The sequence below is a fragment of the Panthera tigris genome, chromosome D3 (genome assembly GCF_018350195.1).
Source record: "Panthera tigris isolate Pti1 chromosome D3, P.tigris_Pti1_mat1.1, whole genome shotgun sequence".
NCBI classification, from domain to species: domain Eukaryota; kingdom Metazoa; phylum Chordata; class Mammalia; order Carnivora; family Felidae; genus Panthera; species Panthera tigris.
Genome location: NC_056671.1, coordinates 53,431,088 through 53,575,266, shown reverse-complemented (window position 1 = coordinate 53,575,266; position 144,179 = coordinate 53,431,088). Strand labels below are relative to the sequence as shown.

Genomic DNA, 144,179 nt, shown 5'->3' with positions numbered 1-144,179 from the left:
TAAAAATGTACACAGTTTGGATGGTAAGATCTGGACAGAATTTTTTACCTGATATGTTTGATTCGTATATGTTTATCAATTTATTTTCATATTTTTATTTTTTTTTAGTAAACTCTATGCCCACCATGGGGCTCAGACTCACATCCTTCGGATCAAGAGTCACATGCTCAAGGAAGCTGGGTGGCTCAGTTGGTTAAGCGACAGATTTCAGCCTAGATCATGATCTCACCATTCCCGAGTTTGAGCCCTGCATCAGGCTCTGTGCTGACAGCTCAGAGCCTGAAGCCTGTTTCAGATTCTGTGTCTCCCTCCCTCTCTCTCTGCCCTTCTCCCACTCACACTCTGTCTCTCTCAAAAATAAATAAACATTAAAAAAAAAAAAGAGTCACACGTTCTACCAACTGAGCTAGTCACCCCAGTTTATCAATTTAGTTTTAAAAATATTTATTAACTGCCTATAAAATGTCAGAGACTATGCTAATCCTCAGATTTGCAAGATGAAAAATAGCTCTGGGCCTCAAGGCATTCACTATGTTGTTTTATAATGTGTAAAAACAGGTACATAAAGCTCATAAAGTTACAATAGCTTTGGTTAAAATTCAGGGCAAAAGTAGCCAAGAGATACAATGAAATTTAAAGCTCACTGGTATTTCATAGAACACCTTAGGAGAACAATTTTTCTAATTTTTATAAATAATTTGAAAATAAAAGAATTTTTATATTTTTAATCAAAATATTAAGACCAAAAAACATTATAAATATTTAAAGGCATTCAGATTCCCCCTCCCCCCCCATTCCTAAAGTCAGTGACTATCTTTCCCTTCCACATTATAGTTTCTAATCCCACCTCTGGCCTTGGCTTTTTCTACCTCCTCTTGGTTTTTCATCTATGTTTCTGGCCAGTCCTCCCTTCTCAGTCACTTCTAACAGATCCTCCGTCTATATCAATCCCAGAAAGTTGTTCTCCCAGCTGAATTCCAATCTTGGCCATCTTCTCACTCAATACAATCTTCTTGGGCCACTCAATACGCTCCATCTATCTAAGGAGTACGTGTTATATGCAGGGCACCGTGCAAGGGGCTCATCGCACCAGTGGCTTCAACCACCTCCCACAGCCTAAGAACACCCAAATCTCTCTCTATCCTGAATGATTAGGCTGTACGCCAACACTTCATATGATCTCTCCACCACAGTGGGACTGATACATTTCGAACTCTGCATGCCAATTTCCACCACACTTCTGTATCTCACCCTCTTTCAGACATATTCCCTCTTCTTGTTACAGGCACTACCATGCACTCAGTTGCCTAAGACTGAATCCTGAGCACCAGCATCTCTTTACCTCGATCCCTTTTCTTGCAGTCAATCACTAAATCTAACAATTGCCTCCTAAGGCTGTCTTAGAATTGTCCATTCTTGTCTATCCTCGCTGAGAGAGACTTGGTTCAGAAACTCTCAATCCTTCCCTGAATTTCTTCTATAGACTCCTTATTTGATCTCTTTTCCTTCCCCCCCCCCCCCCCCCACTAATGATACATCTTCTCTACGGCAACTAGCTTGATCACAATCTCACACCCACATTAAAACTTCTGGAGGTTCCGTGTCACAATCAGTATGCACACCAAGTTCTTTAATGTGGGAAACACTCAAGTCTTTCCAAACTAGATTCTGCCTACCTGTTCAACCTCACTAACGCCCCATTTCCAATCAAAATTCCAGTTAAGGGTTTACCCTTTCCCCATGCCCTTGCGCATAGTGGTCCATCTGCCTGGAGCACCCTTCCCTTGCCATCAGAAGCCGTGCTGGCCCGCATGACGCCTTTCCGCGGATTATTACAAAGGAGCACTTTGTCTGGGCAGATGCTGCAAGTCTTGACGTGGCAGGTAGTAAATAGCACTTCATGCAAAGAAACAAATGCCTCTTGAACGAAATGCAAACCTGATTTCAGTCCCCCTTCCCCCTTCCCAGGCGCCTATGTACCATGTACAACTTGCATAAATGTCCTGGTAGCCCTGCTACGTAGTGTCACCTGCCCCCTGATGCCTTTACATCTAGGCTGAGTCACATGCCCCTGCAATGTGCTCCCACAGCTTTTCAACATGTCATTAAGCAAAATATGTATCCCGTTCTATTATAATTAACTTTTGGCCGATCTGAATCTCCACTGAAATGTATGAACTTTAAGAAAACTTTCCAGGGGCACCTCAGTGGCTCAGTTGGCTAAGCATCTGAGTCTTGATTTTGGCTTAGGTCATGATCTCACGGTTGTGAGACTGAGCCCCATGTGGGCTCTGAGCTGACAGCTCAGAGCCTGCTTGGGATTCTCTCTCTCTGCCCCTTCCTGCTTGTGCTCTCGCTCTCCCTCTCTCTCTCTTTCTCTCTCTCTCCCTCCCTCCCTCCCCAAAATAAATAAATAAACTTAAAAAAAAAAAGAAAAGAAAAGAAGAGTTTCCCAAACAACAGTTCCTAAAATGATTCTGGCAACTGAAACCATAAATAAAATGAGGACCACATTTAGAGTTTTCCTTTGCAATTAAATTTCTTCTATACTGTCTTTTGTTTTGGATTGGGTTCTTCTGACTTTTTTAGTGTTAAAATATTATTTATGTTATGAAAAGATGATGATAAAGATAGTGGGTTCTTATTGTTGGGTAAGTTCCTCGCTTGGCAAAATAAAATTTTGGCAAACCAATGCCAGTCCCTAAAGTTTTGTTTGGTTGTTTTATGTCTGCTTATTTTGGGTTTTTTTAATATAATGTTTGTTCATTTTTGAGAGAGAGCCAGCGAGGGAGCGTTGTGGGCGAAGGGGCAGAGGATCCGAAGCGGGCTCTGCACCAACAGCAGCAAGCCCGATGCGAGGCTGTAACCTACAAACTGTAAGATTGTGACCTGAGCTGCAGTCGGACACTCAGCTGGCCGAGCCACCCAGGAGCCCCTGGTTGTTTTTGTTTTCAACTCATACGTAAAACCTGACCATAGAGGAAACCGCTGCTTTCAAATAAAGACTACCTTCCTGATCTTTGTGTCCCCAGCAGCCAACACAAAGTAGGCTCTCCGTAAATGTTGGTTGCGTTAATCCCTTTCTTGGTCAAAATTCAGCAAATATTTCAGACAAAATCACTGTGGTTCTTTTCATTGTTCATTTTTCTTATTTTTATAAGTAAATATTTGTCCATAGCCACATAAAGCAGCAAATAAACAGATCCTGAAAGCCCGTAAGAGCCTACTCGTGAAAATACTGTGATTATATTCTGTCAGGAATATACATCAGTTATGGATTCTCCAAGGTATATACTAACCCAAGCTATCTTCTAGAACATATGGGATGGTATGAGGCCATCTGTATTTTTCTCCGATGATGGAATTTCTATCTTGTGCCTGTCAAAAATAAATGTGAAGGGTTAATTAAATGAATCGGGCAAAAACCTAGGGAACAATGAATAGTTAATCTAGAAATAAATGAAATTTAAAATGTAAGAAAATAAGTAGGTTTAAGTAGGATAAATTTAAAGGTAGTGGAAGAAGGCTGCTAGTTCTGAGGGGCGAATACACTCGGTATGTTCTGAGTCTGTTTTGAGGCCAGTAGCCTAAAGAGTTAAGACAGAAAAGAGACGCAGTAAGAGAGAAGGAGAGGAGATGGGAGGACAGTGGGCAGGAGTTAAATTATGCAAGTTCTTGAAGGCTGCGGGTAAGTTTGGCTATTATTCTACATGCAGTAGGAAGCTGTTGAAGAGTTTCAAGCCCGGAAGTGAAATGATATCATTGCTGGTTGAAAAGACCACTTTGTGGGGCTCGTGGGTGGTTCAGTCGGTTAAGCATATGACTCTCGGTTTCGGCTCAGGTCATGATCTCATGGTTCGTGAGATCAAACCCCACATTGTGCTCTGCATTGACAGTGCGAAGCCTGCTTGGGATCCTCTCTCTCTCTCTCTCTCTCTCTCTCTCTCTCTCTCCCTCTTTGCCCCTTCCCACTTGTGTTCTTGCTCTCTCTCTCAAGATAAACAAACTTAAAAAATAAATAAATAAAAGACTACTTTGCTGGGAGGGGGGTGGGGAAGGGACAGGGAGAAAAAAATTATAGGGGAGCAATATTTGAAATAGAGAGACAAATTAAAGTGGGTTATTTGGGGCATGTGTTGCATTGGAAATGACAGAACTTACTGATGGATCTGATGGAGGGGTGAGAGAAAGAGCAGAAGCAAAGGTGACTCCTGGATTTTTTACTTATTCAGAGGAGGAGGGTGATGGCTTTGCCAAGAGCGAAGGTCAAGGAGGAGCAGTTTGCGTGAAACTGGTGTCCAGTTGAGAATGCCTTACATGTGAGGCACCTCATAAATGCGGAAATGGAACTGACCAGTTGGCACCTGGATAGACAAGTCTGGAGTGCAGGAGAAGGAATGGATAAGAGCCGCACCTTTGGAGTCATCAGCAGAGACATGACGTTTAAAGCCCTTGGACAAGGTGAGATCCAAAGGGAAAGTGTACAGATAGAACAAGCCCAAGACTAAACCTGAGACACTGCAGCTCTGCTTCTTGAGTTGAAGTTCCCAGCGGAACTACCTGTAAGTAATCTATGCTCATCCATGTGTCATATACTCTTCACACATAGATTTGGCAAGATCTTTACTTGGCAACACTATCTTTAGCTGTCAGGATAGAAGTCACAAAATCTATCTTTTACAGTAAAAAGTCTGATTCATTGATATGTTTAAAAATTCAGTTTAAGTTGGCCTCAACAAGATTAATCAGGGAGGTTTTATTTAAAAATGAAAACATCAGGGCACCTGGGTGGCTCAGTTGGTTAAGCACCTGCCTCTTGGTTTTGGCTCAAGTCATGATTTCACAGTTCATGAGTTCGAGCCCTGTGTGGGGCTCTGTGCTGACAGCGTGGAACCTGCTTGGGATTCTCTCTCTTCCTCTCCCTCTGCCCCTCCTCTGTTCCCTTGTGCTCTCTCTCAAAATAAATACATAAAATTAAAAAAATGAAAATAAAAATGAAAGCATCATATTGTCCTAATAATGAAAATTCATCAGACCAATAAGATCAAGGCATACATAGTGAGTGACGATGGCTTTAACCACACAGAAATCTGAGTAATGGATAATGAAGGCATTATTATGCAAGTCCCTCAGGGTATAATGTATTTATTGAGTACATCTGTCTCTATGATACTGTATCTCTAGAGACAGTTGGGCTTAACAAAGCCCATGTTGTCCAATCATTCTCATATACTCTGTACTTTAATTTGCAGTAATTAATTTTTTTTTCAACTTTTTTTATTTTTATTTTTGGGACAGAGAGAGACAGAGCACGAACGGGGGAGGGGCAGAGAGAGAGGGAGACACAGAATCGGAAACAGGCTCCAGGCTCCGAGCCATCAGCCCAGAGCCTGACGCGGGGCTCGAACTCACGGACCGCGAGATCGTGACCTGGCTGAAGTCGGACGCTTAACCGACTGCGCCACCCAGGGGCCCCTAATTTGCAGTAATTAATAGAAGATTCTTCCTTGCTTTGTTTCAACTCACCCCATCAAGTCTGATGTCTCCCTCAAATAGATCCAGCCCCAAATCTAAGAGGGAAGATAAAAATTCACGTTAGCAAATTGGATTCAAACCCTCTACTTACTAAAATATGTAAAAAAGAAAATCTACAAACCTTCATTGATATCAACTATATCTTGATCAATTCCACCATCGACATCTTTAACTAAAGGAAAGAGAAAAACACATTGAGCATTATGTTTTGAAAGAAGACAATCTTTATCAATTACCAAATTAAAAGTAAGGAAAGTTCTTTGTATCAGGTAAATGACTACTAGGTTCTGATTCAACATACATTGATTGATTGATTGATTGATTGACTGATTGAGAACCTGTCATGAGCCAGGCTTGGGGCTATGGGGCTTTTGCATGTATGCTTTTGTCCTATCCATGTCCCTTGAATGTCAAATGACTTCAGGAATAAGAAATTGGTCACTCTGTATAATATTAAACTGAATTTGAAAGACTAGACTAGATGACTAGATTAAATGAGAAGCAAATGTTTAAATCTGGTCAAACCAGCCCAATCTACCCATTTGTATATATCCCTTTGCTAGTAACATATCTTGGAACTCTCAAGCAAAAGTCCTAATTTAAATTTGAATTACTCTTGTAAGTTGCAAAGGAGTAAATAATAGGGCCAAATCTCTAAGGGTACGACAGAATAGGATGGACATCGGGTCCATCTGATTTGATGCAAAATAGCAAAAGTAGTAATAGCAAGCATTTATGGGATGTCTCATGTGAGTCATTGTGTTTGGATTTTCCTATATCACCATCTGTTTTTCTGCTGGGTATGTGGAACCCTGGAACAGGAACAATAAAACAGTTCTCAATAAATCAAAAGAAGCCAGTGTTTGACTAAAGTTCAATGCAATTATACAATTATGCATACGTAATTATGCATTGTGCCTAGCATTAAATGTGTCCTAAGTTATTCTGTCCTGTTGTTCTATCATCCACACGACTTTCTTTTACTATACCTTAGAACAAAACTCAAAATAGACTCACCAAAGTTTTCTGGAGTTGGCTGAGAAACAAACACATAAAAAAAAAAAAAAGGCATTATTATGACACCCATGACATAAAAGATCTTCTTGGTTCCAATTTATATCTAGTAATTTGTAGAGGGAGGGGAGTTCTTTAATATTAATATATTAATAATTTCTGGCTTATATCTAAGACAGCTAATTTGGAGTCTAAAATAATTTTTGGATGAAAGGGTCTTCTTATCTCATGTAAAAAATAAAATTGGCTGTTGTATGGATTTGAAGGTGAAAGAAACAAGGAACTAACTTCACAGATTGAAAAGAAGGCAGCATGTAAGACTCCAGCCCTCAGATAAATGTTCACTTCAAACATGATTCTCTGAAGGATTCATGGAGCAATGTTTGAAAAACCTAATAATTTATCCTCATTGTTGAAATATTATTGTAATTTATAACAACCCCTTATAAAGAAATTTTATTGAAGACCTCATTAATCATGGTTTACTTTCACGTTTTTCTCAAGACGCTGCTTGAGAAATGTTAAGAAAAAAAAAAATCAATGGATATACTTTGCAATTAAAAAAAAACCTTAAGGGGCGTCTGGATGGCTTAGTCAGTTAAGTGTCCAACTCTTGATTTCAGCTCAGGTCATGATCGTATGGTTTGTGAGTTCAAGCTCCACATGAGGCACTGCACTGACAGCATGGAGCCTGCTTGGGACTCTCTCTGTCACTCTGTCCCTTCCCTGCTCAGGTGTGTGCACTCTCTCTCTCAAAAATATAATAAACATTAAAAAAAACATACACACACTAAGGAGCGCCTGGGTGGCTCAGTCGGTTAAGCGTCTGATCTTGGCTCAGGTCATGATCTCACAGTTTGTGGGTTCGAGCCTCACATTGGGCTCTGGGCTGACAGCTCAGAGCCTGGAGCCTGCTTTGGATTCTGTGTCTCCTTCTCTCTCTGTCCCTCCCCCGCTCTTGCTCTCTCTCTCTCTCTCTCTCTCTCTCAAAAATAAACATTAAAAAAAAAAAAAACACTTCTGAAAATAGGTTCTCTACAAGTGACCAAATGAAAAACCTAGACTATATGCCCAATGGAAAAAATGAAGTAAACCTGAGAAATTTCTTTTTTTAATTTTTTTAAATGTTTATTGATTTTTGAGAGAGAAAGAGAGCACAAGCAGGGGAGGAGCAGAGAGAAAGAGGGAGACACAGAATCTGAAGCAGGCTCCAGGCTTTGAGCTGTCAGCACAGAGGCTGACACAAGGCTCGAACCCACGAACTGTGAGATCATGACCTGAGCTGAAGTCAGATGCTTAACCGACTGAGCCACCCAGGCACCCCTTAAACCTGAGAAATTTCTTAGGGAAGTCTAGAGTCTAGTGAGAAAGCTCATGGGACTGGCAGGCAGCAGGTCTGGGTTTTACGCCTGGTTCCACCAATTCACAGCAAGTCAGTTCACCTTCCAGAAACTCAGACTATCTGTAAAATAGGTTAATACAGCTTACACATCTAAATACCAGAATCATATGGACTGTTTGGCAAGCAGTAGGAATGAACTGGTTGGATAGTTACTCCTCTTGATATGAAGAAGTGCCTGTTTGTCTCACACATTAGCCAAACGTAGGCACACTCACAGAGGAATGCTAATGTGCCTAATGATAAAAGTCATCAAGAGGTGCCTGGGTGGCTCAGTCAGTTAAGGGTCTGACTTCAGCTCAGGTCATGATCTCATGGTTTGTGAGTTCAAGCCCTGCATCGGGCTCTGTGCTAACAGCTCTGCTTCAGATTCTGTGTCTCCCTCTCCCTCTGCCCCTTCCCTGCTCATGCTCTCTCTCTTAAAAATAAACATTAAAACAATTTTTTTTAATTATCAAGTATTTGTTCACAACTACAGTTATAATGTGTCTTAAATGGCATCTCTTGTTCTCAATGTTGTAGGTCCTGTTCATAGAATATCAGCTCAATATAATAACTTATTTTAAAATCACAACTAAAATTCCCCCTAGGCATTTTGGTTTTTAACCCCCTAGGTTTTTGTTTTTTTTCTTTTTTAATTTTTTAATTTTTTTAATATATGAAATTTACTGTCAAATTGGTTTCCATACAACACCTAGTGCTCATCCCAAAAGGTGCCCTCCTCAATACCCATCGCCCACCCTCCCCTCCCTCCCACCCCCCATCAACCCTCAGTTTGTTCTCAGTTTTTAACAGTCTCTTATGCTTTGGCTCTCTCCCACTCTAACCTCTTTTTTTTTTTTTTTTCCTTCCCCTCCCCCATGGGTTTCTGTTACGTTTCTCAGGATCCACATAAGAGTGAAACCATATGGTATCTGTCTTTCTCTGTATGGCTTATTTCACTTAGCATCACACTCTCCAGTTCCATCCACGTTGCTACAAAAGGCCATATTTCATTTTTTCTCATTGCCACGTAGTATTCCATTGTGTATATAAACCACAATTTCTTTTTTTTTTTTTTTTTAATTTTTTTTTTTCAACGTTTTTAATTTATTTTTGGGACAGAGAGAGACAGAGCATGAACGGGGGAGGGGCAGAGAGAGAGGGAGACACAGAATCGGAAACAGGCTCCAGGCTCCGAGCCATCAGCCCAGAGCCTGACGCGGGGCTCGAACTCACAGACCGCGAGATCGTGACCTGGCTGAAGTCGGACGCTTAACCGACTGCGCCACCCAGGCGCCCCTAAACCACAATTTCTTTATCCATTCATCAGTTGATGGACATTTAGGCTCTTTCCATAATTTGGCTATTGTTGAGAGTGCTGCTATAAACATTGGGGTACAAGTGCCCCTATGCATCAGTACTCCTGTGTCCCTTGGGTAAATTCCTAGCAGTGCTATTGCTGTAACCCCCTAGGTTTAAAACTTTGGGTTGGTCTATGGTACAAACTACCTGTCACTGTAGAAAGATTGGTCTAACCTGACAAAGAGGCAGACGAGAAACCCCATGCTACAAAACTGTAAGCGATGGCTTTGCCTGTGACATCCACCATTCATGTCTTACGGCACCGCAACAGTAATATGCATTTCACTCGGCAGTAAAAAATGGAATGCTTTTCAAATTGCACATTTTCCACCTTATCAGGAGAAAACTTGTTACACAAAAATGAAACTGAAAGAAATATATAACTTTATGTCCATGTCCCTGACTCTGTCTCTGACGGGGCTGCTCCTCACCCCGTGACCCTGCCTGCCCCAGCTCGCCCCGCTCATTTCATCAACATCTTGAAATTCCTAAAAAGCAAAAACATGAGCAAACAGGCAACAGGCCCCCAATTTTTCTCACTGTTTTCCAAACACAGTTTCCTTACCAAGCCAGGAACCAGGAAGAGAATGGCAAAGAACAGAAACCAAGGCAGATACCATGAATCCATGTTGTGGCTTCCAGTTGAAATGTGCAAACTAAGAAAGTCAGAGTAGCATTTACTTCTTAAAAGGCAAACGTCATAATTTATAGCCTTTGATCTCAAAGATCCATCTTGCAGGTCAGCTCGCTGTAGTAGTATTACCTGCAGTCAGAGAGTTAAAGTCCAGTATCCTGAACACAGCTCTGCAGCCTTGTTTGTTGGCTTTTTTTTTTTTCCCCCTGAGTCAACATTCAGTAGGTAAGTGCCTGGCTGAGACCTGTTAATGAAATAAGTTCTCTAATTTATACATATTTGTCCTCAGAATTATTGACGACCACTTGAGCAAAAGAAAATATCACATTAATTTTTATTGATTTCTTATTTATTTATTTTTATGTTTTCCTTTTGTGAATTCCTGAAATTAACTTTTAATCTTCCAAATAGTAACGTTTGTGAAGCTCCTTCTGCTCATCTAACCCTGTGCTGCTTTCATATATCCAATTATGTCCAAGGCTTTTTTTTTTTTATCATTCATTCATGTATTAGAAAATTTATTGAGTTTCAAAATCCATTTATGTGTTAGAAATCTGGCATATTTTGATCATTATATATAAAGTAGCAAAATAGCAACATACCTCACTCGTGAAAATTCCCATCAAGCAAACCTAAGGGGGAGGGTCCAAAGCTAGGAATGGTCACCGGTTTTCTGATAAACTAGTGTTCCAATCCATCTCTCAGTTCTTTCCCTTTTTCCTTGTTTTCTTGGGCTAACTTTTCTTTAGAGACAACCTACTCTCTGTGTTCCTACGATTCCACTCTCAACTGTGATGCGATATGGTATCTTTGCAACACCACTTTTTCCCTCAGCAATTCCCTCCCCACTCAGGATTGGTCCTTGCCCCACTCCGCGCTCATAGGAAGGATGTCAAAAGATGCATGGTAGAGACAAAGGACTTGGGAGGATGCTCTTTGTGAGTTTGAGCCAGTCATTCCCAACCTCTGAGGGGAGGGTAAGTGTTCAGAGGGAAAGTTACAAACCCAACTCCTCACTTGTTCCCAGGGATTCTGCGGATGGTTTCTGGGATCCCCAATCAAATGGGCCTGTTTCCTGGCTAGAGCTACAAGGAGACAAAAACACTCTGCAAAAGAAAGCATGTCTTGGAAGGAAGGAGAATAACTCCTAAGAGACCAGAGTGGCACACAAGTATCAGGGAAAGCCCCACACCTGCGGGGCCATGTGGATAGGAATCCGAGTGTCTCCATAGAGGGTTGCATAGAAGGACAACCAACGACCAGACGAAAGACAGATGTTTCAGAGCGTGCCTGAGGGGGGATGCCACCGGGATGAGATGGGGCCTTGGGCTGTCAAGCTTAGGCATGAGCCTCAGAGTAAAAGATGGGAATCCTTAATCGACAGCAGTTAAATTTCTCCCATTTATGTGGATGGGGACTCAAAACAATACTTACAGTTACCGAAAAATAAAGGTATTTATTATGCACATCTGCTTTTGTGAGCCACGTGCAACTGAGACCCCTGACTGCAAGCCATGCGTTAGGGCAGACGGCTCACATCCCAAGTTAGGAAGTTGCAATCAGGGAGGTAGGAAGCAACAGTTCCGAGGACGGTTGTAGTCTGCTGTGAACCCTACCTAACACAGCACATGGACAGCCCCACTAGGAATCTCATGGACAGTCATGGGGGCGTGGCTGAAATCCAACTCCAGAAATGTGTTTTGACTGCAATTAATGGGTAGATTTTACATTTCATTCTTCCTGGGATGGTCACTGAGGCTCTAATGCAGAGGCTACCCTTGGCTGGTCTAACATAGCTCCAGCCCCGCTCACTTGTCTCCTGGAGAGCGTGTCTGCCTCTGGCTGCTGGTCCTCCTCTGGTCTTTATTTCTCCCGGGGACTATCGCAGACCGTGCTCAAGATTCCAGCCATATGGATTGTTCTGAGAGCTCCTGGAACTATCAGGAAAGCGCATTTCTCTCAGGAATGTGATTCTCAAAACCCCCCATGGAATACGAGAACATTCTAGACCTAAGGATGGCAGATCTCAAGAATGAAAAGCTTTCTAAAGGAAATAGTACAGAGGTTGCAACACAAGATCCACGAGACTTCATATCTTTCCTCTTAGAACGCCCACTTCCTTCACCCAGTTCTTCTTCCAAAAACAACAACAAAAAGTTTTTGTAAGTTACGTCATGTGTTCCCCAATGGTGGCTCTTTATGAAATCTTAACAACACTTCTATAAACTTATTAGGGAGGTGCATGTAATTGAATTTAAATTAAATTAAATGGAACTAGGAAAAAAGGAAGAAAATGGAGGTGGGGTGACTAAAGAAGTCCCCGGGGCAGCAAGAAGAATACAAATTCATTATGGCCCCAGCCAATTAAAGGGCAAAAGAGCTCATAAGACATCTGTACCCCCTGCGATTGAGCACAATAAATCGCATTCTTCTCAGCCCCTCCCCGAACTCCCATCTCTTACTCGATTTTTCAAAAGTGTGCTATATTACTGTATTAGTCAAGGTTCTCCAGAGAAGCAGAACCAATAGGATCTGTATATAGATAGAGAAATTTACTTAAGGAATTGGCTCACATAACTGTGGAAGCTGGCAAATCCAAAGTCTGCAGGGTGGGCTGGTAGACTGGAGACCCAGAGAAAAAGCAATGTTGCAGCTTGATTCCAAAAGCAGTCTGCTAGCAGAATTCTCTCTTCTGGCAATCTTGGTCTTTTGTCTCTTAAGGCCTTCAACTGATTAGATGAGGCCCACCCACACAAAGAAAGGAAATTGGCTTTGCTCAAAGTCTACTGATTTAAATGTTAGTATCATCTGGAAAGTATCTTCACAGTGACGTTTAGACTAGTATTTAACCAGATATCTGGATACCATGGACTAGCCAAGTTGTCACATAAAATGAACCATCAGTTCTCTTTTTTGTTCTCTTCTTTTATTTGACAGACTCTTCACAGTCACCTGTTTATGGGCTAACTATTGGTTACACTAAAGGTGGCTATTATGGCCAACTCAACACAATTGGCTGGACTGCCAGCCACACCCCTGGCTGAAGACAAAGATGCTATCTATTGTGTTTCATGGTGAACATCAATGACAACATGGTCACATCGGTAACACTGGGAAAATACCGAGGGACCGAGAGTTGATCTTCAGATTTCAAACCCAGTTGGCTGAGGCGGTGAGGAACAATTCTATTTTTACACAGTATGATCCTACTTCAAATTCCTGGACTGTTTTGTTTTGCTTTGTTTTGTTTTGTAAGTAACTGTTATACCCAACATGGGGCTTGAACTCATAGCACTGAGATCAAGACTTACATGCTCTACTGACTGAGCCAGCCAGGCACCCTTCTGGACTGGCTTTACACAGGGAGCTTTTTGATGCTGGGAGCTAGCCCACAAAGAAACAGTGGGGGGAGAATTGCAGCAGGATGATGAGATAGCAGCTTCCTCCCACCATCACAAGAGGATCACCAGGTGGCCCGAAAAGTTTGGCAACCCTACTGTAGCTCAGCGGGCGTGGTGCCATTAAAAATTCACCCCAAGCCAGAACAGGTCTAAAATGGGTGTCCATTGGGGTGCCTGGGTGGTTCAGTTGGTTGAGCGTCCGACTTCGGCTCAGGTCATGATCTCACGGTCCGTGAGTTCGAGCCCCGCGTGGGGTTCTGTGCTGACAGCTCAGAGCCTGGAGCCTGCTTCAGATTCTGTGTCTCCTTCTCTCTTTGCCCCTCCCCTGCTCATGCTCTGTCTCTCTCTCTGTGTCTCTCTCTCTCAAAATTAAATAAACATTAAAAAAAATTTAATGGACGTTAAGCATTTGCTGCAGGTGGGAGCAGATTTGCTGGACAGAAGCAAAAAAAAAAAAAATTAAGAGAAAGATAGTCTTCTTTCTTCCTTCTTTTTTTGGGCTCCAGCTTTTAACCCGCAGTAACATTCAGCCTAGGCTGCTTTAACCACAAAAATGACTGAGAAAGGAAAGATGGAATGTACGATTGATCTCACCACAGTCTCCCATGAATGGGAAACGTCTCGGGCATTCTGCTGGAAGTGTTTGCCTCCTGTCCCCTCCTGTCACATGTGCCTTACTCCACAGCAGTCCTCAAATTTTTTGCCTTGAAACCCCTTTTCATTGTGAAAAGTGACTGAGAACTCACAAAGAAATTTTATTATTTTATCTATCAATATTGACCTTCTTAGAAATTCACACTGAAAAAATTTTAAAATATTATTAATTGATTAAAAGTAATTTTAAATAAATTTTAAACCTATTATATGTTAATATAAATAATATATTTTAAGGGCGCCTGGGTGGCTCTGTCGGTTGAGCATCCAACTCTTGATTTCAGCTCAGGTCATGATCTCACAGTTCGTGAGATCCGGCTCTGCGCTGACAGGGTGGAGCCTGCTTGGGATTCTCTCTCTCCCCCTCTCTCTCTGCCCCTCCCCCACTCGCTCGCGCATGCTCTCTCTCTCTGTCAAAAATAAACTTTAAAATATATATTTTAATGAAAAGTGAGCACATATTCAAAAAATAATGGGAAGGGTGGCACTGCTTTACATCTTGGCAAATCTCTTAATGTCTGGCTTACTAGAAGACAGTTGAATTCTCAGATCTGCTGTGATACGTTGTCACAATTCAAGCATATGAAGATAATTCAGCCTCAGACAGAAATGTAGTTGAAAAGAGGAGCAGGGGCGCCTGGTGGCCCAGCAGGTTGAGTGTCCGACTTCAGCTCAGGTCATGATCTCCCAGTCTGTGAGTTCGAGCCCCGCGTCGGGCTCTGTGCTGACAGCTCAGAGCCTGGAGCCTGCTTCGGATTCTGTGTCTCCCTCTCTCTCTGCCCCTCCCCCACTTGCACTCTGTGTCTCTCTCTCAAAATAAACGTTAAAAGAAACAAAAAATCCTCTCATGGCTACCAAAAAAAGAAAAAAAAGAAGGAAAGAAAAAAGAAAAGAGGAGGAGTATTTTAACAGCCTTTTTAGATAATTGTGGCTGTTCTTCTTAAATACTACACCCAAATTTCACATGCCACAGTTTCTTCATTCACAACGATGAACTTTTCATACTTTGTTATATTAAAATCCATTGGTCTAATCTTGCATTTCAAATGGATGCTTTCCCTATGCATAATTTGTTTTTTTTAATTTTTTAAATGTTTATTATTTTTGAGAGAGACAGAGCGTGAGCGGGGGAGGGACAGAGAGAGGGAGTCACAGAATCCGAAGCAGGCTCCAGGCTCCGAGCTGCCAGCACACAGCCCGACGCGGGGTTCAAACTCACAGACTGCGAAATCATGACTTGAGCCGAAGTCGGCCGCTCAACGACTGAGCCACCCAGGCGCCCCTCCCTATGCATGATTTGTAACACCACTTGTCCTTCAGAAAATCTAGATCTTCCCAATGTTGACACATTTCATATCCCTTATCAGATAAATCTCTTGGTCGACACCACCAATCTCATCCGAAAAGGTGATAAAGATTTGGGAAACCATTAAATTTGCAGTGACGAATTTCTGGACACAGGTGTTCCAAAAATTCTATCTCTTGAAAGGTCAAGTTTTAGCATTGGTAATAAATACTGTCAGTTGGTTTCCTGGATAGGTTAAGCCCACTCCGTTCGTTTTCAAGAACATTTCTGCAAAATACCTAATAATCACAGTCTGCCTACTGCTTGTTCTATAAGCAAATACGGTGTTCTATGAAAAAAGCAGCTGGAGCAGCTCACGTCTCAAGCAATCACGCAAATGCTTTGCCCAAAACAAAGATCATATTTTGGAATGCAGCACAAGTGCTCTGTGTGTACTTCCCATTTTATGACACAGAATATTAAAAAGATGTGCACTCAAGGGCCTAGATTTAATAAAATTAATTTTTATAGCTTCATCAGGACATTTTCAAGTGAGACTGTGGTTGTTTTTACTGCAAGGGCATGGTGCTGAAGAATTCAACAGCTACTAGGGACGCCTGGGTGGTTCAGTCAGTTAAGCATCTGACTCTTGGTCTCAGCTCAGGTCTTGATCTCAGGATGTTGAATTCAAGCCCTCTGTTGCACTCTGTGCTCGGCTTGGAGCCTGCTTAAAAGACAAAAAAAAATACAATGGCTACTACTGCCACTGCTTTTGCATCAAGGTGCAATTGTCAACACATTAAAAAGGCAACAACAACAATAAAAAACAACAACAACAACAACCCGGGGGCCTGGGTAGCTCAGTGGGTTGAGAATTCAACTTTGGTTTCAACTCTGGTCATAATCTCACAGTTCATGAGTTCGAGCCCCAAATCGGGCTCTGTGCTGGCAACAAGGAGCCTGCTTGGGATTCTCTGTCTCCTCTCTCTCTGCCCCTCCCCCGCTTGTGAGCATGCATTCTCTGGCTCTCTCTCTCAAAAATAAATAACTTAAGTTTTTAAAAAAGGCCAAAATGTCAGTATTATTATGAAGATAGTTTTGGCTTGCGGATCCCTACAAGGGTCTCTGGGACATTTCAGGAGTCTGTGGACCACACTTGGAGAACTATTGCTTTATAATGACAGGAAGGTAGAACACGACTCAGAAAGACAAGGGTTTGGGCCCTTAGATAAGAGGTTCATCAATTTAAAGGCAGCTGGCTGGCTCAGTCACAAAAGCATGCGACTCTTGATCTTGGGGTAATGAGTTTGAGCCCCACGTTGGGTTTAGAGATCACTAAAAACATAAATAAACTTAAAAAATAGAAGTTCATCAATTTAATAGCTACCTGAGCATGAGAAAGTTAAACTCTCTGGGTCTGTATACACACACACACACACACACACACACACACACACACATATATATATATACACACACACACACACAATGGAATATTACTCAGCCATCAAAAAGAATGAAATCTGGCCATTTGCCATGATGTGGTTGGAGCTAAAATGTATTATGCTAAGCAAAATAAGTCAATCGGAGAAAGACAAACACCATATAATTTCATTCATATAAGGACTTTAAGAAACAAAACAGATACACACGTGGGAAGTGGGTTCAGGGGGGATGGAGAGAAGAGAGAGAAACAAACCACAAAAAACTCTTAATGATAGAGAACTATGGTTTGATAGAGGGAGGGGGGTGGGAGATGGGTTAGAAGTGTGATGGGTACTAAGGAGGGCACTTGTTGTGATGAGCTCTAGGTGTTGTATATAAGTGATGAATCACTGAATTTTACTCCTGAAACCAATATTGCACCATATGTTAACTAACTAAAATTTAAATTAAGAAAATAAATCTGTTCCTCAAAAAAAAAGGGTATGTTCAGCATATTAAAAATTATGTATATAAAGTTAGTGCCTAGAATATAGACAACACTAGAATACGGACCAGAGATGTGTACATAGGGAAGTTCATGAACAAGTGAAATTATTGGAGAAAACCAAAGTATACTTTAATTAACATATTTATTCCAAAGTATTTATAGAAAGCCACAACCAGGCCCTATGCTATGTGGAGATATAGAAACAAGTGGCATGATCCCTGCTCTTGAAAAGTTTATAGGGGTGTTTAAATCAACCTGGCATTAAAGTCCTCTGTAAAGACTCAACCTGATCATTGTTACAAAGAAAGGTAGGTACCAAGGACCAAGGTCCAACAGTGAAGTACTTGCTCGTAGTCTATACATGGATAGGAAGCCAACTGAAAAGGGAAGATGGACTCTTGGGCCAGTCCAGGGGAGAAGGTGACAGCCTGGTTTTTGGCAAGTTTACTGGTCACCAAGGTACCTGATAAGCTAACAGGAAGGTGGGGAACCCCATCATTCTGAACTAAAGACTATGCCCTTGGATGGGGAAGACAGTCATAGCTCCGGATTTTCAGATCCCTGCCATAATGGTGAGAAGCAGCAGCATCTGATTCCTCACCCATCCATCATGGAATCTTTGGATACAGATAAATAATGCTCAGCCGCTCTGTGACCAGGGATTTATGCTTTGACAGGTGCTGCTGTGGGTTCTGGGCCCTCCAGCTGTTGCCTTTGCTCTGTATGGCCTGAAGGGCAAGGTGTGCATGGAGTAGGTGACATGTGATTCATTGCAATTAGGGTAAGAATAAAAGGGAAAGAACAACATTGGCTTCAAGAGTCATCATTCAAGTGTCATAATTGAAGCTACTTGTCAGTGTTTCCATGGAGTTGGCTCTCCAGATGAGCGTGCTGTAGGGTTATGCCTCAGCCTAGAACATGAAAGAACAAAACCTCACAAACACTGCAGATGAAGTCATTGCCGTTTTCTGACAAAACAGACAGGAAGGACAGGCTGCGGTTCCTTCTTCATCTAAGAGAAGAGAGAGGAGAAAGAGAGGTAATGAGCAGTCATGGAAAGGAGCGTCAGCTTACACATACGTTGGGGGATTTTACTGCCAACCATTAGACATTTCAGAACTGAGGACCGAGAGCCAAGAGTAACCTGCTTATTTCACAAATTGGCCCTAAAAACTAGTCCTGCATAGTGATGTGACTTGATTTGCTTTGATAATCCTAGAGAATGGATCTATCATAGATGATCCTTTGCACTAATGTAGATATTTTCTGGTATGAGGTTATGAGCAAGGGAGATAAGTTACACATTCATATCTTTACAGCATGGTATCATTATTAAATGTATGATTAAATGTTTAGATGGATGGATGGGTGGATGGGAAGGTAGGTTGTTGGTGGTGGTTTGGTATGAAATGTGAACTTTAGAGCTAAAGGTGAAATAAATTTTAGGAAATTAAAAACTTCTAAGGTGGGATACCTAAGGAGAGCTGTCTGGGGAATCATTTGCTCAAAGAATAGAGTACAGTTCAGAGTCCTACCTCTAGCCTTGAACTAGAGATTAGAAATCACTTCAAACATCTCAAATATCCAAAGGTCTGACTAATACTACAACAGGAGAGTTGGGGACAGTGGTTCTGGGGGCTAAGAGAAGCAGAGACTCAGCCCCAGAATCTGGTAAGGTCGAGAGTCATTTGGTGTCTATAATCCTCCCATATAATAATTCATGATGGTGGGACATCTCTCAGCCACCATTGATCTTAACTTGAGATCCACATTTATCAATAGAATTCAGGAGTTCTGTGAATTTGATGGAGAAAATAATTATGCAAAATAATTACATCTCAATTTCATTGACTTTTAATTAAAATGTAGGATTTCCTTCCATTGCAAAATAAGCACAAACCTTAATAGGTATCAATACTTGTGACTGTCACCAATAAAAATAACAAATATTTTCATATCAGATCAGAGTAAGTGTTAATATCTCAAAATGTTGTGTATGCTCATTGCTGCTTTGAATTATGGCAGTCATGGAGCTCATAGCTAGGTCTAGTCATTTACTACATTAACAAACACATGTATTACTGTATCACAAACATTCTTTTTGTTAACTAGATTTCAATATAATTGTAGGTTTTTTGGTAATCTTACGTATTTTATTTTATGCATTTAAAACATTATTCTGGGGCCACGTGGGTGGCTCAGTCGGTTGAGCATCTGATTCTTGATTTCGGCTCAGGTCATGATCTCACGGTTCATGAGATTGAGCCTTGAGTCAGGCTCCATCCGCTGCAGAGCCCGCTTGGGATTCTCTCTCTATTTCTCTGTCTCCCTCTCCCCTGATCATGCGTGCTCTCTCTCTCTTTCTCAAAATAAATAAATAAGCACAAATAAATAAATAAATAAAACATTATCCTGAGAAGGGAGCTTCTGAGGAGCTTCACCAGACTAACAAAAGGTGTCCATGGCCCAAAAATGTTAGGGTGACAACAGCATGGATGGATCTAGAAAGTATAATGCTAAGCTAAATAAATCAGTTAGAGAAAGACCAATACCATACGATTTCACTCATATCTGGAAGTTGAGAAACAAAACAAATGAACAAAGGAGAAAAAAGAGAGACAAACCAAGAAACTGACTTAACTGTAGAGTAAAAACTGATGGTCGCCCGAGGGGAGGCGGTGGGGGATAGGTAAAAGAGCTGATGGAGACTAAGGAGTGCATTTGTGATGAGCACTGGGTGATGTATGGAATTTCGAATCACTATATTGTATACCTGAAATGAATATAACACTGTATGTTACTTACATTGGAATTAGAACTTAAAACCTAATAAGAATGAAAAACAATGTGACGGTGAGAGAGCTGCTTCTTTCCATTGTGCCTCATCTTCCCTGGATGGACATCACACTGAATTCTCATGAAGGGATAGGCGGTTTTTTCCTGACATTTCCAGGAAGCAGCTCAAACCATCAAGCCCAAGGACTGTAAGCAAGCTGTTTTATCCATTAGGCACCATAGAAACGGGGCCTAGGGCCAATGAGCTTGAACAATGCTGTCTACAAAAACACTTAAGACAGAGCTAGGGGGAAAATTTTTTGCTCTAAACTAAAAATAAAGCTACTGATGTGCAATTAATAAATGTCTAATTAAATGTACCAAATTTCATATGTCAAATTCATCTGTCATTACATTTAATATTCACAAATATTTTTGCATTTGAAAAATTTACAGATCAGATTTTCTCACTTTGCAAGAAATCTCAAATAAACATGATTATGAAGAAAAACAATAAAAAATTAAAGTTACAGCCAAATATTTTCAAAAGTAGAATTATATAAATACACGTAATATTTTGTGAGCGGGGGTGGAACTAGACTAATGGAATGTGTAATGTCAGTACATTTAGTACATTTTACTATGTTTGAGGGGTGCCTGGGTAGCTTAGGGTTGAGCAACTGACTCTGGCTCAGGTCATGACCTCATGGTTTGTGCGTCCGAGCCCCCCATGGGTCTTTGCTCTGACAGCATAGACCCTGCTTCAGATTCTCTGTCTCCCTCTCACTCTGCCCCTCTCCCACTTGTGCTTTCCCTCTCTCTCTCTCCCTCTCTCCTCCCTCTTTCTGAAAAATAAATAAACATTAAAGAAAAAGTACGAAAGAAATGTCAGGGGGTGAGGGGGTGCTCCAAAGAATCAAATGGACCCAGGCCTTCAAAGGTCTCAAAACCGCACTGGCCTGAAATTGTAAACCTGTCCTCTTGGACCCTCAAAAGGAGCACAGCCCCAGAGTTTGGGCCCTTGGAAGACTCCTACCGTCTCCATCCCTTGCCCCATACACCCTCCCAAGGCTTCCCAATCCTCCCCCACTCTTCCTTACCCCTCAAAGTCCACCTCACTCCCTGGCCCTGGGCACTTCAGCTTCTCAGAAAGATCAAAGAATTCCAGCCTTTTTTGTTTTGGTGGAGATGCCTGGAATCAAACGCAGGGCCTCACTCCTTTGGGGTTTTGCAAATAGCACTAGGAGGTTAGCTGGGTTCTCCTCTGCCCAGCTCTCTGACCCTCTAACAGGCAGGCCTGGACCTCCACCGGTCGGAATCCTCCCAGGTCATGTCTCTTGGCTTTCCACTTTTCATCAGAAATGCTCTGTCTGGGGCACCTGGGTGGCGCAGTCGGTTAAGCGTCCGACTTCAGCCAGGTCACGATCTCACGGTCCGTGAGTTCGAGCCCCGCGTCGGGCTCTGGGCTGATGGCTCGGAGCCTGGAGCCTGTTTCCGATTCTGTGTCTCCCTCTCTCTCTGTCCCTCCCCCGTTCATGCTCTGTCTCTCTCTGTCCCAAAAATAAAAAAATAAAAAAAACGTTGAAAAAAAAAAAAATTTTTAAAAGAAATGCTCTGTCTGGTTTCCTGAAAAAGCACTGGACAAGCCCACCGTTGTCACCTTGAGTAGTGACAAGTTACGTGGAGGAGAAATTGTCCTTGCTGTCCTTCTTCCATCTGGATGTCATTGAGCATTCACCTGTGGTTGGTGGTACGGTTGAAGGGGCCATCTCCAGAGCTGAAAAGGAGAAAGATACTAGAGATCTCAGATAGGTCTGCTTATCTGTGCCCTGCCCATATGTAAGAGATACACATGAAGCCGTCGATAAGAGTTAGCTCTGAAGAAAGGAACCAAAACATGGGAGCAAGAAAAGGGCCTTTTTTGTTTAATTGTGGACCTTAGAGTCAGCTGGACTAAGCATTTGCTTGAAGCCAAAAAAAAAGAAGAAAAACAATTGACAAATACAGAACATTTGCTGTATTTATTTGAAAGCATTAGAGAAATCAAGTAAACTCAGAACTTTGGTGTACTTTCTTATGCTTAACTGTAAGAATAGTGTAAACAAAAAAAAAAAGGTCCCAAACCTGGACTTGGGAAGAACTTTCTCCTGGGGTGAAGTTAGCACTGCTGATAAAATGCACAGGCCATCTGCTGATGAAGGTTAGTGGGACTAAGATTTGTCCCCAGAATCTAGGTCTCTACCCACCCGATGGAATATCAGGTGCCTTATACCAATGTTGTGTTGTTTTTTTTTTTTAATGTTTATTTTTGAAAGACAGAGAGAGTGAGAGAGAGAGTGTGTGTATGTGTGTGTGTGTGTGACTGGGGTGGGTCAGAGAGAGAGGGAGACACAGAATCCGAAGCAGGCTCCAGGTTTTGAGCTGTTAGCACAGAGCCTGACACGGGGCTCAAACCCACGAACTGTGAGCTCATGACCTGAGCCAAAGTCGGATGCTTAGCCATCTGAGCCACCCAGGCACCCCAATACCAAACTTTTTTTCTTGATGTATTTGATCTTACAGTAATTATAAAATGTTCTTTTTTCCTAGGGGCACCTGGGTGGCTCAGTCGGTTAAGCTTTCGACTTCAGCTCAGGTCATGATCTCACGGTTCATGAGGTCAAGCCCCGTGTCTGGCTCTCTGTTGTCAGCACGGAACCTGCTTCAGATCCTCTGTCTCCCTCTCTCTCTGCCCCTTCCCCGCTCATGCTCTTTCTCTCTCAAAATAAATAAATAAATAATAAAATATTTTTTAAACGTTCATTTTCTAGAAGATACCCCTACTGAGAGTAAATCTTTGAATGAGCCTCCTAAATGCTTCTTCCTTTGTATCTGTGATATCTGCTCATGTCTGAAAAGTTGTGATATCTGTGATATCTGCTGTTTTGTCTTAAAAGTTGTCTTTACCATTAGTATTATTTTTAATTTAAAGTAAGGGGTTGGACATTATGATCTTGCCTGGGTTTAAGATATTTAAGATTGCTGGCTTCTGTATCACTGAATTGCTTTATAATCATATATGACATATATAGATTAATTCCTCCAAAGATTATAGGCAAAAGAATTCTGCCTTAATTACATTTCCCACATAGTCTGTTAAGGCACAATACTGCTTAAGTGTAATTTTCAGAAAAGTAAAATTATGACTCTTATGTAAATATAAATGTACACATGTCCGAGATTGTATTCAGTTAAGTACTAAAGAACCAGTAAGATGCAAGAACCACTTTCAAGAAGAATTTGAAGAACAGTCATTTATAGAGACAATCAGAAATGCTGAAATAAGTATGCTAATAATATTTGCAAAACTGGTGGATATTATATAGGAAAATGATGTATAATATTGAAGTTATCCTTCTAAAGGGCAGAAGCCAATTGTATCTCTACTGGACAAGAGTGTTTGCACTTCTATTGCCAAGAGCCATTTGCATGACCACCATTTTCTACCACTTCCATTTTGCCTTCCTCAATAGGAGACAATCAAAGGTATGCACCCCTACAAAATCAGAGAGTGTTCTCTTGACAGTCCCCAGAGCTCTTTTAGAAGATAACCCCATAATCTCTTTAGCCAATTCCTGAATCTTAGATCATTTTGCTTGACAAGAAACCATTTCTCAACAATTGCAGGGGTGCCTGGGACTCTTGATTTTGGCTCAGGTCATGATTTCATGGTTCAGTTCCTGAGATTGAGCCCCGCATTGGGCTCTATGCTGAGAGCTCAGAAACTGGGATTCTCTCTCTTTCTCTCTCTCTCTCTCTCTCCCTCCCTTCCCTTCTCCAGCTTGTCTGCACATGCTCTCTCTCTCTCTAAATAAATAAATAAACATTAAAAAAAATCGCACCATATCAAAAAATAAAGTATAGAACAAATTAATGTTGGGTGGGGACTATGAGAATTACAGCGAACAATTGTTGGCCCCTCTGCTTTCCTCTTCCTGACTTTACAGTAATAACAAAACAATACTTTCTAAAATGGCTTATAATTATAGTACAATTTCAATCTAAATCCCATTTTTTGAAGAGGGAAAAATTGAAAAATGATTCTGGAGCTCACCTGGGAAAATGAGTATCTGAAAACAGTCAAGAAAATTTTGAAAATGAATTGAAAGAAGGGGATGGGTGTCAGAGGCTATGCGGGAAGAAAGTAGAGAAGCTTGCTTTCACCTGATGATGTTAGACATGAAAAGTCATTTGAAATTTACAATAATAAAAATAGGAACATATTAATGAAACAATATAAATCCCCAAACCATACGCAAGTTTAAGAATATGCTAGATGCGACATTTAAAATCAGTGGACAGATGATTCAATAGATGATATTAAGACAACTTGATCCATAGTTGCTCAAAAAAATTTTTATCTTTATTTTTTTTAGAGGTTTTGTGTTTAAGTAATCTCTACATCCAATGTAAGGCTCAAACCCACAACCCTGAGATCAAGAGTCACATGCTCTACCGACTAAAAAAACATGTTTTTAAATTATTGAAGCATCAGTTGGGGCACCTGGGTGGCTCAGTCGGTTAAGCCTCTGACTCTTGATTTTGCCTCAGGTCATGATCTCACAATTCATGAAATTGAGCCTGACATTGGGCTCTGCATTGACAGTATGGAGCCTGCTTGGGATTCTCTCCTCCTTCTCTCTCTGTCCCTGCCCACTCATTCTCTCTCTCTCTCTCTCTCTCTCTCTCAAAACTAAATAAATAAATGTTCTTCTAAAAAACATCATTTGCAATTAGCTAGTTGGGGATGGGGAGGGAGCTCTGATATTTTAGACAGAAGGCAGCCAGAGCAAAGGAATTACAGTTCAAGCAAGGATAAAACAGTGGGTCCAGATGGAAAGCTTAATGCCCAACAGAGTAATGGTGAGCTGAGCAGAGGAGAGTGGTAGGAACCAACCACATCGGAGCTGGGGGGTGGAGGGACAGGGGTGGTGTGGCATGAAAAACAGGCTTGAACTTGATCTTCAAACGGATGGAAAGCCTGGGAAGGTTTCAAGTGGGAAATTGTGATGATCAAGTTTTCATTTCAGAGCGTTTACACTGCTATTTAGAGGATAGATTCAAAAGGTTAAGAAAAACCATTTTGGATATAGTTGCACAAGGAGAAGATTCCAGAAATATTTGGGAATGGGAGACACATTGCAAAAGCTTAAAGGAGGAATACATGGAAAAAAGATGGAAGTTATCAGGACATTCCGCATGTTAGAGAATTTGGATGGTGAGAAAAAGGAGAAAGGTAAGGAGTGACTTAAGGGAGCAGCAGGTTCTAACAAAGGTTGTTAAGCAAAGAGAGACTAAAGCACGTTAGCAGCAAGGCTTGAGTAATGGTGGGAAGGGGGCAGACCTGGAAAGAGTGAGAAAGGAAGGGTTAGGGGAGCCATGGGAGAGCCATCTGTCCATCTATGTAGAAAAAGAGAAGGGGGCACCTGGGTGGCTCAGTCTGTTGGGCGTCAGACTCGGCTTAGATTATGATCTCGGGGTTCCCAGGTTCGAGCCTCACATCGGGCTCTGTGTGGACAGCTCAGAGCCTGGAGCCTACTTTGGAGTCTGTGTGTCTCTCTCTCTTTCTCTGCCCCTCTCCTGCGTGTGCGCTCTCTCTCTCTCTCTGTCAAAAATAAATGAATAAACTTAGAAAAAAAGAAGAGGAAGCTGCCACGCAGTCCTAGTATCAGCTCTCCTGTTCTCATCTTTATCAGTTTCAGATCCACCTACTGCTCCAGAAAGCTCGTAACCATCCAGTCCACAGGTTTCCCGCCCCTATTTTACACCAGTGTTATTGGCAGCACTGGGGATAAAGCAATGAACGAAACAGATCAGGTCCTGCCCTCACGGCACTTATGTACTCATGGGAGACAAGACAACCGTCAGATACGTCACCACGGAAATCCCTGTGAGGAAGTGGTACATGCCCTCAAGAACGGTATAACTGAAGGGAAGGAGGGCTAGAGTGACTGAGGGGCACTATTCACATGAGGTGGCCAAAGGACGACTCTCTGGCCAGATGACATTTTTTCTGAAGCCAGCGGGGCAGAATTTAATGAATGATGGATAGGAAGTCAAACTTTCAAAAGTCGAGATCCTATAAAACAACACCTTCTAGGAAAATCAGTAAACAAAAGTAGCCTGGTCCAGTTATCGGTTATCCTGACAGTGGTATTTCTGGACTGAAAATGTGGGCTGCAAATCAACTTTCTGTTAATCCCAAATGTGACTTGTCTCATTATACAGTACCACTTAATATTTATTTCCGATCCCCCAAACAGGCCTACATGTTAGAGAACTGAAGGACAAAACTAGTATTGTAACAGTCCAATTTCTGTTAAGATTCCACGGAAAATGCTAAGACAGAATACCTCTGAGGAAAGCCTGAGATAAATTGCTGGAATGTCTAAAATGTCTTAAATCTCCTTGTAATTTAATTTTTCATCAAATGCATGCTGTGCACCTACAGGTGCTAAGTACTAGCCTGAGCACCAGGGGCACAGATTTTGAACAACAGCCGTGTCTTCGAAGAGACCTTCTGCCAGAAGGTCTGGCTGGCTGAAAACACACTGATTATATCACGTGACTGCAACAGAAGATGGCCAAAGAGCAGAGCTTTGGGAATCTAACTTCCAGAGCAAGGAGATACTGGGGGTAGGGGAGCTTCTCAGAGAAAATCCCTTATAACTTTCCTAAGTGCCCCATTCCTCCCTCCCACGCTGCGTTCCTTCATTCATTCCCTCACCCCCTCCAGTAAATACATATGGAACAGCTAGTGAGTGCGACGCCTGTTCTGAGAGCCAGAGATACAGCAGTGAACAAAAACAAGCAAAAACCCCTACCTTGATAGCGTTTACATTCCAAGCTGGGAGACAGATCACTAAAATATGTAGCATGGTAGAAGGTGATGAGAGCTACGGAAAAAATGTCAATGGGTCTATTAGACGAGGCACAGTCAGAGTAGCAAGTGGTGGACAGGAGCTGCTTAGGACTGGCCCGAGAGAGCTAATTGCTAGCATCTCTTCCCCAGTCCCCATTTACCGATATCACATCAGTAGCTTAAAATGGTCACAGTGGGCAGGGGCGCCTGGGTGGCTCAGTCGGTTGAGTGTCTGACTTCGGCTCGGGTCATGATCTCACGGCTTGTGAGTTCGAGCCCCGCATCGGGCTCTGTGCTGACAGCTCGGAGCCTGGAGCCTCTTCAGATTCTGTGTCTTTCTCTCTCTCTCTGTCCCTCCCCCACTCGCACTCCGTGTCTCTCTGTCTCTCAAAAATAAGTAAACATTAAAAAAAATTAAACACACACACACACGTGCACACATGCATTTAGTCTTTGACTGCATGCACTTGTGGAAATGGGTCTCTATGGCACTGTTGCTTCTGTGCCTGGCGCTGGTGCCTGAAGTCAGCAGGGCGGGTAGCCAGCAAGGAAAGGCGGATGTGAAGTAAGGGAAGAAGATGAAACCCAGAGGATGGACTAGAATGATCAACTATCTCTCTTTGCCTCCAAGCCTCTGTCTTCAGTGATGTGGCAAAGTCCTACGCGAGAAGCCAGCACCCTTCATCAGGGAGCTACACACACCCTTGACCCAGGAGTCTGAGACACTAAAGGAGGCTCCAGCGAGAGAGAGCTGTAAGAGTTGTGAGGCCAGCCACAGCCTGGTGCCAGCCAGGTGAGCCCACAGGTAAGCGACACCACAGCTGGCTGCACCAGCGCTCTGCACGCTGTGCGAAACCAGTATGGCCATTCCTTCACCGCCGCCTTCCACATCTCATGCAGCCTGACAACTCTGTAGGGAAGGCACTCTGGGAAACTGGTCTGGCTAAATAATAATAATAATAATAGTATAAGCTAAACTGGTAATGCAAACCCACCACGGTTAGGAAAGAGAACAAAGAGTGTTGGTGGCAATTTTCAATAGGATTTTCAGGGCAAGGTTTACCAAGAAGCTGACATTTGCATAACAATCTGAAAGAAGTGAGGGAGCGAGCTTTGGGGATTGTTATGGGAAGAGAGTTCCAGGCAGAGGGGTAGCGAATGGAAGACCCTGAGTTGAAGGCACACCTGATACGTTCAAAGAACAGCAGGGATGACAGTTGGCTGGAGTGAATGAGGGAGAGAGTAGAAAGAGGAAGGGTCAAGAAGGCAACTGTGTGTGTGTGTGTGTGTGTGCGTGTGTGTGTGTGGAGAGAGAGAGGGGAGGGCTTGTAAGACTTCGCCAAGACCTCGGCTTCTACTCTGTGTGGGATAAGCCTTCAATGGATGATTTTGAGCAAGGAAATAACAAGATCAAATCAGTCTTAGCAGGACCATTCTGGCTGCTATACTGGGAATAGCTTGAAATGTCAGCAAATGAGGATTATTAAAGGGTTATTGCAAAAATCAACAGAGAAGCAGATGACAGCTTAGACCAGGGGAGCAGCAATGGGGATGGAGCAAAGAGGTGGGATCCTGGATGTGTTTTGAAGGTCAAGTCAACAGAATTTGGACTGGGATGTGTGGTATGGGAGAGCTGGAAGAATCAAGGATGAGTCCAAGTTCTTGGGCTGAGCAACCAGAATATTAGAGGTTGCAATTAACTGAAATTGCAAGAAATGAAAGACAATCGAGTTTGGATGGGAAGAGGGAGATCAAGAGTTTAGTCTGGACAAGTTGAGTTTGAGTTTTCCTCTAGACATCAAATCGAAGATGACAGTTGGATCTGTGAATACAGAATTTAGGGAACAGGATATAATTCTGAGATTAACAACATACAGAGAGTATTTAACACCATGAGGCTGGATGAGACCAACAAGACGTAAAGTAGAAGAGCGAAGAACTGGAAGGACTGCGTGCAAGGACCCTACCCACTAAACCCACTAAATGCTCAGGGATATGAGGAGGAATAAGCAAAAGTTGCTAACAAGGAGTGACCAGAGAGGTAGGAGAAGATCCAACGGACTGTGGTAGCCTCCAAAGCAAGTAACAAAAAGAGAGAGGGAGCAATCAACTGAGTCAGATGCTGCAGATGCATCACATTAGAGGAGAACTGAGAGCTGATCCTTGGATTTAGCGAAACAGAGGTCTTTGGCCACTTGCTAAGGACAATTTTGGCAATAAAAGTTATATGAACTGAGTTCAAATAAGAAGGAAATAGAGAAGTTAGGGACAATGCATAGAGGCAACTCTTTTGAGGTGTACAAGGAAGAAGAAAAAGGAGACATGAGCAAGAAAGCAGAATGGGGATCAAGAGAGAGTTTTGATCTGCTTTTCTTTGGACTGGGAGAAATCATTGTGTTTGTAGGCTGGCAAGAATGATCCAGTGGAGAGGGAAATTTTTGTGATGGATGGAGAGAGGGGACAGCTGTTGAAACAGTGTCCAAAGTGAGCAAGGATGAGATCTAGTACTTAAGCAGAGGGATTGCACTCTGAGCAGAGTGACCTTCATCCACCGTAGACCAAATACTTGAAGCCAACCGACCACGTACATGAAGCAGACAGATAGGTTTGGGGGGAGGTTATAGAAATTATTATTCCTAATCTCTCATATCTCCATAAATAGGGTAAAAGTATCGACTGAAAATGTTTGTGGGAAGAATCAAATAAGTTAATGCATATGAACTCCCAGAAAGTGGGTAATGAATGTGAACAGCTATTCAATATTATCATACATCAGTTTGGGTGATTTAATCTGTTCTTGTGCTTTCACTGACCTCTTATCCTTAAGCTTCAGATCCAAGATCCAAGATGTGGACATCTCTCAAAATCAACAGGTGTAGAACTCAATTCACTTTGGTCTTCTCTGGGCAACTCCACCTTCCGCAAGCTTGTCGCAGTTAAGGGCTCCTTCCACCTGGGCACATCAACCACAATGCTAGATTTCTGAATTTCTTCTTCTTCCTCATACTCCTTCCTCAACATCGTGGAAATCCCTTCTCTCCTCCCTTCTCTTCTCTATCATCCCTCCAACTGTGTACCCTTTCACTCTCTCAAGCATGTCTTTCTTCTGGACTTTGGCCTCCTAACTGATCCTCTCGGTCAATATGGCCTCCTGTGACTCTCTCTTCCCCATGTACAGAGTGATCTGTCCGAAATGCAAACACTGTGTCACTTTCTGGAGTAAACGCTTCCATGGTCCAGGCTATACAGCATGGCACTCAAGGCCTTTCATGCTATGTTTACATCTTTAGCTGCATCTCCTGCCCCTTTTAATCTGGTACTTTATTCACCAATTATACTAAGCATATATGGCTTCCCTGCACAGCGCTCCCCAAAACTACCCCCCAAAAACTGTTGAGTACCACCATGCCGATGACTGATTACCCTTCAACTCTCAGCTTTGGCACCATGTCCTCCAGGGAACTCTCTCTGATCCAGTTTGAGCCAAGTGCCATTCCTTAGGGCTTTCACAATATCACATCCAAACACCCAGCGTGTTATCAGTGCTCAATGAATTGGTTGCCATTATATTAGATGAACTACATCTAATTGATTAAACTATGTTAGATGATATCTTGAAATCCTAGGGGCGCCTGGGTGGCTCAGTCGGTTGAGCATCCGACTTCGGCTCAGGTCATGATCTCACAGTTCGTGGGTTCGAGCCCTGTGTCGAGCTCTGTGCTGATGACTCGGAGCCTGGAGCCTGCTTCGGATTCTGTGTCTCCCTCTCTCTCTGCCCCTAACCCACTCGCATTCTGTTTCTGTCTCTCTCAAAAAATAAATAAACATTAAAAAATTAAAAAAAAAAAAAAAAAAGAAAGAAAGAAATCCTTTCCAGTACCATGGTACTGCAGCAGGCATTTTTCTTTTGGTCAGTCTTTTTTTTTTTTTTTTTAATTCCAGTATAATTAACATACAGTGTTATATTCATTTTAGGTAGACAATATAGTGGTTCAATAATTTTATACATCACTTAGTGCCCATCACAGTAAATGGACTCTTAATCTCCTTCACCTATTTCACCCATTTCCCCACCCACCTCCCCTCTGGTCACCATCTGCTTGTTCTCTATAGTTAAGAGCCTGTTTTTTTGGTTTGTCTCTTATTTCTTTGTTTTGTTTCTTAAATTCCACATATGAGTGGATCCATATGGCATTTTATTTCTCTGATTTATGTCATTTAGCATTATACTCTCTAGATCCATCCATGTTGTTGCAAATGGCAAGAACTCACTTACTTTCATGGCTAAGTGGTACTTCATTGTATCTATCTACCACCTCTTTATCCATTCATCTACCAATAGACGCTTGGGTTGCTTCCATATCTTGGATACTGTAAATACTGTTGCAATAAACATAGGGGTGCATATATCTTTTCAAGTTAATGTTTTCGGATTCTTTGGGTAAATACCTCGTAGTGGAATTACTGGATCATATGGTAATTCTATTTTTAATTTTTTGAGGAGCCTCTATACTGTCTTCTACAGTGGCTGCCCCAGTTTGCATTCCCACCTACAATGCACAAGTGTTGCTTTTTCTTTACATCCTCACCAACACTTGTTGCTTCTTGTGTTTTTTATTTTAGCCATTCTGATAGGGGTGAGGCTGTATCTCATTGTGGTTTTGATTCGTATTTCCCCCATGATGAGTGATGTTGAGCGTCTTTTCATGTGTCTGTTGCCTTTTTTGGGTTACAGTTTTACTGACATAAAATTCACATGCCATATAATTCACCTTTTTGAAGTGTAGAATTCAGTGGCTTTTAGTATATTCACAGAGTTGTGTAACTGACAAGACAATCAATTTTACAACATTTTATTACCCCCAAAAGAAACCCTGTACCTTTTAGTTGTTACTCTCCTTTTCCACACGACCCACTCGACCCTTGGAGATACTGATCTCCTTTCTGTTTCTGTTGATTTGTGGATTTGCCTATTCTGGACATTTCATATCAATGGAATGTTACAATATGTGGTCTTTTGTGTCTGGCTTCTTTCAATTAACATAACATTTTCAAGATCCATCCCTATTGTAGAATGTATCAGTATTTCAGTTCTTTATTGTCAAACAATATTTCATTTATATGAATATGCCACATTTTATTATTTATCCATTCATCATTTGATAGACATTTGGGTTGTGTCCAATTTTTGTCTACTATGAATAATGTTGCTATGAACATTCTTGCACAAGTTTTTAATGTGGCTATATTTTTCATTTCTTTCGGGCATATACTAGGAGTGGAATTGTTGTGTTCATAAGGTAACTCTGTATTTAATCTTTTGATGAGCTGCCAGACTATAGCAGATGTATTTTTCCATTACATAAGTGAAAATGTGGATACCATTTGTCTTTACAAAAGGTTTGTGCTCCTGGGGCACCTGGGTGGCTCAGTCGGTTAAGTGTCAGAGTTCAGGTCATGATCTCGCTGTTCCTGAGTTCAAGGCTCGTGTTGGGCTGTGTGCTGACAGCTCAGAGCCTGGAACCTGTTTCAGATTCTGTGTCTCCCTCTCTGTCTCTGCCCCTCCCCCAATTGTGCTTGTGCTCTCTCTCTCTCTCTCTCTCTCTTAAAAATAAACATTAAAAAAAAATGGTTTGTGCTGCAGTTGGCTGGAGATCTTGGACAAGAGAACTTTTGATTCAGGTTAGCTGGCCCTTTGACACCCCATAGTGTATAGCGACCCACTGCCCTGCTGGCCACAGAAAACGCCTTTCAAAACTACGATTCTGGTCTCAGCCCTCCAGGTAGGGTTGGGAATGTGACTTCCAAATGAAGTCATAGCCATTGTTCCTCTCATTCATCATCCACTCCCCAGTAACATCTGAATTTTAAAATACTGTATTTAAAATAACATGTGATTCTCCTATTTATTTTGTGACTTAGTTATAATTGTGTAATAAATCTATTGACTATAATACGTTTGAACATTTACATACACATGGCAGCTACAGATTGTATTTTATGGTGTTTGGATAATTTTTAAAAAACACAATAAAATACCATCTAAATCTCTCATCATTCCCAAATCAACATACACCGCATAATCTTTCAAGAGTTCAGCCTCCACCGGTCACTACCCTCTTCAAAGATCTTCAGTGCCTTTAGGATAAAGAACAGACTTCGTGAGCTTGGCCCCCAGGAAGCCTCAGCTCTGCCCCATATGTATCTCTGTCTTATCTCATGCCACACCCTCCACGAACTTCTGTTCTGTGACTCTAGTCTCCTCACCCTCCTAAGTACACCTTCCCGAGCCTGTTCCCTGGCCCTCTGCTCCAACCATGTTCCCCCTCCTGGTATTATCTATGTCTGAGTCATGTTCCAAAGTGCAGGTCAATGTCAGTCTCCTCTGTGAATGCTTCAACGTCAAAAAAAAAAAAAAAAAAAAAAAATGACCTCTCCCTCCTCTGGGATTCTACAGCATTTATTTTTGCCATACATCATTGAATTTTTTTTTTTTTTTATGGACACATCATCCTTTGCCACTAAGTTATAAGTTCCTTGACGGCAGGGTGATATGGTAACCTTTACCCTCTCTATAGACATTGCTTTTAGCCTAGTGTGTGTCTGGGGAAAGGTGACTTTGCTCAAATGTAATTGTGATTTGTTGGATACTTAACAAAAGCTATGTTTGAAGGAGTATATAAATGGTTTACCATAAATAACATTTCCTTTTCAGTCCTCCAGTAATTCCCTACATTCATGTGGTTCAGTGCTTATCTCCTGAACTTCTTTTTGGAGGGGTTGGGTTTGTAATCAGTCTTTATTAAGTACTTACTCTGTGCACAGTACTGGACATATGAGTTCAAACTGCATGCTTACCCTCAAAACTTTGCCTTCCGGTAATCAGCTTCATGGTATTCTTATTTTTACTGAAGTTTCATATTCATCTTAGAAGAACTGGTGTTCAAATCACTAGAAAGACATGTAGACGTGGTGACAGTTTGAATCCAACCAGAGGAAGAGACCCTGAGTCTCACGGCCTCCTGGATGTGGTAGTTTTGCTCTGAGAAGAGGCAGAGAAGTGGGAATTCTCTTTTTCCCCTGTTGCTTGTTGACCTGTCTACACTATGTTGAGTAGTGTATGACCCTCTGTACTGTGGCCTCTGCTCTATGACATTCGATGACTTCTACATTGTGTTGAATTTTTGCTCTGCTGCTAAGTCTGTACCTTCCTTTTCCTAGACACTTTATCTCTGTTCCCCTTCAGTTCAGTAAACATACATTGAGCACCTACTGCATGCAAGGAATGATGGAAAACATTGGTTTCCCAATTTATCATTATATGTTAGATATATTTATAACACATAAGATACATTTATGTATAATCTACATACACATTTGTAAAAGTATATTTTCATACGCAGAGTAGAGTAACATATTATAAGAGGGTTAAGCTCAAAAGTAAATACGTTAGGGGTGCTTGGGTGGCTCAGTCAGTTGAGCATCCGACTCGATTTTGGCTCAGGTCATGATCCCAGGGTTGTGGGATCTAGACCCTGCTTAAGATTCTCAATCTGTCTCTCTCCCTCCCTCTCTCTCTGCCCCTCTCCCCCTCTCATGCTCTCTCTCTCTTTCTCTCTCAAACTAAAAAAAAAAAAAAAAAAGAAAATAAATATGTTAGGTGAAAATCAAATAAAAGCACAACTTCTCTCAGGAAGTCCTTAAATAGTCTTGAAAAATCATACCCTAGAATGGATAAAGAAATTGTGGTTTATATACACAATGGAATACTACGTGGCAATGAGAAAGAATGAAATATGGCCTTTTGTAGCAACATGGATGGAACTGGAGAGTGTGATGCTAAGTGAAATAAGCCATACAGAGAAAGACAGATACCGTATGGTTTCACTCTTATGTGGATCCTGAGAAACTTAACAGAAACCCATGGGGGAGGGGAAGGGAAAAAAAAAAAAAAAAAAGAGGTTAGAGTGGGAGAGAGCCAAAGCATAAGAGACTGTTAAAAACTGAGAACAAACTGAGGGTTGATGGGGGGTGGGAGGGAGGGGAGGTTGGGTGATGGGTATTGAGGAGGGCACCTTTTGGGATGAGCACTGGGTGTTGTATGGAAACCAATTTGACAATAAATTTCATATATTTAAAAAAAAAAAAAAAGAAAGATCATATCCTAAATGGTACAAAGGAAGTGACGTCCACCTGAGAAAACACGTGAGGAAACAGCCAACTCATGCATGAAACATCTCAAACTCATGTAGGGCTTCTTGAGAGTGAGGCAAGTTATCACTCATATGAGGACTTTAAGACACAGAACATATGAACACAAGGGAAGAGAAGCAAAAATAATATAAAACAGGGAGGGGGATAAGAGACTCTTAAATATGGAGAACAAACAGAGGGTTACTGGAGGGGGTGCGGGAGGGGAGATGGGCTAAATGAGTAAGGGGCATTAAGGAATCTACTCCTGAAGTCATTGTTGCACTATATGCTAGCTAACTTGGATGTAAACTTAAAATAATAATAATAATAATAATAAAATAAATAAATAAAAGAATCTCAGAGAGCGAGGCAAGTTAAGCGTGCATTCGATGAGACTTTGCCGTGTCTGGGTGTATGTGTGTGTCTGGCTGGCTTTTATTCTAGGGGACACAAAATTCTAAAGATGAATGCTGTAAGTACTACAATCTCTTTCCCTCTTTTCCTTTTGGATTGCCTCAATAGACCTGCTCTCCATTCTCCGCTCTGGAGAGTGTTCAAGGTGTTCGGTCCTCGAACCTTTCAGCCGTCATGTCCTAGTTCTAGGCTGCCACCTTGTGGCTATTAAGTGGATGTGCTTTAGCCGGCCTGTTCAGTGTGCCGCTTGCCTACACCCTTAATTAGACGCCATTCCGCTTACCTTCTGCATGTTCGTCGCTACAGCTAACTCCACCTGGTATTTAAGAACAAGACGTTACTTACGTGACAGATAAAAAGTAGAAATGCGTGCTTCCTTCCCCCAGAGCTGCCAGTTTTCCTGTCACAGAATCATGAAAATGTATCACAACACTTCAGGATAATAACTGTCCCCAAAGCTTAAAATCATGGCAGGGTTGCACAGTTTTTTTGGAGTCTACACATAGAGTTCTCCTCTATCCCCAGTTGCCATGTAATCTTTATTTTATTTTAATGTTTATTTATTTATTTTGAGAGAGTGTGTGTGTGCATGAGTTGGGGACGGGCAGTTTCTTCCGGGTATCTTTTTTTTTTTTTTATAACAGGTTTTCAAAAAAAATTTTTTTTAAGTTTATTCTGTGAGAGAGAGAGAGAGAGAGAGCAAGCACGAGTGGGGTATGGGGCAGAGAGAGAGGAAGAGAGAATCCCAAGCAGGCTCCACATCACTGCAGAGCCCAATGCTGGGCTCAAACCCACAAACTGTGAGATCATGACCTGAACTGAAATTGATTCGAACATTTAACTGACTGAACCACCCGTGCGCCACTGGGATATCTTTTTCTTTTGTGCAACTTCTTCTTCTGGTTTAGGAACAATCTGCCCTTCTTCAGCAAGCATCATCTCACTGTGGCACGGAGAGCTCATGTAGGGTTAATCCGACCAGGAGCCAGCCCTGTAAGTTCTACGTCTCTTCTTAGGGGCTTTGTCACCTGGATGTGCTCAATGACCACAGAATCTACATCTAAACCCTTAAGTTCAGCATTACTCTCTGCATTTTTAAGCACCTGCAGTAAAAATTCTGCACTCTTTTTGGGCCACCGACCCTGTGTCCAGCCCCACTGTTTGCCTGGGCACATGTACCAACTCTACCGTTGTAGTGATGGAATGGCACACAGTGCTTCTGTAAAGTGACATCCTTTGGATACTTGGTGGCTTTTCAGATATGCATACCCTTGATGGCCTGGACAGCTTCATGTGTGTTCTCAAGGTGAACACGAAGACTTGAATCTCTTGATTTGAATCATTTTGCAGGGTCTTCTGGTCAAGTGAGTAGCAAACCATTTCCAGAGATGACCTCAGGCCACTTACAGGAAGAGCTGGATATTGCCTGTTAATTTTTATTGATTATGCATCGTAATCATTACCTAAAATGAATCCAATTCCTTCAAGTCCCCTTAGAGACTATTATCTCAACATCATAGTCCCTCAGTGAAGGGAGAGCGGTGCCATTTCTCCTTACTGCCACAAAACAGTTCAACAAACACGTGTTGATTGCCCACTGTGTGTTAGGTTGGGCAATACCAAATGAGCAACATTATCATACCCTCAAAAACTTCATAGTCTATTCTGGTGCAGTGGTTAGTTCTCAACCCCCGGCTGTATATTAGAATCATGTGGGCGTTCCCTCCCCCCCCCCCCCGCCTGCCAAACCAAATAAATAAAAACCTCTGGAGATGGAATCTGAGTATGATTGTTTTTCCAAAGGTCCCAGGTGGTCCTAGTGAGCAGGCAGTGTTGAAAACAACTGGTCTAGTTGGGAAAGAGACTTAATACAAATTAATTGTAATGTTCCATTAGAGGTATAAATAAATTGCTATTGAGTAATAAATTCTGCCTAAAGATCAAGCAGAATATAAGCTTCATGAAGGCAGAGATTTTTGTTTTTTTCATTGATACATCATAAGCACTAGAACATATCTAGGTTAGTCATTTAATTTATATTGTTGAGCTATGAATGAATCAAATTTCGAAATGAGGTATGGGAAAAGAATTTAAAGGAGAGATACTATAGGGGCACTTGGGTGGCTCAGTCGGTTGAGCATCCAACTTCGGCTCAGGTCATGATCTCATGGTTTATGGGTTCAAGCCCCGCCTCGGGCTCTGTGCTGACAGCTTGCTCAGAGCTTGGAGCCTGCTTCAGATTCCGTGTCTCCTTCTGTCTCTGCCCCTCCTTCACTCGTGCTCTCTCTCTCTGTCTCTCAAAAATAAATAAATGTAAAAAAAAAAAAAACTTAAAGGAGAGGTACTATAAAGAAAAAAGAAAAGAGACTAAGTGAAGAGTATTTGGGGAGAATTTCAAACAGTTAACTTAAACCAGATTGTAGATTGTGTAATGGAGACTAGTGGAAAATTGCATTGATTTCCATGCTAAGGAATTTATTATTTTTATAGTGTGCAGAAATTGGTAAATACCAAAGAACAAAAGAACAAAACAGTACACACAATTTATAGTTTTCAAAAATAACACTCAAATTCTAGGATTATCAAATATTTCTCCTTATGTTCTTGCATTCCTATGGACAAGAAAACGGTCTGCCACCATTTTTATAGTGGAAGAAAGTTGATGAAATTAATCTTCCTGTGTTCAAAACTTCACTAATATTTGGACCAGAGAAGCTAAACTCGCAAGTGTCTGGCTTCATTACAGAAGCACAAGATATGAACAGAGATTCAGTTAGAGATTCAATATTGGAAGACAGTGAAAATATGTAACATTGTTGGGAATAAATATCTCCTAAAAAAAGACAGATTGTCAAATTATCAAGGTACAACTGAAAAGAACTTTGAATGGAATGTGTTAATAGATTGGGAAAAAAATCTTTAAAGGAAAATTACTCATGAATTAGTGGGGGACAGAATCAGATTTCAAGAGTTCAGATAAAGGTAGCATGATCCCCAGACCAAAGACATTAAAAACAAAAAAGGTATTAGAAAGGAAATTTTAATAATGCTATCATAAACCGATCTCAGTAAGAAAGGAAAGTGGGAAATAGTTAAAGAAATCAAAGTACCAGCATGTCTGAATAACATCAATTTTTTTTAATGGGATCAGTCTTGTATATGGAATGTATAGAAGAATAAAAAGCAGTGATGGTCTAAAACTCTTAAGAATCCTTTCAAGATGGTTAGTGCCCCCAAATAGCTAAGATTATTTTTAAAATTCTGAATATTATATTTTTTAACTTTTTATTTTTATTTTTTTAAAGTTATTTATTTATTTTGAGAGAGACAGAAAGAGTGCTAGTGGGGGAGGGACAGAGAGAGGGAGAGACAGAGAATCCCAAGCAGACTCCGCAGGGTCAGTGCACGGAGCCCAACGCCAGGCTTGAACTCTGAAACCATGAGATCATGATCTGAGCTACAATCAGGAGTCAGATGTTTAACTGACTGAGCCACCCAGGCACCCCCACCCCCGTTTTTGTTTTTGTTTTTGCTTTTTAACTTTTTAGAGATATATTTGGAACAAGGGGGAAAGAGATGGGTTTTCTGTTTGGGACACAAAATATCACTTACTCCAGTGGTTCTATACTTCAAGGTGCATGGGAATCACCTCAAGGCTTTGTTAAAACACAGATTGCTAACCCCAACTTCAGAGCTACTGTATCAGAAGTCTGGGTTAAAACTTTGCTTTTCTAGGGAGCCTGGGTGGCTCAGTTGGTTAAGCATCTGACTCTTGGTTTCAGCTCAGCTCACAATCTCATGGTTCGTGGGTTCAAGCGCCCTGCGTTGGGTTCTGTGTTGACGGCGTGGAGCTTGCTTGGGATTCTCTCTCTCTGTCCCTCCCCTACTCATGCTATCTCTCTCTCTCTCTCTCAAAATAAATAAATAAACTTAAAAAAAATTGTATTCCAAAAAAGAATTTGCTTTTCTAACAGATTTCCAGATAATGTTGAGACCGCGAGGCCAGGCACCACACTCTGAGACACACTGTGAGATTTATTGCATATCTTGGTTTGAGGTTCATAAGAAGTAGATGCTGATCCAAGGACTCAAGTGTTAGTACTTAGTTTAATTGGGAAGCACAGAAAACAGCTGTCGGGGAGGTGGGACGTGAGTGCTCTGAGAGCATAGGGACGTCAGGACGCCCGTGAACAAATAAGGTGAGAAGTGAGCTTTCAGATGATTAGATCGTAGGTAGCTAGCCGGGGAAGGGCATGAGGGGGGAGGTGTCCTATGTTGAGGAAACAGCATGTGTGAAGACTGTGTTGGGGATGCATGTGGCAACTTCAGGGGATGGGAATCTGTGGCTCTCCCACCCTGCTCTCTAGTAAGGAGGGTGGTGTTAGATGAGGCTGGGAAGGTTAAAGAAGAAGCAAACCGGGGAAGTCTGCAGTCACGTTAAGAACTTTTTTTCTTTTTCTCATGAGAACACTGGATGATTTTAACCAGCAAATGATGACCACCTGGAGGATATGTATACTAAGGGGAGCAAAAGCAGATTCAGGAAGACTGATTGCGGTCCACAAGTAGGGATGATGTCTTTGGGTAGTGGGAGGAGAGTAGACAGGAAGAAAAGCAAAGAACTATTTAGGAGATAAAATAAACAGCATTTGATAATGAATTGGATATGTGACGTAAGGAAAAGACAAGTTCCAAGGATGACTCCCAGGCTTTTTCGGCTTAGGCAAGTGCTAGAAGGTACTATGATTCTGGGTTCTGGAACACGGAAACCTCAGTGTGAGGAGAAGATAGCTATCGTGAACTTAAGGTGCCCGCAAGACAATCAGAGATGCTAAGCAAATAGACATACAGGGCCGGTGCTCAGAGGAGAGACACAGAGGAAAATTTGAGATCGGTTAACATAAAGATGGTACCTGAAACCTGCACAAATATGATCACTGATGTGCAAAGATGAGATCTCTGATTAGGGACAAAGAATGCAGCGAGAAAAGAGGAGGGGATCGGACTGAGCCTTCCAGAACTCTAGCATGTAAGTAAGTGCCTGGTCGAAGACGGTGAGCCAGCAGGGAAGGAGTAGGAGGGGAATCTAAGGAAAACCAAGGAGAGTTGAGTGTCACATAGGCCAAGAGAAAGCAGTAATTCAACACAGTAAAATAAAACAAGTACTAACTAGCTCCGAGACCGCCATCTAGGAAATAAGGGACTTTTCAGAATTAAGATTCTCAGGATATAAACCCTGACTTCCATCTTTTCTACTAAGGAAAATAATACTTAATATACACTTAGTTACTAGAGAAATTGAAGCTCAAGATACATGAATACAAGTAAATAATATTTTATGTGTATTCATATCTCTAGTTCCAGATAACTGAGTCTCAGTATAAGAGGGACAACCCCATGACAATGGTGACAAGGACAGCTGTTGGCTGAGAGCCTCCCATGTGAAAGCTTCATATCCAATCATCAGGTGGCATGAAAACAATGAAAGGGATGCCCAAGCTCTGAGAATCCACTTCTGCTAAGGTTCACCTGAGCCAACCCCACAGCACCGCGTGCTCAGACCTCATTCCTTCTTTTCTTGCTCTGGGTCTGCTTCCGGGACTAACATGTCCGTCGCCGAACCACAGCACTGCAGTTCATCTCTTCCCTCTTGGCTCAGTGCTTTTGAACTGGTCATACATGAACTGACCTCTGGCTTCACCTCAAGATTTTGATTTTTGGACCTGGCTCCACAGACAACCCAAGATAGACAACGCCGAGGGCCCAGCCCTGTCATGTTCCCAAGGTGGGTTGAATATCAATCTATGACGATCGTGACAATAATCACTTTTAAATTTGTGATGTTATCAAGGAACTACCACAAATAATCCTTGAGCAATGATAAGGGCAAGACAAGAGACAAGCCTGTAAGTCCCAGGTTTCTTTTATTGTTTTTAAGTGATCTCTATGCCCAACCCATGGGGCTTAAATTTTATTTTAATGTTTTTATTTTATTTTTGAGAGAGAGAGAGAGTGTGAGTGGGGGAGGAGCAGAGAGAGAGAGAGGCAGGAGATCCGAAGGGAGCTCTGTGCTGACAGCAGAGAACCTAGGGGCTCAAACTCACAAACCATGAGATCATGACCTGCCAGACACTTAACCGACTGAGCCACCTAGGCGCCCCATGCCCAGCGTGGGGTTTGAACTCACGACCCAGAGATCAAAGGTCACGTGCTCCAACAACTGAGGCAGCCAGGTGCCCCCAGTAAGTCCCAGGTTTAGAATAACAAAGGGACAGGCCTTGATTTCATGTGTACATTTCCATCCCTGGATTAAATAATGCGATGTCTTAAACCCAACTCAAACTGTTATGAAATAAATATAGCCTTTCCTGTATTCTAGCTTTCATTAACCTCAGATCAACTTACCTCCTTAACATCATATTTGGCTACATCACATAGTAAGCTGCAGGGTCATTTATCAGAAATCTGAAAGGAATAAGCCTGACATTGAACTTCACTTCTGTTTAGACATGCTTGCACTGAAAAGTGTTGTACTCATGATATCATAGGCCCTCAATAAGCACCAACCACTCAGTACCTAAGAAACCCTATCTGGATCAAACTGCTGAATTTTGTGCAAGAAATACTTCTTCAGAACCAGAATGTCCTCCCTAATATTCTTTTTTTTTTTTTAATTTTTTTTTAACGTTTATTTATTTTTGAGACAGAGAGAGACAGAGCATGAATGGGGGAGGGTCAGAGAGAGGGAGACACAGAATTGAAACAGGCTCCGGGCTCTGAGCTGTCAGCACAGGGGCCTGATGCGGGGCTCAAACTCACGGACCGCGAGATCGTGACCTGAGCGCAGTCGGCGCTCAACCGACTGAGCCACCCAGGCGCCCCCTCCCTAATATTCAAGAATATAACAAACAGAAGAAATAAAAACCTCCAGCTCTATTGAAATCATACACCTATCACTAATGAAGAGCATACAACATCCCACATGCAGACACCTTTAAGTATTCTTAATAGAACCAACTTTCCAAAGACAGAGGCAGAGTTCTCTGGAAATTACCAGTGAGAATTATGTTGCTTGACAAAATTCTAGAGTAGCTGGCTTGTAAGCAATTAGAAAATGGTACAATAAAGGACCCACTGTATAGTCACTAAGTCAAATTGAACTGAATACGTTTCTTTTTTGAACACATTTACTGGACCAGTAGATTGAGAACTGTTAGGCTTGTGAACAATGTGCAAGAGCTGGAGACTAGACAATTTAAATGTATTCATAAGTGGTTTGATAACCATACTCTATTATTAATGGATGAAACCTGACTAAAGCCGTCTTTAATGGTTTGCTCCTGGGCTGGTTTTGTCCTGTGCAACAAGGTCAAGGCCTCATTTATCCAATTTGCAAATACATCTTGGAGTGATAGCTAATATGTTGAATGCCAAAATTAAAATTCAAAACATGTATGCAGCAACAAGGAGCCAAAACTGAAAAATAAAATTCACTAGTCATAAATGGAAGGTCCTAAATTATGAAAAACATTTTAGAGGTTATAACTGATATAAATTGCTATCAATGTTCGTATACCTGAGCAATTTGGTTTTCTTTAATTTATTCTTAAGTTGGCTAACATACAGTGTAGTCTTGGCTTCAGGAGTAGATTCCAGAGATTCATCACTTACATATAACACCCAGTTCTCATCCCAACAATTGCCCTCCTTAATGCTCATCACCCATTTTCCCCACCCCCATCAACCCTCAGTTTGTTCTCTGTATTTAAGAGTCTTTTATGGTTTGCCCCACTCTCTGGGTTTGTTTGTGTTTTTTTTTGACATTCATTTATTTTTGAGGAGAGAGAGAGAGAGAGATCTTATGGTTCACCCCCACTCTGGTTTTATTATTTTTGAGAGAGAGAGAGAGAAAGAGAACAGGGAGGGGCAGAGAGAGGGGGAGACACAGAATCCCAAGCAGATTCCAAGTTCTGAGCTGTCAGCACAGAGCTGGACACGGTGCCCCAACCCACAGACTGCGAGATCATGACCCGAGCCGAAGTCGAACACTTAACCAACTGAGTTACCCAGGCGCCCCTCCCCTCTGTTTTTATCTTATTTTTCCCTATGATCATCTGTTAAGTTTCTCAAATTCCACATATGAGTGAAATCATATGATATCTGTCTTTCTCTGACTTATTTTGCCTAGCATAATACCCTCCAGTTCCATCCATGCTGTTGCAAATGGCAAGATTTCATTCTTTTTCATCGCCAAGTAGTATTCCATTATATATATATATGAATAAAATAAAATATATAAAATGGAATACTAGGCGATGAAAAAGAATTCCATTATATAGTATTCCATTTTATATATATATATATATATATATATATATATGAATAAAATAAAATATATAAAATGGAATACTGCTTGGTGATGAAAAAGAATGTATATATATATAAATATATATATAATGGAATACTACTATATGTATACATATATACCACATCTTCATCAGTTGATGGACATTTGGGTTCTTTCCAATTTGGCTATTGTTGATACATTGAGCAATTCTGATTAAAATATGGTTTCTAATATAATCATACAACAGTACCAAATCGTTCTGCATTGGTCAGAAAAAAACTTAAGGGGCACCTAGGTGGCTCAGTCAGTTGGGCGGCCAACTCTTGGTTTCTGCTCAGGTCATGATTCCAAGGTCATGGGATCAAGCCCCACATCAGGCTCCTTGCTGAGTGTGGAGCCTGCTTGGGATTCTTTCTCTCCCTCTCCTTGTTCCCCTCCCCAGCTCATGCTCTCCCTCTCTCTTTCTCTCAAAATAAATAAATAAACTTAAAAAGAAAAGAAAAAAGAAAAAATTTAAAGCACTATATCCCAGTCATGGAGCCAATAATTCAGAGCATTAAAAAAACTGAACTGGGATCAGCTAATGAAGACCAAAAAGGTAAGTGACACTAAAACCAGGTCATGAGGAATGACTGAAGAAAACGATGAAGTTTAACTTGAGATGAAGTCAAAATCTTCCTGATATTGCAAGAGTTTCTTATTTTATGAATTCAAAAGCAGAGGCACCTACATACTCAATGCTATCCTTATTGAAATTCCAATGGCATTTTCCACAGAAATAGAAACAATCCTAAAATCTACATGGAATCACAAAAGAACCTGAACAGCCAAAACAATCTTAAGAAAGAACAAAGCTGGAGGCATCACACTCCAATTTCAAACTATATCACAAAACAATAGTAATCAAAATAATATAGTATTGGCATGGAAACAGAGACATAGAACAATGGAACAGAATAGAAAGCCCAGAAACAAACCCACATACATGGTCAGTTAATTTACAACGAAGGAGCCAAGAATATATCGTGGGGAAAGGACAGGCTCTTCAATAAATGGTGTTGGGGAGGGGCGCCTGGGTGGCTCAGTCGGTGGAGTGTCTGACTTCGTCTCAGGTCATGATTTCATGGTTCATGAGTTCCAGCCTCGCATCAGGCTCTGTGCTGACCAAGCTCAGAGCCTGGAGCTTGCTTCAAATTCTGTGTCTCCCTCTCTCTGCCCCTCTCCCACTCACATTCTGTCTCTCTCTCTCAAAAAATAAACACTAAAAAAATAAAAATAAAAAATACATAAATGGTGTTGGGGAAACCGGACCACTATCTTACACCATACACAAATATTAACTCAAAATTTAAAGCACTTGAACATAAGACCTGAAACCATAAATCTCCTGCAAGAAACCATAAATGGAAAGTTCCTTGATATTTGTCTTGGTGATAATTTCTTTTATTTGATACCAAATGCAAAGGTAACAAAAGCAAAAAGTAAGTGGGATTAAAACAAAACTCCCATACAGCAAAGGAAACTATTAATAAAATGAAAAGGCAACCTACTGGGAGAAAATATTTACAAACCATGTATCTGATAAAAATTTAACATCCAAAAGATATGAAGAACTCATAGAACTCAATAGCAAAAAAAAAAAAAAAAAAAAAAAAAAAAAAATCCAATTAAAAAATAAGCAGATCTGAATAGATGTTTTTCCAAAGACAAGAAAGTAGCCAATGGGTAGGTGAAAAGATGCTCTCTAATCATCAGGCAAATCAAAGCCACAATGAAACATCACCTCATATGTGTTAGAATGACTATTATATATATATAAAAAAAGTAACAAGTATATTGTGACCTATCATGATGAGCATTTCATAATGTATGTAATTATCAACTCCTGATGTTGTACACCTGAAACTAATATTGTAGTCAACTATACTTCAATTAAAAAAAATTAAAAAGGGGTGCCTGGATGGCTCAATCAGTGAAGCATCTAATTCTTGATCTTGGCTCAGGTCATGGTCTCACAGTTCGTGAGTTTGAGCCCCGCATCGGGCTCTGAGATGACAGTGTAGAGCCTGCTTGCAATTCTCTCTCTCTCTCTCTCTCTCTCTCACTCTCTCTCTCTCTGCTCCTACCTTACTCATGCTCTCTCTCTCTCTCAACATAAAAAAATAAACTTAAAAGATTTTTAAAAAATTAGACAGGTAGGTGTTGGTGAGATGTGCAGAAAAGGGAACTCTTGTGCACTGTTGGTGGGAATGTAAATCAGAGCAGCCACTGTGAAAAACAGTATGGAGTTTCCTCAAAAAATTAAAACAGAACTGCCATATGACCCAGCAACTCCACTTCTGGGTATATATCCAAAGAAAATAAAATCAGGATCCCAAAGATATATCTGCGCTCCCATGTCATTGCAACATTATTATAGTAGCCAAGACATGGGACAACTTAAGTGTTTACACACACACACACACACACACACACACACACAGGAATTATTCAGCCACAAAAAAGAAGAAAATCTTGCCATTTGTAACAGGGATGGAACTTGAGGGCATTATGCTAAGTGAAATAGGTCAGAGAGAGACAAATGCTACATAATCTCACTTCTAGGTGGAATCTAAACAAAAGCCAGGGGTGCCTGGGTGGCTCAGTTGGTTAAGCATCCAACTCTTGATTTTGCCTCAAGTCATGGTCTCATGGTTCGTGAGTTCCAGTGCTGGGTCAGGCTCTGTGCTGACAGTGTGGAGCCTGCTTGGATTCTCTCTTTCCCTCTCTCCCCGTTTCTTTCTCAAAATAAACATAAACAATCAAACGAACCAAAAACCAAACTTATAAATTGAGAACAGACTGGTGTTTGCCAGAAGAGGGGGAGATGGGCAAAACAGATGAAGGTGGTCAAACAGTACAAACTTCCAGTTATAAAATGAGTAAGTCAGGGCGCGCCTGGGTGGCCCAGTCGGCGAGGCGTCTGACTCCTGATTTCAGCTCAGGTCAAGACCTCACGGTTCATGGGATTGAGCCTCATGTTGGGCTCTGCACTGACAGTGTGGAGACTGCTTGGGATTCTCTCTCTCTCCCCCTCTGCCCCTCCCCCGCTCTCTCTCAAAATAAATAAATGCTAAAAATAAAATGGGTAATTCATGGGGATGTAATGTACAGTATGGTGACTATAGTTAATATTGTATTGTATGTTTGAACTTTGTTAAAAGAATTCATCTTAGAAGTTCTCATCATAAGAAAAAAACGCAACTGTGTGTGGTGACGGATGTTAACTAGACTTATTGTGGTGATCATTTCACAATATATACAAATATTTCATGACTACACCTGAAACTAATGTTATGTCAATTATATCTCAAAAACACATAATCACAGGTGGTGATCCTGTTACCTTTGATCAGACTAAAATATAGAATCATGATGTTGTCTTGTGGAGATTGCTTGGATGTGATATGCCATAGCCTGAAAACATTCTGGAAAATCTCAGTAGCTCAGAAAAGTGCTCTTCCACTCAGCCCCGCAGCACTACCTTCACAGACTTAATTCCTATTTTCTTTTTGCTAAATCATCATCTCTGTTCAGCTTAGTCTTCCCCATAAACTGCTGGAGTTCTGCAGGTTGCCAACTAAAGACATAGCTTAAGTTCCAAAAGGGAGGTTGGGAGGGAGGGAGGAAGAAAGGAAGGAAGGAAGGAAGGAAGGAAGGAAGGAAGGAAGGAAGGAAGGAAGGAAGAAAGGAAGGAAGGAAAGAAGGGATGGAGGGAGGAAGAAAGGAAGTTCTTGGGAACTTATATCTCCCTAATCTGGTATACAATACTTGTTTTTCTGCAGAATCCCTAAAGCACCTTCTTGAGGTATCTAAATTTCAAAAAGCTCCAGCTAGGAGACAGAAATGAAGTCCCCCACAACAAACAGGTAGAGAGTGGAAGCATGTGTGGATTGATAATCAAGACTTTAAGTACAAAGTTTTTAAAAGAAACTGCATACCAAGTTGCCTAAGGATGTTACCTTAGTAGGATGTTTGTTGGAAGCTTTTTTTTTTTAAAGGAATAAATTAATAAATACATAAATTTGTGTTAGGAAACCTCTTGCTTAGGTGGAGGAATAGATAACAGGTAGGAAGTGTGTCAGTTCTACAAAAACATTTTCTATGAATATTTTGTTCTAAATATAAGCAAACTGTTTTCTTATATTTAGGATCATAATTATGGCAGAATTTTTTTACACCAATAATTTGAGTGTAATGGGGTCCTGTGACCAAAAAGTTTGAGAATTGTTGGTCTAATGAACCTAAAATCACTTTATAAACATAAAAAAAAAAAAAGCTTCAAAAGTGTATTATATCAATTGTATCTAGAAACAGGAAAACAAAGTTAGATGAAGTAATATTCTCAATACTACTGAATAACCCAAACTTATATAAGTTATTCAAGTGATCTGTTAATATTTCAAAGTAAGTTTTCTCCTAGACAGTGGTTTCTTCAAGTTAATTGCTGGCTAAGAACCAGGTAGTTAAAAATAAAGTGGGTGATAATGCACATGAGGATTATAGTTAACACTGCAGTATGGTATCTTTGAAAGTGGGGAGAGTAAATCACAAGCATTCTCATCACAAGAGGGGAAAAAAACCCTGTTTTTTGTATCTACAGGAGATGACGGAGGTTAACTAAACTTACTGTGGTAATCATTTCACAATGTAGGTCATTTTGCTGTATACCTTAAACTTACACAGTGCTGTACATCAACTATATCTCAATAAAACCGGGGAGGAGTGTAGGGGGTTAAGTTTCTCATCAATAAAGAAATCCTGGACATATATCTGATTGCTCAGTAGGATTATAAGCTGATTATTCTTTATAAGGATTACACTTTAAAAAATATATATTTTTAAGTTTTATTTGAGAGACAGAGACAGCATGAGTGGGGGAGGGGTGGAGAGAGAGGGAAAGAGAGAATCCCAAGCAGGCTCTGAACTGTCAGCTAAGAGCCTGATGTGGGGCTCAAACACACGAAACCAGATCATGACCTGAGCCAAAACAGAGAGTGGGACGCTTCACCGACTGAGCCACCCACGTGCCCCCCCCTCCGCCCCCCCTTTTAAAGTAGGCTTCTGTCCAGCGTGAAGCCCAACACAGGACCAGAACTCACGACCCTGAGATCTGACCTGAGCTGAGATCGAGTCAGGTGCCCAACCAACTGAGCCACCCAGGCACCCCAAAGATATTTTTACTTAGAAGTCCTCATTACCTGGAGTATTTGTACTTCTTGGAGACAAACACAAGGTCTCAGATGTTCCTGCAAAAGTTGCAGATAACAAAGACTACTAACCTTTTAGAACCTGTATGCTAAAAGGAAAGAAACATTATGCCAGACTTTCCTAGTAGGATTTGAGAGAACCTGACAGATATAAACATAATTGGTAGAGGTGTACTGAATACACAGTAAGATAACAGGCTGTGTTCCAAGAATTTTGTGTATAAACTCACTCAATCCTCAGACCCACAAATGTGAGAGGCTAAGTAATTTGTCCAAAACCATGGATCAGCCTGCAGAATCATCAAAACCAGGCTAACCTGAGAAACTAGTCTTGGTTGTTTTAAACACTTTCAGTATCTCTTCTTGTGTATTCACAGTAACTCCCCTTTTTAGTTTCTGTTGGTAGCATTAGACTCAACTCCCAGGGAAAATAGTCCCTACACTTATTAAAATCCACTGCCTACAAAATGCCTTGGAAAAAAGAACATCCCACACATAGCTTATGAGAAAGGTCAGGCAAAAGCTGTGGAAGGTCATTGGTTACCCTGTCCACCTGTCTTTCCGCAGCTATCATGCGGGGAAGGCCAGCCAGTTTTCAGCTTTTACCTCGATCTGGCACCTACAAGTGCCAGCATACATGAAAGAACCACTTGCAATGCATCTAACATTCACACATATTAAAAAGTAGCTTGAGAAGCTACTTTTTAGCTTTTTTGTTCTGGACAAAAGACAAGTTACTGTAGGCTGCTTTTGACTAAATTAAAACCTACATCTAAAAATCTCAAAACAATGTTGAGCAAAAGTAGTCAGATTTTTACTGTGTGTCCTTTCCTATAAAGCATAAAAGCACGCAGAATCTGTGGTATTAGAAGTTAGTGGTGGTGGCCAGTTGTGACTGCAAGTAGAAATTAGGGGATTTCTGGGATTCTAGTCATGTTTTCTCTTGATCTAAGCTCCAATTACAACAGGCAATTGTTCACTTTGTGCACATTATCATGCGTTGTTTTGCATTTGACAGGAAATGTCTTCATTCACGTTTCAGGTGTTTCTTCTTCCCTTGCACAGAGTGGCTGTAACTCATCTGATTAGGTCTCCTCCACATTCACTCCCTTTCCCTGATCATCTTGAATTCTGTAATGGTAGATCCCTCACCATTGTACTCTCAAGGGTTCCTATTAATACAGGAAACTGTACAGTATAGTTTAATGCAAGTTTGTAAGTTAACGTACATAATGCAATATTTTTTTTTAATTTCAGGGATGTGAGTGCGTTGACTGTCCCTTCTCTCAGCCCCAGGATTGGACAACTGATGTTGGATTAGGAGGGAATCAGGTGGTAATACCCATTTTCTTGAGGCTCCTGTATTCTAATTGCTTAACTCCTCTCCATTCCACACCTTTTTTCAAAATTGTATTGCATAATAGAAAATTATATTGACACTAAGTGGTATCATGGAATGAGTACTTTATTCATATTTCTATTATGAGTTTTATACTACATGTATTTACATGTTTTCTGGGTCACACCTTCTACAAAGGCTAAAATGTCATCACCTCCTCAAAGGGTTTATTCTTTGAGTAGCAGCCCTATTGGATTTCTATAAAAGTTATGATTCAATGAAGATAACTGATACTTGTAACAGCAGCCCAAAAGATACCTGACATTGTACTTGGCAATATGTTCTTACAGCCCTGATATCTTACTTAAGGGTAATTTCTCCATATAAAAGTGTTTATTAACCAGTTAACTAGCTTTCTGCCTGGTTGCTAACAGGGCTTGGAAATCTTGCTGCATAAACACTTGACAGAATAGCCTTCTAAATTGACTTACCACTTGAAATAAAATGGGGTTATCAAGTTAAATCCAACATACTGCATCAGCATAGCCTTCTCCTAGCCACTTTTTTAAGTGCAAAATGGTGGGTTATCTCCTACATGTCTTCTAGGGTGAGTTATGAGAATTAAATGTTATCATGTTTGCCTCTAGACAAAATTTTAATTAGACACACAAGTAGGAGAAAACCACTTTTAATTGAAAAATAAAGTAATACATCTCAAATAAGACTCTGTTTAACAACATAAACTGTAATTTGCTGAGGGAAATATAAGTGGTATTGTGAAATTTAAGGTATCAGAGTATCAATAGTTTCCCTCCTTGAATTTTAGCTGTAAATCTGTAAAGCCTGTCCCTATTTCTAATCCACTGACAAAAGGTGAGATTTCAAACAAACATTTCCATACTGAGGAGTTCCCAGATAATAGCAGTCAATATTTTCCTTCTGAAAATGCTTATAGGAAAGACACACAAGACTATTATTGATATTTTAACTAATCCACAAACTTCAAAACACAATTTCATCAAGGTGATCTCTATTACAATTTTCCTTTAAAGAAGTTCTCAAATCTCAGAACGGTTTAACTTGATATACTGGAAGTATTAACTCTGAAAGAAAGTACTAAAGTTATTGCTTTAAACTGGAAAAACCTATGGTCAAAAATCTTTTTAAAAGAGTTCATTAAACAGCTATTCTTCCAATTACACTCTTGTAACTGCAGAGAAAATGTTCAAGCACATAGTAAACATCACTCTTTCGAATGACAGAACAAAGGCATATGTTATTAAGATGTATGGCTTTTTTTGGTGATTGTTATTACTACCCATAGTCATTACTGTTTGACTGAAAAAGGTTTTTACAAAACTCCACTTCCAAAATTAACATTTTTATTAAATCAAGTTTAAAAAAAATGTTCACTGTAGAAAAGTCAACAAGGGTTTTAACAAAACCAAAATATACCCTTTCATACAATATATGTATATATTAGCAGCAAACTACTTCTGAGATTTTCTTTTATGTTCTTTTAGTTATTTTAAAGAGAGCATAAACAATGCATGTTAGTATGGAATGTCAACTAATAACACTCTTTATCTTTCATTCTGTGATTTAGGCCTTCTAGTACAAGTTATTTTATGATTCTCATTAATAAATATGAAGAACAAACCCAGTTTTGACTAAAAAGTAGTGAAACAGAATAGCTGGTAGCATCCATCTCATTACTTCATAGTCATGCATTATCTTTGAGAATAACAAATGAGCACCATATAAACAAGGTAATTATGTACGTGTGTAAATTCAATTTTAAGGTGTAATAGTAGCCAACTAGACCACTTAGCATTTGACTGTTACCTTTTAAAAGTTGGGTGATATACAAAATTTTAATCAAATCAGATAAATACGTCAATCCCATATTGCTTGTATATTTAAAAAACCTTAATAGAAATTCTGCAGATAACCTGACAAACTGCATGCATATGTGTGTATATATACATACAAAAGCGTATGCATATATACATATACATCTTTAGCTTTGAATGAATTTCTAAACTGAGATGAAGCCAAACCTCATAGACGTAGAATATATCACCAACTGAAAGTTTCTCATGAAAGTTTCATCTTAGCTAAAGAGAAATACTGGCAATTGAAAACTCTGAGGCCAAAGAGCTGTACTTCAGCTTAATATACTTTAGGTTTACAAATTAGTCAGCCAAACAAACAGGATTTGAAATGACCAACTGCCCACCAAAGAAATTTTTCTCTTAATATTTCCTTCTAGAGCAAAAAGGAAATATCTTTACAATGAACTTTCACTTTTTAAAGAGTTATAATTATTAAAGAAATCTCACTAGTCTTCAAAAATACTAAACATTATATAAATACAATTTTCTTATAGTTGAATTCTTCAGCTAGAATCTGTATTAAAAAAGTTTCCTTTGGATTGTTTCATTTAGCACTTCAAGTCTCCATTCTGCAACTCTGATAACTGGCTCAGATTTGGTAGGTTTATATCAATCACATCTTTCAGGATGTGCTACTGGGTGTTACCTGTGTACAAGAACATCAATGGGAGAACTGCACCAAATTCCAAAAGCAACATAAGGAAAAAGTCAAGAATGTATAATATAAAAAAGTTAAGTACAACAGGGAATCCCTTTTTTCCATTAATGAAATATAATCCTTTCAATATTTTTAAAGAATATGTCCTAACTTTCACTTTTTAGATGGTTCACCTTTATTTTTTAATTGAAAAACTAAATCAAAAGACTGAATTACTTTTATTAATACACACATCAAGTTATTGAAACGGTGACTTCATGTAGTTTTCCCCTTAAAGATGGCACTTGCAGGCACAAAGATGCAGAGATGTCTACAGCCTTCAGATGTTTACTTGAAAAGATTCCTCAACAGCAGTTTGATATTGGGTTTCCTCATCTAGCTGAAGATTCTAAAAACAATGACATTAACATGTCAAAAGGAAAAACATACTCACTACTCAATACTTTGCCCAATACATTACACATACTTGAAATGGTTTATGTTTATACTATAATATATACTCTCCTTTAAAATATAAGATTTAAATACCTGAACTTTAATAAGTAATTAATTTCAGTTGTAATTATTTAAGAATAATTGGTAAATACATAGGATCAGCAGAGAATGAAATTTCAAAGTTATAATGACCTTATGATAAGGCCATTAATTAAAAGTACAGTTAAAGGTAACCCACAATCATAAGTGATAAATTCTGTCATCTCTAGAAAAGAATGCCAAATGTCTAAAAATAAATTCATTTTAAAGAAAATGAGCATTTACTGAATTAAGAGCACTGAATGGCAGTTTTTTTTGTTTGTTTGTTTGTTTTAAGTTTATTTATTTTGAGAGAGAGACAAAGTGTGAGTCCGGGAGGGGCAGAGAGAGAGAGAGAGCGAGAGCCAGAGAGAATCCCAAGCAGGCTCTGCACTGTCAGCACAGAGCCTGACATGAGGCATGAACCCACAAACCGTGAGATCATGACCTGAGCTGAAGTCAGATGTTTAACTGACTGAGCCACCCAGGCACCCCAAATAGCAGCTTCTTAATAATAACAAAGCTAAAAACTATTGCTCAATCTTAGTTATATCGCTACTTTCACTTAAACAATTCTGCTTACTATCAATTATGTCCTATTGGTTTGCTTTAATAGGCTTCCACTTGACAGTCCTAATAATTAAAATTACATACTCTTCTGTGGCAAAAAAAAAAAACCCAATCTGACAATTAGATCAAAAGTGGTTCACAAGATAGATTTTTGTTTTTTCAAATCATAGTTCTCCACAGTAAACATTTATTTAAAATGAGAATTTAAGAATCTATAATTATTTCATAAAAATGTTAAAATTATAAGTACATCTGAATTTTACATACATTTGAGTTATTTTAAAACAATATGACTAAATATGCAAATTCCACAAAATAAAGAAACATTTATCAAGAATGATATAACTGCAACATTGGAGAGCAAAGTGTAAATTCTGTTCATTCCATTGTCAGAACTGCACATACCTGTGCTTATTTCCTAAACTGGAAAACAAGTATCAGCCATTCTTTGTCAGGATCAATATTGAATTAGGTAAGGTTTTAATTCACTGAAGTTGAATAAGATGTAATTTCACAATACAACAAATCATCTAATTTTTTAAAAAAATTATGACACATTTAGAAGGTAGAAAGTAACCACATGTTTTGCTTTAGGGATGCATTTTTACATTATGTAACTTCCCTTGTGCACCCTGTTAAAAGCCATCAACTAAGACCAGAATCTACTCAACCTGGCTCCACTTAATAATTAAGCTCCCTCACTTTTAAAAAAGACTGTACCTCATGTGGATACAAGAAATCTATTATAATAAGCAACTTAGTATAAGTTGAGAAATACACTCTCCATCTGTTGAACCATTTTTACTTCTCTAAGCAGGTACAGTTATCCCTTAAATCTAGACAGTTTTCATATAAGTCATCATCTGGACAATCTGGGAGTCTGCTCTTCTTATATTATCTCTCTAGTATAGGATGTGAATAGTAAATTCACCTTTTATCACTCCCACAAACCAAAGTTCACCTAGATTACAAAAACAACAGAACCTGCTCTATAACCATCCAGTATGATACAACAGCTGGTCTCAAAACTCAAGTCTAGATTGAAAAAGTTAACTTAACTTGAATATTTAAGCAGTATTTTCTTAAGCTTAAAGAATTTCACTTACCACAAATTCTCCATAATCAAACTGATGTCTCTGATTTAGATGACTAACGAAATTTCTAGTAATCTGGCTAGGATCTCCCCAAGGAAGAGACACACAAATAGGACACGTCTATAAGAAACAGAATGTTTTAAATAAAAAATAATGAAAATAACCAAACATACAAATTATTGAAAGTATTAAAATAACATAGGCTTATGTTACCGAAAACATTTACATGAAAACCATTTCTAAGATCCAAATTTTAGGAAAAGATCACTTCTGGACCAAATTACCTCAGATAAATTATAGTAATATAATTCAACACAATAAAAAGATCTTATACATTCTATTACTTTAAACTCTGATTACACAACTGTTTGAATAGAAACAACACACCCAATCTTAATTGCTAATTAATAATACCAATCATAGTTGCTATCATTAACAAGTACGTAATCTCACTTGAGCCACAAAGAACTATAATTATTATGACTTTTTTATAAGTAAAATGAAAATGAAGTAAACTTTAAATTGTATCAAGGTTTTAATGAGGACATACTAAAAAGTGAATGTACTGAAATGAAATAAGAAGAAACTTTTGGTAATTGGACTCCAGCCAAAGTCTGTGCTGTGTTAAATACAATGCAGAAACAAAAATCTGCTAGTGTGATATAAAACAAATGAAATCTCTTAAATGTGAGATTTTTCCTGGAGATATCTTTGGCAATTGTATGTTTGTTTAACAGTAACTCACCCTCTCCTAATGAGCAAAGTAGGTGGTATCTCCCTTAGTGCTATGTGAGAGTTTAAGGGCGGCCTCAACAGTTACTGAGGTGTATTCTTTCACGCTTTTTTCTAGTACATCCACTAAAACTGCTTAGAAATATCTATAATCCTTAATTTATAAAATTTTCCTTCTACTCTTATTTCTGAAGAAAATATTTATGTATCAAAATGTACAGCTGAAAAGGAAGTATCTCTTCCAGTTCAGTTTCTCCTGTTCCATCCACAGGTGAAATCACTTACCTATGTAACTCATGTTCCAAAAGAGGACTTGTAGGACCATTACCACAATCTTGGAATCCCGCACTCCACTCTGTCTCCCTCATTCATCAAAAAGGTCTCACCCCTCTCTTACACAGCCTCAAAATGGCATCAAAAAGATATGTATGCATCAAAAAGAAAGTACAATTCTTTTCCTTCCTTACTTTATGCATTCATACACTAGATTCTGCAAGGATACAATTAAAAATACCTACTGACTTTATACTTATTTATAAGCGTTTTCACCTGCAGCAGATCCACCAGATCAGACCCAGTCGTTTGCATTCTCTAGACTAAGAAACCGAGAAGCCCCAATAAAGTTTGGTTCTGCCACTCCTCAAATGAATCCCCAGCTCACCTTTCATTATTTCACTCTCCTCCGGGCTATTCTCCTACATTACCCTTACAATAAGCATCTCCCTTTTTATAAGTGAGTTACTGGAATTTTAAATATCTCGTTTTGCTTCACAGTCATCAATTTTTTGTTGACCTAAACCTACCTTAATGATAATGCCCCATCCAAATTTAAATCAACTCCTTTCCCTTGTACACATGAAATGAAATAAATGAAACAGTGTATTTAAAAATGCAGAAGAACATCTTAAACATATGTACTTACCACAGGAACTATCTGAAATAAGTGATTACTGTTACAGTGATCCAGTAAACGCTGCCTGGTAAAATTTGATTCTTGACACAAGGGACACTTAAAGGTAGGATGCCCAGAAGAGCTATAAAACAATTTTAAATGAATTGTACTTAATTTGAAACTGTAACATAAAAATGATGCTTTCCTATTCTGACCAATTACTGTAAGTTTCTTTTTAAAAAAGTTATACTTATTAGACTATTTAAAATTTTGAAAAAACTATCTTCAATAAATCATCTACAACAGATGTTCCCAAACAATCTCAGTTTACGTACCCTTAACCCTTAAAATGTCTCAGTACATTTTTTTCATGGTGCCTCAAGGCCTAAAACAAAACAAATCAGCTGTCCCACTTATGAAACAGTTAGGTCCAAACAACTTAAATGTAATCGTTTGTGTAAGGCCAACAGATGTCACTATAACTCCCCTGAAAGTTGTACATATCCTGTGGTGTCCCAGTTTGGACACCCCCGTTATCTAAGAACTCAAAACTTTTAAAAGACTCCCATCAAGATCATATCTTTAGCTTATCCCAGTCTCTAGCAATCAAACATACAAAATTCATAAGAAAAGTGAAAAACAAAAGCATCAATCATCAGAATGATCAACATTTCAAAACATTTTGAGGATCACACATCAATGATGTTTAATACCCCAGAATTTCAACAAGAGACAGTTCAATATTGACAACTCTACCTAAATTATGCATGGAAGAAACCTGACCACAGTGAAAAAGGAGAGCTAAAAAGGAGAGCTATTCTAATTTAATGTGATCTGTAAAAGCATCTGCAGCATTTATTTCTAAATTCCCAACTTTTAGCATTGTCTGATGAATTCACTAAGAAAATTTAATTTAAAAAATCTATTTTTATAAAGTGATAGATATAATTTACTAAAGTAGCAGAATTTTCAAAAGCTTACCTTGTATTCTCTTGATAAGTTTCTGTGTTATCAGACGTAGATGTTTCACTCCTATTACTTAAGAAACATAGAGGGGGAATAGTTAATACTTCAAGTAATAAAGCACATTACAGATTCATTAACTTGAATTGCTAATGAAAATGACTAGTCTGAATTTGTTTTAAAGCCTGAACTTCAAATAGTCCTGAACTATGAAACAATTATGGCATCATTTACTTTTTAAATAAGTTTGAGTAAGACGACTGTTTATTAAGTCCTTATGTCCTTTAAAATTAATTTATGCAATTGCAAATAAATAATATAGAATTTTTCAGGATTATCTTAAATCCATAGCATGGTAATATTTCCCCAGGTCCTTCAGGCTTTCACAGTAAGAGACTCTTCTACCTAATCTACTAAGTTACTGAATGCTGGGGCTGAGGCAAGAATTTGTGAACTTTTTGACTTGTAACTAGGATATGGTTTAAAGCTATGGCCTCCAACGTGGAGTAGGCGTAAGAAAATATTTTTGAAAATATTTAAGAAAATCATTATGTTCATATTTTCCAAAAAGGAACTAGGCTTTCCAACATTTAATATACAGAACCATTTGACATCCTCACTTGGACCCTGTGCCAGAGCCAAATGTCATATGCAGCATTAGAGAAATCCAGAGGAAAGAGTGGGTATATTCTAAATGGGAACTGTCACTTAGGCATTACAGAACTTCATCAGTGTGGTCAATTTTATAGAAACAAGGCCTTTCAATAGCAGAAACATTAAAACAGAAATGAAACAAGAAGTGGGCAAGAAAACTGTACCCTACAGAGATTTTCTCTTATATCTCAACACCACAGTTAAGAGAGTTGTTAAACTTAGAAAACTGGTTATTCATATTTTTACAAAAACAAAAATAAAAAACAAGCAGTACTACTATACCATCTCAATAACAGATGTTATTTTCTTTTTGATTTTTTAAAATTTGTTTTTCATAATAAAGCTATATACAAGAAAGTTGTGTATATACTGTAGGCACCCTTCCAACGACAGCTCCTTCTATGAAGATAACCATGTTAGCTCTCCACACAGATCTTATGCTGAGCGAGCAAGCAAGCTTCCCAGTTTCTACACCCAAAGAGACTATTAAACCACTATTTTCTGCACCTTTCCAGCAGATCTCCTCTGTCTCTTCAGGTAAAGGTGGTATTTTAACAATGTGGATGGAGACTAAACACCTTTTTAAAATAACTCAGTCAGAGACTGCATTTATTAAAGAGATGTTATGATTTTGTCACCAAAAACAGTATGTATCACTTATCTTAAAAAATATCATATCAATATTTTTAAACTTTGTAACAGATTTTTCTAATTGCTTTAAAAATCTTCCAAATAAGGGCACCTAGCTGGCTCAGTCAGTACAGCATACATCTTGATCTCAGGGTTATGAGTTCAAGCCCCACAGTGGGCACTGAGTTTACTTTTTTAAAAATTTAAAAATTAAAAAGTAAACAAAATCTTCCAAATAAAGGGGCTCCTGCGTGGCTCAGTCAGGTGTGCATCTGACTTCAGCTCAGATCATGATGTCACGGTTCATGAGTTCAAACTCCACATGGGGCTCGCTGCTGTCAGCCTGTCAGCACAGAGCCCACTTCAGATCCTCTGTTTCCCTCCTCTCTCTGCCCCTCCCCAACTTGGGCTCTCTCTCACATAAAATTAAAAAATAAAATAAGAACATTAAAAATATCTTCCAAATCAGCACAATCACTGGGTTTTGAAGGTGCCCTTTAAAAACAGTTTAACAGGGGCGCCTGGGTGGCTCAGTCAGTTAAGTGTCCAACTCTTGGTTTCAGCTCAGGTCACGATCTCACAGTTTTGTGAGTTCAAGCCCTGTCTCGGGTTCTGTGCTGGCAGCACAGAGCCTGCTTGGGATCCTCTTTCTCTCCTCTCTCTTCCCCTCCCCTACTCGTATTGTCTCTATTTCTTTCTAAATAAATAAATAAACTTAAAAAAAATAAAAGCATTGTTACAACTTCTGATTGCTTTGTAATAACAACTATAACATCATTAAGGAAGATGAAAATTTCAACAAAAGCTCTTTTGACATTTAGTGAGTGAAACTGAAAATTTTAGTAATCTCAACCTATGACATACTCCTTCCATTCAGATCTGTATCTTTTTTGTATGGTAGGTATATTTTTCAGCTATGACAGTCATCAAAATCAAGTATCAACGTAAAGTGAACATAGTTCCAAATCTCTGATTATGTCACAGTGTTTAAGATTTAAAAAAAATTTTAGGAAGTACAGTCAACAACACTGGTTTTAGTGAAAGTATTAATAAAACTTTAACAATAAAATATTTTATACCATTAAATAAAGCAAAACTTATTTTAAAGTAACGATTTCGTCTTTATCTCACTTAAATTTTGCATGCTTTATAACATAAAGTATCAGTACTATAAAAATACATGCATAGTTTTTAAATAAACATACACACAGTAGGAATGCATGCCTGATTTTTTTCGCTGATGAGATATGAAACCACAAAAGTGATTTAAAACATTTTAATATCAAATTTAACGCTCTTTTAAAATGCTTTCTCTCTCTTCCATTGCCCATATAGTTCTGTTTTCCATTACAACTCTCATTATCATCATTCCAGCCCTTTCTAGTCATTTGTATCATGTCTATTACTGGTAGCCTACTCATTTACTCCAGAAATGCATCAATGGGTTCAATAACAGAAAATCTATCACAGTATATTAACAATTAAAATTAAAAAAGATAATTTCATTTGATGCAGAAAAATATCATCCAATAAAATTCAATCTCTATAATGTAAACAAAAACAAAAATAAACCCCTCTGATCATTCACAAAGCTTTTAAAAGTACAAACGCCTAGGGGAACCTGGCTCAATCAGTTAAGCATCCAACTCCTGATTTCAGCTCAGTTCATGATTTGATGGTTCATGGGTTGGAACTCCACGCAGGCCTCGGCCCTGGCAGCCTGGAGCCTACTTGGGATTCCTCTCTCTCTCCCTCTTTCCCCTCATACTCTCTCTGTCCTTTCTCCTGCTTGCACTCTCTCTCTCTCTCAAAATAAATAAACATTAAAAAATAAATACAAATGCCTAGACTCTAGATATCACAATATCTGGGAATGGAGCCAGATGTATATATATATATATGTGTATATATATATATATATATATATATATATATATGTGTGTGTATATATATATATATATATATTTTTTTTAATTCCATTAAAGATTCTGATTTGAATAGAACCATTTAAGGAGGAAATCTTAAGTTGAGAGTGATAGCATCGTGACACAGATAAAGAATAACTATGTTAGGTTAAAAAAAAAAACAACACTGTAAACATAATAGAAAATTCTAGATGCATTCCCACTTAAAATGAAGAACAAGAAAAAGGTGCCTCCTATTTAATATCAGATAGAGATCTTAGTTAATGCAATAAATTATGACATGAAGCACTAAGAGACAAAACTGTATAAAAAACAAAATAATTTTCCATTTAATAAATCTAAAAAAATCTACCATTATTTGGAACTCTTAGAACTAATAAATCAACAGTTGCAAAATACAACCTTAATGTATAAATCTGTACTAATCCTAATCACTAGGAATAACCACTTAGATTATGAAACAGGAAAAAACTCCATTTGTGTATTAACAAAAACTATACACTTTTCAGAAAAGATACAATAAAACATATTTACACATGCTCTAAGCAGATTTCTTTTAGCATATTTTTTAAATGTTTATTTATTTTTGAGAGAGCGCATACACAATGCGGGGAGGTGCAGAAAGAGAGACACAATGTGCAGCAGGCTCCAGGCTTAGAGCTATGGGCTCAAAGCCCAACCCAGGGCTGGAACCCAAGAACTGTGAGATCATGACCTGAGCCAAAGTCGGACGCACAACCAACTGAGCCACTCAGGCGCCCCTCTTCCAGCATATTTTTTTAAAAATGGGAGAGAGAGGTGGGAAAAATCAGTACCATATGATGTCAATTCTCTCCAAATTAATGTATTTTCAATAAATTCAACCTCTATATCGCCTCTGATCAAAATCTCTACAGAGATTTTCAGGAGACTCAAAAGTCTGATCCTAAAATTCATATGGAATAGCAAAGGATCAGTAACAGCAGAGAGTGTTTTGTAAGTAAAACAAGGTGGGAAACTTTCCTTACCTGACATTAAGACTCACTGTTAAAGTCATAGTAATTAAGATAGCCTGATACTAGACAATAAACAAATAGACCAATAGAACAGAATAGAGATGTGTAGGACTGAAATGGCATTGTAAATCAGTGAGAAAAAATGGACCCAATGAATGGTACTGGGACAAATGACTAATCATGTGGGGAAAATTTTTCCTGTCACATTATACATCCAAAATAAATGTGAAAAGCATAACTTTAAAATGTTAAAGAAAAAATATCTTATAACCTGATGTAGGAAAACATTTCTCAAGCATGACACAAAAAGCAAAAATCATAAAGAAAATAATTATATTTCTATATATACATACAGAAATATAATATATATTTTAGTATGTCAAAAGACACCATAACAAGACTAGCCAAAAACTGAACAAACACATTTGCAATCAGGAAACAAAAGCAAAAACAGACAAGCAGGACTGTCTCAAATTAAAAAGCTTCTGCACAGCAAAGGAAACAAGAAGTGAAAACATGACCTACAGAATGGAAGAAAATATCTGTAAACCATGTACCTGATAAACAGTGAATTTACAAAATATATAAGAAACTCCTACAACTCAACAGCAGACACTACCAACCCAATTACAAAATGGGCTAAAAACTTGAATAAATAATTCTCCAAAGATAATCTACAAATGGCCAACAGGTATATGGAAAGATGCTCAAGGTCACTAATCATCAGGGAAATGCAAATCAAAACCACAATGAGCTATCACTTCATACCTGTTATGATAGCCATTATCAAAAGAACAAAAGACAAGCGTTAGTGAGAGTGTGGAGAAACTGTATATTGTAGGTGGGAATGCAAAAATGGTGCAGCCACTATAGAAAACAGTACGGAGGTTCCCCCACAAAAAAAACAAGCAAAACTACCATATGATTCAGCAATCTCACCTGTGGGTCTTTATCCAAAACAACTGAAATCAGGACAGTAAAGAAATATTAGCATTCCCATGTTCACTGTAGTGCTATTCATAATAGCCAAAAGGCAGAAACAATCTTGTGAATGCATAAAGAAACAAAGATGTGAATGGATAAAGAAAATGTGGTATATACATACAATGGATTATTCACCCTTAAAAGGAAATCCTGCAAATGAATGAATCCTGCAGATGACAACATGAATGAACCTCATGTTATGCTAAGTTAAATAAGGCCAGTCACAGTACAATTTCAGTTGCATGATTTCAGTTACATGAAGTTAAGTAGACTAGCCAAACTCATAAAAGCAAAGAATAGAATGGTGGTTGCCAGAGGCTACAAGAGGATGAAATAGGGAGTTACTAATCAACATGTATAAAACATAAGTTACGCAAGGCAGGTTCTAGAGATTTGGGGTACAACATTGTGCCTACAGATAACAATACTATTTTATACACTTAAAAGTCAGTTAAGAGCATAGCTAGCTAGCTCATATTAAGTTTGTTTTCCAAATTTTAAAAAAAGGTAAGGGGGTGCCTGACTGGTTCAGTAAGAAGAGCGTGCGATTATTGATCTCAGGGTTGTGAGTTTGAGCCCCATGTTGGGAGTAGAGATTACTTAAATAAAACTTTTTTTAAAAAGGAAAAAAAAGAATTAAAATTATGTATAACTATGCCATTTAATGCTAAATTAAACTGTGATAGTCCTTAAAGCAAAGTTTTCAAAATACTACAGTATCCCATTTCTAGTCTTTTAAAAATATAAAGAAAAACCTCAAGTTCTATGTTTATGTGTTTTACAAAATGGCAAAAAAAAATTTAGTTCTGAGTAAAAATATATATATATATATATATATATATATATATTTGTAATGCATATAATAAAGGATTATCATCCATATTATATAAAGAAGGCTTATGAATAATGAAAACCCATTTCATATAATACTTGTACCAGATTCTTTAATAAAGATTTAGCCACTAAAAATGTTCAACATCTTGGAGAAAAGATGACAATGTAAGATTGCCTTCAACTTTAATTCAGTCTTTGTGAAGAGCTATATTTGGACTAAACTGTATGAATCCACTGATACCTACTTATTAATGTTTACAAGGAGTCAAAATTAGTAGGAAAAGCCTACAAACAGACCAAACAATTTCCAAGGAAGATAAAATGTGTCTGGTATCTTAATGATTACATTCATCTTCCTTCCCACTCCTCCTCATCCTCACTTCTAGAGGCTAAAGAAAACAGAAAGCATGCAGTCTTATACACTAAAATGAGAATTTTATTGTTGTGAGCTACAAATGGCCTTAACTAGCACTGCTATATAGTTATTATGATGAACTAGCCCATACTAATGCAATAATTTTGTTAAACATCCTCCAATATTTATTGCTCCATAGTACATAGTTTTACCCTGAATGATTTGACTGAAACTAGTGGGCTAGTTTATTTCGGATTACTCAACTGGAAGTTATACTACTACATACACAGAAAAGGGGACTGTGTCTGTTTTGCTCATCCCTGTACATTCTATAACATGTAGAGTATGCCCAGTAGTTCAGAAAGTATAATAAATCTATGTTGAATTAATAAAATGATCTATGGATTTATTTTGAAATTTTGTTACTACTGAGATAGGTACATGCAAACACCACTTTAAGAATTTCCACAGTCAAGGGGCACCTGGGTGGCTCAGTCAGTTAAGCGTCCGATTTCAGCTCAGCTCATGATCTCACGGTCTATGAGCTCGAGCCCCACATCGGGCTCTGTGCTGTCAGTTCAGAGCCTGGAGCTTGCATCGGATTCTATGTCTCCCTCTCTCTCTGCCCCTCCCCCACTCACACTCTGTCTTTCGAAAAATGAATAAATGCAAAAAAAAATATTAAAATTAAAAAAAAAAGAATTTCCACAGTCATGGAGTCAGAGTTTAAATCATCCATTTAAGTCCATTTAACTCATCCAGAGTTTAAATCACATGAAGGAATACTGTGAACTGTACCCTGAGAAAACATATGTGCTCTACTCTTAGGGAGTCCCTTGACTTTGCCATGGAGAGGTCTTTATTAATAAAGTAATGAATTTTCAGGGTGCCTGGTGGCCCAGTCGGTTAAATGTCTCTTTTTTTTTTTTAATGTTTACTTATTTATTTTGAGAGTGAGAGAGAGAGAGAGAGAGCATGCACATGCCCACACACACACACACACACACACACACACACACACACACACACACGTGGGGGAAGGGCAGAGAGAGAGAGGGAGAGAGAGAATTCCAAGCAGGCTCCAAGCTATCAGCACAGAGCCAGACGTAGGGCTCAAACTCACAAACCATGAGATCATGGCCTGAGCCAAAATCAAGAGTAGGATGCTTAACCAAGTGAGTCACCCAGGCACCCCACGCATCCGACTCTTGATTTTGGCTCAGGTCATGATGTCATGGTTTGTGAGATGGAGCCCTGCATTGAGCTCTGTGCTGAGCTCAGAGCCTGCTTGGGATTCTCTCTCTTTCTGTGTCCCTCCCTGCTCTCTCCCACAGGTGCATTTTCTCTCTCTCAAATAAACTTAAAAAAAAAAAAAAAAAGGCAATGAATTTTCATAAAATGCCACCAAATCCTCAGCTATTAATTACATGGCTCTGCTCTTTATCAGCAATATAAAATGTATCCATCCTCTCTCCAGACAGAGAGTACTTACTTGACAGAGAGTAAGACCTAAATTCTCCAAACTGAGATGTTTATTAAAAACTTAGCAGCTAGCAAACAATCTTCATGGAGAACTGCATGAATATATAGATCCTGTCCATTCGACCACCACCCCTAGATTAAGCCAGAATATCAGAAATTCAGAGAAAAGCCCCTGGAAGGAAAGTTTTAATACACTGCAATAAGGCATTATCATATGCTACCATGAAGGTCTTTAAATTAGAGTCCTATGTAACGTGTTTTGTATTTGCCACAGGAAAGATGGTATTTAACTGCATAGTTTCTTCTTTTGAGGATGCTATGGGCAAAATCATTTCAGTATCACTTTTTTAGTATCAGAAATAGCTGTGTTTCTTATTAGAAACTACTTTGTTTACAATATCATTGATAATGTCAATAACTTAATGGATGTTTTCTTCTTTGTCCTAGCTACTTGGAAGCTGAGAAATATAGTGTATAGGATATTACAATATATTTGGCTACCAACTGAAATCCTTATATACTGGGTATCTTTTGCCCCTCCAGATCTTCTCTCCATTGTGCACCATGCTTTGTGTACTGAGAGACTAACCTGCATCAACAGGCTCCCCTCTCTGCTTCCCAGTTGGGTTCAGCCCAGCAGGCAACTGGGAAGGTAAAACAGGAGAGCTAGGACACTTATTTCCCAGACTCCTTCCCAGCAAAACTGCCTCAGCTGGCTGCATCCCTCACTAACTGTCCTCTCCATATAGCTTTATAGCTTTCTGTCTCCGAGTTCTGGTATTTACTTCCTCCCCTCCCCTGACCCAGAGTACATCACTCACCACTCCTTGTGATTTAGCTGCTCACCCAACACCCTACTCTTTGAAAACAGTCCCTTTACTAAATTCTCCTCAAACTACCTAATTTGAACACACTGTTTCTTTCCTCCCAAGACCTTTACTATATCCTGGCATCATATCTTCTATTCCCTGCCATTAAAAACAAAAAAAAAAACCCCAAAACAAAAAAAACCTTCTTTTCCTTCCATCACCACTTTCCTTACTAACAATACACAAACCCAATTTTTCCATTGCAATTAGAATTTGCATAGGATATAAAAATGAATAATACCAAGAAGCCCATTCTAGATTTTAAAAAGACAGAATAAACAAATAAATAAAGTGTTAGAGGGTCTAGTTGGAGAACAAAGAAAGGAAGAAATTCTAGAGGTCAGAAAGATTCTACAGATCTAACACTTGGTCTAAATCTTCAAAGAGAAGAAAAAGTCCATTGACTGGCAAAGTGTGAGTTGGAGTGGTGGGAAAAGGGACTACTACTGGTAAAACTACATAGATGAGGGAATAATGAGGGTGATATTTAAAAACTAACATTTACCGAACAAGGTACTACTATTCAATATGCTTTGCCTTTATTGACCTATTTATTGGCTTCCAACCCAACGAGGTACTAATAGTGTCATTACCATCCACTTTTTTAAAACAGATGAGAAAACTGAAGTATAGTTTCCTGCCAAAATCATACAATTACTAAGTGACAGAGCCTGGGACCCAGGCAGTCTCTCCAAGGGTTCATTTTTTTTATATCACTAACTTATACTGCTTCTCAAGGATGACAAGGATATGGTACGAATAATTCAACATGGCTAAAGCATATGATGCAATGATGGGTAACCAAGAAAGAGAAAGGCCAAAAAGGGCAAGGCAAGTGCCAGATCAAAAAGGGCTTTAGAATAAAGAATTCTGTCTTATAAACCAGCTGTTGGATTTTAGATCATGGAACTTCTTGAGAATCTCAACATCCTTTCTCCAGAACAATGCACATACACAAAACATTTGGTAGTTTAGGTAGTTCACAGAGTCCTTGGTGGCCCTTGGAACCCAGGATGAGAAACAATGCTATCAGGTCATGCATGGTTAAGTTACTGACAAGGTACAAGGAGGCAGGTTTAAGGACAGGGAGAAAGAGATCAGAATTGCACTTCTGAAATAACAATTTGGCAATGTAAAACACATTCGAGGAGGACCACCCACAAAAAGACTGTTGCAATAGTTCAAGTGAGAGATGATGAGGGCTTGAGCTAGGGAAGTGACACTACTTTTAGAAGAAAGGCACAGAAGAGGAACACTGCTATCAGGAATCAAACTGGATCTGAGAAGTAAGACAGAAGAAGGCAAGACTCCTGAGAAGAAACTTTGGTTCTTTAACAAGCAGTGACTGCAAAAATCATACATACTAGGAACTTTGCTAAGCACTGGAGAGACAATGTTAAACAAGACAAACCACCTCACACTTAAGAATAATCTATTAGGTTAATAACAAATTGTTGAGTAATTTCAATATAGCAGAGGTACAATAACAAAGAAAGCACAGGGATGAAGGAACCTGAGATTTTTTTTAAAAAATTGTAAAATAGGAGTGACCCATCTCATCTAATGACACTAAGTCAAGTAAAATGAGAATCTAAAAAGAATCTTGCAAGGGCGCCTGGCTGGCTCAGTCAGTGGAGCTTTGAGCATGTGACTCTTGATCTCAGGGTCAAGAGTTCAAGGCCCACATTGGGCACGGAGCCTACTTAAAAAACGGGTGTGGGGGGGTGCCGCCTGGGTGGCTTAGTCTTTTAAGCATCTGACTCCCGATTTGGGCTCAGGTCATGATCTCACAGTTCATGGGATTGAGTCCCATGTCAGGCTCTGTCTGCACTGACAGTGGGGAGGTGTGGAGTCTGCTTGGTATTCTCTCTCACCCTCTCTTTCTCTGCCCCTCCTCCGCTTGCTCTCTCTCAAAATAAATAAGTAAACTTAAAAAAAAAATTAAAAAAATTGTCGACTAGGCAATCAGAAAATTACTAAACACTAGAACAGTTTCAAATAAGGAGTAGAGAAGGCTACATACAGTATGAGTGCTTAAGAGTAGTTAATCACTGAAAATTAGCAACACATGAAATGAAATGCTACTCAAATAAAATCTTGAGAGAGACTGCTTAACACATTGTCTCCTGGGAGCCTTTCTAGACTACTGCCAATACTGCCTTTCCTTACACAAGGATATGCATAGGTGGTAATATTATAAAGAAAAGCAAGGGAATAAATAACCTAAAAAAGAGGAGAGTGGTTACGTCGGGGAATATGCAGTTCAAAAGGACATGGGGTCCCAAGAAGATTCTAAGACCCTAAAGAATGTTCTATTTTTTAATTTGTGTTAGGAGTAACTGGATATTTGTCTTAATGCTATTAAAATCACACATGTACATTTCAGCCATTATTCTGTGTAAAATACATTTCATAAAAATGTTTAATATACACACATCAGAGACAATAAAACATAAAAACAAAATCTACTTTAAAAAAAGAGGGGAACTAAAATAGGGCTAAGAATTTAATAGTACCAAGTTTCACTTTTATATGACATTTTACTATGAAAATTAAAATTTCAAACAACTCTATTGCTCAATAGCAAATAAAAAAGATTTTAGTTGAAAGGGATTTTTAGTTTTCAAGTAATTTCAATTGCAAAAGAAAACAGCCTTCAACCCTCATGTTTGTTTTTTATTCAAAGAAATGTAGATTTTTTTTTTAAGAATTATTTTTGAATAACATAAGCTTAAGTATACCATGAAGTCACTCTCCCCGATGCAATCTTAGACATGAAGTCACTCTCCCCGATGCAAGCTTAGAGAAGTTAAACAAGCTTGAAGACAAATATATTTCTGTTACTTGGGAATTTAAACACACACCCCCCCCAAAACAAAAAACACCTTATCACACAGTTACCCCAAACAATCCCATTTTAACTATAAAAATTCTCTTTTTAAGAATAAATATTGCTTACCTGTTCCCTACTGAATCTTGAGAGATCTGAAAGTTTGGAATGATAGAGGAAACACCATATTCATCTTGATACTTCTTACAAGATTTGTAATGATGTCTCATGCGATAGAATTTAATCTGTAAATTATTGATCAAAATGTAATGTGACTTTTAATTTTAAATAGAAGTCATAAATTGGAGATATTATCAATAGCCAAAAACCAAAATATAACATTACCAACTTAGTATTCCATTTAAACAAGATTTTTTTAGTGAATGATTTAATTCTTAAGTAGAAGCTGAAAATAAGTAATAAGTTTGTTAGATGCAGATGTGAACTTACTGCAAAAAATGTTAGCAAATAAATTTACATTTGAAGCTCTACTACTAATAATAGACAAAAAAAATACATTAAAAGCAGTAATACACTGCCTGAAAGTATTGGGCATATCTTTATTCTTCACTGCAACTTGGCAGAGTTAGAAAGTGCTTTAAAAAAAAATTAGGTTCCCAGGTTAACACTTGGAACATTTTTCAGTTTCTCACTGAGGAGTAGAGCCAGAATCTCTCAAGTGTATTTTCCAGCTTCGCTTCATTGCCCTGTCAGTTAACACCTCCCTCAAAGAGATGGAAAAGCAGATCTGACTTGTGTGAATGCATGAAATAGCAACTGGTTTTGCTCACTGACTTTATTAGCTGTTTGAAAAAGTGGCTGCAATAAATCCATAGACACATGGATATACTCAAAGCCTAACCACCCCTATTTCACTCCCTCTCCAAGTGATAGAATAAAATCCAGACTGGGGAATTAATGCCAGTTATTTGCCAACACCTGATGTTCTCACCTGTTCCTTAAAAATTAATTAGTCTTTGCAAAATATTTTGTAATTTCTTACACACATAAATACACAAGTAAAGTGGGCAACCAGAGACTTCCTCTATTTGGCCCATTTCTATGTACAAAATTGTAATAACGATGCTACCATCACAATTTGTACCAGAATGGGGTTTAAATGAGTTAAATGCCAGTTTGTTCATTTAGTTTACTTAGTAGATAATCATTAAGCAATTACTTTGAGAAAGATGACATGCTAAAAATTATGACAAATTCACAGATTGTATCTCTCAGTCTCTGTTCTCAATACATTTATAATCTAGTAAAATCTATAATCAGGTGGTTTTTTCACCTTTCTACCTAATTTAAGTAACTTCTTTCTCTTCAAACCAGCACCTACCAAGAAAACTCAAACAGGAATTTCATTTTCAAAGTAGAGTAGAACCTTCATTTTCAAAGAGCTATGTCACAGTTACTCTACCTGTTTTGCACAGCATCTGCAGCTACCAGAAAACTTCCTCATGATATTTTCAAGGTCTAAGGCCCGTTCAGGACATGCTCTCTCTCTTCTAGTCACATTTCCACGACAGAGGGGACAATGTATTCCGCTTTCTCTCATTGCAGTCAGGAAACATTTTCTACAGAAACTAAACCAAACATTTGTGACATGTTAACTACAGAAAAAAGACTCTTTCCATTTCTATGATTAAACACAAGCAAGTGGTTATGGATATATATTCATGCTAAATGAGTTAGGTTATTCATATGTACATAAACTGCAGAATTTTAAAAACTGTACATGTATTTCTCAGAGTATAAGGCTAACAACTGAACTAGATGGAAATATAAAAGAAACTACACTCGATTATGCTTTAAACTTTTTAACATAATATATGAAAAATAAGTATTAACATTATATTAATTATTAAAGGAAGCATGGTACAAAGGAATGACTGGCTTATCCTAACGGTGTGATTTACTAGCAGTGTGATCTCAAGCAACATGTTTGGCCACAATGGATTCCATTTCCTCCCCTAATAAAATGAAAGAATAGACTACATCAACTTTTATCTCAAGTTGATGTATTTCAAGATATTCCATAAGACATGAATATGAATAGGTCTACCAGAAAACAGTGCACAAATTTGGGAAATTCTAGGATAAACAAAGTTAAAGTTTCTCTGCTTGGGAAAACGTATTACCCAAACTTGTGTTGTCAGGAAATAGGAAAACTTCCCACAGTAGTGAGCAATGAAACTTAGTTTGAGAAATATTTAAGGACCCATCCTGCTCTAACCATCTCAACATTCTAATTAGAACCAAACTCACTAAAATTTTTATTTCTCCTCTCCTAACCTAGCAAAATACCCTACTTGATCATTTTGCTTTTAAAAAAACTAGATAAATCATAGCCATCATATATGGGGTCCAAAGTCCATATACATTTAATCCAATCCCCTATAAGTACAAATATTCAATCTTCCTCATCTAACTAAAGTTGAGAGCGACTAGTGTAACAGATCATAGGAAATAAGTTTCCTAACTATGCAGCATTGAACAAGTCACTTTTCTCCCCCACGATCTGTTCCCTCACCCACAAAATGAGAAGTATCTACAGTTGATACAGTTATTCAGAGGATTAAAATAGATAATACAATAAAATGCTTATCACAGTATTTTTGACAGTTATGAAAGTACTCCATAAATAGTAGTTAATGTCACTAACATAGCATTTGATATGATTACCAATTAAGACCATAAATTATTAAAAATATTCATTATAACCTAGAGTCAAAAAATGCAAAGTAAACACGACCAAGATACCATCTTTCAGCCGTCAAACTAAAAACTAGTTTTAGAAATAATAACCAGTGTTAGAAGATAAAAGGAAATGAGTGCTCTACATTTCTGGGTAACAATTTGTCAATACTTATCAAAATCATTTTTAAAGAAAGGGCATCCCCAAAGCCTGAGTGCTGTCTCAAGCTTTAGTAGTTTCAGAAAGCATAAAAACTACAAAGTTACAAAACCATCACTTGTAAGTTCAATTGTTTAAAAACTAAAATTTAATGGTCTATATATTTTGTAAATTTTTAATAAACTTTTAACTTAAATTCTTTGTTTCAGTGTTTGCACTCTTTAATCAAAGGGACCATAAAAGAGAAAAAAAAGAAGGGAGGATGAATCAGAAACAAACCAACAAAGCAAGACTAAAAAGCAAAAAACAAAACAAAACAAAAAAACAAGACTAACTGGAGCCATAGTCTAGACCATGATAAGGTCTGCACTAAGGCAGGAATAGGAGAAATGGGATTTCTATTTTAGAGACACAGTTATCAGGGAGCTTCCTATGTTAACAAATAAAATCAACAGAATTTTTTGAGAATAACTTGTGGGAGAATGAGAAAAATAAGTATTTATAACCAGAAGACTTGAGTAAAAGGTGACTATATTAACCAAGTTAAAAAATATTGTAAGAGTTGGTTTGACAGAGGAAAGGTACAAAGTGCCTACAAAAATCTCAATGCATGATATCCAGTAAAGACCTGGAAATAAGGATCTGGAAATTAGGGAGAAAAATATGGAGAGCAGATAAAGTGCAAAAGAGCACTAAAGAAACAATCTAGAGAAATATAAACATTTAAAGGAGTGTTCAGAGAAAAAGAGAGAAAAAGAAGAGACTGATAAGTAATATTAGAGAAGCCAAGTCTAATAAGCTACCAAAGAGAAATAATAAAAAGATGAAAGCAAAACTGTCACCAAACTATTAAGCTAACTTTCTAAATAAAGAATTGAAAACTGTCAAAGTTCATACCAGCAAAATTCATTACAAGAGATAATCATGTATCATCATTGAATGATGATGCTTGAGTGAAAGAAATCAAGTAGAACAGTTAACAATTAAAGGTAAATTAGTCAATATGCTAATTTAACAATTATAAATAAAATATAAACACAGAACATTACAAGATCTTAACCAAGATGCAAAAATGCTATATTTAGAGGGAGGGGATAAAATAAAGTAAAATTTCAAAGCCCACTTATTAACTAAATAACTAAAATAATAAAAATGTGATAACATTATATACATAACAGAATAACTAAAATTTTAGGAGAAGATGAAAGATACCAAGTGTTGGGGAAGATGTGAGCCAACCTAAACTCCCATTCAATCTGTAAGAGTGTAAACTGATAGAATACAACCATTTGGAAAACTGACGGTACCCACTAGTAATTCCATTCCAAAGTTTATCCCCAACAGAACTTCAAATACGATCTGAAGAAATTTCCTAGAAAGTTCATAGCCACACTACTGGTAATAACCAAAAGCTGAAAATTACACAAATGTCCATCAACAGAAGAATGAATAAACAAATTATAGCATATTCACAAAATTAAAACTATAGGATACTGTAATAAGAATGAATATGGATGAACATAATGTTCAGCTCAAGAAGCCAGATGCAAGAGAGTACAACTGCATGATTCTATTTTTATAAAGTATAAAACATGTTTCAATGCTGAATGAAGTTTTACTAAAAAGTAGAAACAAATACAGTAATTACTACTTTCAAAAATATGGACATGGCTACAAATACAAGATTTAAAGGCATAAAATACAGAAAAGCAAGAAATAAAAATCACTTTGGATGACAAAATGTTTGGTTAGAAATCTTCGATTAACCTCCAAAATTACAACACATAACAACTGTACAATATAAACTCTCCAAATAGTAAGAACATTACTAAAGATTACTGATAGTGTCAAAAACAGTGAAAAATATTCATATAAAAAACTAAACAAAGTAATCAGGTTTCAAATTAACTTAGAACTTTATTCAAAATATAGACACAAATAAAGATTTTTAGTAGAAATGCACATTATAAAGTAATAAAAGCAAAACAGAGTTTTATTAAATAAATACTGAAACTTCTTAAAGACTGGCAAAAATAGATCTTAAAAAGCAAAAATGACTGGGGCTCCTGGCTGGCTCAGTAGGCAGAGCATGTGTCTCTTGATCTCGGGGTTGTGAGTACAAGGCCCATGTGTGTGTGGGTGGCATAGAGTTTATTTAAAATTAAAAAAAAAAAAAAAAAAAAAAAAAAAAAGCAAAAGTGTTTTAACAAAGGTGCAACAAGTGAATGATGTTAGAGCAACTGGACATCCATAGGCACAGAAATGAACCCCAATCTAAGTCTGCCACCTTATACAAAAATTAAAACAGATCCTGGATTGTAAACTGGGAAATTGCCATATAAAGATATATTCACTTTAGGGGTGCCTGGGTGGCTCAGTCAGCTAAACGTCCAACTTCGGCTCAGGTCATGATCTCACAGCTCGTGGGTTTGACCCCGTGTTAGGCTCTGTGCTGATAGGTCAGAGGCTCTGTGCTGACAGGCCTGGAGCCTGCTTCGGATTCTGTGTTTCCTTCTCTGCCCCTCACCCACTCACAATCTCTCTCTCTCTCTGTTTCTCTCTTAAAAATAAATAAAACATTAAGAAAAAAGAAACTTTTAAAGATATATTCACTTTCTAATGCCCAGAACAAGTGAATATTACCTTATATTACAACAGACCTGATTAAAGTTAAGGATTTGGGGATGGGGAAATTAGCTGGGCTTATCCAGGTGGGTCCTAAATGCCATTACAAGCATCTCTGTAAGAGAGGCAAAGAGAGATCTGGCACAGACATACATACAGAGTTCAGATGAGCAGAGACTGGAGCAGTGTCTCTGAAGGGCCTCAGGCCTTAGCCAGCACCTTGATTGTGGTCCACAGAAATTGGTGTCAGACTTCTAGCCTCCAAAACTACGTGAAAATAAATGTTATTATAAGCCACCAAGGTTGTGGAATGTGTTACAGCAGCCCTAGGAAACTAATATACAGAAGTAAATGTAAAATAGTAAACTACAAAACTCTTAGGGAAAAAAAGAGGAGAAAATATTCACAATACAGAGCTACACAGATTTGATGTTAAAAGCACATTCTAAATAGAAAAAAATGATATAGTGGACTTCATAAAAATTATAAAACATTTGCTATGCAAAAGACTCTAGAGTGGCCATCTTCCGTGAGTGACTGAGCTGACAAATTCCCTTGTATTTACACTTTGACTCAGCAATTTCATTTGTGAGAATTGATCTTACAGAAAAAACTTTCACATGTGAAATGGCATTTATACAAATTTAATCACTGCAGCATTATTTAAAACAGTAAAAGATTAGAAACAACCTAAATGTTCATCAATATGAAATTGGTTAAATAAGGATACATCAAACAATGGAATACTAGAACACTAAATATGTTCCATGAGGTCAGGGATTTTTATCTGGTTTGTTGAATATTACAGACCTAGTATCTATAATACTACTAGCACATAATGGATACTTCATGTTGGTTGAATAAATGAAGAAAACTCTACAACCATAATATGTACACATGTACTGATATAAAATGATCTCCAGGGGTGCCTGGGTGGCTCAGTCCGACTTTAGCACAGGTCACAATCTTATGGTTTGTGAGTTCGAGCCCTGCACGGGGCTTGCTGCTATCAGGGCAGAGCCTACTTAGGATCCTCTGTGCCCTTCCTCCCTGCTCATGTGCGCGCTCTCTCTCTCTCTCTCTCTCTCTCTCAAAAGAGAAGAGAAGAGAAGAGAAGAGAAGAGAAGAGAAGAGAAGAGAAGAGAAGAGAAGAGAAGAGAGAAGAGAAAGAAGAGAAGAGAAAAGAGAAAAGAAAGATCCTCAAAATAGTAACATGAAAATAGTACGACACAAAAGATTGCATATAGAATGCTCTGTGAACAACAAAAAATAATATTTGTAACCTTGTTTATATACGTATCTCTGAAAGAATGTATAAGGTAATAGTGATTTGGGAAGACATATTTCCTTTCGTACCTTTAGAATTGTGAATTAGGGGTGCCTGGGTGGCTCAATCCATTGGGCGTCTGACTTTGGCTCAGGTCTGATAGGACCGTTTGTGAGTTCAAGCCCCATATTGGGATCTGTGCTGACAGCTCAGAGCCTGGAGCCCATTCGTTCCTTTACTCAATACTGAATGTGTATAGTAGGCTTCAGTAAGTAAAAGGAGACTTAGGTAGCTGCCTTTAAAAGAGAGCTTACAGTGAGGACATTAGTCAAATCAGCTGATTCCAAAAATGTTATAAGTACAAAGTTATTCAAGTCTTTTATATCCAATTCTACTGTTCCTTCTTCTGTACCACCAAGCAACAAGCTTCCTCAGATACAAAACTTCCTTATTCTTGGGGCACCCGGGTGGCTCAGTCAGTTAAGCATCTAACTTCAGCTCAGATCACGATCTTGGGGTTCGTGAGTTCCAGCCCCGCGTCCAGCTCAGCATTGACAGTGAGGAGCCTGCTTGGGACTCTCTATCTGTTCTTTCCTCTCTCTCTCTCTCTCTCTCTCTCTCAAAATAAATAAATAAACAAACTAACTAAATAAGTTAATAGAACTTGTTTGCTTATTCCTCATCTCCCTTTGGCTGGACTATTTGAATTTGCTAAATAGAACTGGTTTCAAAACAAAGTAGAAGGGGGAGGGAAAAAGATGCAAATCTAAATTACTAAATCACTAAATCCCATTTAGTCAATCAAATACTAATAGATAGATGATAGAAAGATAAAGATACATAAATCAGTTAAAGCCATCAGTTAGCCAGCCACCCTTTGGAACAGATACAGCATACTGTTCTCAACTACAATCAGGGTGCTGGCACTGTGAGTTTCACTTCATTCCTTGTATCTTTTTGCACTATAAATTATGTCACTTTTATAAACAGAAAAATAAAACTATTTTAATTTTCAAAAGAAATAAAGCTGCAATTGTCAAAGTAAGTTTTCGGTATTCTCGAGAATGGATTTTTTATTTTTACTACTGAAATATAGCTGACGTACAATGCTATATTAATTTAAGGTGTACAATATCATGACTGGACAATTCTATACATTAGTCAATGCCTACCTCAGTAAGAAGAGTCACCATCAGTCACCATTGGATGTTATTACAATATTATTGACTTCCCTATACTGTACTTTTCATCCTCATGACTTGTATTGTAACTGGAAGTTTATTCCTCTTAAATCCCTCTTCGCTTTTTAGCCCATCCCCTAACCCTTCCCCTCTGGCAACAAGGAGTTTATTCTCTGTATTTATGAGTGTTTTGTATTTGTTCATCATTTATTTGTTCATTTGTTTCATTTTTTAGATTGTACATGTTAAGTAAAATCATATGGTATTTGTCTTTCTCTGACTTATTTCACTTAGCATAATACCCTCTAGATCCATCCATGTTGTAGCAAATGGCAAGATCTCATCCTTTTTTATGGCTGAGTAGTATTCCATGTATGTGTATGTACTTTTTATATACATATATATATATATACATACATATACACACACATTCTAGTATTTATGCATATATACACCACATCTTATTTAAAAATCTAGTACCCTGTATCTTCCTAGTCTATAGTCAAAATCATTCCCCATAACAACTTAAACTAAAAAAAAACATCAGACATTTTAAGTTAGTCTTCAGGACTTTAAATTAAGTCAACCTTCTATTACATAATTAAATAGCATAGTTGTTTTCTAATTATGTCATTTTATAAATACAGTTGGTAGAGCATGTGACTATTGATCTTGGGGGTTGTAAATTCAAGCCCCATGCTGGGTAGAGAGATTACCTAAAAATAAAATCTTTAAAAAAATAAAGAAAAAAGATGGTTTACAGCAGCATTCATTAAGTCAGCAAAAACCTATACAAGTCTACCTTTCAGAATTATAATAAGTCTGGAGGAAAGAAGAAAAGTTTAAAGTATATATTTAGAGTATGACTGCTCAAACAAAATAAAGTTGTTAAAATTATGAGAAATATAAACTAAAAATTCAGGAACTGGACAATACAAAGCAGGTCAATAAGGAATCATACAAGTATGTGCTTAATGAGAAGTAAAAGCTGATTTACATTAACTCATTTTTTAAAAGTTTATTTATTTGAGGGAAAGAGAGCAGGGGAGCGGCAGGGAGTGGGAGAGAGAATCCCAAGCAGGCTCCTCACTGTCAGCACAGAGCCCAGCGTGGACTGGAGCCCACGAACCATGAGACAGTGACCTGAGCCAAAATCAAGAGTCAGACACTTAACCCACTAAACCACCAGGTGCCCCTATATTATCATTTTTTATAAGTTTATTTATTTTGAGAGAGAGCCTCTCTGATGCATGGCTCGAACCCACAAACTGCAAGATCATGACCTGAGCCAAAGTCAAATGCTTAACCAACTGAGCCATCTAAGCTCCCCTTATCTCAGTTTTAGAGATGCCTCCTTACAAAGATGCACAAAAACAAACATTAGATTTCCAACTTCAAGAGTATGGCAAGGCATCAACGTATTATATGTAATTTTCACCACAATGAAGCTTACTTTCTAACCATGCACAAACATTATTCCCTTGACCATTCAAAACAGGAAAGAAGAGAGGTTTGGTTCAAAGAGCCTTTGAAGATTACAAATGAAAACACCAAAAGAAATACCTTACTACTATGCCAGTCTGTGCCTTCTTAATTTTAGTATATGTGCGGCCGAAGCGAGCACGGTACCTTCTTCTTAAACCTTACTTTGAATACCTGCTCAACTTTAATATTCTTAATTTATGTTTACTTGCTTTTTAAAATATTACATCTGACCACTCTAAGGCAACTAACACTGCTGACTACTGTCTCCTTGTATTTCTTCTCAGTTTCCATGTCACACTCTATCCTGGTTTTCTTCCTATCCTGTCCATTCCTTCTCAAGCTGCACTTTTCTCTACTCCAGATGTAAATACATATTCTCTAGCACTTTGTCGTATCTAGGTCCTCTGCTATCTTCCAACTTACAGACCTCCCTCAGTGGCTACCATCCATACTCATAGCTTTAGTTCCATGTATTCCACATTCACATACATACACTTAACTATGGGACATCATGAAATCTTACATGGGTTTCCTTAAAATGTCAGGAATCTCTTCTGTCCACTCCTACTATCATTACCTTGGTTCAGGTTCTAACCATTTTTTTTCTCTGACACATCAGTGATTGACCTCTTCACTAGTCTCACCACCACACCAAAGCTGGATCCTGCTACTAAAGTAATCATGTGAAATGTGATCATGCTGTTCCTCTGCCAAAAATTATTGAACAGATCTCTTTGGCTTTCAGGAAAAAGTTCAAATTGGCTTATACAGAAAGTTCCTGCCAATACCTCTAAACTCTATCTCTACTACACTCATCCTTTGGCTCCAGCCAAAATTTGTAGTCTGGAAATAGTCATTCTCTAGAACTCCTCCTTGCCTCTGAATATACCATAAACCTAATCAGGGTATTCCCCAATAAGCCCTGAATAATCAATTCTGACCTAAAATACTGCATCATCGAGGAAATCTCCCATTTAGTCATAGGCTGATTTTGACACCTGCTCTCAATGCTCACATAAAATTTTCCTCTTAAATTGCTTCCAGATCATATTCATGCTTAGGTCTTCTCCACGAGTCTATTAACAGTCCCCAGGAAAAGAGCACTTTGTATTCTTTCTATCTGACATACAGAAAACATTCAACATCTCCTGTTTGAAGGAACTAAAGAGGATTATACAGGAATTTATATTTTGGTGCAATTATTCTAATGATAATGAACCTGCTCCTTTGATTAGAATAGGCAGTGTGCAAATCCTTTGCTGTCATTGAAATGGCAGTGACAATTTTTTACTTTCTAACAGATCCACAGCGATCCAAAATTCTTATCACTTATTTCTTACTATCAATGAATCAAAAACTGATTTTGTAGCTAAATATAATAAGCACTTTTAAAGGCATAGGTTTGCCTTTTGTGAAAAGGAAAGAGCAAATGACATGGTAAACTAGATTATTTAAAACAATTGCATTTCCCCACCAAACTCCTAGTCAATCAAGGCCCTGTTCCACCATTACCATCCTTTCCAAATAAAACTCCCCCCCCCGCCACCACCTACTTTAATTCATTGTTCAGGCAGAACCTTAGAGCATGTGTGTCTGTGGGCGGGGAGGGAGGAGATGGGGTGATAAAGCAGTAAACGTTCATTCTTCTTACCAATAAAATCTACCCTACATTTCATTTTTACATTTAGTCTAGTAAATGTAACATTTAGTCATCTCCAAGTTCAATGAGATGATTAGAAAAAGATCCTCAACAACCATCTCCGCTCTCTTTTCCATACCCTAGATGTCAAGCCAAATTAGTCTGATTTAAAATGTCCCACAAGGAGGGGCGCCTGGGTGTCTCAATCCGTTGGGCGTCCGACTTCAGCTCAGGTCATGATCTCACGGTTCCTGAGTTCGAGCCCCGCGTGGGGCTCTATGCTGACAGCTCAGAGCCTGGAGCCTGTTTCAGATTCTGTGTCTCCCTCTCTCTCTGCCCCCCCCCCCCCACTCATGCTCCGTCTCTGTCTCTGTCAAAACTAAATAAACATTAAAAAATATTTTTTTTAAATGTCCCACAAGGGAAGCAAACTAGAGCAAACTGCTTGGAATTTTGAGGAGAGCTGCAGATTACAATGAGTTCTATGAGGTCAATGACCCAAAGGGTAAGGATTCTGTCCAGAAACACTTCCTCTTTGACCTCCTACCTTCCCTTTTGTCCACCCACTGCCAGCACAAGCACAGGAAAGGCATCAAATTATAATAATGAGCACTGACAGATTAAAGGCAATAAAGCATACATTGTGCCCTTAACATAACATCTCAAAATATTTCTCCAACAATCTGCATTTGTTGCACCAAATAAAGCAATTTCAGATGGTCATTCATGTCCCATAACAACAAAACTTAACTGGCACAACTCCTATAAAGTCACGTACTCCTGGCTCACACAATGACCGCATAATAGGAGTAAGGTAGACAGTGCAGTCAAGGTTGAGGATCAGAGTGAGAAAAATGGGTATCAAATAACTGTAATAAAATCTCTGATTAAGAACCCAAAATTCATCCCATTCTTTATGCAATTACAAAACCTGTCTCTCAAAATTAAAAAAAAAAAAAAGGTTGAAGGAAAAAGAAATATATTTATAAATAAATGTGTCCCATTCTTTTCAGCTATTTGCAAGCACACAGAACTTTCAAATCTGAGTGTCTTTCTTCAAATAAAGATTTCCAAGCTTCACCTGCCAGAAATTCTTTTGCGAATTTGGAATGGAGCCTAGGTATTGGTATGTTTACTTACAAAGTTCCTCAAGGACTCTGATCAGCAGCCAGGTTTGTCAGATGTGCTACATATCTTTACAAGAAGGGCTTCTTCCAACTCTTACTGACACTCTACCAAAATTATCTCTAGGATGATCGAAGTTCTTCCTGTAAGTATGCCAAATCGAACAGCACCATGCCACCTCATCTAATCCCTTTGTGTTCTCCCTCACTCCTGGAGTTACTGCCTTATCTTCAGTTCATTCCACGAAACAGCAATCTTCCTTTCCTATCTCCACCTTCACAGTAACCAAGTAATAAGCAGAAGGGTAAAACAAAAGGAAACTATCACTTCAATACCCGGAAATCCTGTCAGTTCTAACGTGAGAGAAGAAACCCCGTTCTAGATCATTCTAACATGTACTGTATTTTAAAGGAGAGGGAACATTTTCAAGAGTGGTCTGTGAAGCAGGGTTGAAAGGTTAAGTTAGATAAGCGTTCTTGGATCTGGAAAGAATGGACCAAGGTTCCGAAAGAAGGAGAAACTTTAAAGCAAGGCAGGTCATAGAGTGGGGGGTAGTGGGGCGAGGAAGGCGAGCGCGCCGGTGCGGGCACCTTCGGCCGGTTTTGACACTCGACACCCCAGCCCTCACTCGGGTTGCTAGGAAACAAAAAGGCTCCACGTTCCCTGCAATTCCTCCCGGGCCTGGAGGAGAGGGGGCCTCCGGGGCCTGAAGACACGACGGAGACAAGCTTGGCCACTACCCCGGGGGCGCGAAAGCAAGCGATGGATACCCGGGGGCCGGGGGCTCGGGCACCGGGACCGGCACAGGAAGCTGGCCCGGAGCTCGGGAGGAGGGCGGGAGGCAAAAGGCCCTCCGCGCCGAGGGGAGCTCGGCCAGGTCGCAGTGGGCTCCGCTCCTGCCAGGCCGCAGCCGAGGGTCCGGGGCTGGATGCCGGGCCTAAACGACCACCCGGCTCCCCGCGGGGGAGGAGGCGTCTACTCACACGTGCTGACAGGCCGCGGTCCTCACGGGCGTTTTGAGCACCTCCTGACAGACAGGGCAGTAGAAATCATCTTCGGTGTAGGACGTGGCCGCAGAGAGCTCCTCGGCCATGGCGGGGGATGGGGGAATCAAGGCGATGGCGGCAGCGGCGGCGACAGCGGCCGAGCTGGCGGTGGCGGCCCGGGGCCCGACTCCCTACGCGAACCCGAAGGGGGAGGGGAATCGCGTCAGGAAGCGGCTCGCGCCAGGAAGGGGGCGGGGCAGGGCGGGACCGGGCGGGGCCGAACGCTAAGACGCTACGGCCGCACGCGCCGGGCGAGGGCCGGCCTTTAGGGCTGCTCCTCCCGGCGGAAAGGTGGGGCGAGGTGCTTGGCTGGAGGCCACGGTGGAGAAACCGGTCAGCGGCTTCACTTTCGCTTCCACCCTGGCTCGGAGTACGCGGGACGCCGCCCCTCCGCGCGAGAACGAAGGCCGCACCCAGGCAGCTGCCTCCCGCCCGAGGCCGCTCCCTTACCTGGCTCCACGAGGCGGCCGCGGTTCCGCGCCCGCCCTCTTCTCCGCCTCCTGACTCCTTTTCCCCCCACCCCCACCCCCTGGCCCCGCCCGCACAGCCGTCTAGCTGCGCGCCGCTACCTAGCCAGTTCCAAGGCTGCCTGCCCCGCCCACACCGCCCCCGCCCCGCTCCGCTCCGCCCCTCCACTCTGCTTGCGTAGCCGCTCACTTAGGAGCCCGGGAGACGCGCGCGGGTCGGTGGAGAAGTGGCCCTGCGCCGTCCTCGGTCTTCTAGTCCGGCCGCTGCTGCCTTGGCAGCCGAGGCCGGGAGGGGACTGGCGAGAAGCGTGCTTAGCATTTATCGGCCGGAAAGGGGGCCGGGCCCGAGGCTCATGGTGCACCGGGATCCCACCGCCCCCTCCAGCAGCCCTCCCGTGGCATTGCTCTGCCTGCAGCCAGCCTTGGCGGGTTGCCGAACACCAGGGGGCGGCGAACACCTGACCGAGGAGTGGGGAGAGGGCTGGGTGGGTAGAGCGGCCTCCCTAGCAACCAGCGCGTCGCGCCCGCAGCTGGTTGTGACATAAACAGCTGGGTGCCCACCTGTACACCGCCCCCCCCCCGTCTCCCCCTAGCGGGGACACCATTTCTCGCCGCTTCTATCAAATATATTGGGTTTTCCAGGAATTTTTCCTCAAAAAATATTCCCTAATGTTAAAGGTATGGACCTTACTATTTGTCCCTGACAAAATGTTTTGATCATGTCGAGATGTGTTATGAAACAAGTAAATATCCGTTCTGCAATTTCGATCCTTTGAGGAGGAAAAATTAAATAATAAGCTCCCCTGAGAGGGTTTGAACTTTCCCCCTTAACACAGCCTGACGGGTTACTCTCGCAGATGCATTCTTCCACCACCCAACACCTTGTTTTCTGATGGCTTTGAAGAAAAGTGAGGTAGAAACATGGATCTAAACATTTCATCATTATTCACTAGTTTAAATGTTTATATTTTTGTTTACGGGCCAGATACATCTGGATGGGATCACAACCGCATGAAAGGAGCTAAGGAAAATCTGGAACATTATAGAGCATCCTCAATTAGTTTCAGAAAAGAAAAGAAAATTATCCTTACCATGCTTTGTTAAGGCTTTCCACTACAGTCTAAGTGAATCATAAACTGAAGCCATTGTCCTTGGAACTGTTAGATGTTATTATGCTGGTGTCTTGAACTTTGCTCTTGACTAGTTTACACTCTTGGGTGTCTGATGAAATAAAAGGACCAAAAAAATGGTATTTGCCGAAGTATTGTTTTTCATAAACAGTGACTATAATGAGGATAGGAAGTGGGATGACTGGATGTGTATGGACTTAGAGAAAACCTTATGGAGGAAGTGGGTCTCACTATGCATCTTAAAATGACAATTCATAGAATAATATTTACTGAATTGTCCAATGAACAGCTAATTCCCTTTACCAGACTACAACATTTTCCTCCCTAGCAGGAACAGTGGAAGCAGAGCAGGAAAGCTAATTTTAGCTTCAGATTTCCTGGGAGGAGAAACACCAAACAGGTGTTGACAGGAGAGACACCAAATAGCATTAGTCCAGGTACTTTTCAAATTTACTTATAAAATGGTTCTTGGATTTCAAACTTCACGTTTTTGATGTATTTCCAATCATATTTTGCTGATTTTGACCACTTTAGGAAGTAAAGTGTATTTTCTTTTTCTTTTTTTTTTAATTTTTTAATGTTTGTTTATTTTAGAGAGAGAGAGACAGAGTGAGAGCAGGGAAGGGACAGAGAGAGGGAGACACAGATCCTGAAGCAGGCTCCAAGCTCTGAGCTGTCAGTTCAGAGCCCGATGCGGGGCCCAAACTCACAAACTGTGAGATCATGACCTGAGCCAAAGTCAGATGCTTAACTGACTGAGCCACCCAAGCACCCAGGAAAGCGTATTTTCTATTAAAAAGAATGTTTCCCTTTACTCACTGGGAATCTTTAACCAGAACATTAATTTTGTGAGTTTAATTTTATTTGCTTCATTCTTCCTCTACAATGTCAGCTTTACCCATGCCCTAATCCAAACGTGTTTGCATTGTTTCTCATATATTCTAAGAAGTCATTATATCCACATTTTTGGTGAATTTCTACATACTATTTGGTGGATTTCTACATGCATATAGTTGATAGTATGTAGAAATCCTCCACAAATGTGGGTATAAGGAAAATGTAGTTACCCTCTGAGTGTTAAGCTTAGACAAATAAACCATAATGGCCAAAAGACATAATTTTCTCTCTTGGCAGCATTTCACATGAAAAAGTACATGATATTTTTATGGCAGTGTCACAGATTTACTCAAAATACATTCAGCTGTGTAAATAAAATACAGCCTTTGGGCAGTAAGGGAAAAACTCTAAATGTTTTTTAGTTTAGTTTAAACTCTGTTGCCATAATTTAATCAGTTTCTTTACATTTAGGTTAAAACACTTAAGCTTTTAATATCCCATCTCTCTCAGTCTGCTCCCCTCGAAATGGCATCTGGGAGGATAAGACGGAGGACAAGGGGTAGCTGACATGAACTTGAGACACTATTGGAGAACCCCGGTCCTGACATCTGCAAGGTCTCCTTTGAATTCTTGCTGGACTATTCTGCAGGAAGGCTAATTTTGGCTCCACTCTGAGATGCGTTGTGTTCCGGACATTCTGCTGCTGGTAGCTGTTGGTAAAGACTACTTCTGCCTGACTCAGCTGGGCGAAGGCGCGGTCGGGTGTACCCTGGTTGACTCAGCCTCACCAACACCGTAGAGCCCTCTGTAGCTCTGTCACAATTCTCTTCTAATTCCTTGACCCTCAACACGGAAGGCCCCTCAGGCTCTGCTCTCAACATAGCTACCATCCGTGGCATCCCTTGGGGCCCTCTTCTCTCCCAGCCTGGGAGGGAGAATCATTTCATCTAGCCATTCTGTGTCCCTGACTTTGGATGTAGTGCTGACCCCTAGTTTGCTTCTGCACAACCTATAAGGTAATGTGCTTTCAGCTCCCAGGCCCTCAGCACTCCCCTCAACCTAACCTTTTCCCTACTCCTCCTTTCTTTTCCAACCACAATCCCTTGGACTGGATGTGGACCTTTCCCCCTTGCCACTTACTGCCTTCTGGGCCCTCCCATATGCAAAACTCTCCAACCAAGTCCACTAGGCCAGGCAATTAATGTACTAAAAGGAGGAGATAAGTGAATTCAGAAAATTAATTTCTGTCTTCACAAAGCCTCGCTTTGTCTTACCACAGAGCCTCAAAAGTCTGTTTTTCTGGTAAGAGTGGTTGCTTTTGGGGAAGTGAACTGGGAAGCTGGGGGATGGAATGGGAGTGAGGCTCACTTTTCACTGTCCACCCTTTGGTGTCTTTTTTAATTGTCGACCATGTCAACATTCAGCTGGTTTGCACCAGCACAGCTCTGGTGCCCATTCTCAGCTTGCCCATTCTGATTGGGCAATAAATAGTCTGTCCTGAATGGCCAATGCCCATTTGGTTCCAGTGGCTAAACATTTTTAACATTAGTCCTGATCATGTACATAAATAACCTATTTGCTGAAGGCATATCATTTCATTATTAAGCCTGTTTGGGAAATGTTCTTTAAAAAAAAAAAATTCTTTACATTCCTGATGCATTAATCCTAATTTGTTTCCCCACCTCATCCCACACTCAGGCTGAGTAAGAAGGAGGTCAAGTGAATAAAAACGTGGAAGGGAAACCATACAGGGCACCATGTTCCCATCAACAAACATTTATAAACCCTATTCCCATCCCTCATTCTAACAAATCATCAGTTTTGTTCGGGTACCTTTTCTTTTTCCTGGCTATGCCCTTCAGGAGGACATTTCCAGCTCAAGGAGATTCTAATAAAACCATAGTCACCATGATTGAGATGAGCCAGTCTGGATGGGCCCTTTCTTCTCACCAGTGGTTTAAGCCTGGGCATGTGATGCAGTTATGACCAAGGAGGTATGAGAGGGATTCTTCTGAGGGGCTTCAACAAGTGCCTTTCTTTGCTGACTGAAAAACAAACAAATAGGAATAAACAATACCCTGCTACATCTGAATGTTTTCTTGTCAACCTGTGCTGCCTGGGACTCTGCAACCATGATGAAACTGTGAAAAGGACAAGCCAAAGAATAAGCCAATATGCTGACCGATCGCAGAGCTGAAAGATGGAAGGGATGTAGGTCCTTAGGTAGTTGAGCCATTCTAATAATCTAATCAACCCTGAAACTGTCCTGCCTCCCGTTAAGACCTTCTAGTTTAAACCATTCTCAGTTGGCTGGTTCGTTACTTGTAGTAGAAAGCGTCTACGCCAGACATTAGTTTGTTGACTATCAGATCTGCCTCCCTACCTGTCACCCATTTTGGTCTATATTGCTAGAGCTGACCCTTGCAGACTTTCTCATTCTCCCTTGCCAGCTAAGTGACTTCTGTCTATATTCAACCAATGGGAGACACTGATGAGAGACTGGAAGGAAGAAGCCAAAACATTTCTCGTCTCTGCTTCTGGCTGTGGCTTTGTTTCTGCCATGGTTTTAACTTCTGGAAGACCACCCTTTGCTCTACGGTTCAGGAGCCTCGAGTCTGCTGGGCATTCCCTGCCTTTTCTCAGCAGCTTCTGTGTTTGCCTCACTGTCACACATGGTCTTTCAGCTCTCCTGACATCTTTGTAATTGTTTTCCATATTAAACATCCTCTTTTGAACTACTTATTGAGAGCTCTCTTTCCTGACTAGATTCCAACCCATTTTCCTAATTGAATCAACACTTTAGGAGGAAATAGGAAGGCAGAGGAGAATGAAACACTGCAAAAGTGGTTCCTCTTCCCTAAAGAGAAGGAACGGAGTTACTTGTCATTGTGAGTTTAGAGTCTCTCTTCATAACTCTGCAAATTAGTACAAATGGAAACACAAAAGTGAGATTAAATTAAGTATAGAAAATAAAGGAATTTACCCTTTTTTAGTCCACTCTAGTTTGGGACAGTTAAGTTTCAACTCTTTCGTAAATGTCACTATGAATATGCATTTTTCGTGCTATTTAATAATGTTTAATTTCCTATCAGCAGTATTTTATGTGCTATTGTACAGTTATCATTTTTACTAGTATTCCTACCAGTAGCCCTAGTGGCCCTATTTAGAATCCAGCTTTCATGTTAAAATTGATTAAAATAGAGGGTATATAGACCCAACTTGTGCCGGTTATACTCTCTCAAGAAGGTAGAATTGAGATCCCGATAGTTTAGTCAATTTCTATTAGTGCCTAACTTGCAAGGTATGTTAACATCATCTAAGGGACAGTAGCCTCTTCCTTTGCCCAGAAAGAGAAAGCCAATCAGTAGAGAGACCAAACCAAAAATGAAACAGACATTTTGAATGCAGATGAAATCATTTCAGGGAATCAAATATGCCATCCTAAGAAGCAGAACCATAAATTAGACCAGAAATGGCAATAGATCCCAACAAATTAACTCACATTTCAACTTTTCTTTGGTGTTTTTTTTTTAATCTTTGAGAGAAATATGTAAATTTAAAGCCAAAGCATCTAAACATCTTTCTTTTCTCCTCCACCTTTTTTTTCTTTTTCCTTCCCGGGCCCCCTTTACTTCACACATGTATCGACATTCTCTGGGCACATGGCTTAGATAAAGACAACCATAACAAGATTAGTTCCAGTATAACAATAGAGGCAAAAGCCTGACACCAGTTTTAAAAAGCAAACAAAGCCTAAATTTTAGAGAAGTAGAAGAAGCCTCCAGCAGAAATACACACCCTTCTTTCTATACATAAATTTCAGTTATTCCACCCATTCTCCCTCAATACATATTGCATATACTGCTTCTAAAGGAGACAATCCAAAGTACCTTCCAGCTGTGCTCCAAGAGGCAATGTCACAAGACTGCTATTTTTCCAGTCTCCAAATAATTTATCCCTTTAGTTGAATCTTAATCTGATCTACTTTTAATATCTCATGATCCTACAGCCTCAGACTAAATCATAAATGTAGTCCCTATCAACCACCTCTTGTGTACCACAATGTAGAACAAATACAACTATTATGAAAACTTAACATTTAAAACATGAAGAGAAGGGAAGAAATCACAGGATATGTACCATTTGCTGCTGGACAGAGTTAATGAAGCAAAGCAGAAAACCACTGAGTCTCATGGGTATCATTTGGTTGACTTGGCAGTGGTGAGAATTCTATTGTCAACTAATGTGGCAGTCTAGTGTTGCCTTCTGGAATCATTCCTATTGCCAAGGGAACACCAAAAAGGACATTAAAGTAAATAACCTTTTTTAGGGAGAGGGAAGGGGTATATTTCATTTGCAATTCACTTGTTAATGGTACCGGGTACAAGAATGGCCTGAGGCTGTCTAAAGAATTAGAACATTCTATCCTATCCCATTGATTTCAGTGAATCACAGGCCTGTTATACAGACGGGATTTTGCTGGTGCTACAATTTTAATAAAACCATAGTTACCTATCAGTTTCATTTTATGGCAATTTCCTAAGATTAAACACCAAAAACTTTATCAGGTCAGCATGGTTGCTAAGTTGAAGACCCAAGGCTGGGCTATCGTCATAGATTTTCTGTTTGTTAGCAGCAGCTCTGGGGTCAACATGTACCCAGTTTGACAAACTTTGTCTTAGGACAGTGTGGGTGAAGAAACTGGCAGAGCCGGCAGAGAAGTCTTCTTTCTCTTCTATAATAGCACCCTGCCCCCAGACTGAATTCCAGTCCAGTGTAGTTTGCAACGCCAATGTCATCCTGTTTGTCAGGAGGGGAGCCAGTGTGAGGTGCTGTGGTGTGGCCCAGGGTATCAGGGTAACTCACATCCTTCATTCGTTCCTCCCTGTTGTAGGTGACAGGATACTCACTTTCTCAATCAGCATTTTAATCTTACACAGAGAAAGTAAAGTGAGTCAGAGCACTTGACCTTTGTACTTTGGACTGTTTTGATTTGGACCTCAGAGGAGTTCCCAGCTCCTCTTTTTTTTCTGCTCACATCCAGGAAAACATTGCAAATTTGTTGTTATGCCTTACTGAAGGTACTCAGGAAAAATCAGTCTGATTTATCAGTCTGGGTGCAATCAGGGGAGGGAAATCACAGTAACTTGAACAGAGAAAGTTTAATATAAAAACCTTTTTAACTCTAATAGGGGATTGGTATAAGTACAGAGGACTGTAAAGAATATAGGCTTGAATGCTTGTTTTAGCAGCACATGTACTAAAATTGGAACCATACAGAGAGAAGATTCGCATGGCCCTTGCACAAGGATGACACACAAATTCATGAAGCATTCCATATGAAACATCAAAACGTTGAAACGGAGTACCCAGAGAAGGGCCCCACCCCTCTCCACAGCTGGGGAAGACCCAGCTGGGGTTCACTGGATGGCAGAGAAGTCTCTGTGGCATCATGCTGGTAGAAGCATGCGGGGTGCAAGGGAAAGCTGTTTACAGAGACGTGTCCCCTGGAGGCATTCTGTCACAAACCATCCAGGGGGTGTGGAGGCAGATGCTGTCTGCTGGGTGCTGCTGGCCACTGTGCACTGCAGAAGCTGGGGTTGGCTCTGTGCACTATGGGAAGCAAGGATCTACCAGAATGGGGAACAAAACGCCTTTCCTCCTGCAGCTTCTCTCTAGTGCCCTCTGTTGGAAAAAAGTATTATCGTGCCTGCTGGCAAAGGAAAAATATTTAAGGGCCCAGATCTGTTTTCACACAGCAAGCAAAAATAATAAATTTGGAACTTAGAATTAATAGACTGATAACTGGAATACTGACCCACTAATGATTTGCTACTAAGTTTTCTAAGGCTTTACCCTTCATGGCCATATGCTTTAGGCCCAATAAACTTAAGCATATAGTGTAGGCAATTGCTTTGTATCTACCTACAAAATCTTAAGTTTCTCACCCTACAGTGCAGCAATATTTACTACCCCAACCCTCAAGCTAGCCACAGCTCAGCTAGTTCTGCATTTTCTCTGATGATCTGAAACAGTAATCCCACTTCTGGTATTGATGTCTATATCACTTAGGACTCTAAGGTTGTACATTACCAATTTGAACTAGGTAATGGGGGAGATGCATTTTTAAATTTTTTTTAAGTGTTTATTTATTTTTGAGAGAGAGAGAGAGAGAACATGAGCGGGAGAGGGGCAGAGAGAGAGGGAGACACAGAATCCGAAGCAGGCTGCAGGCTCTAAGCGTCAGCACAGAGCACAATGTGGCCACGGACCCTGAGATCATGACCTGAGCCGAAGTCAGACACTTAACCGACTGAGCCACCCAGCACCTGTGGGAGAAATGCATTTTAAGAATGCAGAAATATTGGGGCAGCTGAGTGACTCAGTCGGCTAAGCATCCGACTTTGGCTCAGGTCACGATCTCACGGTGTGAGTTCGAGCCCTATGTCGGGCTCTGTGCTCAAAGCGTGGAGCCTGCTTCAGATTCTTCTCCTCTCTCTCTCTGCTCCTCCCCAGCTCGCTTGCTCTCTCCCTCTCAAAAATAAATAAACATTAAAAAATAATTAAAAAAAAAAGAATGCAGAAATATTGCATGGAATCCCTATTGGTCAAGTTTATTTGCCCTGCAAGTAATAGAAAACCAAGTATTAAAATGGCTTAAGCTGGGGCACGTGAGTGGCTCAGTCAGTGAAGCATCTGACTCTTGGTTTCAGCTCAGGTCATGACCTCATGGCTTATAAGTTCGAGCCCTGAGTTGGGCTCCACACTGACAGCATGGAGCCTGCTTGGGATTCTCTCCCTCTCTCTCTGTCCCTCCTCTGTTCTCTCTGTCTCTCTAAATAAATAAATAAATAAAATTTTCTTTTAATGGCTTAAGCAATAAATAGAATTCTCTAGTTCACATGATTCCATGGTAAAGCTGAGATGATGCATATTTGAAAGCAGAGGCTCAAAAGATACCTCATGATTTAGTTTTTTCACTTTCTCTTGGCTCTGCTTTCCTTGTATTCCTTTCGGTCTCAGGCAGATTCTTCCCTCATAGTGGTCCCCAAATGCTAAATTATTTGAGCTGAAGATACTCAGTGTGAGAAATAACAATAACAACAGCACCACAACAAAAACAAAAACTGTCTTCTTAAGAATTCCATCAAAAGTCTTATAATTAAGTGATACTAATGCAGATTGGTGGCTCAAAACAATAAATATCTAAGAGAATGTACAACCATTACTAATAGGGGAAAACAAGCAAGCAAATCTTCTTCTAAAAGCTTTCTAAAGCTTCTTAAAGCCTTAAACTTTATCCCAAGTCTGGAGAGAGACCAGTGGGTGGAAAAAAATAGCAACAGGGAGGAGAGTTGTTCAGTCTCTATATTTAAATACTTTATTTTTGAAATCTCAAGAACGTTACCAGTGAGATGATACCTCTTTCCTAAATTTCACTGACAATTATAATTTCCCAAACTGGCATAGAATTATATTTACACCATGGTATTTGGTTTACCCACATACCAATTTTGTTTGTTTGTTTGTTTGTTTGTTTGTTTGTTGTGATAAAAAATATATAAAATTTACCATTTTAACCATTTTTTTAAGATTTTATTTTTAAGTAATCTCTACACCCAACATGGGGCTCAAACTCATAACCCCAGGATCAAGAGTTGCATACTCCACCAACTGAGCCAGCCAGGGGCCCCTCATTTTAACCATCTGTAAGTGCATAGTCTAGTGTTAACTATATGCGCCTTGTTATGTAACAAGTGAACTTTTTCATCTTTTGAAACTGAAGTTCTATATTTGTTGACCAACAACTCCCCTTTTCCCCTTCCCTCTTGCCCTGACTACCACCATTCTATTTTCTGTTCCTAAGAGTTTGACTACATTATTGAAAACTTTTTATTAGAAAGTTATTATTTCTCTTTAAGATAGTTTTCCAACCAGTGTGCCTTAAGACTGAATGAATATTTGGAGAACACATTTTTGAAATACTGTCAAAGGACAGTATGATTTTACTTACAGAATTTTGACCTTCTTCCATACATTGTTTAAGAATGTGTCAAAGGAACAAGGTTAAATACACTTAGAGGTATAGTAAAATATATATATTATATGTCAAAACATATAATAGTCTTTTAAACATTTTCTTCATTTTATCTGATTACCTGGGCTAGGCAATTTTATTTGGTTGCCTAAGTGAACTCTAGCAAATTACTACACTGTGTAATGTGGAGCAAATTAAAATCAGCAACTGTAATATATAATGTACAATGGTCTCTCAGAATTAGCACCATACCTCCAATCGTACTGAATGAAGGCGAAATAATACTGCTTCTCCTATAAGAGCTATACCAGTGGCCTGAATTGCTGCTTTAGAATCCTGTCTATGAGAGAATCTGTATAGTAGATTGGCTCACTTGACCGGCAGTTGTACATCTAGAGAAAAGAGATGCATCTAGGTCAAAGGCTTTACTCATTAAAGGAATATCTTGCCTATACTCCTCAAACTAGAATTTATTTACCAATTTTTCCCCAGATATTTATTGAGTGCCTAAAGATGCGTGGCATTGTGCTAAGTTCTAGGGAAAAAATATTGAGCAAATTCAGAGATAATGCTGCTCTCTTTATTATAATTTTGCTCCCCATATATACTTTACTAGTAAGAAAAAAATATGCTAAGGAGCTAACATGAGTATTCTAATCAATTTATCAGCTATTCATTTTTCCATCCAACAAACATGTTACAATAAACTATCTTCCCCCCGAAATTCATGTACTGAAACCCTAACCTCCCATGTGATAGTATTTGGAGATAGGGCCTGGGGGAGGTAATTAGGGTCAGATGAGATCATGAAGGTGCCCTCATGATGGAATTAATGCCCTTACAAGAGAGAGTTTTCTTATGTTGTCTCTGTCATGTGAGGACACAGCAAGAAGGTGGCCATCTGAAAGCCAGAGAGCTCTCACTAGAAACCAAACCCTGATAGACCTTGATGTTGGACTTTTCAGCCTACAGAACTATGACAAAGTAAATTTCTGTTGTGTAACCCACCCAGTATGTGGTATTTTATTACGACAGCCCTAGCAGACTAAGACACATGTATTGAGTTTATAGTAAGCCTCTGTGAAGGTAAAGATAAATGCCATGCCTGGCCCTCAAGGAAATTCCAGTCTCATGAGTACCGGGTATATAAACAAAGAAATATGATAAATGTAGCAATGGAGGTGTGGCCGAGGGATAGTGATCATATAAAGGATGGTGCTGTTGACTCTACTTTGGATGGCTGACAAAAGTCTTTTCAGAGAAATCGTGAAACTTATTTTAGGCTAAGGAAGTATCCAAAATTGCAGAGGCATGAAACAATATGATTTATTGGGGGGGTAGGAGGACTAGAGCAACAATAAAATATTTCCTAAGAATTTGGAAACAGTGAGTAGGATTGCCCTCTGGGAGTTAAATTAAAACTAACCATAAATGCCAGAGTTTAAATGTGATAATTTAGAGATAAAATTATTTCCAGGCTGACCTGACAGTAAACTGAAAAATGTATTAACGTATTTAATGACAGTGTCAACCAAAAGGCCACATTTTACAAAGTATTGGACTTGGGATGTCTGGCTGGCTCAGTTGGTAGAGCCTGCAACTCTTGACATCTGGGTCATGAGTTTGAGCCCCATACTGGGCATAGAGATTACTTTAAAAAAAAATAGGGGCTCCTGTGTGGCTTAGTTGGTCAAGCATCTGACTTCAGCTCAGGTCGTGATCTCGCAGTTCATGAGTTCGAGCCCTGCGTCGGGCTCTGTGCTGACAGCTCAGAGCCTGGAGCCTGCTTTGGATTCTGTGTTTCCCCCTCTCTCTGCCCTCCCCTGCTCACGCTCTGTCTCTCTCTGTCTCAAATATAAATAAACATTTAAAAAAACAACAACAAAGAAAAAGAGGTCTTTAAAAAAATAAAAAAATATTGGACTCTAATTTATGTCCTCCCTTTTTTTGCTAATATGAATGGCAGTGCAATAAATATAATCCTGCACATAGGTTCCATTTTGGATTAGAGTGCCAGGAAATATTTCCAGAAGTAGAATATTGTGTCCAGAGGTAAAATGCCACCACCAAATTGCTTTGGAATGTGTAAATTATACCATTAATGCTTCTACAAAGTGCCAGTTCCACCACATCTTTGTGTGAAGAACTATTAATTGAGAAATTTTGCTGATAGACTGATTGAAAAAGATATCTATTGAGAGATCACACTATGCCAGACATTGCGTTAAGAGAGAAAAATGGTTATCATTATAATTTTTTTTGTTTAATATCTTTGATAAATAGTAATAGTTTCATGTTTTATATATATGTGCTTTACGATGTTTCTTCATTGTTAACTATATTTTTACATTCATTGCATATTTATTGTTATGGCTGAATGTTATCTCCCAAAATTCATGTTGAAGTCCTAACCCCCAATGTGATGGCATTTGGAGTTACTACTTTGAGAAGTAACTAGGTTTAGATGAGTTCATAAGGGTGGACCCCTCCCCATGATATGATTAATTATTTTACAGAAAGAGGAAGAGAACAGAGTTTGCTGTGCCTGTGCTATGTGAAGGTGGCCATCTACAGGGCAGGAATAGAGGTCTCCCCAAGAACTGAATCTGCTGACACCTTGATCTTGAACTTCCCAGCCTCCAGAACTGTAAGAAATAAATGTCTGTTGTGTAAGTCACCCAGTCTATGATATTTTGTTATAACAGCCTGAGCTAAGACACCTATTGAGGTATTCTTACTAATTCTAAGATCATGACCTGAGCTTACTAATTCCAGGGACCCCTGGGTGGCTTAGTCAGTTAAGCATCCAACTCTTGATTTCAGCTCAGGCCATGACCTCACAATTCATGAGTTCGAGTCCTGCATCCGGCTCTGCACAGACATCATGAAGCCTGCTTGGGACTTTCTGTCTTTCCCTCTCTGCCTCTCTCCTGTGTTCTCTCACTCATTCAAAATAAATAAATAATTTTTTCTAATGTTTATTTATTTTTGAGAGAGAGCACGCGAGAAAGAGAGAGAGAGGGAGACACAGAATCCAAAGCAGGTTCCAGGGTCTGAGCTGTCAGTACAGAGCCCAATACAGGGCTTGAATTCACGAATTGTGAGTTCATGACTTGAGCTGAAGTCAGACGCTTCACCAGCTGAGCCACCCAGGCGCCCCATCAAAATAAATAAATTAGTTAAAAAAAATTAAAAAATAAAATGCACATTAAGATGTTGGGTAGGGGAGCTTGGATGGATGGCTCAGTCAGTTAAGCATCCGACTCTTGATTTTGGCTCAGGACATGATCTCACAGATTATAAGACTGAGACCCATGTCAGGGGGAGCCTGCTTGAGATTTTCTCTCTCTCTGCCCCTCCCGCTCAAAACAAATAAATAAACATTAAAAAAAATTTAAAGATGTTGGGTAGTTTAGTGGTGCCTGCATTCAAGGGATTTATATTCTAAAGAGGACACAGAATAAAAATGAAAATAAACACGTAAGCTGATTTCAAATTCTAATAACAGTTAAGAAGAAACTATAGTAGGCAAATGACAAAATGGGGAAGAGTTTTTGGCTAGAATTATGAGGAAATATCTGGTGAGAAATGACATTTGAGCTGAGAGTTTGAGTGATTTAGAGGCAGACACACCAAACTCCAGAGAAAAAGCCTTCAAACAACAGGAATAGAAAGTACCATGGCACAGGGACCACCTTAACCTTGGTGTGTTTAGTGAACCTAGAGACCAGTGTGGCTGGGGTGTCAGGATCAAGGGGAAGAAGAGTGTAGTGAAGTGAAATTGGAGAGGTAGGTAGGGGCCAGATCATGAAAGTCTTTTGAGGAGAATGGGAAGGCATTTGGGTTTTATTCTAGTAATTAAGGGGAAGCCTTGGGAACAGTTTAAGCAGCAGAGAGGGAAAGGACATAATCAGACTTCTGCTTTTGAAGATCCTTCTCACTGCTGTATGGATAATGGACCATAATGTCGTAAGTGGAGACAGGAAGTCCTGTCTACTGCAGGAATCCAGGCACACGATGAAGATGATTTCGATTAAAATTGTAATCGATGGTGAGAAATGGATGGTTTTAAATACATTTTGATAAGTTGCTGATGAATTCATCAGAATTTCAGACATTCTAATTCTGTACACCTGAGAAGGGCCCAGAAAAATGCAGTAACAAGAAACACAAGTGGCTCTGATGAAGTATACTGAGAAAATATATTTGTAAGGAACTGAGAACACACCTGACATTTCTTTTAATGAAAAGGAAAAAGTGATCTAAAAAATGAAATTATTGTTTTTATGTTTGAGAAACTATAAGATCTTTCATGTGGTAAAATGATCCCAAACTTTGAGTAAAATTAAGCAAAAATGACCATAGCAAAATGAGTATCAGTTCATGTTTCTAAAAAGCTGGTCTCGTTTTAACTTTTTGCCTCTCTTTTCCATATGTATTTTTTTTTAAGTAAACTCTACCCCCAAGGTGGGTCTCAAACTCATGACCCTGAGATCAAGAGTGGCATACTCTACTGACTGAACCAACAAGGTGCCCCTCCACATGTTGTTTTGTTTTTGTTGTTTTTGGTTTTATTAATAAATTTATTTTTAAAGAGTGAGAGAGGGAGAACAAAGGAAGGGCAGAGAGAGAGGGATGGAGAGAAAATCCGAAGCAGGCTCTGCACTGTCAGCACAGAGCCTGATGTGGGACATGAACCTCTGAGATCATGACCTGAGCTGAAATGGAGAGTCAGAGGCTTCACCAGCTGAGCCACCCAGTGCCCCTTTCCACAAGTATTTTTAATACCTTTTCCCTGGGGACCTCCCAATGTCTGCCTCCCGGCTTGTGCTTCCATGGTTAGCATTCCAATATCCAGTTCTCTCTTACCTAAGGCAATTGCATTTCCCCAATGCCTTGATATCACATATGGCCATGACTTGCTTTGGCAAATGCAATGTGAGTGCAAATGACCTGTGTAATCAACTCTTTAGCCCACTGTGATGAAGGATGACTGGGGAAGCCCATGGTAATACACAAATGCCATGAGACCAAAACAGTCTGGGATTCTGAGACTGGAGAACAGCTGTCAAGAGAATAGGCAGGATCCACAGTTGACTGAGTGAGCTCTGGGGTCTGGGGTTGTTTGTAATTGCAGCATGACCTACTCTACCTTGATCAATCTCTTCCTGGGGGAGTTCCTGGGGGTTCACCTTCACTGGGCTCTCACACGGCTGCTCTGTGGCAATGATTAGCCTTAATCAAGACCCATCTGTGGCCTCCTCTGGAACCTCCAAGATTAAAATACCAGATGATTTTCCAGTAATAAGCTAGAAACTTAAATATATCTTAGCCTCAAAGATCTCAGACATAGGTGTCCCTCTGCCATATATTGTCATCTTCAGTAAAGATAATCTAGATGATAAAGGTAAGTCTTCTCAACCCATTCTGGACTGCTTCTATCTTTTAGGATGCACTCAGTAAACAGTCATCAGAGGTCACGTCAATAGCACCTGTGTTCTGTCCTGTACCTCTTGTGGAAAACCCAAAAAGCTTTCATCTGTTTGAATATATTCACATCTGAAGTACACATGATTGTTACCCAAAACATAGTATGTATTTAGCAAGGAGTAGGATTTATAGAGTTCATTTACATCTTACCTTTTAAATTTCAATGAGGCCCTTTGGAAACAGAACCAGTAATAACTCCATGATGCTCAGCATTACCTTGGCCTAAATCTGGGTTTCTAAACCTCAGCACTATGACCTTTTGGACAGGGTAATTCTTTGCTGTGGAGAGTTGACCTATACATTGCAGACGTTGAACAGCATCCCTGGCCTCTCTCTATGTAGCCACATCCCTGGCCAACAGCACACCTGAGCTATGACAACCAAAAATGTCCCTAGGCATTGCCAAATGTCTCCCGGGAGGCAAAATGACCTAACTACTGGCCTAAAGGAAGGTATATGTTTGCGATAGATATTCCTGAACAATGACAATTTAAAAAGCTAATCAAGTTTGTGTAAAAATTTATCAATATCCGTATTTAAGAACAGACACAGTAGGGGAGCCTGGGTGGCTCAGTCAGTTGACTGCCTTGATGTTGGCTCAGGTCACGATCTCGCAGTTCGTGAGATTGAGCCCCACATCGAGCCCTGCGTCAGCCTCCTCGTTGCAGGTACTGAGCCTTTTGGGATTCTCTCTCTCTGCCCCTTCCCTGCTCTCTCTCTCTCTCTCTCAAAATAAATAAGCATTAAAAAAAAAAGCAGACTCAGTAGATATTTTAATGAAAGCAATGGTCCTGCCATTCTTTATTTCTAACAATAATACATATTTACAGAAGGAAAAGAATTGTACATTTTAAATTCTGGTCACTATACAGATTTGTTGTTGTAGTTGAGTAATAAAGGAACGAATTTCTCAGTGACTTTTTAAAATCCCTAAAATCAATGTTTAAAGGTACAAATGATATGATAAACATTGAATAACTGGAGTACACTCACTTCGAAATGAAAGACACCTAACACCAGGTAAAGAAACAAAGCAGATCTCTCTTAGGAGATCTGATCTGAAACTCTCTTTATCCTAGATTCACAATCCAATTTTTCAAGCTACAATTTAGAAACTTGGGTTAAAAAGCCCACAAAGGAAAATCTCCGTAGGTTTGTGTTGGGTTAGAAGAATTTGATCTTTAAACAGTAACACGTGAACCAGTTTTTCCTTTATAAGGCCTTGAAAAAATTGCATCTTGAAGCACTATAGAGAAAGTAAAATATTTTGTTAATAGTCAACAGCTTCAAATACTGGTTCTCATCCCACCCCACCCCCCCAACCCCCTGGTTTGATTGAGAAATAACGGACATACATCACTGTATACTTATGTTTAAGATGTACAGTATGACAGTTTGATTTACAGTTTTCATTTTTTTGAAACAATGAATTGTCAATTCCTTTTTATAAAAGGTTAAAGGCACAGTGAAACAATGAGTATTTGCACTTCACCATGTTAGACCTCAAGATAATTAATTCAGAAGGCAAAATAATTCAGGCGGCCAGCACCTCGTTTGTCCTGTAGGTGGCAAAATTATCCTAAGAGGAATCCAGGGACAGGATGCAGAATTGCTGTGCTGAAGTTAATAGTGGTAAAGGATTTAAAGCTTGCCTTAAAATATGGTTTTCAACGTTTTGAAGTTTTTTTGTTTTACAGATTTAAAGATGCCCTTTGTGTTGCTCTGAATAAAGCTTTATTTTTCTGGATAATCAGTACTAATGCTCAGAAATAAATTATTACTATTATTATTATTATTTTTAGGGACTAGATTTTCAGTCTGGTTATCTTTGAAAAATGCCTCTCTTTTTGTACTTGTCGTCTAGCAGGTTTTGCTTTATTGGATGGTCCATCCAAATTGCAGGACAAGAGCTTGTGAAACTAAAAATCTCTTCCTACTTGTTTGCAGCTGTAAAAAGCAAGCTTGAAGCCAGTATCTAAAAGAGAGGAAATAAGGCCTTCTAGATTTCATCCGGTTTTATGTTTTTCTAATTACCTCACAGAGGATGGCAGAATAGTAAGCAAGACTTTAAAGAAGGAATGGATAATTATAAAACATTTGGGGCAGCGTGATTATGACTACATTTATGTGTAAGAAACAAAGTTTATAATGATTACAATTAAAAAGCTAAGTATAGCCAAATATTTTATCCTCAGTTGTTATCACTAGTCTTCATAGCTTCCTTTTCTTCCTTTCAATACAGAAACATCATTCTATGTCCTGGATTCATCATTAAAGATCCAGATATGAAAAAACAGAGTCATCAGTTAACCACCAGTGACAAGCACTATATATATAGTTATTCGAAGAAGTAAGACTAAATGGGGGATAGAAGGGAGACAGTACAGTATGTTATACCAATATGTTCTGGAAATGCTGACATAGTATGACTTTTAAAAATAGAGAATGGGTAGAGCAAATGAAAAAATTTTAATTGTTTCAGTTACCATATTGGTGATGGTGGTTTTAGCGTTGTTATTCTGAGGCTGCTGCATGTGTAAGGTAAATAAAGGAAGTGAATAATTGTGGGATAGTCTAACTCTATCATGCCCTGTGTCCTTGAAAACCAAAATTCTCGGTGTAGAAAATGGAGATATAGTAGTAACAGGAAGGATTAAGTAAAATCCCTGTAGTACTCAACTTGACTTGGAAGTCTTACAATAAACTCAGAAAGTGTCTTATCTTGTGAAAAAAAATAGGTATTTCCTAGCTCTCTCCTAGAAACCATGGCTAAGCTACTAGCAATGAGCATGCATAGAGTCCTGATTATGATTTTGAAATGCCATTTCTCACTGAAAGTAACCAAGCTTTTTAGAGAGATGGCTGATTCCAGGTCTGGGGCAAATAACACACAGGTTGAGCCTGAATCTTCTGAGATAGCAAGGAAACTATTAAAGATGGCTAGTGTAGTGTCAAAACGACTCAGCACCAACTTGGGGTGGCTCCCAATAGCCAGATATGGGACAATTTGAACTTCAATAAGGTAATATTTAAAAGGGGTTGAGGCCTATCAAACATGTTTGAATCCATGAGTTCATAACACTGAAAAAAAAAAAAAAAGAAAAAGTGATCTCTGGAAGAAATAGGAAACAAGTTTATTATCTTGAAAATTAGTAAATAAAGGGAAAATACAAACATTTACTTTCCCTTTCCTATACAAATCTGACCGTTGGTCAACCAAATAGTAGATGTGGGGAAACATCTCTTTATAAAAATGTTCCAACTAATAAATGAAAGAGAAATGATAGGGTTAGAATATCCTCCAACTCACAATAAATCAATGGATCAAGGCATTGAGTATCAATTTCAGCTGACATCACGAAAAGAGAGAACCAGACATTGTGTGCCCTCTGATGAAAGAACACACCATGACCTATAATCTTGCCAAAAAGGATTGAACCTGAGTCTATTATATTTGGATCCATGTGTCAATATTCAGAGGAAAGAGGAACATGCTGAATTGCACCATGAGTATGCAAACAGTAAAATACAGGCTGTGGATAACTCTATCCAGACCAAGTTCTTAACTAATAATACATTTTAAGGAAAAGAAAAAACCTACAGATTAAAAATACACACTTAGGTATTGATAGCACTGTAGTGGTTACTCCTGTGGAAGACAGCTAATAACTGTGAGTGGATACACAGAGGACATCCAGAGTGGCTGGCAGAGTTCTAAAACTGTTTCCTACATTTTCTGTTTGGTTTTCAGTATTTATATTTTATTTTATTTTTTCTAAAAGATAAAAGTAAAAAAAAAAAATCAAAGCCCTTAGGATTTTCCACTAAAAATTATGAATATGAACACTTCTATAAATATCAGCTAAAGGTCCTTAAGAAATTACCTATATTATAGAAATATTTCTAAATAATAAGCTACAAATATTTGAAAAATATAATACTAAATTCTTATTGTGCATAGTTATAAAAAGTCAAAGGATTAAGTATACATTGTTAACACAACATTTACTTTGTTTACAGTATTATGTTTTATAATTTGGTTAAGCGGACTTTGTTGACTTCCAAGATTTTCCTTTCCTACTTTGATACAAGGCTACCCATATTATTCTATTAGAGATTAGATAAGCACTAGAGCAGATTTCAGGTTTCCTTGAATGTCCATACTTGGTTTCATTCTCCATATTTTTACATAGAACAAATATAAGTTATCTTGCCCAACTATGATGATAGTTATTAATCTATAGCATTACACATAGTATCATCCAATTTGCAAGTAAAGATCGTTCACCCACATATCCTGCCTCATGTTCTCTTCTATACCTTGGTGGCTGATGGAGACTATTTTTTGTTAAGTGTCTAAGAAAGTCAAGAATGTAAAACAGATTTAAGCCATCCCAATGAAAGCAGTTTTAAAATGCAATATAACAATAAACATAGACAAACATATAACTGTGTTGTACATTTTTGCCCATCGAACATTGACAATTTCCCTCCAATTGTTCGAGCAGCATCTTAACAAATGGTGCAATTGAATGGTCTCCTCTCCTTTCCTTTGAATAAAATTATGTGGTGTTTGAGTGATTCACATATTCCAGAAGTGACCGGTCTAAAACCCTTCGGATAAGAGCTTCCTCAATTATATTAAAATCCTACAATAAAGAAAAATAATTAGAAACACAGAATCAGAGATGATAGTTTTCAGCAACTGGAGGATAAAGGTCAAGGCAATGCCTCATTTTGCAGGAAAGTAGAGCTCTGAATTTAGTGACCTGTCCCACGTTTCCACAGAAACTCTCATAAACTTATCCCAGAACTTTTGCTTTGGGGCTAGTACATTTTTCTAGTTCTTCTTAATGCATAACAATTAACTTGTTATTGTCATAGTAGAATAGCCTTGATTTGGAGTTTACACTAGTAATCTTTAGTCAACATTATAAATCATGGTCAGGGTGCTATGTTCCAAGTAAACTTCTAATATGGAGTAAAGTCAAGACATTCCCCTAGAATTAACCAATCCCAGGACTTCTACTGAATATCTATCTCTGAAAAATATATTGAACACAAAACTCTTTCTCCTTGCCTCCCGATGGTCAAAATGGCTTTCGAACCTTTAAGTTAGCACGTGCTGTAAATAAAACAAAAACTATTAAGAGCCCTATCCTGTTCAATTCATCTCCTCTTCTATAATAATAATAATAATAATAATAATAATAATAAGGTAAAGTCTCTATTGGAAATCTATTCTAAAACATAAAAGCATAAATGCAAATCAACAAAATCCAAAGGAAAGCCACAAGGCCTAGGTGAGAACAAGATTTGGACCAATCCTGGTTTTTTCTTACGCAACTTATTAACTTTTGAGCTTCAGATGTTTCATAGCTAGTGACGACAGTAACACAATACTCACTTCATAGAAGCTGCTGTAAGGAATAAAATGAGATAATATGCTTAAAGTGCTTAGTATAGTACTTGGTAGCTTGGGAAACCAAAAAGTCAAAACAAACAATACTGCTTGTACCTTATTTCCACATCCAAGAATATGGTTTTGAGTGGGTTGAAAGTACTCTCATCAAAGTCGCTTCCTCCTGACCAGCCCTGAATCATACTTTGAAAAATATCGAGAAGAATGGAGTGACTATGAATAGCCAGAACAGATATGAAATCAACCTAGTTTTTAAAACACCTAACAGAACTAAGGGAAAGAGGAAGCCCTATGTGTTGTAAAACACGAGAACATATAGACCGGAACCAGCCTCTGTTGAGGCCCTGTGAGCTTCAGCAGCCAGAAAAGACATTATTTGAGTGCTGGAGCTGAGAACATGAAGCCTCTGTTATGTAGCCTGTTCAATTCTTCAAGTGGTCCTAGTACCCCCATTTATCCTCTCCCCATCTCCAACTTGCCTAACGCCCTTGCCCAAACTGTGCATATCACTTTACATGCACTATCAAATTTAAGCCTCTCAAGAGCTTATGGGACAAAGTGGTTTTACTCTCCTCACTTATCAAGTGAACAGACAGGCTCAGTGGTTAAATACCTTGCCCAAGGTCACAGAGCTGTGACCGAGTTGTTACTTAAACCCAGGTCAGAACCCAAGCTCCTTGTGTTGTAACCATAGTGGGCAGATCAGAAAGCAGGGAGAAAATTTTCAAGTGACAATCTTCAACAATTATTGAATTCTATCTTGAAATTGCATTTAAAAAATTGCATAAAAAGAAAGCAGTAAAAAAAAATCATGTGAAAATTGTACGCAAAGTTAAATTTAGTTCTTAATATTTCATGTATTTAGATAGAGGAAACAATAAAATATACTATTTCAGAATATGGCTATGAGGGATTTCCTCCCATAATAGGCAATACTCCCTTTGCTGAAAGGGACTCAGAGGATAACACATTACCCTCACATGGCAACACATGGAGCAAAGTAGAACAAAGGCTACATTAACTTCTGGCTTGTTGTTCTCATTCCTGATCATGGGAAATACAGTCATAAGTTAGAACTATTCATACTACATCTAACTTTTCTTCCATCCTAAAAAAAAAAAAAAAAATTCTTGGGTGGGGGAGAGGGAATTGGATGAAGGTGGTTGAAAGGTACAAGCTTCCACTTATAAGATAAATAAATACTGGGGACGTAATGCACAACATGAAGGCTATAGTTACCACCAATGTATGGTATATTTGGAAGCTAAAAGTTCTCATCACAAAGAAAAATTCTTTATTTTGCATCTATATGAGATGATGGATGTTAAGTAAAATTATTGGTGGTAATCATTTCACAATACATAAACAAGTCATTATACTGTATACCTTAAACTTACACAGTGCTGTAAGTCAATTACTAATAATACTGAAAGAAAAAAATTCTTTTTAAATTTTTATTTTTTTGAGAGTATGCATGAGCACATGTGAGCAGGGAGGGGCAAAGGAAGAGTGAGAGTGACAATGTTAACAGGCCCCACACCCACCACAGACCCCGATACGGGACTTGATCCCACGACCATGAGATCATGACCTGAGACAAAATCAAGAGTCAGATGCTCAACTGACTGAGCCACCCAGGTGCCCCCCGAAAAATTCTTAATACAATGAGACTGGCCATGAGTTGGTAGTTACTGATGGGTAGTTATTGATGACCTGTGGGAGTTCATGGTGCTGTTTTGGCTACCTTTGTACATGTTTATAATTTTTCCTAATAAAAATTTTTCAGTTTTGTAAAAGTTCAATAAACATGACTTTTGTGTTTTATGGAATTTAAATAAAACATGACCTGTGTGTCTTACTACACTGATAACACCATATCTGTTATTAGCCATTCAATGTATTATCAACTGCATGCAGAATAAACTCTGAGCCATTTCATTACTCATGTGATTTAATTTCATCTCAGGTACCTACGTTTTCAACTTCATAAATATTAAAACTAGACACACAGAGGGACTAGAGTAAAAATTAAAATAATTTGAAAGTGAACTCTAGTACCTTATACAAGGAGCAATTATCTCAATCACAGAGAAAATAATTTTGTCTAAGGCAGATAACTCATATTAATAGTCAAGTTTATAAAACACTATATTTTATAATTTCCTACTTAATGCTATTACTTAACTTCAGGTCTATACACATTTTTTCCACCATAATTTTATTTGCTTGAATTTAAAAAGGTAAGGTTAACACACACCACACAGAAACAATGTAAAAGTAAGAAAATATACTTACTATGAAATCATCATAAAACAAAGTGTGATTGACTTGCAAATGTCTTATTAAACTGCCACTGAAGCTGCCTGGATTTTCATTAGGTAGTAATCGGCAGAGTGGACAGAACTGGAAATGAAGAAAACCAACAGTTCAAGAAAGAATTAAAAATAATCATTAGTGTCAGAATTTTTACAAAATTAAAAAAAACTATTCAGCAAAGTGAATTTTAACTTTATGAATCTATTGGCCATTCCTCACCATAATATTTTATTTTTTATCTATCTATCATCTATCTATCTATCTATCTATCTATCTATTTTTTGAGAGACAGTGAGCATGTGCATGTGCACGCAAGCAGGGGAGAGGCAAAGGGAGAGAGAGAGAGAGAGAGAGAGAATTTTAAGCAGGCTTCACTCCCAGTGCAGAGCCTGCCACAGGGCTCGATTCCACGATCATGAGTTCATTACCTAAGCTGAAATCATGGGTCGGACGCTTAACCCACTTAACCAACCGACTGAGCCTACCCAGGCGCCCCCTCAGCATAATATTTTAAAACTGCATAAATATTAATAATACTAAGCAAAATTGCATTTATTTCTTCATAGGCACTTCTGTACATATTTATCAACTTATTATTTAAACAATACTGCAGTTAGCAGATCAATTAATTGCTTCGCTCTTGAAATATATAAGATTTTTTTGGTATGCAGATATTTTGTTATTACAAATGATGTAATCTATAGTGTTCACCTTTTGGGAATTATTCTCATAGAACAACATAGAACAATTGTCATAGAACAATGGAGATTAGCAAGTCAACAACTATGAACATTTGTAGTTCCTAATATCTATTGCCCTAAAGTTTTTTATTTCCACCAGCAATATAGATTACAGCCCACTAGCATCAATTAGTATTTACACATATTTTCCTAATTTAATAGCCGTAATGGCTTTAAAAAATAACCTTCTTCATTTTCAAACATTTATAAACTCATGAGAAATTCCAAAGATAATGCCAGAGGTCCTATGACCCCATCACCTAGCTTCCCCAATGGCAACATCTTTTTTTTTTTTAATGTTTGTTTATTTTTGAGAGCGACAGAGTGCGAGTGGGGGACGGGCAGAGAGGGGGGGGACACAGAATCCCAAGCAGGCTCCAGGCTCTGAGCTGTCAACACAGAGGCCAATGCAGGGCTCAAACTCCTAAGTGGTGAGATCATGACCTGAGCCAAAGTTGGACACTTAACTGACTGAGCCACCCAGATACCCCCAAATCTTTTTTTTTTAATGCTTACTTATTTTTGAGAGAGAGCAAGCACGAGCAGGGTGGGGGCAGAGAGAGGGAGAGACAGAGGATCCGAAGCAGGCTCCATGCCAACAGCAGAGAGCCTGATGTGGGGCTCAAACCCACAAGCTATCAGATCATGACCTAAGCCAAAGTCGGTCACTTAACTGCTTAACTGATTTAGCCACCAAGCGCCCCGTCCCAATGGCAACATCTTACGTAACTGTAGTACATTATCAAAACCAGTAAATTGGCAATTAACAACAAACCTTACTTAGAGTCCACCAATTTTTGCATGAACTCAGTTTTTTCGGTGTGCCTGTGTAGTTGTATGAAATTTTATGACATGTATAGATTTATATAACCACAAACACAATCAAGATACAGAACTGCCATGTCATTACAAAGGAACTTCCTTGGGCTTCCTCTTTACTTTGTCTTTTCTCCCTAAACCCTGGTATCCACTGATCTGTTCTCTACGTCTAGAACTTCATCATTTTGAGAATGTTGTATAAATAGGATTAATCTTTTGAGATTGGCTTTTTTCACTGAGCATAATGGCCCTGAGATTCACCCAGGTTGCTGAATGCATCAAAAGTTCCTTCTTTTTTATGGCCGAGTAGATCTCCATGATGTGGATGTGCCAATTTATCCATTTACTTTCTGAAGGACATTTGTTGTTTTCAGTTCTTGGCTGTTATAAATGAAGCTGCGGTGAATATTGGTATACAGATGCTTGCATAAACATGTTTTCATTTCTCTAGAATAAGTTTCCAGGAGTGTGATAGCTGGGTCATATGGTGAGGTTTACGGTTAACTTTGTAAAACACTGCCAAACTACTTTCCAGAGTGCTTGTACCATTCTACATTCCTACTAGCAATGTTGAATTATCACCAGCATTTGGTACTGTCTATATTTTTAAAATTTAATTGTATTGTGTTGTAGTTTATTTATTTTGAGGGAGAAAGCACGAGTGGAGGAGGGGAAGAGAGAGGGAGAGACAGAATCCCAAGCAGGCTCCTCATTGCCAGCGCAGAGCCTAGTACAAGGCTTGAACTCACAAACGGTGAGATTATGACCTGAGCCGAAGTCGGATGCTTAACCTTACCCCGTGTGTGTGTGTGTGTGTGTGTGTGTGTGTGTGTGTATTTTTTTAAATTTTAATCATTTTGATAGGTGTGCAGTGGTATTTCATCATGATTTTAATTTGTATATCCCTAATGGCTAATTTAAATGACTTTCTTTAACAGACACTACTTTATTATGTTTTAACTTAGGTTTCTTTTTAAAAATTCCATTTCCTCATGCATTCATTTTAAAATATGAGATGCAGTGGTGCCTGGGTGGCTCATTTGTTTAAGCATCCAACTCTTGATTTTGGCTCAGGTCATGATCTTGCTGTTCATGAGTTTGAGCCCTGAGTTGGGCTCTGCATTGATGGTGTGGAGTCTGCTTGGAATTTTCTCTCTCTCTCTCCCTCTCTCTCTGTCCTTCTCCTGCTCTCACTCTCTAAAAAAATAAATAAATAAATAAATAAATAAATAAATAAATAAATAAATATGAGATGCAGAATCATTACTGAATGCAAGGTATGTGTTAGGCATTAAATTAGGTACTATTCTTATTTGATCCTCACAACCTAATTTTTTTTAAATTTTTTTCTATGTTTATTTATATTTTTGAGGGAGAGAGAGACAGATTGTGAGCGGGGCAGGGACAAAAAGAGAAAGAGACACAGAATTGAAGCAGTCTCCAGTCTCTGAGCCATCAGCACAGAGCCTGGTGTGGAGCTCGAGCTCGTGAACCTCGAGATCATGACCTGAGTCCAACCGACTGAGCCACCCAGGCGCCCCGATTAATTTATTATCCTATTCCCTTCAGGAACCCAATTTCAGAAAGGAAAAAAATTAACTTAAATTTATACCACTTGAAGTATCAGAATGGGAATCTAGGCCTCCTAATAGGCAATTCGACATTCTTTTCATATAACAGTGTTTAATTTATCTGCTTGGATGATAACATTTTTCTTTACATTTCAATGAGGGCTTTATGCAATTTTTTCTTATTGTTTTATGGAGGTCTTGGTTTCAGTATGCTCAATATCTAAACATATACTTCTGAATTTTGCGCTACTCCGTTAATATTTGTCTTATTTTTATTTATTTATTTTTTTTTAATGTTTATTTTTGAAAGCGAGAGACAGTGTGAGTGGGAGAAGGGCTGAGAGAGACAGAGACAGAATCTCAAGCAGGCTCCAGGTTCTGAGCTGTCAGCACAGAGTCCCGTACGGAGCTCGAACTCACAGAGTGGGAGATCATGACTTGAGCCAAAGTCGGATGCTTAACCAACTGAGAGACGCAGGCGCCCCAATATTTGCCTTATTTTTAATAAAATTACATCGTTTAAGTTACTATTGCTTTATAATCATTTCCGATTTTCTAATCACAAAATGCTATCCCAAGATAGCACTTAATCTACCCTGAGACCCCTATGTAGTAATGAGAACACAGCTGAGACCAAGAAATATTTTAAGGAAAAGCAACATTAATTTTTTGTGGTGTGAAGGAAGGGAGACTAGTTATAGAAGTATGTTCACTCAATACTCTTTCTTGTGCCTCTACTATGTGCTAAGCACCTGGAATACGGGAACCAGTAAAGATAGGGTTGTGTTGCATGGCCTGTGAAATCAGAGAGCCTTGGGTTCAAATCCCTGCAGATTCTTGCTCGTTATGTGACCTTCAGCACATGAGTTTCCCTCTTCTGTGAAGTGGAGATCCTACCACCTACCTTGTAGAGCAGTTATGATGTTTAGAGATAATGTCCTTAATGTGCCAGGTACACACTAGGCACTCAGTAAACACCATATATTTACTACTATTTGATCCTTGTTCTTGAAGAGTTGGAGCTCCATGATGGAAGCAACTACATGTGTCCTGTTCACTCCTGCATTCCCAGTACCTGGAAAATTGTTTCCCATTTCATCTCTACCTCTCACTGACTTAACCTTGGCAAGTAACTAATCTTATCCTGCAAAATGAGAACTATCTCTGCTTTGCAGGGCTGTTTGTGTATTTAAAACACATCATTTAACATTCTGAAGCTCAGTCATTATATGAGCTCAGTCCTTGGCACAAATATTAAATGGCTGCTATTGTTATCATTGAAGCAAATACTTTTACTACTGCATAGCAAGTGCTATACCTGAGACGTTACACTATATGTTCAAATGTTATACTCAAAACAACAGTTCAAGACCTAAAAAGGGAATCATTAATTTTGCCCAGGAAATCAGCAAAAGCTTCAGCCAAGCTGCTGGTAACTGAAATGAGTCTGGAAGAACGAGCCAGCAATGCCACAGTGAGGAACATCAACAGGCAGAAAAATCAATGTGGGAAACGGCAGGAGATCTAAAAGGACAGGCCTGCTTAGGCAATGGGAAAAGCTGTAGGAGGCTGAAGACAGGGCATGTGGCAGGAAGTAGTAGGACATGAGTCTGGAAGGATACACTGGGACCAGTTCTGCTCAATAGATGGTTCATTTGAGCACCTATTCTGGTTTCTGGAGGCCCCATGTCAAGAGTCAGAGGTACAGAGATGCTAACCCCTGGCCCAATGATTAAGGAGCTTTGAGATCTAGCGAAGGAGAAAGATACAGAAAGCCTGGAACTTTAAGTAGCTTTTGTTTTTCGTCTGATTTTAATAGGAACTAGTGGAGATGAGACTTCAGTCTTCTGCTGTACATCTACCAGAAGGACATTGTAAAACAGGCCAACAGCTATAGTACTCTAAAGACTTTTTGTGTGTCTTACATTGAAGGATCTGACCTGAAGGAGGAGAGGGTAAGAATAGGAAGGGGAAAGAAATGGTACGAGAGTTACTAATCATTACCAAGTACCTAAGTGTTCACCTATACTCTCCCTACCGCTGCCAATGGCTAATATCAGCTCATCCTTTATTATTTGCCTCTACTCAGTGCTCCTGGGCCACGCTACTCAGATTAGGAATCAACCATTGTGCAGTGTGCATTCAACAGATGTTGGCCTCATCCCAGTATGGACTTTATCTGATGGTGAACGGCACAGGTGAAAAACAGCCTCCAGATTAGAAGCTACAACCAACTTCAATCCTTCGGAACATCTATTACAATGGACACCCAGATCTGTGGTTTAGGTTAACTTTTCCACAGCAACCATTTGATGCCAAGCGCCATTTGGGGAAGAAATTTAAAATTCCTGAGTCAAAAAAAAAAAAAAAAAGAGACATGCACCAAAAATAATTACAGACAAATATGTAACCAAAATTAAGGTACCAGACTGCACATCTAATTTAGTAAGAGTTTGAAAGCAAATTTAATACAGATTTTTCTTCCTTCCAAAACATATTCTCCCACTACCCAGTCAAGTCACAGATATTCTAAATATCCACAGAAATAAACCTCTGTGGGCAGGTGGCTCAGGCTCTAGTCACCACAATTTATGTTCCAAACCAATAAAAGTCCCGTCCCTTCCCTTAAGGAATGAATCTCAGGAGCAAGGCAGAAATTAAGAGACTATTGCATCCTTTGAATGAAATGATGTTTTCTTTAATATCTTATTTTTCGTAATCACTATATCCTTCTATGTGCTAGGTTGTCTTCCAACAGCTGGCCAAGCAGTGTTGAACCAAGAGGTTCCATGACTTCGTGAACCGAATAACTTACAGGGAAAGACAGACATGAAATGAATACACAATTACAAATTGTGATGAATAAGAAAAAAAGAGGAGAGAAAAGCAAGAGCTACAAGTAATTTGGGGGTCAAGGAGGGCTTCCCCGAGGAAGTGAGATTTAAGAGGAGTTCTAAAGGATAAATAAGAGCCAACCACTGAAAGAAAAAGAATAGCCAGAAAGTGTGGCTCTTGTTGAAACATCTTCCCTTTAGAGGACAAAATACCAAATTTCTCTCAAAAGCGGTCTCACAATTCAATCTGAAGCAAGCTGTTTATGTCATTGGCCTCCTTTGAGTTTAATATTCCAGAAATTTTTTTAAATAAAACATTGCAGATGGGGCACCTGGTGGCTCAGTCATGTAAGCATCTGACTTCGGCTCAGGTCATGATCTCACAGCTTGTGAGTTCGAGCCCCACGTCGGGCTCTGTGCTGACAGCTCAGAGCCTGGAGCCTGCTTCGGATTCTGTGTCTCCCTCTCTCCCTGCCCCTACCCTGCTTGTGCTGTCTCTCGTAAATGAATAAATGTTAAAAAAAATTTTAATAAAACATTGCAGAATATTACTACTGTGTGGCAAAAAGGAGCTGTTGGTTGTTGTTGTCGTTTCTAAGTTTATTTATTTTGAGAGACAGAGAACAAGTGTGGGAGGGGCAGAGAGGGAGAGAGCAAAAATCCCAAGCAGACTCCATGCTGTCAGTTCAGGGCCCAACCCGAGCTGAAACTAAGAGTCAGACGCTTGCCTGACTGAGCCATCCGGGCACCCCAAGGAGCTGTTGGTTCTTAAAGCTGCATGTGAGAAAATTCAAAATTCCCTGATGTTCTTAACCCACTACCCCAGTCTTACGAAAAGAAAGAAAAGATTAGTTGCTTGGGGTTCGATCTCTGAGTTATCTAATTTTATCTAGAAGGCAGAATCATTTGCTCAAATCTCTAACTGCCATGAAACTTCTTATGCCAGATAGGTCAGATGATGTCACTGATCTTATCTACAAGCAAACCCAGCAACCCTGCCCCTGAAAGCAATGATTCCTTGCTAACTTCCAAACCAGTCCAGAATCAGCCTTGGACATAGGACTTCTCCGAGAGGTGTTTCCCCGACTGAGGATCCCTAAGCATGTGAACCTCAACTATGCCACAGTACCTGCTTCCAGCCTTTTCATAATCAAAGCATATCTCCTGAATTCTAGTGGCTCTAGATCCTTCAGAGTGACACCTGTCTTGATTTCCTATTCAAGCATGGAACATTAACATAGGAAGCTGAAGGTCTTCTGTGCTAGAAGCCACCTAGACGGCCCTCGTGTTATTACTGAACCATGGATTTTGTGAACAATCTGCTCCTGCCTCAAGGCCACAATTGCATCCTGGTCTTGTGAAATTCATTACTTCACACCCCTTCCAGCTTGGGTTCCCCAACAGTGAGGGTACACGGCTTCCTTGAAATCTCCACTGGCCTTGGTTTTATGTAGTTGCAAAAGTGGTAGTAGCCCACCATTATCACCTGACTCACTTACTACCACCCGGTGAAAAGGGCATCATTATCATCATCATCCCCATTTTAGGAATGATGACACAGAGGTGAAGACATTAATGGGATTTGCACCAAAGATGATCTCCTCTAAAGCTAGGTTTCAGCTATTAATTCTATGGGCAATCTGATCCCACCATTTCTGGTTTATTTCTGCCCTTGGGTCGGCTTTCTTCAATGATGTCTGTGACCTCTAAATCAAGGAAGACCTAGCTTCCATGGGCACCTTTAATCTGATAGGCAAACTGAGGAGCACGAGGACTGGGCTTCTGTTGGAGCCACGTACACAGTACCAATGGACAGACCAGTACACGGCCTGCCCCAGATTACTCCTGTGATGCAGCCTAAGACCAAGGCCCAAGGCACCTGGTGTTCCTCCAGTCAGAGTAGCACTTGGGTACTAGTGGTTAGGACTCAGGCTGCGTGATAATACCTCCACAGGGTAGTCAGCAGACAAGGAAGCACTTAGAACTCAGTACATGGTAGCTATTATTATGCCATCCTAACTCTTTCTTCTAACTTCTTCTAGCTCCCCAGGGACCTATCATAACATAGCTCCTTAGCCCAGTTCCTCCCACAGAGCAACTTACAAGCCGTAAAAGCCCGTGACAGTCTCCCCTGCTCTCCCAACACATATCAAGCCATTCCAAGAACCAAAATGCCTAAGCCATTAGGATCAATAACAAATATCTTTGATCATATTGTGTGGCTTTTCTTGTGAACCTGTTAGTAGATCATAGGGGTCGACCATGCTCTGGAAATTAGACTACTGTGTTCAAGTTGTGGCTCTGCTACTTAACAGCTGTGTGACCTTGTAAGACTTAGTTAACTTCTCTGAGCCTCAACTTACCATTTGTAAAATGGAGGTAATCACACCTATCTTCTAGGATTGTTGAGAGAACTATCCTTGTATCTATCTATCTGTTTATCTATCTATCTATCTATCACCTATCTATCTAATATACCTATGTTTCAATCTCATCACTTTCCAAAAGGATTTTATGGAGCAAAATAACCTTAAAATTCAAATTAAAAAACAAAACAAAACTCATATCTATATAAATGATACACATACATATATGTCTGTGTGTGTATACACACACACACATATATATATAACATAAACTAAAATAAAACTCAAAATAATCTTCGAGGTATCATTTTATATCTGCTAGACCTTTAATTTTCTTTCCTTCTTTCTTTCTTTCTTTCTTTCTTTCTTTCTTTCTTTCTTTCTTTCTTTCTAAAAGTTTATTTATTTAGGGGTGTCTGGGTGGCTCGGTCAGTTGAGCGTCCCACTCTTGGTTTCTGCTCAGGTCACCATCCCACAGCTTTGTGCGTTAGAGCTCCCCCTGTGTCGGGCTGTGCACTGGCAGTGTGGAGCCTGCTTAGGATTTTCTCTCTCTCTTCTCTCTGCCTCTCCCCCACTCGTGCTGTCTCTGTCACTCTCAAGATAAATAAACTTAAAAAAAATAAAGTAAAGTTTATTTACTTATTTTGAGAGAGAGAGAGAGAGAGAGAGAGAGAGGGCGGGGAGGGGCAGAGAGAGAGGGAGAGAATCCCAAGCAGGCTCCACTCTGTCAGCTCAGAGCCCAACATGGGGCTGGATCTCACAACTGCGAGATCATGACCTCAGCCCAAATCAAGAGTCAGATGCTTAACCAACTGAGCCACCCAGGCGACCCTTTTATTTTAATTTTAAAGTAAATGTACCCACTGTTGGCCAGGTTAAGATGAAGGTGGTTTACTCATCAATCGCTTACACAAATATAAATTGACTCAACCTTTCTGGAATGCATTTTAGAAGTATATTTCAAGAACTATTATAAAGTTTGCTCTCTTGGTCCCAGAAAGATAAATCTAAGGATTTCCTCTCAGGAAAAAAAATCCAATAGAAGGAAGAGTTCAAATGTACAATATGAATTCACATCCTAAAATTGGTAACAAGGGTACAAAAATAGTAAAATGGCTAAGTAATGTACCCATCACCACCCTGCTTTCCCTCACAACTATACCAAAATGAAAATCATAAAAGTTACACTGCAAAGCAGAACTAAAATGCCAGGCTGAAAAGAAAAAAGGAAGCATTGCAGTGAACCTAGGAAATGATAAGCAATATGTATATTTATTGTGCACGCATATGGATAAATACTCAGACTGTGAAATAAAACAACAGATTGAAGATGAATAACTTCCTACTGCTCATTTCTAGTGAATTATTGTGATAACCTTATTTGCATTATTAAAAAATGTTTTTAACTTAGGACGTGACCACAGTTAGTATACTCAAGTTCGATTTTAGCTGTGTAGTTTTGATCGTCTTAGTTGATTATGCCCATAATTATCTGTAAGAGATAATGTCTAAGTTCATAAATGACCGAGTGATTGCACATTAGTAATTCTTACCACTCACATATTGTTAACAGTCACAGAATTGCCACAACCTTGACATAAACTATCTTTCATAATATATCTACAAGCAGAAGCCTATTGAATGGATTTCTAGTGTATACCGAACTTAGACTTTGCAGAAGTATATAGTAACAAAATTCCTTACCACAGATCTCCTTTCTGATCTGTGATGAGTGATACAGTGATCCAGCAAGCTGTCTTCATCCAGTTCCCTCTGACAAAATGGACATACACACCTGGAAATTGCACAGAATACAAAAACGACTAAAATTGATAGCATTTAACTAGAGCTAAGCAATAGAACGTAGGCGGATCTAGTTTCCAGCCCTTGTTCTGGAAACTTCCAGATTTGACATTATTTTTCTGATCCTGATAATGGTCAGATGCCTATGCCTTTTCTCATGGAGAAAAGTTAAGTATCCTCCCAGGGCCACCGTGGAGAAATGGCTAGAGCAGCACGTGAAGCACTTTATTCTCTTTGGAAGCGAAGTGCAGTCTGAGCACCCATTTACTGACAAACCGGGACCACGTCACCCAGCTGTCCCTGGGTTACTTTTTCTCTTTCTCTTCCTCCCTCTCCTAATTCAGGAAACATAACTGGGTGTTGTTTGTTCTTCAGCCCCACCAGCATATTGCTACAGGTGACTATAAGGAGTATTTGACCTTTACGTCCGTGCTGTCCAGTACAGTAGCTATTAGCCATATACGTCTGTTGTCACTTAAAGTGTGGCTATTGAAATTGAGTGATGCTGGAAGTACAAAATGCACTGTGAGTTTCAAACGCTTAATATAAAAAAAAGCAAAATATCTCAAAAATGTTTATATTGATTACATGTTCAAATGGTAACACTTAAGCTACCTTTGGTTAAATAAAATACACTAAAAATTAATTTCGCTGTTTCTTATTGCCTTTTTAGTGTGGTTATTAGAAAACATAAACTCACATATGTGTTCTATTGGACAGTGCTGCCTTAAACGCATAGGTACAATATGGAGGCTTGAAATTTTTTGCTTGCTATCATAGATATAACTTCCTGTTCCCTAAGACTTATACCCTTAAGAATTTTAAAAATTTGAATCATGAAGCAGTTAAGTTCTTCTATGAAGCAAAGATTTCTATCTTAAATGCAAATCTTACTCCATCCTAGAAGACTGATTAATCAACAACCCTCCTCATTTTCTATTATTTTGTTTATTACTTAATTCTAACTAGCAGAAGAAATTAGGATTTAAATTAGCCTGGATATATTTTTATATTTTTATAAAGGCTAACAACCTTACAATCAAACGCATACATTTTCCTAACCCATTTATTGTCCTTCCTTCCTACTGGTCCTTGCAACCAAGCTAATAGAATTCATACTCTTCTTTGAGCTAAAATACTCATTTAAAATTTATAACATCATGGTATAAAACTAACCCTACAATAAATGGATACATTTGCAAAGCAATCTCTAGTAAAACAAAGGAAGGGGGCAATCATCTAGACTTTCAGGTTAGGAAATTTGAGCTTTCAGTGCATTTTCTTAAAATAAGTAAAACTACATTTTCCTTCAGGAGAGGGAAAAAAAGTCACACTCCTACTGAATATCACTATTCATAACTGAGCTCATACTTAGATTAATGGTTTCAAAGCCATCAGCCCATGCAGGAAAACACAAATCATTTCCATATTTTTTTGGTAGGGAGAGACTCCAACCTTTGTAATTACTCTGGCCATCAAGAGAGTAATGGCTCAGATTCATTTCTCTTTTTTTAAAGGAAAAAATAATAATGATCACTATTCTTCATTGCCCCTACTAACCATTTCCATCCTTCCTCCAGCCCCATAAGATTACCCACAAAAAAGACGCCTGCCCCAGACCTGTTCTTCCTTGTTAGACTATATACTGAGGTGTCACTTCCTCCCTTCTAAAGACAAACCAGCAACACAAGAGGAAACGAGCTGGGGCACTGAGCAATGGCAGTGGAAGAGTGAAAAAGAATCCAGGATCTACGTCAATCTATTAGTCAGAAAATAGAGCCGTGAGGAACTTGAACAGTTCCATGTTTTAGTTTTGGATCTTCCTTAATACAAACTTGTCTGAGGAAGTTCTTCCAATCTCTGCAGCGCTTGGTTGGTACCCCCATGCAAAGTTTTTCAAGTACAGAAAGCAAAATTCTTTTGTAAAATGATTACCAATAGTAGGTGTTATGGTTCAGAGCCTAAACACAACTCCATACATATTTTCACAATAAAACAGTTAACTGTTCCAGTCTATTAACTTCTCTCCCAAGCATATCAAATTTAGCATTCAACTACGTTGTGCTGAAACAAACCTTGTTGCCGTCTCCCCAAGTTCTTGCAGTGGTCCATACTTATCTATATACTTCTGACAAGATCTTATGTGTGCCCTCATTTCGCTGAGGCAAACCTATATAAAAGCAAATTCAAAATAAATTGCCTGTTGCAAGGGGGCTCAATGAAGTCTTATGATCCAGCTTTATTACTTTCATTATTTCAAATAAGGTCATATATAGTGTGGGGTCAGTTGATTAAAAGGATGCATTCATGACAACAGCACAACAAAGTTAAGGGATTATCACAAATAACACTTTAGAAATTTCTCTAATACTTCGAAGACCCAAATGTTGAGTTCTTGAATTTGGTTCTTCCAGAAAGCATATGTTTTTTAAAGTGGAAAGACATTTATTAACTCAAATTTACTTTTTTTGGATGCCATTACCTAATCTGGTGATGGTTAAGAAGTAAGAAAGAAAAAGGGGAGAGGAAAAAGAGAGCAAGGTGGAGGAAAGAAAAAAGAAAACAGTAAAAAGAGACAGAGGGAAAGGAAAACAATGACAGATAAAAAGAGCCAATAGATGGATTTTAATTTTAAAGACGGTCATAGTAAGTAAAGGAAATCCTGTCCCTCAGGGAAAGATATAAATACCACGGTTTTATAATATATCCAATGGTATTACATGAATTCACAATACACAGTATACTTAATGGCCCCATTAAGAGCAAACATAAAAGACAGTTCTTACAGTCCATTTTTACCAAGGCAGAATAAAGAGCCCTTGTTCCTCCAGATATACATTCAGAGATCCTAACCATGAGGCTGTCTGTGGCTAAATAACACATATTCTACTAAATGTTTCATTAGAAACTGATAAGATCTTGTGCTAAAAGAAGCTTTGTACTGCTGTGGTAAGGTGGTCGACCCACCCTGCTTCGTTTCACTCAAACTACGGAAGTTAAACCTCAAACATGAAATCTAACGTGTAAGGAAACTGTTATAATTGCTTAACAAAAGACAAAAACAAAAGCAAGTGGAAAAGTGAAAACATATCCTTGTTTTACACATATCCACCTAAAAGATGTACAAAGTAGGACCGATTGAGGTAGCTGTCAAAACACTGTTTTCCAACTTTTAACAACCAACTTTATACGTCAATTCTCTCACATCTCGTTATTACTTTTGTTAAAAGTTCTTCCTTTGTATTTCTTGAACAACAAAGATAAACATTCTTCATACAAATTAGAAATTTGGGGACTGTATACTGACAAATGAATTGATAAATTCATGGAGTGTCTACTCTAGACACAAAATTGTAGAAGACATTGTAAGAGATGGCAAGCCACTGCGCTTGCTCTATAGGTGCTTATAATCTAATAGAGGGGGGCAAAACCACATGTAGACAAGTAGATAGGAAACTGTTTGATACTGGGAACTCCAATACTAAGGCCAGGCCTCTGAAATGGAAATCTGGCCGTGACTCTGAAGAATAGGTAGAGTCTAAAATGGCTCTAGAAGGTGGGGCGCCTGGGTGGCTCAGTCAGTTAAGTGTCTGACTTTGGCTCAGGTCAATCTGGTAGCTCGTGAGTTCAAGCTCAGCATTGAGATCTCTGCTTCGAATCCTCTGTCCCCCACCTCTTTCTGCCCCTCCCCAGCTGGTTTTCTCTCTCTCTCTCTCTGTCTCTCTCTCTCTTTCAAAGTAAAGAATAAACTTTAAAGAAGGAATGGCAATATTCCTGGCAAGAGGAATAACATAAAAAGGAAGAGACAGAGGGGCACTTGGGTGTCTCAGTTGGTTGAGTGTCTGACTTTGGCTCAAGTCATAATCTCATGGTTCATAAGTTCGAGTCCCGCATTGGGCTCTGTGCTGTCAGCATGGAGCCTGCTTCAGATTCTGTGTTTCCCACTCTCTCTGCCCCTCCCCTGCTTGTGCTCTGTCTCTCAAAAAAATGAAAACACATTAAAAAAAATTAAAAAAAAAAAAAGAAGTGACTGTTGTAAGAAATACCTCAAAGGAAAAATCAAAATACTTGTGAATAATCAGATATAAGGGGTGAAAAAAGGAAGGGGATTTCTATCCAGGATAATTGAGAGAATATTCTTGTTTCTGATAGACACCAAAGGTGGGATAAAAACTAGATGACAGAATACTACAGTGATTTGGATTTGTGCATGTTGAATTTTATATGATGACAAAACATATCAAAGTAAAAATAAGCAATAATCTATTATTATAAATATTAAAAGCTATTGATTTTGAGCATTTACCATGTTCCAGACAGTGTTAAAAGCCATACATGTTTTATCATTTTCCCTTACAACCATCCCATGGCATGAACACTATCTTTTTTTCTTTTTTAAAGTAGGATTCATACCCAGCACAGAGCCCAATGAGGGGCTCAAACTCATAACCCTGAGGTCAAGAAGACCTAAGCTGAGATCAAGAGTAGGACCCTTAACTGACTGAGCCACCTAGGCACCTCATGAACACTATCTTTTCCCTCATTTTACAAAAAGATGAACTAATACTTAGATGATAACGTCCCCAAATCACAATGAATGACAGAATTCGTGTTTGATCCCAGGATGTCTGACTCCAAAGACCATGCATACATTCTGTAGTCAGACAGCCATGAACAGATTATGGAGTCTTACATAAATATTCAAAAAAATATATTAAGCACTGTGCACCAGTCACTTTTCAAAGTGCTGGGTACGCAGTTGCCAATAAAATAGACAGTCCTTTACCCTCATGGAAATCAAATCTGGTGGGGATAACTGACATTATATTAAAAAATCCCAAAAGCATAATTCCAAATGGTGATGAATAGTACGAAGAGAAAGCATAGGGTACTAAGAAAACATAACATAGATTAACAATCAAGAAAGGTTCTCTAAAAAATTCAGATCCTCAGCACGTAATCTCTCTTTTGATCTCTAGACTTCATATAATAATTATCCCCCCCTTAGCAGTTCAAATGTAACATATTTAAAACTCTGTGGATTCTTCTCCAAATTTGCTCCCTATAACAGCACCTTCACCTACGCATGTCAGAAACCTGGGAGGATTCTTCTGACACTTTATATTCTCACTCACCCCCACATCCAGTCAGTTACCGATTTCCTTCCACTGCCTCTCCTAAATACCCCTCGAAACAATCCTTTATCCTTGTCTAACGCTCTCGCCCTAACCCACCTTTCTTACCTTAGCCATCCCAATAGCCACTGAACTGGCTTCATCAATCCTGATGTGCCCCCTCCAAATCATTCTGCGCTCACATGCCAGAGCAGTATCTTAAAAATATAAACCTGATCGAAAGCTTACACTCAGTGACTCACTACTGCATTTAGGATAAAATCTAGAATCTTCCCATGGTCTTTGACACCTCACATGATCTAACCAGGCTAGTAGGAAACCCGCAGAAAGATGTGATCAACGGAGAGAAACACTGCAAAGTCCAGAATACAGGAGGAAATATGCCACTGGAATTAGGCCAGTAGGCAACGTGATGGGGGCGGGGGAGGTCACAGGACCGACGGGAAGGGAGGAAATGGAAGCGGTGGGTGAAAGCATTTGTCTGAAAAATTAGGTGATGGTAGGAGTCAGGGGCCAATTGCACCACAGCCTACACATATGAGAACAGAGAGAAGGAAGGGGAGAGGCAGAGACAATAAACTTTAGAAAGTCAGGGTAGGATGAAGACAAAGGCATGGGTGAAATGATCAGCTGCATAACAATTTCCTCAGCAGTCCAAGCCGGGAACCGTGAGCACAGGCAGAGGGCCACTTACCAGGCTGTCACACTCAGCGCAGTTCTGGTACTCTGATTTCATTCTTCTGGCTACATCAGTTGCTGGAACTCCTTCTGAAGGAAGATATGCCCGGCAATAAGGGCAGGTCCATTTATTGTTCTTTAGACTGGTAGCGATACAGGAACGGCAGAATCTGCCCAGAAGAAACCAAGAATACATCACTCTCCTGAAAAGGTATAAAGGAGCCACCACTCTGTGTTTGTTTGTGCACACTGTATTTTCACGGCACCTTGCACGCTAGGAGCTGTACTACCAAATGCAATGTGCATTTGCATCCCCTGCTTGGCAGACAGTCTCTTGCTTTCACATGAGACTTCTTTGGAGTCACAACTCACTTCATGCACTGCATGCACTGAAACAAAAGAACACAAAGTAGTGGAATAGAATTCCCATAAACAGAATGAAAACCATAACCCAAAGGATACTTAATGTGTTCTTTCTTTTCTTTAATTCTGGGGGGAATTCGGGGAGAAAATAGGTCTTTGCTCTGTGGGATTTTGTATGTTAGAGAAGAAAGTAGCAAGAAGTCAAGGAGGCAAAATACCACACATGTTATTATTCTGATAAACTAATCGTAATGTCTGGGCACCTGGGTGGCTCAGTCGGTTGTGTGTCCAACTTTGGCTCAGGTCATGATATTGCAGGTCGCGAGTTTGAGCCCCGTGTCCAGCTCTCTGCTGACAACTCAGAGCCTGGAGCCTGCTTCGGACTCTGTGTCTCCCTTGCTCTCTGACCCTCTCTCTGCCGCTCGCTTTCTCTCTCTCTCTCTCAAAAATAAATAAACATTTAAAAATATTTTTTTAATTGTTATATGCGCACAAAGGATGCTGACATTTGCATTGTTCTTGAGGCATTTGCTTGATGTTTATGCCTGTCCAACATCCATTTCCTCTTTCTTGCAATAGCATCCTGATTTTGCTCTGCAGGAACTACACCTCTTATATGAGACACAATCTGGTGGGACCTCAGTCACGGTGCCCACAATCCCCTGCTGAAGACAAGAGCACCTGGAATGGGCCAGACTCAGTAAACCCTCTCTCTAGAAGATGAACACTAAACAGACTGACATAAAGACCGGTTCAGCAACAACTTGATGGGATTGTCCTGCTCTTTATTTGGAATCCCAGATCTGTCTAGATCCCTACCCTTTCTTTTTTCCTAGATGTTTTGCTTTTATTGTTGTTTAGTAACTTTTTATTTGAAGTAACTTTAAACTTCGTACACTGGTGTTTTTTTTTAATTTTTTAATGTTTTATTTATTTTTGAGACAGAGAGAGACAGAGCACGAGTGGGGAAGGGGCACAGAGAGAGGGAGACACAAAATCTGAAGCAGGTTGCAGGCTCTGAGCGGTCAGCACAGAGCCCGACACAGGGCTCGGACCTACGAACAGTGAGATCATGACCTGAGCCGAAGTCAAACACTTAACCAACTGAGCCACCCAGGCGCCCCTTTTGTTTTTTATTTTTAACAAACTTTAAAACACTTCCAAGTGCCTTAATTCATTTGACCTTAACAAACCCCTAGGAAAGATCACTATTGCCACTTCTAGAAGAGGAAATTGAGGTACATCAGGGTTAAATTACTTCTGCAAGGTCACAACTGTAGAAAGTACCTGAACTTGGTTGGTCTTAAGCTGGGTTTTCCGACTCAGAATTCAGTAACCGTTCTTTCAAGAGAAATTCCTACCAGAATCAAGAGATCGAAGTCCTCTGCTGTATTTTCCTTCTCTGTGCTTCAGGTGATTAACAGGTGATTAACTGCAAGTTGTAAGGCACATTCTGCCCTCGCACTTCTTTGAGTTCCTAACAAGTGGTTCTCAGAGTGTACTTTTGAAGGGTATTTATTTCAAGTGGTCCATATGCTCAAATTATACTTCTGACACAATACCTTCGGTTCGTTTAATTTAGGAACAAGCGGATGATACTTTGTTTTTGTTTTTAGTCAACTAAAAATCTTCCCCTTTCCTCACAACTTACTTGAGTTTTATACCAAGACAAACAGAAGACTAATATTGATGCCCTGCCCTGTGGTGGACCCTAATGGACCCAGGTAGTTTTGGTCGGGGCTCAAAAGTCTGTGTAGAAGGTCTTCAACTTACAGTGGTGCCACTTACGGTTGTTTGACTATAGTGATGCAAAGGCGATACTCATTCAGGAGAAACTATACTTCAGATTTCGAATTTTGATCTTTTGCTGGGCTAGGAATATGCAGTATGATGCTCTCTTACAATGCCGGGCCCTCCCAGTCAGTCACTCAGGGAAACAACCAATACACTTAAAACCATCCTACACCCATATGACCATTCTGTTTTGCACTTTTAGTACAGCAGTCAATAATCATAGGAAATATTCAACACTTATGAAACAGGCTTTGTATTAGATGATTTTGCCCAACTGTAGGCTAATGTAAGCGTTCTGATCATATTTGAGTAGGCTACAGGCTAGGCTAAGCTATGAGGTTTAGTACGTCAGGTGTATTAAATGCATTTTCGACTTACTTTAATTTAGGATGGCTTTACCAGAACAAACCCCATGTGAGTCAATAAAGAGCTGTAGTCCTTTTTAAGTCATCTCAGTTCCTCCCAGTGACCAGCAGAAGCAGCAACACTTTGAGACTGTGGGTGTACTCGTATAAACCAGTGGGCTTTACAGAGTACATTTCTATGGTCATTTTGTGGGTCTTGCAAGTGTTTTTGTAACTACAACTGATAACTACAATGGAAATGCCCAGGAGTTTTCATGAAAAGTAGCACACTTCAGGCATTAAAAGAAACCAAGTCCCTCAACTATAATTCCCCTACATTATTTACACAATGATAGACGTGGCAGGAAACTCTCAAATGAGCATACATCGACGTTATTGCATTATATGAGAGAATATTCGTTGCGATTCTGGTAGATCAGTCAATTAGTTGTCCTCAGCTTAACAAACGTGATTATTAAATGGAGAACACACATCAAGGCTAAAGTGTTTTGGAACAAACTGACCTTGCTGGTTTTGAGTACATAAAAACCACGAGTCTTTAAAGTGTTACCAATAAGGAAATGAACTTGATCCCACTGCAACTTAAGTCTCATGTTTTAGAGTGCAGAAATAAGATTGCAGAACTACTTAGTTCAAAAAAGTCTGAGGTTAGCGGTTAGTTAGTCATTGGGCTCTGCGCTGACAGCTTGGAGCCCGCTTCGGATTCTTTCTCTCCCTCTTTCTCTGCCCCTCCCCAGTCCATCCCCAGCTCCCCAGAAGCATTCTCATTCTCTCTCTAAGATAAATAAAAACTTAAAAAAAAAAATTTTTTTTTAATCTGAGGTTAAAATTCTCCCCTTAAAGGTACAGTTATCAAATTCAAATCTTGTGAACTGGAGAATTTAATATCCTTACTCTAGTACATTAGCATAAGAAGTATACAAGTGATCAAGCATTATATGAGTTATCTAATTAGAATCCATATGGGGGTATTCAGGTTTAGGTAATGTGTGTATATATATAAGCTATGTAACAAGGTACAAAAGCAAGGTAACTCAAAAATACAACCTCTTGGAAAGCAAAGTGTAGAACTATGTATATAGTATAAGCTATTTATAATTTGTAGATGTATAAAAGCATCTAGAAGGATTAAAAAAAAAAAAAAAAAAGAACATTTACCTACCCGTTGGAGAAATGGGAACGGAAAAGAAGAGGTGGGTATGTGGTAGAAGGAGGAGATTTTCATCGTCGAATTTCAAGTTTAACCCTATAACCGTATTACCTACACAATAAATGATTCTTTAAAAAAGTTAATCAATTATAATCATTCAGGATAAATGGTCTGGTAGTTTTTTATAAAACAAAATATATAGGCACCCTTTGGTCCTGCAATACCAAGCCCATGTTTTCACTCAAGAGAAGTGAAAACATATGCCTATTTGTACAAGAATATTAATAAGGAATGTTTTCCTAACAGCCCCAAACTTGAAATAACCCAGGTGTCAGCAACAAGAAAATGAATAAACAAACTGAGGCATATTCCCCCAATGGAGTACTACACAACAACAAATTACAATACACACAGCAATATGGATGAATCTCAAAGACATACCAAGTGAGGAGTGCCCGGGTGGCTCAGTGGGTTAAGCGTCTGACTCTTGATTTCAGCTCCGGTGATGATCTCACAGTTTGTGGGATCCAGTCCCGAGGTGGGCTCTGTGCCGACAGTATGGAGCTTACTTGGGATTCTCTGTCCCCCTCTCTCTCTGGCCCTCCCCGTGCGCATACTCACTCTCTCTCAAAATAAATAAACATTAAAAAAAAAAAAAAAGATATACTGAGCGAAAGAAGCCTGACACAACAGAGCACATCCTGTATAAACTCTTATATGAAGTCTTAAAACTGGCAAGACTGACCTATGGGATAGGAAAAAACTCACAACAATGGTTGCCCATGGGGGAGACATGGACAGGGATTGGCTGGCGATATGCGGACATGAGGGAACTATCTGGAGGTAACGAAAATTTCTGTACCTCAATAGGGGTTATATCTAGGAGGTATTCATTTCACTACAGGTGTAATTTACCCCGAAAAAACATAAACAAATACTGAAGTCTGGTTAGTACTATGTATGTTGAGAGAAGAAGGAATTGAGTGTGCTGATTATTGTAATCTACTCTGAAATGTATCCAAAAGTAAGGTGGATCAATGATGGATAGGTACGCGATAAAATGAGATAAAAGCAATATAGCAAAATTAACAATTGTAGAATCTAGTTGGTGAATATCTAGGTGTTCACTGCACAATTTCTTCCAATTTAGTTGTAGTGAAGTTCTTCATAATAAAACGTTAGGGGAAAAAACGTTAGGGAAAATTAACCATCTTACTATGACTTAAAGTTTGTTTACTCCTGAGAAAAAGTTAGCTGAAATTTAGGAAGGGAAATTTTTGGAGGATGAGAAACCTGAAATGTTTAATGGAACATGAAGAGAAAAACATTAAAAAAATTTTTTTTTAACATTTATTCTTTTTTTTTTTGACAGAGAGAGACAGAGCACGAGTGGGGAGGGGCAGAGAGAGAGGGAGACACAGAATCTGAAGCAGGCTCCAGGATCCGAACTGACAGCACAGAGCCTGATGCGGGGCTCGAACTCACAGACCATGAGATCACAACCTGAGCCGAAGTCAGATGCCCAACCGACTGAGCCACCCAGGCGCCCCGAAAAAAACATTTTTAAAAATATTTTTTTAAGGACATCCAAATTCCATCTGAAGAAAAGATTATGCTGCATTTATGCTTACTTAAATAAATTTCTTTAAGTTTATTTATTTATTTTGAGAGTACGTGTGTGCGTGCACAAATGCACATGAGCAGGGGAGGAGGAGCAGAGAGAGAGGGAGAGTGAATCCCAAGCAGGCTCACAGGCTCCTTGCTACTAGCTTAGAGCCTGATATGGGGCTCAGTCTCACGAACTGTGAGATCATGACCTGAGCCAAAATCAAGAGTTGGACGCTTAACCAACTGAGCCACCCAGGCGTCCTACTTAAATAAATTTAAAGAGCGCAAAACAATTTGGAATACAATAAAAGGTTGAAGAGAGAAAATTCCATAAGGAATTTTTATAACCATCGCTTTTAGCAAGAAAAGTTAATCCATGGTTATAGAGAAGACTTTACGAGAGAATGCATAAATCTGCACAAACCTCCTTAGACCCACCCATACAAACATTCATGCACTGGTGACATTTTTAGTAATTGCTTACTATTGTCAGTTAGTGTTCGAGATGAAATCGTGGCAGTGCCAAAGGTCCCTGCTCTCAGAGTTCTAGAAATGGCAGAGAGGCAATAAGCAGGTAAACAAATAGACCGGCAAATGATAAATGCTTCGAGAAGAAAACAGTTGACAATAAAAATTGAGTGGGGCAGAGAGAGCATTTAGATGGGTGGTCCCTGAGATGATACTTGAAGGCACCACTCTAAGGAAGATCTGGGAATGGTTTTCCAAGCTGAAAACAAAGAGTACAAAAGACAGGGACGACGTTGCTGAGGTATAGAAAGCCAGCATGCTTGAAAGGCAGGAGGTCCCAGGGAGAATACCTGGAGATATGGGAAAGGGGAGTAAAGGGTCAAGAGACAGACCATAAAGCCATAACTAAGGGTCATCGGAAGGCACTGGAGGGTTTTAAGAAGGAGGGTGATGCAATTTGACTTACATTATATAGATCACTTGGGGTCCCTGAAGAACAGATTACAGAGGTACAAGAGCCTCCTAAGAGTGAGGAGCTTAGGTTTAAGTCATTGGAAGAGTAAGTTCAAGAGAGGGGGATGGCTTAAGACCAGCAAAGAGGCAATAGACAGTGTAAGTGGACAGACAGATTTAGGATTTATTTTGGAAGTGAGGCAAAGGGACTTATGACATACCAAATGACAACAAACATATGCCCTATTATAATAAGTAAAATGAGTCAAACACAAAAGACTACCTATTGTAGGATCCCAAAACGTAGTTACAGAAAGCAGATGGGGTTGTTGGAGCCAGGGGTTTGGGAAGGGAGTTGTCTACAAACAAGGTGAAGGAGGGGGACGTGGGTGACTCAGTCAGCTAAGTATCCGACTTCAGCTCAAGTCATGATCTTACAGTTCATGAGTTCGAGCCCCACCTTGGGCTCTCTGCTGCCATCTTGGAGTCCTTCAGATCCTCTGTCTTCTTCTCTCTGCCCCTCCCCTGCTTGCTCTCTCTCTCCCTCTCTCTCTCAAAAATAAATAAAAATTTTAACAAAAATGTTTTAAAAAAAAGAATTTGAAGGAACTTTTTAGGGTAATGTAATTAACTGTACTAGGTCTTGTTTGTGGAGGTAGTTATAGGATTATAAATAACTACCAAAATCCATCAACTTGTACACTGTGTGAATTGTACTGTATCACCTCAATAAAACTGAAAAACAACACAACAAAACAAAAATGCCCCAGTGATGGCACGCCTGGGTGGCTCAGTCGGTTGGGCTTCTGACTTTGGCTTGGGTCATGATCTCGTGTTTCATGGGTTTGAGCCCCGCGTCGGACTCTGTGCCGACAGCTGGGAGCCTGGAGCCTGCTTCTGTGTCTCCCTCTCTCTGTCCCTCCCCTGCTCATGCTCTCTCTCTTTCTCAAAGAATAAATAAACATTAAAAAAAATTTTTTTTAAATGCCCCAGGGACAATAGACTGGAAACAACAACATTGCATGAAGAAGAGCACCGAAATACATACAGCTCAGAACCATTCAGAATCCTTTTTAAAAAAAAATTTTTTTTTACATTGATTTATTTTTGAGAAACAGAGTGAGACAAAGCGTGAGCGGGGAAGGGGCAGAGAGAGAAGGAGACACAGAATCTGAAGCAGGTTCCAGGCTCTGAGCAAGCGGTCAGCACAGAGCCTGATGCGGGGCTCGAATTCACAAACTGTGAGATCATGACCCGAGCCGAAGTTGGACGCTCAACCGACTGAGCCACCCAGGCGCCCCAGAACCATTCAGAATCTTGCAGGCCTCCTTCCTACCCCACCCCAGGCACATAGTAGCTACTCAGTAAACTGAAATAACTAAATCACTTATGAGGAATGGATCAAAGGAGAATTTTCTGGGCAGGGCCCAACATTCCCATCAATAACACTGTTGTATCCTTCTGAAAGAACCCAAGGGATAGAAATGAACACAATAAGCGATTCCTATTTGTCTGCCCCCTCCTCACCTTCATAAGGTGGTTGAGAATGATCAATCATAAAAGACATAATCAGAATGAAGAGAAATTGGATGAAAGACAGAAGCTAAGGATAGAAGGCATTGCATTTTTTTTAAAACTACTTCAATGTTTTCAAAAATTCTGAGTGAGGGGCGCCTGGGTGGCTCAGCCAGTTGAGCATCCGACTTGGGCTCAGTTCATGATCTCACAGTTTGTGAGTTCAAGCCCCACATAGGGCTCGCTGTTGTCAGCCTGTCAGTGCAGAGCCTGCTTGGGATCCTCTGTCCCCTTCCCTCTGACCCTCCCCATTTGCGCTCTCCTAAAAATAAATAAATATTTTTTAAAAATTCTGAGGGAGTTGCCATTGTTTTAAAATCAGATCTTACAACTAAACCCAAATTTCTGACTTTTCATGAAAAGCTAGTCTCCTCCAAGTCTGGACTCAATTCCCCTGTGGTCATGTGGGCTAATGCCCCCATCCTGTGGAGTACTCACCCTCCACATTCATTTACATCACTTGTTGTTTGCAGCTCCTGAAGAAATGAATTATGGATTCATTCATATGGAAATGACTCTAAGATCTTTGAAACCAGATGGAAACTTAAATACCCTGCTCCCAAGAGTTATTTTATTAACTCCTTGCTGTTTCCTGAAATTACGTGATTATCAATAAGACCCTTATAATGAAGAGGTCAGCAAAGCATTGTAGAAAACTAAGGAAAGTCTTGCTGAGGACACCGGGTACAATTATGTACCCAATCTCAAGAGATAAAACTGAACCCTATGTATAGTAAGGAGGGAAGGGATGCATTAGGGACTCCATGGGGTCTAAGGCTAAACAGGCAAAAGAAGTATCCAGACATTGTCCCAAATAGGACTCTGGAATAGCCACTGGCAACATGAGGTAGATCTAACATTTTATTTCTGTTCTCAAGAAGAAGCTGCCTCACTGTGGGCATGCTGACGGGAAGCTGAATGAAAATCTTGAGCGGGCTTGGTAAGCTTGAAAATATGAATAGAATAAGGGGAATTGCTATTGTTATTCAAGGTGATAAGAATCTTAGGCTAAAACATTCCAGTGTAGGGCAATAAACACGTACACACACCCACACACACCCCACTCCCTCTTCACCTACATGCATCAGCCTGGACAGGCCTGAGTACAGCTATTCTTAGAGCATAAACCCTCCAGCCACCCACTGCCCCTAAGATTTCCTTTGATGTATTTATGTATTCAATTAGGTTCCACTCAAAGTCCATCCCGGGAATGGTTCAGCTTCCAAAACCTGACTCTGCATATCTCTATACCACATTATGTGTTGATTTAAAATTTAATCCCCTAGGGGAGCCTGGGTGGCTTAGACGGTGAAGCAACTGACTTCTGATCAGGTTGTGATCTCACAGTTTGTGGGTTCAAGCCCCGCGTCGGGCTCTGTGCTTACTGCCTGGAGCCTGCTTTGGATTCTGCGTCTCCCTCTCTCTCGGCCCCTTCCCAACTTGTGCTCTGTCTCTCTCTCTAAAAAATAAATAAACATTAAAATATAAATAAATAAAATTTAACCCCCTAAAGAAAAATTCTATTTTTTTAACTTAAAATTTTAGAGGGGTGCCTCTCTTTAACCTTCAAATGCTGTCCTCAACTTGCTGTATTTTACTGTCAATTAAATAGGGTTGGCTAAAGCCATGCTTCAAACTTTAACATGGCTATCAATCACCTAAACATCCTATTAAAACAGTTCCCAATTCAGTAGATGTGAGATGGGACCCAAGATTCTGCAATGCTCCTGGTCCACGGGCCCGCAGCCAAGTTCTGAGGAAAATCTCGGCATAAAACTCAATCTGCTACATTATTTAGGTTTTGTTTGTTAAAGAATACATAATTTAACAGATCACTAATATTTAATTTGCCTATGACAATACTAATGTTGCTAAGTAAACACAGAGCAATCCAACCACCAGAGGAGGCATATTTCAGGCCAGCTTAATCACATCTTTCTGAAATTCTCAGTAATACAGGGACAGATGAGTAACCTCATAAAAATAATGGAGTTCCAAAACTATGATGGAACTGCTATCTGTTACTCAACTACATAGCATCCGTTGGCTGTCACTATAGAGTGGTTGTTCCTGCCTGAGGGACATTCACCAAAGTATTCAATCTGCATTTTATTTTAGACTCATTCATTAATTCAACTAATATTAAACATCTACTAAGTGCCAGACTTTTAAGGAACAGCAATGTAGGAAGTAGCATTCTCTTATTAGAGCAATGGCTCTCCAGAGTGTTTGGACCTTGATGGTACAAGAGATTCTAATCACCTGAATTTAAGTGATGCTTAACCCAAGCACACGGGGAAGAGGAGTCATTCTGTATACACTTGCTTTGGGGCGCCTGGGTGGCGCAGTCGGTTAAGCGTCCGACTTCAGCCAGGTCACGATCTCGCGGTCCGTGAGTTCGAGCCCCGCGTCAGGCTCTGGGCTGATGGCTCGGAGCCTGGAGCCTGTTTCCGATTCTGTGTCTCCCTCTCTCTCTGCCCCTCCCCCGTTCATGCTCTGTCTCTCTCTGTCCCAAAAATAAATAAAAAAAATAAATTAAAAAAAAAAAAACGTTGTATACACTTGCTTTAACATCAGGGGTCTGGATGCTCATATTTAAACTTCCAAGTTTCATCTTGAAGTCAAATCACAGGTCAAATAATATGTCAATGATAATCGGCAATCAGGAACTTCCACAATCTTCCACTTCTTCAATTCACCTGCATCTGCGCCCATTTAATGCTCTACATCCTGTGAAATGAATAAACTGTCCATTCTCCTAGCTAAGGCCAATCCTCCCTCCACTCCCCAATCCTGGCTTGTAAATTCCAGCACCTTCCTCCCACTCCAGGGCATTGCTTCTGAAATTCTCTCCTCTCCCATGAATGAGTTTCCCCCTCACTATTGATTCGTTTCCATAACCATGTGGCATACACCATTTTTCTTCTCTTATAAGAAAACTCTCTTGATCCCACTTCTCCTTCCTGTTATTGTCCCAATTTCTCTCTTTCGCTTGCCTCCCAACTACATCAAAGGAATTCCTATGCTTCTTTCCTCTAGCGCCTGTGATCATCACCAAACCACTCTAATGAGGCTTTGGCACCTACCATTCCACTGAAACTGTTCTTCTCAAGGTCACCAATAGCCTCCACATTACTAAATCCAGTGATCAATTCTCAATCTTCATCCACCAGACCTTCAAGCATCACTAGATTCAATGGATCCCTCTTCCCTCCAAAGTGCTTCTTGCACTCACTTGGCCTCCAGGACACCAGATGGTTCCCTTCCTACCCCTATGGCTACTTCTTTTACAAATTTTCTCTCTCTCTCTCTTTTTTAATGTTTATGTATTTATTTTGAGAGAGAGAGAGAGAGAGAGAGAGAGAGAGAACATGCACAAGCAAGGAAGGGGCAGAGAGGGAAGGAGAAAGAGAATCCCAAGCAGGCTCCTCCCTGTCAGTGCAGAGCCCAACGTGGGGCTCAATCCCATGAACCATGCGCTCGTGACCTGAGCTGAGACCAAGAGTTGGATGCTTAACCGACTGAGCCACCTATGTGCCCCTGATTTTCAGGTTTTCATGTCTCAGCTTCTAAATGTTGGTATGTACCACTGCTCAGTCCTTGGACCTCTATTCTTTTCTGACTACACTTACTCCTCAATAAATTCATCCAGTCCCATGGATTTATATCAAGGATATGTTTATGATTCCCAGTTTCATTTATCTACAGCTCAGATCTTCCTCTGAACTCTAGACTCGCGTATCCAATCGCCTATCCAACATCTCTTGGTTGTCCCAAACTTGGCCTGTCAGTTACGGAACGCCTGACCTGACCTTGTTCCTCATTCCACCTTCCCCGTCTTTCCCATCTCGCTTAGGGCAACCCCAACCTTTGCTCAAGCCAAGCCCCTTACACTCAGCCTTGACTCCTCACTCCCTCCCACACTCCACATTGAATCCACCTTGTTAGCTACACCTTCATACTGATCTAAAATTCTACCATTCACCACCTCCACTGTTCCCTTGCTGGTTGGTCCTGGTCTCTTTGCTGGATTGTTACAGTGGCCTCCTAACTCACTCCCCTGGTCCTGCTCTTCCCACTGCAGTCCATTCTCAACACAGCGGCCAGAGTCATCCTTTTAAATCAGCTCATGCCACGACTCTGTTCAAAATCCTCATTTAGGGGCGCCTGGGTGGCTCAATTGGTTGAGCATCAAACTTTAGCTCAGGTCATGATCTCACGGTTCAGGAGTTCAAGCCCGGCATTGGGCTGTCTGCTGTCGGCGCGGAGCCTGCTTTGGATCCTCTGTCCCCCCTTTTCTCTCTGCACCTCCCCTGTTTGCACTCTCTCTTTCTCAAAAATAAGTAAACATTTAAGAAATAAAATAAAATAAATGTCCCACACCCCATGCAACTGCCCCTTACATTTTTCTCGAGCTGAACTACCTTCCTCACCTTCTAACTTCCTCCAGAAAAAGGTTGTTGAGACCCTGTTTATTAATAGTTCATGCTGAATTAAGTACAGAAATTGAGGGAAGTATTTTCAGAAGCTTGTAGAGAAATCTGACAGAGTAATTTTATGTCTGTTGCGTATATTTAATAACTTTTAAAACGAGGGCTTGTGTTTTATGTATCTTTGGTATTTTTTAATTTCAGTTTCCCATAACACGTTTTTTATTTTATAAAAGTATTGGTCAGTGATGGGCTGAAAAACACAACAAAACAAACAAAACCTCAGTGGTTCTTTACAGCAGATAATTTGAGAAGCACTGCTCTAAATATCTTTAAAATTGCATCTCTCCCACATACTTCCCATCCCATTTCCTCGCCTATTTTTTTTATCCTTAACACCTATCTCTATATGACAAAGGATATACTTTAAAAAAAATTTTTTTTAATGCTTTTATTTATTTTTGAGAGAGACAGAGACAGAAACAGAGCACAAGTAAGGGGTAGCGGGCAGAGAGAGAGAGGGAGACCACAGAATCCGAAGCAGGCTCCAGGCTCTGAGCTGTCAGCACAGAGCCTGATGTGGGGCTCAAACCCACGAGCTGAGCTGTGAGATCATGACCTGAGCGGAAGAAGTCGGACACTTAACCAACTGAGCCACCCAGGAACCCCTCAACCTCTTGATTCTTTTAGATAACTAGCTCCCTTAGCTCCAGCTCTGACCCTTCCCCAAACCCATTGTCCCAGTGCCTTTGGGATATTTCTATTTGGATATTTCCCTCTCAGACCACTGTAGGCTCAACAAGCCCCATCACCTGTTCATTAACAACCTCCTGAGCTGAACTCTGTCCCCTTTTATCTGTTACTTGCTAAGGAGTTTCCTTCCACTCCTTTCTCCCCCCTTTATCACATCCAACTGGTCAACAAATTTCCTTGAATACTTACTTTAAATATAAATCAGACTCCCTTTCAGCTTCCTTTATACAGCTTCAACTTATCTGCCCCCTCCTCATCTGCCCCCTCCCCCTCACCCACTGATAGTATAAGATAAAGTAGAGGTAGGAAACCTTTCCCCCAAAATATGTTTTAACAACTGATACAGAGATATGAATAGAGTCAATTTGAAATGACAGAGCATTAAAATAGAACTTCTTAAATTCAAGGCCACCAAAGGAAAAAGAACTAAGCTAAAAGAAAGGCTATCTGGGACATCTTGAAAATGTCATAGATCAATCTTTTATGGCCCGGTTTTATTCCAAAAGAAATATAAAGATAAGAAATAATACTGTTTGTGGGTTCTTGCTTTGTGGAATGACTTTAAAGGAAATAGAAATCCTGTATTGAGAACTTATGATGAACTACTTTTACATTTCTTAAAAATTCATAAAAATTCCATTATTCACCCTATTTTACAAATGAAGAAACAGAGTCAAAGAGATTCAGCAACGTGGTGGTCAGACTGCTGGTCAGTGGCAGGGCTGAATTTCAAATCAAGCCCACTGTTTCTACTGCATCACAATACGATTTATAAAGTGCTATGTACATATTCATTCAATGTATTTTTGCCATTATTAATATCTTGCTTGACTTGAAATAGGTTTATTTTATTTCACTCATTATTATTTTTTTTTTTAAGTAGGCTTCCACACCCAGCACGGAGCCCCATGTGGGGCTTGAACTCACACCCTGAGATCAAGACCTGAGCTGAAATCAAGAGTGGCACCCTTCAAGGACTGAGCCACCCAGGCACCCTCTATGAAATCAGTTTAGAAACAGAAATCAGCATACACAAACAAGTTCAAAAAGTTTGGAAATTAGCTTCCATATGGGATAATATAGACAGGTTTCATCTGCATTTCTTCATTTCCCAAAGGTCAATGGAAGAGAGTAATTCATTTCAGAAATACAAATGGTGTTAACAGCGCTCACAGTCTCCAGTGCAGAGGGAATTGGAGTTAACATTTAGAAAGTGGAAGGGGCCCAAGTAAATTTGCCAAAGGGAGGAATATGGAAATTCTGCCCACAGCCAGAACAATGGACACAGATTTGTCAAAACAAAGAACAGTAAAAGTGAGGGAAGGCCATTCCTCCAGCCCTTGTTGTGCTACTTCATGACTATTTTTCCAGTTGCCGGTTTCCTATTCAAACTCTAACAAAGAAAAAGATTAAACAAAAGATTTAACTTTTTACACCTATGTATTATCCTTCAGCAGAACCAAAACCCTGCGAACAGTAAGTTACAGTATTCAAACTCCAAAAGGAGCGGGGGTGGATAGAAAACAATCCCCAATCAGATAACAATCTCCAATACCAAAGTCACCCAATTCCATTCAGTTCTACAAAAGACACCATCAAGACGTGACACCCGCTGTGTATCTTTGGGGCAACTTTAAAGTTCTAATGCTCATCCAGGCTAAATTTAAATGTAGTTACCACAAGGTTATTACTGCCCTGAGCTAATCAATATATTATACTGTCACACAACAATATCTTGGCTTCCATCTTGGCTTTGGGGTTTATGTCAATGAACTATATCTGGACAGCTGAGAAACAACATCAGTAATCAGACAGGAGGTCAATTAGACTTGAGTTTAAAGTACAAAGCTGAAACAACAGGCCCTGAAAATGCAGCCACAAAATAATGCCCAGGGCACTCTTTATTTAAAACACTGTGTGGGCTGCATTTTTCTTCCTTGGCTCACTACTGTGCTTTTCAGTGGTGAAAACTGCTTCTCAGTTACTGGTCTATAGGTGTCAAGGACCACCTCAGTCCTTTTAAAAACATTTTGTGCACGTGCATTTATAATATGGTAACTTTTTTCCTGGTAAGCCAAAAACACTTAACTAGCCATTGCGGTATTACTGCCTTGGAGCTTCATCAAACTATAAACGGCCGGCCAAAGACATTAAGCGGGCTTCCGCTCTCTATGCAACCACCCCCCATCCCCGCACCCCGATCCCAACAGGCACACACTCGGCCACACACCCAGGCAGCCACGGAAAGCAAGCTTCTATGTAAACTGAGTGAACGAATCCACAGATCCAACTCCTATTACTAGTTACTCAAGCACACGTTTTACATAGGGATTTTGTTTTTAAACTCGTAGAAACTAACAGCAAGTTTTAGTTCCATGGTACCTGGTTTTTAAGACAGTTATTTTTATCTATACTTTCCGGCGATTTAGGGAAGCGCTGCGTAAGGGAGGGTAGTCTGTAAGCTCCCGTCACTTTGTGGCTGGGTTTTTAAACGGCTACACTCCAGGGCTCCGTGCTAACGTTCAAATCCCAGCCCCGCCCTGACAGGTACTTAAATTGTTAGGACTACAGAGTCACTTGGGCGTTCCAGTTAGGGTTGATCTTTCAGGGGCCTGAATGTCCGTGTTAGGAAAGGGAGGTGGGGGTGGAACGACAGTTTGCTCAGATCTTTGTTTGCTCAAGAGGCTAGCCTCAGTGGGCGTTCTAGAACATGTGCACAAGCCAGCAAAACAAAACCGACCTGGGTTCTGCGGGGAGGGCGAGGGGGAAGCACGGCCCGATTAACTGAGTTCAGCGGGAGAAATGTTCTGCAGGAGCTCACTGCCTTGTGCCAAAGCGGGTGCTGGCTCTCCAGCCAACAGCACTTTCCCCACTTGGCAAGCCCCGGCTCCCGGAGGGTCCCGCTCCTGGGATCCCCATCCCTGGGGCTCTGCACTTGGGCTCCGGGAACAAGCAGCTGGGGTGATGGGGGGAGGCGCTGCAGAGCCCGCTTGTTAATGTTTTCGCCTCCTGAAATCCTGTGTCACCTTCCGACTGGTCATTTCTCCCGCGGCCCGCACTCGACGGGTCCAGGTGTCTCCCTGCGGTAGCTTCATTCGAGCGCTGGCTCCTGAAATCCCCATGCCTTCCCCCAACCTCTCCCTCCCCAGGGTGGGCGCGCGAGCCGAGCTCCCCCGGCACTTACACGTGGCCACAGCGGGTCCGGACGGGCTGGTGCAACACCTCGAGGCACACGGAGCAGTCGAAGGACGTGACGGGCAGCTCCGGGTCCCCCCTGCGCTCCAGGGCCCGCGGGGCGGCCGAGGCGGCGGCGGATTTGCCGCTATCGCTGCTAAGCACGGAGCCCATGGCTGCGCCTCTCGCCCAGACAGCTGCCAAGAGTTCAGTGCCTGCTGCCGGGTTGTTTTGTTGTCCTGCGGTAGAGGAAGGAAGTCCCGGCCCAGCTGTGCTCGCCGCCTCCCAGCGCGCCCAGCTACGGCAGCTTAGCAGCAGCCTCAGCCACGGCGCCCAACCTTCGTCTAGGGCAGAAGAGTGTGCGCGGCCGCGCCTGGAACTGGCTTTCGAGCGCAGCCTTAGCGGAGACGGGGAGGCGGAGGCGGCAGCCGCACCGTGCACGCTGCGACATCTCGTGCTCCTGGGAGAACTGAAACCTGAAACCTCAACTGCAGAGCTGAGGACCTGCGCTTCAGTGAGCCTTCCAGGCTATTGCACACAGCCTCCTTACCCAGTCCTGCAAGTTACAGAGAGTGCGGGCCTGGTCATGCTTTATGGGAACCAGACCCCACACGTAAGGTGCTGGTCCTATCTGCCCTGCACTGTGGGAATCACCATAGGCTACAAAGACGAAATTTGATCGAGTGTCGCCAGGACTTCAGTCATCTAATCAATACTCCACTAATGGAGAGGTAGTATGGGGCGGTGAAAGGGTTCTGGAAACCCGGATTCGAATTTCAACTGTAAGACAAGGATTCTAGTGCTAAATTCTACGACCCGGGTTTCCTTGGCTCAGGGTCTCCTGCTATTGTTGGTACTCTTCGCCCCATTCTCTTTTAGACATGACCAAATATATCATTTATTAAGTCACACATTTAATAAGACTTCTTTAGTGCCCACTGTATGCCAGACTTCATTCTGGTGATGGTGACACAGTTCCCAACAAGGAGACAAAATGCCAGTTTTCACAGAACTTACTTAAAAAAAACAAAACCGAAAACATTTATTTTGAGATAATCAGATTCACATGCTTATCATTTACGCATAACACATAGTAATATATAATACACACATATATCATGCAGTAATACATGTAATACATATTAATCTTATAAACCTTACCCAGTTTCCCCCAGACTTTAATTTTAATGAGAAGATATAATCAACAAATAAATGAACAAGATCATTTCAGATGATAAGAGCCATGAATAGGGTAAAACAGGACTGAGGATGGGGATGGGGAGGATAAGAAGGTCAGAGAAGACTATTTGGATGAGGCAAAAAAGTCATTTGAGCAATCATGAATAATGAAAGGGGGTCAGCCATTCAAAGATGTAGGAAGAAGCTTGCTAAGCACTGAGACCAGTGAGTGAGAAAGCAACAAAGAGCAGAAAGAAGCCCGTGGAGCCAGAACACAGGGGGACAGTGGGGTAGATGGCATGTAAGATAGGAGAAGAGTCTGATCATATATACTCAATCTCATAAGCCAAGACCAAGAGTTTGGATTGTATTTCAAAACCGTGATTTCATTTACCATGACTACCTTATGATTTCAAAAAGACAAGAACAAAATAAAAATGGAAGCAGAGAAACCAGTTGGAGACTACTGAATTAATCCAGGTGAGGATGATGGTGGCTGAAACCAGTGAGTTATCTGGGTTGAAGGTCAGAGATGGACAGACTTGGGATACATTTAAGAGAAAGACCTAAAGCGGCTTGCTAATGAATTGGATATAGAGGTAAAGGAAAGATAGCCATCCTTATCTTTAAAAGAAAAACAAAACCCTCCCTTGATTCCACTTGTCCCTCAGCTCCTGCCCTATGTCCTCTTAAAGGCCAAATTTCTTGACCTGCTTCTTTACCATCTGTCTCCATTTCCGAATTTTCCTCTCTTTATCCAGTCCAAACTGGGTTCTGAACTGAACCACTCCACTTCCATCTGTCTAAAAGTTGCTTCTTCACCAGTCACCTGTGGCCTTCATGTGGCTAAATCCAACAGAATCTTTTCAGTCTTTTTCTTCCTTGACTTCTCAACTGCACTTGTAGGTGTTGAGCACACCTTCTTTGTCGAGCACGCCTTCTTTGTAGAAACTCTTTGACTTTCCCTCTTTCTTTCTGACTGTTCTTCTCAGTCTCCTTCACTGGCTTCTTCTTTTCCATGGAAAAACTAAGTGCTGGAGGCCCTAGGATTCTGTTGTAGGGCCTTTTCTCATTCCTCACCCTCTCCCTAAGAATCTCAAAGATCACATAGATTCTGTTACCATCTGGGTTCCAAAGACTCTTAAGTCTTTATCTCTATTCTGAGCCACTCAGATGTCCAACTGCTTACTTGACGTAACCACCTCGTTGCTTCAGGCACCTTCAGTTCAACAAGTCCAATAATGAACTCATTATAGTAATCTCCCACCTGTTCTACTTCCAGTTGTTTATCCCTGTCTTAGTAAATGGCACTACAATCTAGCTGGTTGCTCAATCCAGATGCCTGGGAGCCATCTTGATTTCTTCCTCTTCCTCATTCACATCGAATCAATCACAATCCCAATTCATAATTCTGCCTCCAATGTATCTCTCAGTATCTCTTGAACAGGTTCATTTTTCTCTATTCCCATGGCAACCACATGTTTTAAATCATTGCATTCTCTTGTGTTACCTGTTGCAATAGTTTGTATCTCCTACACTTGCCTCCACTATTGCCACTGTTCAATCTATTATCCACATTGCAGCTAAAGTGATCTCTTGAAAAGCAAAATTCACCACATGCTTAAAAGCATTTAATGGCTCTCCATAACCCTTAGAATTAAATTCCAGATCTTTAATAGGATCTACAAAGCCCTGTGTGATCTTCCTCTTTCATTAAATATAATCAGTTAAGATGCCTTCAGTGGTCGGGATATTCAACTAAAATTGCCTTAATCAATAAGGATATTTATTATCTAATAAGATAAATTAGTCCAGAGGTGAGCACTTCCAGAGTTGGCTCAGTAGTTCAGTGATGTCTTCAAGTGTCCAGCCTCTTGCCATCCCAGTGTCTTTCTCAGGGCAGAAAGATGGCGAGAACAGCTCCAACAATCACGTCTACACAAAACACTCTCCAAAACCAGAAAGGAAAGACGGGAATTCAAAATAATTATTTTTGGCCCCATCTGCTATCACTCTCTCCCTTATTTTCCATGGTCCTAAATTTCTCTATTTCTTTCAGTTCCTTGAGTAACTAAGTTTTCTCTAACCTCAGGACCTCTACACATGCTTTTTTGGCTCTGCCTAAACGCTTCCTGCCAATACCCACCACTCTCAACTTCTTCCAACTCAAAGTTCAGGTCTTAGTTTGGTGATTTTCTACACCGCGTCCATCTCTTACTATCTCCTTGATTTTCTCATAGTCTGCTGCATTTGCCTTCCTATTAATCTTGCTTGTGACTACTTCAAGAGTTAGAGATAGTGCATGTAAAGTACCTGACATGTAGGGAATGACACATATATTTATATTTATATATGTAACTCAATACTAATCTCATAGGTAGACATTATTGTTCCCATTTTATAGGCTCAGAGAATTTAACTTAGCAAAGGCTACATAATGCAAATAAGTGACAAAACAGTGTTTTTATTCTAGATCTTTTGTTTTAAAAATCTATGTGCTCTTTACTAAGGGACTTGTGTAAAAATAAGAAGCACTTAGAATCTTAGAAAAAGAATAAGACAAAATTAAGTAATATAAAGCAAGAAAATGGAATAGGGAAGGCTAGGTAAAATGAAGTATCTAATATCATTTATAAGGTTCCTAATAAATTTATAAAGGTGACAATGACGACGACGATGATGATGATGACGATGATGGTATCAGCCAGAGAATAAATTTAGGATTCAGATTCTAGGTCCTGGCTAGCATCAGAAGTATAAATTAGTATAAAGGAAATTTAAAAGCCTTATAATCAACATCTCTGATATCACATGTAGTGGGAAGAAAGACTTTTACTATATGACCTTTTGCACATTTTGACATTTGTACTGTGGATATCCTTTGCAATAGATAAAAATTAGAACTTTTACATACAAATGTCCTTTAACTCAGCAGTTCTACTCCTTGAACCAATATGTGGACAAACATGTGCACAAGGAAGCACAACAGGAATGTTCTTTGTAGCATTGTCTATAATACCAAAACCTTGCGACCAACAAAATTTCTATTCATACAGGAATGATTACATATATTATAGTCCATACATACTGTGGAGGGCAATGCAATAGTTAAAAAAGAACAAGTAATGTTCTTTTGTTATAGCACTTAACTACATATCAGATATTAGTCTAAGTACTTTATACGTGTTCACTAATTTAATCCTCATATTAACCCTAGGACATAGGTAACTAATATCATCCTTGCTTCCAAGAAAGAGAGGTACAGATAGCTTAAAAACTTACCTTAGATCACATTTATGGTAAAAAACAGAGTTCAGAGTCCAACCCAGGAAATCTGGTTCCTATTTATTTATTTATTTATTTATGAGAGTGAGAGACAGAGAGCACAAGTCGGGGAGGAGCAGAGAGAGAGAGGGGGAGACACAGAATCCGAAGCAGGCTCCAGGCTCTGAGATGTCAGCACAGAGCCTGAAGCAGGGCTCAAACCCATGAACTGTGAGATCATGACCTGAGCCGAAGTCGGACACTCAACCAATTGGGCCATCCAGGTACCCCTCAAGAAATCTGGTTCTTAATGTCTATGAACTTCATGCAATACTGGTCGTCCTCTACTGTGGATAACATGGAGGTATCTCTAAGACACTGTTACCTAAAAAAGCATGCTATGGAAGAAAGGGATGTTATTAAATAAAACAAAACTCAACATAAGGTACGCTTCTCATGGAGAAAAGCATTATGTTTCTCACTGAAGGAAAGCAGTACAGTCTATTTTCAAGATCCTAGCTGTTTCTCTTGCTCGCTGAGTAACCTTGGCAAGCTACTTCTTTGGTCTTAGTTTCCTCATTTGAAAAACACAGATAACATGTACTTGTAGAATTGCGAGAGACTGACTGCAATAACATTGAAACGCTTGCTCACTGTCTGGCAGGTAGTGTTAGTTCTCTCTCTGACACCGTTCATTTCCCATTCAGGAAGAGCCTACTATGTGTCCAGGTCTGCACCAGACACGGGGGTGGGGGGGGGGCGCAACTGGGAGCAAGACCCAGTGAAGTGGACAGCTGTTGTTTTTGTTCCGCCAAGCATCTCCACTTCTTCCCTAACGACACCAGACACTCTTCATTTAGAGGAATTTTCTTTCCATCATCCCACAAGACTTCGTGGGGCTGCCTATCATAGGCTCTGCCTTTTACCTGTCATGGGCCTCCCTTGGCTTGGGTAGAAGTTCCTGTTGCTGTGGTCTGCAGCTTCTCTGGTGTCTGTCCTTCCTAAGCTGATGCACTTCCTTTTTTATCTTCTAACTATGTAGCATCTTACCAGTACTTCCTTTTTCTTCTTGATTAATTTCCTCAAAGTTGAGTTTTGTTGCTTGCAACCAAACTTACTGATGTTTTTGTCCTGTGTCCTCAAGGACTTTCATGACCTAGTAGGTAAGATGGACAAGAAAAGTGGCATTGCATTTATCACTTGATATAAGACCCATGTGTAGACAGAGAAACAGCAATGGTGCTAACTTATCCCAGAGGGATATAATGAAGAGGAGAGGAAACAAAGAACATTCCAGATAGAAGGAAACTGGAATGAAGGAAAGAAAGGCAGAGCATTCTAAAAAGAAGGGACCTGGTGAGTATAGAAAAGAAGAAAGTTTGGAGTATCTACAAACAGTTCCTTGGTGGTTGGAGTTTTCAGCACAGGGTGGGTGAT

General features: G+C 39.7%; 3 protein-coding genes, 1 long non-coding RNA gene, 1 other non-coding gene and 1 pseudogene across 15 annotated transcripts in view; 2 read left to right on the top strand and 4 right to left on the bottom strand.

The window, feature by feature from the left end:
- The window catches only part of MEP1B (meprin A subunit beta), a 46,211-nt gene extending 16,315 nt beyond the window's left edge, over positions 1 to 29,896 (bottom strand). The window contains exons 1-8 of the mRNA XM_042961571.1: positions 29,767 to 29,896; positions 26,838 to 26,909; positions 10,944 to 11,011; positions 9,724 to 9,780; positions 6,553 to 6,571; positions 5,657 to 5,701; positions 5,527 to 5,570; positions 3,300 to 3,378 (exon numbers count right to left, since the gene is read on the bottom strand). Coding sequence (XP_042817505.1) covers positions 3,300 to 3,378; positions 5,527 to 5,570; positions 5,657 to 5,701; positions 6,553 to 6,571; positions 9,724 to 9,780; positions 10,944 to 11,011; positions 26,838 to 26,909; positions 29,767 to 29,896 — 514 coding nt within the window. The remainder of the gene's footprint in view (positions 1 to 3,299; positions 3,379 to 5,526; positions 5,571 to 5,656; positions 5,702 to 6,552; positions 6,572 to 9,723; positions 9,781 to 10,943; positions 11,012 to 26,837; positions 26,910 to 29,766) is intronic.
- A 6,423-nt stretch (positions 29,897 to 36,319) lies between these two features.
- Positions 36,320 to 37,194, bottom strand: LOC122232392 (annotated as a pseudogene).
- A 15,978-nt stretch (positions 37,195 to 53,172) lies between these two features.
- Positions 53,173 to 83,402, bottom strand: RNF138 (ring finger protein 138). Of its 6 annotated transcripts, none has more exons than XM_042962983.1 (8): positions 83,178 to 83,402; positions 82,458 to 82,651; positions 70,716 to 70,881; positions 69,422 to 69,537; positions 57,753 to 57,803; positions 56,802 to 56,913; positions 55,160 to 55,267; positions 53,173 to 53,358 (listed from the first exon to the last, which is right to left on the bottom strand). In XM_042962983.1, the coding sequence occupies exons 2-8, from the start codon at positions 82,565 to 82,567 to the stop codon at positions 53,290 to 53,292; spliced, it is 732 nt and encodes a 243-aa protein (XP_042818917.1). In that variant the 5' UTR covers positions 82,568 to 82,651; positions 83,178 to 83,402; the 3' UTR covers positions 53,173 to 53,289. The 6 variants fall into 6 exon arrangements, with proteins under 6 accessions (XP_042818917.1, XP_042818916.1, XP_042818921.1 ...); XM_042962982.1 differs by having other exon boundaries at positions 57,753 to 57,809; positions 83,178 to 83,399; XM_042962987.1 differs by lacking the exon at positions 83,178 to 83,402 and adding an exon at positions 82,971 to 83,049 and having other exon boundaries at positions 57,753 to 57,809.
- Positions 83,403 to 83,531: 129 nt separating this feature from the next.
- LOC122232780 lies at positions 83,532 to 87,692 on the top strand. Of its 3 annotated transcripts, XR_006210179.1 has the most exons (3): positions 83,532 to 83,665; positions 85,465 to 87,165; positions 87,405 to 87,692. It is a non-coding gene; the product is annotated as an uncharacterized LOC122232780 (long non-coding RNA). The 3 variants fall into 3 exon arrangements; XR_006210177.1 differs by having other exon boundaries at positions 85,465 to 87,692; XR_006210178.1 differs by lacking the exon at positions 83,532 to 83,665 and adding an exon at positions 84,450 to 84,554 and having other exon boundaries at positions 85,465 to 87,692.
- On the bottom strand, positions 86,926 to 138,569 carry RNF125 (ring finger protein 125). 4 transcript variants are annotated; one of them, XR_006210176.1, is made up of 7 exons: positions 138,310 to 138,569; positions 122,183 to 122,336; positions 118,429 to 118,523; positions 116,255 to 116,345; positions 106,200 to 106,307; positions 104,001 to 104,087; positions 103,049 to 103,131 (listed from the first exon to the last, which is right to left on the bottom strand). XR_006210176.1 is itself a non-coding variant. In XM_042962991.1 (6 exons), exons 1-6 carry the CDS (start codon positions 138,471 to 138,473, stop codon positions 86,976 to 86,978), a joined length of 636 nt encoding a protein of 211 aa, XP_042818925.1. In that variant the 5' UTR covers positions 138,474 to 138,569; the 3' UTR covers positions 86,926 to 86,975. The 4 variants fall into 4 exon arrangements, 3 of the variants coding, with proteins under 3 accessions (XP_042818925.1, XP_042818924.1, XP_042818923.1); XM_042962991.1 differs by lacking the exons at positions 103,049 to 103,131; positions 104,001 to 104,087 and adding an exon at positions 86,926 to 86,999; XM_042962990.1 differs by having other exon boundaries at positions 100,504 to 104,087.
- LOC122232889 lies at positions 90,191 to 90,299 on the top strand. Its single transcript, XR_006210284.1, has one exon. It is a non-coding gene; the product is annotated as a U6 spliceosomal RNA (small nuclear RNA).
- Positions 138,570 to 144,179: the final 5,610 nt, after the last annotated feature.

Excerpts from the sequence above, each read along its gene's own strand:
- RNF138 (XM_042962982.1), bottom strand. The coding sequence starts at position 82,567 with ATGGCCGAGGAGCTCTCTGCGGCCACGTCCTACACCGAAGATGATTTC. Across the intron at positions 69,538-70,715 it reads GCAGATGCTGTGCAAAACAG|ATTAAATTCTATCGCATGAG; the intron begins GTAGAGTAACTG and ends AATAATTTACAG. Across the intron at positions 53,359-55,159 it reads TTGATTATGGAGAATTTGTG|AATCTTCAGCTAGATGAGGA; the intron begins GTAAGTGAAATT and ends CATTGTTTTTAG.
- RNF125 (XM_042962989.1), bottom strand. The coding sequence starts at position 138,473 with ATGGGCTCCGTGCTTAGCAGCGATAGCGGCAAATCCGCCGCCGCCTCG. Across the intron at positions 118,524-122,182 it reads GCGCTGAGTGTGACAGCCTG|GTTTGCCTCAGCGAAATGAG; the intron begins GTAAGTGGCCCT and ends GCTTTTATATAG. Across the intron at positions 116,346-118,428 it reads CTTGGGGAGACGGCAACAAG|GTGTGTATGTCCATTTTGTC; the intron begins GTTTGTTTCAGC and ends TGCAATTTCCAG.